Below are 127,228 nucleotides of genomic sequence, written 5' to 3'. Positions count from 1 at the left end.
ATTAATTCAGGGAGAAGTTCAAATTACACTCTAGAACTATCGCAGAAGTCCGATTTTCAACCTTCAACTATAAAAACGGATAACATAAGCCATCCAATTGTTGAAAATGAACAAAATTAGCCCTTAGTGGTTTCCAAGGTAGTTTTGTATTTTTTTAAAAAAAAAATCAAATTAGCTTTAAAAATCAAACTAATTTGTTTTGAATTAGAAAAATATGAAACTAGTACCATTTTTTTTAAAAAAAATGTAACCTATTTATTATTGCTCTGTTTGAATTTTAGTTCTTTAAAAATAATAGACGTAACTACAAGCAACTAAATATTATGAAAATAAAAAAAATGGATCTGAAAAGTATCGTACCAATAGATAGATTACATTTTTAGAAACTTTTTATACTCATTTTGTAATTTTTTATTTAAAATAAATTACTTATCAATTTTTTAGTTTAAATTTGAATATTTTTAATTCTCACAAATTGAAAACCACCTTCAAAACCACCTAAAGGGTCAAAATTTTCCGGTTTCAATAGTTAGGTGGTCTTTGTTATCCGATTTTGTAGTTAAAAGTTGAAAATTAAACTTTTGTGATAGTTCAAAGATATAAAACGAACTTTTCCCATTAATCCATGGGTAACACATATTTATAGTATCATATGGGCAAATCATGGACTAATAAGATTTAATAGATTCGTCTTGCGAATCAGCCAAAAAATTATGCAATTAATTTTATAATTAACTTCCATTTGATATTTTAATTAGCATTCAAACATTGGACGTGATAGACTAAGCATTACTCCTAGGGGTGTAAATTGGTGATCCTTAGATGCACCTTTAATTTTTTTAGTTCAAAATTTTGTACTAGCACCTCCACCTTTTTTTTAATTCAAAATTTTGTACTAATTTTCTAGTACAAAATTTTGAACTAAAAGAGTTAAACAGGCAACACCCTTGTTCCCTCCTACCGGATCCAAAGTTCCATGTATAGTACGGTTTTTCTTTCCATTTTCTGGGTCGGACAATTTTGCCCCTGTTTCGGTGTAATGATTCGGGGTTTTTTCTTTCCATTTTACTGGGTCGACCAATTTTGCCCGTGTTGGGGTCGCACCCGTTCAGCTAGACCCGAGATTATCGTCGATCCCGCGGTCCGCGAGGGTCGATTCCGATGATGGCCGGCGACGACGACCTCGCCGCCCTGAGCGAGCAGATCGCCCTCGCATCCTCCGCCGCCATCTCCGCCTCCGACCTAGATCACGCCTTCCAGCTCCAACTCGCCGAGGCCATCCAAGCCTCCCTCCTCGTCCCCGGGCCCAATGCCGCCGCCGCCTCATCTTCGTCGCAAGCCGCCCCCGCGCTCCTCGTCCCTGAGTCCTCCTCGGACGCCGCCTATGCCTTCGCGATCCAGGCCTCCGACCTCGCGTGCGCCGAGCAGGACCGCCGCGACGCCAAGGCCTGCCGCGCCGCTCACGCCCGGGCCGCCGCCTCCGCCCGCGTTGCCGCGCACGACGCCCTCTTCGCGCGCGAACTCGCCGCCATCCCGGAGGACCAGTGGGCCCACGACGGCGACTACTTCGAGCGCCCCCTGGAGTCGGACAAGTCGCACCGCCCGCTCTTCCGCGTCTTCTCCAAGGGCATGGCGAGCAGGGAGGTCGTGGGCCCGCGGGACCGCGACCCCAGCGTCGCGGTGCTCGCGGCGGCTATCTGCGCGCCGCAGGGGGAGGTGTTGCTCAGGATACAAAAGCCGGTGGAGCGCTTTGTGGGCGGCCGCATGATAGTCGAGGTGATGGCGCTCATGGAAGGCCTCGACGCCGCTCTGGGGCTGGGCATCCGCAGCGTCACCATCGTCACCGGTTACCGGCCGCTGTACAACCATGTATGTCATGACACAAATCCTAATATCTATTGTCCGCACCCTCACCACCTGATCAGTCAGTAGGCATTAGCAAATATGTGCTTTAGCTGAAATTGCTGGATATTTTTTTTTTTGTTTTTTTAGCATATTCCGTGGTGCTGTATGTTTAGGACACTTCACTCTTTCAATGGCTGTTCAGTTGCGAGTCTTGCTGAATACTTCACTGATTGGGTAAGACATATAGTGATGTTTTAGTCTCTACAGGACTAGGTTTGGTTGGACATTAGCTTTAGCCTATGCTTGAAATGACTGTTCCATTGTGCCATGATCCCAGCTTATCTAAATGTCACTAGTTGTCAGTGGCAGATCCAGGCCCCGGGCTGGGGGTGCTGCAGCCCGGGTCTGGTCCATAAAACTTATAGTATTTCCTAGTGCAAATCTGTAGCTTCCAATCAACTCTACTATGGTTTGGACATGTCCAACGGAGGCCTCCGGAGGCGCCGGTGCGTATTGGGGTGCTAAAGCATGTCGATAAGGTAAAGAGGGGTAGAGGTAGGCCTAAACTGACTTGGAACGAGTCGGTTAAGAGAGACCTTAAAGATTGGTATATCTCTGAGGAGGTAGTTTTGGATAGGAGCGTTTGGAGACTAGCTATCAACGTGCCTGAACCGTGACCTTTGTGTCTTTTGGGTTTCATCTCTAGCCTACCCCAACTCGCTTGGGACAAAAGGCGATGTTGTTGTTGTTGTTGTTGTATTGGAGCAGCCCTGGTCCAGAAGTAATTCTGGATCCGCCCCTGCTAGTTGTCTTGCTTATTGCATTGTGCGGAAATGGAAATGGAAATGGAAATATGATCGATAAGATTTTTTTCCATTGATAATAGTTGGTTCCCAAGAGTTTCTGTTCTTGACGATTCATTTTTCCATTTACCAGTTTGAACTGAAAAGCATTCTGCTCTTTTTTTTTTGCTACTCTCCCTATTCAGAAACATTATAAACTATCATTTTTTTTAGATGTCAAACATCTTTAACTTTGTGGTCTCACCATAGATCCCTATTTCTTAGCCATGTGTTGCCCAAAACATCATGTTTCCAGTCGATGGGTAGTTCACCAAGATGTCAGTCTAGAATTATTCAGTGCTCACCACTTTGTTGTATATTAAGTTATGAACTTTAAAATGGAGCATTTGTTATAATACAACTGCATGATGCTTTTAAGTCATTTCTTCAGCAATAACTGTAAACCCTGAATGGTGATATGCGTTAAGTTCAGCACCAGTCATGTGCATTCTACATGTGCTAAGTTTTTCACCTCTTGTGTCATCAGATTAACTGGGGTATGCGAGAGTTCTTGGTGTGCGTGTAAATTCAGTACTCAACTTATTCAAAAAAATCCTTTGCTCTGATCTTATGATGGTACCCCACAGTGAATGATTGTCAAAATCTAATAATACATTCTTCTGATTGTTATTTCCTATTTTTTTGGAATTGCAGATGCTTGGAATCTGGCGTCCATCAGGGAGGAATCTGGCAGATATGATCAATCAGGTTCTGTCGTTGCGAAGGAAATTTGATCAGTGCGAAATTTCACTTGTTGAGCCAAGCCAAGTCAGTTATGTGGTTAAATTGGCAACAGATTCATTAACTGTTCTGATTACCAAAGCCCGTGCTGCCAATGCTAACATGGCGAAGACAGAGAATTGCACTATCTGCATGGAAGACACTGACATTACCAAAATCCATGTGGTTGAAGGCTGTGCACATCGCTTTTGCTTCTCCTGCATGAAGGAGCATGTGAAAGTTAAGCTACTCAATGGAATGCTCCCAGCTTGCCCACAAGATGGTTGCACCACAAAGCTAACTGTGGAGGGTTCAAAGATATTCCTGTCACCACGGCTGTTAGGGATCATGGTGCAACGTGTGAGGGAAGGGCAAATTCCGCCAAATCAAAAGGTTTACTGTCCATACCCCAAGTGTTCAGCATTGATGTCCTTGAGGGAAGTGATGCATCCAATGCAAGCATCCAGCTCAAATTACACGGCTGCTGATGCAGCTACGTTGAGGAAGTGTGTGAAATGCAGGGGATCATTCTGCATCAACTGTAAGGTCCCGTGGCATGATAGGATGACTTGCTATGACTACAAGAGGAGGTACCCCCATGCTCGTCCAGAAGATGCAAAGCTACAGAACCTTGCGCGGCAACGTTTGTGGCGCCAATGTGTGAAATGCAAGCACATGATTGAACTTGCGGAGGGATGCTATCACATGATCTGCGTGTAAGTCCCATTCAGTTGACCCTTTGACTGCACAACTGTCATAGCTGTTCTTTTATCGGGGAGCCTAGAAAATCTGCTTAATGAAATTCCCTATAAGGAAGGCTCATACATTTGTGACCCTGTGCTAAAAACCTCTGTTGTATGTCGCTGCTGCTTGCTGCAGGTGTGGCTTTGAGTTCTGCTACACATGTGGGAAAGAATGGAAGGAGAAGAAAGCAACCTGCTCCTGCCCGCTGTGGGACGAACACAACATCATCAGGGAGGTCAATGACTATGAGGATGATGATGACTATGAGGATGATGAGGATGATGCTTACTTCTAGGCTGACGTGGAGAATTTTGCATTGATGCAACCACTGCATCATCTTCCAATGTTTTAGCATCAAGTATTGTTAGTTGGAACTAGTCGTTTATCCAGTTGCTTTTTATTTGGACCATGCATATACATCAGGATGGCATGCCTATTTGCAGTATAATACTTCTATATATAAATTATGAATGACTATTACCTCGCACTGAACACCAAAAAAACTACTGCTGCTTATGTGTAAGAAGTGATGACACTGAAGGGGGCATTTTGACCTCATTTTTTCAATGATCTTTAAAGATCAGCTGCTGGAGGCCGGGAAGCAAAACCATCGGTCATACCTCCAGTCGTTTTTGACGATACATATGGGTGGCGTCCATCTCCGCCTAGAAACTCTACGCATTGATCGCATCAGCATCAAGTGAGAAAAAAGAAAGAAAGAAAGCACGTCACCTCGAGTAAAAGAGATAAAATGCACGCATTTATAGGCTGAAAAATTCTCCTCACGATGGTGAAAAGAATACTGGAGGTTGTGTTGGATCTGATGGTTCTCAAGGTAGAGCAATATCCCAAGAATCTGGCCTTGTTTGGTTCTCTAGCGCTGCCTATCGCTAGAAGAGAATTTCGCATGCATGAAGTACTAAATGAAGTTTATTTGTAAATCTTTTCCAAGAATGAGTGTAGCTTTTGGCGACGAATCTAATGACGGTAATTAATCGATGATTGGCTATAATGATGCTACAATAATCATCCTCTAATTACGCGATCAAAGGCCTCATTAGATTCTTCGGGTTTCTAGGGCAGGAGTTCTAGAGTTGGTTTTATAAACTAACTTAGTTTGATACCATAATTAGCGGGCAAAGTGTTGATTTCCTAGAATTCTAGGAAAACCAAACGGAGTCTCTGTTACAAACATAAAAGGGCCGAGTTTGCCCGTTTTTGAACCAGCCCAGTCCAGAGTCCACAAGACCACAATCCAAGCAGCAGCAGGGCAAACAGGACTCTCGAAACCCCTCGCCTTCCTTCTTAAAAAAAAACAAAATCAAAACCCTCGCCTTTGATCTCGAATTGATGGATTCCATTCCGATGACGGGCGTCGGCGGCGACGATCTCGCCTCCTCCGCCGCCACTCCCGCTATGCACCTCGACAGCACCTTCAAGCCGCCGCTCGCCGAGGCCATCCCTCAGGCCTCCCTTCGCGCCTATCCCTCCTCCTCCTCCAATGCCGCCTCATCCCCTCCGCTCTTCCTCGTCTTCTGCAAGGGCATGGCAAGCGACGAGGTTGTGGGGCCGCCGGGGCCGAGCGGCGTCGTCGTCGCGGTGCTGGCGGCGGCCGTATGCGGGCCGCAGGGGGATGTTCTGCTGACGGTGCGCAAGCCCGTGGTGGGGTTTGTGGGCGGCCCCGACGGCGCGGCGCTGCTGGAGGCGGCGGCGCTGGTGGAGGGCCTGCACGCCGCGCATGGGCTGGGCATCCGCAGCGTCAAGGTCATCACCGATCACAAGATGCTGCACGACCTTGTATGTCATTGTCCGCTCCTTCGTCCACGTATATTAGCAAATTCATTTTTCCTGCCAATTATTCTGTACTAGTGCGTACTATTCAGTACCAGGGTGTGTGTGTAAAGTTAATGTTTACGAATACACTAATACAGAATATGCAGATGCTCTTAAATGCCCAACTGATGATGCTTATACATCAAGTATGCATGGCTCCAACCTGGAAGTTTTCGTTGATCTTCTTGCTTATTGTACTGCAAATTAAAAGTACCCCTAAAATTTGCACTGCTGTCCAAAACTCTCAGTTCGGCACAGGAAACAAAATAGACACGGCAAGTGGGTAGTGTGGCTTCCTTATCATACATGGAGATAGTATAAGAGCCATGTCGAATGCCGGGCTTGAGCGTTGTGCCACATCAACTGATCAAAGAGCAATCTAGGTTTTACGTGGTGTTTGACAACACTTTGCACATTAAGGGCTTGTTTGGATAATCTCAAACCCTCCCAAACCATGTGGATTGAAGTGGAAAATGAACTGCATTCCCTGCCAATCCCTCCCAATACGTGTGGATTGGAGTGGATTTACTTGTATGCAAACAAGCCGTAAGGTGGTTGACTGGTGCCTTTGAAGTCATCAAGCGAGTTCTGCCCTTTTCTTTCTATGGAGAAATCTTATTGCTAAATATCAATGTTGTTTATTCGTGACCACACATTGTCCAATATGCCATATTTGAGTAGTGCCTTACTAAGACGATGATAGTGCACAAGTATTTAGTACTCCATTTCAAATTGTAGGTCGTTTTAGTTTTTCTAAATACATTTATTTTTCTACGCACTTAGATACACGCTATGTCTAGATACAGAGCAAATACAATGTATCTAGAAAAGCCAAAACGACCTACAATTTTGGAACTGATTAAGTACTTACTAACACTTTTTGTAGCTCAAAGACTAAAATGGGGGCATCTATAGCTAGATAATGGAAAATTGAGTCCCACCAATTTTTTCAGCAAGAACCGGAATCCTAGTTGGGTGGTAGTCTTGGTGTCGTTGCACTGTGCATGCTCTTTCTCCTTTTGGATCAACTGTTGTTTGTGAAATGAATTTAATTGGAATACATCACTTTGGGATCAACTGTTGACAATGTGAGAATAATTAATTGGAATACATCTTTCTCCTTTTGGATCAGCTGGCATTTTTGAGAATAATTGGAATACATGTAAACTCAACCTCTGAAAATGCTTGAAATTTCTTCTCTTGCTGTCTCATAACTGTATCTGACTATATGTGCTAGCACTAAAAAAAAAAGTAGTTTTGCATTCTCATGGCCATTTTGAAACATGATTGTTATTGCAGATGCTTCGTATTTGCTCTCCGACAGGGGAGAAGCTTGCAGATATGATGGATCAGGCTGTGTCAGTACAAAAGAAATTCGAGCAATTTGAAATCTCACTTGTCCAGCAAAGCCAAGCAAGCTGTGTGGTGAAACTAGCAAGATATGCTCTAAGTGTCGAGATTGCCAAATCTCGTGCGGTCAGTGATAAAAACAAGGAGAAGACACTGGAGTCAGCTGCTGAAAGAAATGGTAACAAGGAAAGAAGAGAGACCTGCAGCATCTGCTTGGAAGACACTGGAGTTTCTAAAATCCATGCGGTAGAAGGCTGTGGTCATCGCTTTTGCTTCTCGTGCATGAAGGAGCACGTGAGATTCAAGTTACTCTATGGAATGCTCCCAGCTTGTCCAAGGATCGGCTGCACTACCATGCTAACCGTGGAGGGTTCAAAGGCATTGGTACCGCCACCGCTGTTGGAGAAAATGGCGCAGCGCATCCGGGAACGACAGATCCCTGAGGGCGACAGGATTTACTGCCCGTACCCCAAGTGCTCAGCCTTGATGTCCTTGAGCGAAGTGCAGGGATCCTGCTCATCAAAGTACAACCATGGTGGCCGCACCTGCAAAGATGCGGCACTGAGAAAGTGTGTGAGATGCGGAGGCTCCCTGTGCATCCGCTGTAAGGTGCCATGGCATGAGAGGATGAGCTGCCGCGAGTATCAATGGCTCTATCCCCACGGTGGTCGAGAAGATGCAGAGTTGCAGAAGCTGGCGAAGCAGCGGCTGTGGCGGCAATGTGGGAGATGCAAGCACATGATCGAACTCTCAATGGGCTGCTCCCACGTGACCTGCAAGTAAGCATGCCTTTGTTTATCCTCGCTAATTTTGGTGTCACTACTACTGCGTATATATGGATAGATAGGCCGGTGTTGCTGTGACAATATGAAAATTGAATGTGATTGCAGGTGCCGCTATGAATTCTGCTACAAATGTGGGAGGGAATGGATGAAGGACCAATCAAGCTGCTATTGCGACGCGGTCGAAGAAGGCAGGACTAGGGGACGGGGATGGTGCCTACCACTGCCAGCATGCTGGGGAAGGACGCGTCGTTAGTTAGTTCCCTTTGATTTATTTGTTTATTTATTTCGGTTGTATTAGGATGATGCATGGTGTCTGAATATAATGCATCTAGTACTCGTACTAGCTACTGTATTATGAAGTGTGCGCCAGTATTTGGTTTGCAACTAGCTAGCAGTAAAGTATGCATGCACAGGCAAGGAATATATTGCTGAGCAAGGACCTTTGTTGTACTCCAACAGATGGATGGGCCTATATAGTCAATTTTACAGCTAATGCATAAATTGAATTAAGAGTTGATCACTGGAGAATGCACACACAGAGAGGGAGAAGGCCAGAAGGGGCGGCGGCTGGTTGGACTCTCGTGCGTGCGAGAGAGAAAGGGTGGTGGCTGGTTGGAGGTAGAAAGTGATGTGGATTAGAAGATAATATTTATGGGAGTTAGGGCGTGACTGGTTAGCTGTTTTTGCCATGTCCAGGCTCGCCCGATGCAAAAGCCACTTGATTGGTTGCCTGCGCCGATACCTGGGTCTGGCTCGGTAGATGCAAAACGCGCCTGCCCGCCTGGCTCATGGGATGCGCATAAAATCGGCGTTTCTCTAGAGCGTGGTTCCGATGATGCAAGATGCCCGCATGGTGACTGTGAGGTGAAAAAGCTTGTGCGCGTGCAAAGATAGGTAACCAATCAGCATCCGCCAACAGAAAGGCTATTTAAATGCAATGATCCAATCAGCGTGGGGTTGCATGTGTTGAGCAGCCTGGCTCGCAGGTACCGGAGCAGCCTGGCTCGCAGGTACCGGTCAGGCTCTAACAGGCTGAATCGTGCCAATCTATTAGTTTTAGTCGGCACTGTGTGCCGGAGTTTCGGCTTACACACTACGCTCGTACCGTGTTAGCACCAGTATTAAGCTTACCGTCTCGTGTTGTGTAGTGTTTTTTTTGGTGCACCCGTTTGGCCATCTATATCTCTCGGTCTCTCCTACCGACGGAGTTGCAATCCTGTCCTCCCATATGTTCCTCCTACCTCCTCAATCTCTGGCCTGCGTGCGCCACCACCGCCGCTCCCGACCGCTACCTCCCCGACGATGCCCGCGCCCGTCCGACTGCGCCTCCCAACCTGCGTGCGCCGCTCCCGACAGCCGCCTCCCCGCTGACGCCGCTCCCGACCGGTAGCCTCCCTGACGCGGCTCAGCAACCCCTCCCCGCCACGGCCGCGCCTGCCGGACGCCTCCCCGACGCGGCCCAGAAAGCCTCCCTGTCACAGCCGTGTGTAGCGCCGGCCCGCGCGCACCTGAAGCACCGGGTCTGTCGCGCGCGCTTAACACGCCGCCGCCGACTTGGGTCGACCGCGCGCATCCGGCAGTGACGCATTTCTCCCCGCCGAGCACACCAGCGACGCCGTCATGCCCCTCCCCGCCCCGCAACGCCGACCCCGGCGTTGCCTGGTGCAGGAGTTCTTCAACACCTCGCTCACCAGGTGCTCGACTGATTGCCGAGGTCCTTGTGGATCAGCATGTTTTGTTGCTTTTTTGCACTTGCTTCCGTGATGGCGAACGTGAAGCCACTCAGATATTGAACGTGTCGTGTCGCGCGCGACACGAGGTTGCCATGCTGCGGCATGGTGGCGGCAAGAAATATGCGGCTGGTGCTCTGAGAATCTGACTCCGTGGCGCACCGGCAGCCAAGGCTTCCAGTCCCCAGCAACGAGTGCTGCAGGTTTGGGCACCAGGTATTGGCGAGCTATGTGTTGGTGGCCGCTATTTTAGTGGTTTGATTCCAGTTTTGGTTTTGCTTCCTGGAGCGTCAAGCTAATCCTTTTTTTGGCCTCATTGATTAGTGAGTGACTAGGTTCGTGCCCGTGCGTTGCTACGGGCATAAATTAATAAATTGCATTCTAATCTTAGTAGCAAGCAAATATTTAATAAATTGCCCATGACGTTGCTAGTATTATATGACAGTCCAAGGCATATATACATGCAGCACATCCAATTTGTTTAATGAAGCATACTGTGCATCTCAAATTCACTCCTATTTCTTTTCAAAAAAAATCACTCCTATTGTAGGTGAAAAAAAACTCATGGTGAGTCATCTATTAAGTTATAACAAGGGTTCACCATTGCTATTGAATCTTTACGCAGAGTGTTGCAGGGTAATTTCATCTTCATGCACAGATTCTTTCTGCTCCTGATGGCCAAACTTCAGCCTTTGCATGACCACTCAAATTCAATGCCCCTAACAGGGTGCTGCTGACCCTGTTTCCTATCAATGAAAATCATTCAGGTGAGATCTCTGCCAGCCATGAAAAAATTAATCCAAGGCCGCAAAAGAAAAACAATGGGTTCTCGACAGCTGCAGCTAAGACATATGCAATAATTCAATGCTCGTGAAACATTGAGAATGCATGGTGGAAGGCAAAATTATGCAGGAACAGTATTGCACCTACATTCATCTGCACTCTCAGCAGGGCTGGAAGAAGGGGGCAGTTGAGTTTGATCTTCTGAATTGTTATGGTTACCACTTGATTGGGTATTCTCATGATTTTCTTCCAATCTATCAGAAGTCTCCAGGTAGAATGAAACAATCTAAAGTAAAACAAGCAGTTCACTGCAGATAACTATTATGAGCTGAATGTATTTGTAATTTTGTATTTATGGCGTGTATCGAAATCGTTGTTCTAATCAATAAGACTTGTCAACCATGAGATTTGCAACATCTCAGATCCTTGTTCACAATTTGCAGCGGCACAACTTTACTGAGTACCAGCCTTTTAACACGTGTGACTATAATTTGTAATGGCACACAGGTGATAGACTCTAATTTGATCTAGCAAAATAAAATGGAAGACTTGCTTGTAGCTAAAGCATCCTCCTACTATGCTGTGTCACAGAATCAGATAGGGGAAAATCATACCTCATCTGGAGCTATGGTATCATGATTATGCTGATCTTTCTCCTTGCAATACAAATCATTCTGCAAGCCGTACCACTGTTCAGCAACATATGGGCACCACTGCGCATAAATTAAGCGAAAGCAATGCTCACCTCATCCTCTGCAACATTACAATGATAGAGATTTCCAAAATCCTTGTCAACATCATCCTGCAATTATAGCACCGCTTTAAGTTTCATGGATGCTACATAATAATGAAATCAAACTGTCTTAACGAAGACTCACAATTCTCAAATCCTTACCATCTGTTGGCACTTTTTTAACCTAGGGCACATCCACATGCACAACATAATCACTCACTGGCTCGGAAGCAGCAGCATTGTCATCATCATTTTTAGCAGTAGTATTTGAACTGAAATCCAGAGTAAGGAAAAGTAAACATCATCAATTATCCGTGAAGGCATGTGTTGGAAAGGGGGGCTGGAATCAAATCCTAATGATTTAGTTGAAATTCATGAAAACCTCACAGAAACAACTAAATTCCTTACTTCTTTAGAACCTCCAGCTTACGAAGGCGGATCTTCTCCAGGACAGATGAGATGGGCTTGCAAACAGGCTGCACAATCAGCCTAAACGAAGCACTCCTCGTTTCTGCACTGAACAAACATGAGAATGCAGATCAGACCTCAACATTTAAATTCTAATGAGACGAGCAGTTGACATCTATACCTCTCAGCAACCTCTGTGACTCAGTGTGGATCAAATCAAGCTGTGCCCTCCTCTCCTGTGAGCATGAACCAACACCATCCATCATCAAAATTGACAAGCAATTCAACCAAATAATGCCACGATCCAGAAGTCTAAACGATAATGCCATGATGTAGATCATAGGAGAGAATGGTTACCTTTTCCGACCGTTTCTTCTCCCGGACTGACTCCTTGGGCGCCTCCACCTTCCTCTTCCTCTTGCTACTCTTCCCTTTGGCCTCTGCCCTAGAACAACAAATCGATGCACAAATCTAATTAAGAACACTTACCTCTCATGTACATGACCCAGATTTGCTGCCGTCCTAAGTCTCACTCTCAAGGGCAATGTATATGCTGATTTGATTTTCTACACAGGAAAAGCAAGGGCGTTTATTTGATTGGGCTGGCTGCTCAACCTGGTGACTTGTAACTGAAAGAAGATCCATTTCTCAACATGCTTGAATATTGGGAAGCTGCAGCCATGCCACAAGTAGATGTCAATCCGCGGTCCGACCCGCTGCATCTCAAGCACAACACATCATATTTTCAGAGGAACTGAACACTTGAAGTTGGGCGGCGCCGTGGTGCATCGCGCCCAGGGGCAAGGCTCAGGATAGAAGTTTTTGGTTTAACTTCTTCATTAGACGTGAAAATATGGGAGCATTATATAGCCCTGGATCCTAAAAAGGCCAAGTAATCTTCAAGCTAACAGATCGACTCCTTTAACAATCCTAAACAAACTCTGTCGATTTGACCAACCAAATCTCTGAACCAAACCAACTTGTTGATGAAGTCTGAATGTGCTACCCTCATCCACACATAACTGAGCATGATACAGCAAATCAGATTTTCTCACCGAGATGGAGCGGAGGGCAGGGCGGAGAGGGCCGCGAATTGGGGGAAAAAATCGGAAGCACTGCCCAGCGCACGGCGGGCGACGGTCGAGGCAATCAGGCAGGAACCATACCCCATGCGGCACAAGCTTCCACTTAAATTAAACTGCAGTATAATTGATATAGTATATAGTGGCATGAAAAAGGAGAAAAACATAAAACACTGATCTCATACTCTAGCACGCAGTTCACAATTTCATGATATTGCAGTGGAAAGAGAAGCCGAGTGTATTCAGGATATTGAAACCTCCTCGGTGGGACGATGGTACGGTGTTGACAGCAGATCCGACGGCCGGGGTAGAGGACGCTGCGCCGGTTGGAGAGGCTGGGCAGATCGTGCATCGGGGAGGAGCCCGTGGCTTGCGCAGTGTTGGAGGGGGGCGCGGATCGCGCGTTGTAGAGGAGGGGAGGGCTCCGTCCCGGCGGCGCGGCGGCGCCGTGGGCGTCCGGAGATGCAGCACGCACCCACGGCGGCCGCGACGGCACCCGGAGTCCTCGCGGGCGTCCGGAGGTGCGGCGAGCGAGGCGGCGGCACTGCGGCGGCAGTCGTGGATCTGCACCGGGGAGGAGGGGCCCGTGGCTTGAGCAGTGTTGGAGGGGGGCGCGGATCGCGCGGCGTAGAGGAGGGGAGACGGCACCTGGAGTCCTCGCGGGCGCCTGGAGGTGCGGCGAAGCGTCGCAGCGGCGGCGGCGACGTGGATTGGGGCTGGGAGCGTCGACGCGGCGGAGATTTTGGTCGGAGGCGAGGCGCTAGGGCGCGGGCCTTGATTCGGCACGGCGGCGGGGATTTGGGGGCGGAAGCGAGCCGGGTTTGGCGCTCCGGGTCCCTGCGGTGGCGGCGCGGCGGATATTTTGGTCGGAGGCGAGGCGCTAGGGCGCGGCCGGGATTTGGGGCGGCGGTGTTTCGGGGCGGGGGCGAAACGGGATTGGGGGGAGGGTGGGAGCGACGCGAGGGAAGCGCGCTCCGGGTCCGTGCGGCGGCGGCGCAGCGGAGATTTTGGTCGGAGGCGAGGCGGGCCGGGATTTGGGGCGGCGGTGTTTCGGGGCGGGGCGAGACGGGGGAGGGGAGAGCGACGCGAGGGAAGCGCGGACGGGACGACGTACGAACGGAGGGGACGACGTACGAAGGGGCGAGATGACGACCGAATTTTTTTTTTGACCCTTAGCCTTTTTTATAGTAGAGATTACACGACGAAAAGGTTGTTTCTTCTGGCTGTAAGCCTGACCACAGCGGAGGGATTAAGAGCAAATTTGCTCCCTCCTTGTTTCCCATGTCCTCTCTGTCTATAGTGCCAAACAGTGCATCTACAGTGCCAAACAGTGTATTTGCTCCTTTATTTCATCCTTCCATTGTGGACGGTCTAACAACCCTATGTTAATTAATAGAAAAAATAGAAAAAACATGTCATCATATATATATCATTAAATATTAAGCATAATTAGTTCTCACTTAGAAGAGAATCGAAGCTTAGATTAATCCACTGATTTTGGTAGTGGCGGACAGTCCGCCCCTATACGGCGGACGGTCCGCGGCTCTGTCACGTGGCTGACCACGGTCAACCTCGGACACATCGACTTCCTCTGCCACGTCACCCACCCGCAGACAGTCCGCTAGTGCATCTCCGATGCGTGTCATGCGCGCAGAGTCCTGGCGCCACGTCCCACCCCCGGCCCCACTCGTCAGTCCAACCCTCTAACACCTGGGAATCTTCTCCCAGCCTTCTGTTGTCGGTCAAAACCCACCGGCAAGTAGCGACAAGCAAAACGAAGAGCCGGGAGGTCGCCGGGGCGCTGGCAATCATTGCTCCCTCGTCAACGGCTCGCAATCTTGGCACACGCTGCGGCTTTATAAGACGCAGGGCGTGCCACCTGACCTATACCCGATCAGTAAGGTGCGAACGTGCTTGCGACGATTTGCCTACAAGCGCAGACACGTGTAAATATTAGTCCGAGCCGTGGTCGGCTCCCCGGGACGACTCTTGCATCGGCTTTAAAGAGCCGATCGAGTCCCGGTGTCAGATTGGATCTGCATATCCAAATGGTAATGAATAAAACAAATAACTGTAAAGCTGCTTCAATTGAATATAGCTAATCTAATCCACGATGGTAAAAGCTTCACTGCTAGATCGGAACATCCTACACGTAATTGGTCCTAATGAGCGTAATCAATAACTAAACCTTAACCAGAATAGAGGCCTAAGAACAAGCGAAAGCCGATTCCCGGATCAATTCCCTGTTAAGACTAAAACAATGCATCTAATACATCACCGGATCATCCAACCCGTTTGCAAGACCTAACCTAGCAGATATTACGCCGATTCTTAAATATAAGAACAAACCATAACAGATTAAATCTACTAGATGGAGAAGAAGCAGAGTGTCATCTCTACGCGACTAATTCCATACAACAAGAATTAGTATAAGATTGAAACATAATCGCGTAGAGATGACATGATGTTCGTAGATGATAAGCAATAAAAGCACGATGAATCTACTAAAGACTATGCTACGAAAATCAGGATAACTAGCACTACTCGCCATAAAAAAACGCTTCAGTACGAGTAATACCAAGGTAAAACAAGAATAACGCTGCCCTAATCGCAAGAAGCGATCAGGGCAGCATTGCGCTTACTTGGATGAAAACCCTAGAATTAGGGGTGGCGGTGCGCCGAGAATTGTTGTTTGCAAAACGTGATGACGTACTCTTTACAAATATCATAGGGTACATATTTATAGTCCGGAGACTTGAAAAACAATCTAAACTAACGTGTCCATATCGGACTCTATCTCTAATCAAACTGAATTAAATCTTTAAAGATACATGGCCCACACGGCCCAAATGCTCACGCAGGAGCCGATTCACAAGCCTTCTTTGATTCCTGCTTTAAGCCCAACTCGCTCGCGGCCCATTAATTAACCCTGTTAATTTATGGCGATAACACATGCCCCCTAGTTTTAGCAATGATAATTCCAAAACCACTCCATCGCTTCACCTTCCCGTTGATGCTTCATTAAAGCGCACAACAACCGCCATGAAAGACACAACGTCTCTGCAACTGGCTCCTCGTAGAATGTGAAACTGTCGATCCATCTTCCACTTTTTACTATTTAATCTCATCCCAAATCGACTCCTTTCACTGCAAACTCATCTTCCTTCCAAAGACAATTAGTGCAGAAAACCCCAACCTTCAGTAGCCATGGAGATTTCCTCCTCCTCCGGCTCCAACTCTATCGACTATCCTTATCCCCCTTCTTCTTCAAGCTCCTCCACCTCCTCCCTCGACTCTATTCTTGAGAGTCGGGAACCGACACCGGAGTACGACCCGACGGCAGCGTACGAGGCACTCGATCCTCTGCACTGGGATGCAGAGGAGTTCGACTTCGGGATCGTCTCCGAAGACGACGAGCCCCAAACCGAAGGTGAAGACCTCCGACTCCTGTTCCAGGAGGAACCGGAGAGCAGCAGCAAGGAAGGCTTCTCTTGGGATGGAGCCGATTCCTCCTTGGAAGAGGAGATCGGCTCCCCCTCCAGCAGTGATGACCCGATAGGAGGAAATCCCTTCCAATTCCTCGGGTCCTCCGAGGAGGACAGCGAGGAAGAAAGCAGCGGCGGCGGCGGCCGGAGCAGCGACGCCGAGACTGACAGCGACAGCAGCGCCTTTGACGGCGCCAACAACGACGACGACGATAGCAACGGCGGAGATGCGCTTGCTCGAAGCCCCAAGTGCCGTAGGTACTAGGTACCTACGAGCAGTAGATGTAGGTAGTACTGTAGAAGTAGTATTGTAAAGCCGAAGGATTTTTCCTTTGTCAAATCGGCTCCTCTGTAAGAATCCAACTTTTAATGAAGCTTATTGAAAGGACCTTAATCGCGTGATGTCGCCTAGAGGGGGGGTGAATAGGCGTTTAAAATTAATCCTGCAGATTAAAGCACTTAACACAATTTTCAGCAACCAACCGGTCAGACCGGTTGAGCAGACCGGTCAGACCGGTCCAACTCAGAACCTGCACAAAAGTGTTAATCCTCCCCTTTACGAGCTCTAGCACAAATGTAGCTTGGTAAGGTGCTTCTTTAGATGCTTACAAATGTATTTCTTAACCCTTCACACACAGAAACAACAAAACCAAGTAGATCGAAGCGGAAGCACAAATAAAGCTAGAGTACAAAGTGAGAGGCAAACAAAATGAAAATAATGCAAAGAGACACAGAGATTTGTTTCACCGAAGTTCGGATTCACCACGTTCACCACGTGTGAATCCTAGTCTCCGTTGAAGAAGCTTATCGCGATCACAAGGTCAAGCTATCTCCTCCTTTCCACTATATGACCATGTGTCCTCGTGCCACACGATCGCCGCTGCAACAAACTTGCCGCTGCTCACCACAAGCTTGGGAGCTAGCCGGCGACGCCTAGCCGTCTAGGAGGCTTCTCCTCCAAGAGTAACAAATGCTTCAATCAAGTTGGCGACACAACCACAAGTGCTCAAGCTAGGGCTTATGCTCTCACTGCTCAAATGCTCTCTTAGCAAAAATTTCACTCAACCCAACTCAAAGGATTCAACTCTAATCACTCAAATCTCACAAAGAAAGGTTGGGGAGGACTTCTCAAGTGCTCTCACGGCTCAGAGATGGCTCTAGAATGTAATGGCTTCAGCTCACGCGAATGGGTGAGGGTGTGGGGTATAAATACCCCTCTCTCAAAACTAGCCGTTGCTCTGTCAGACTTAGACCGGTCAGACCGGTCCCCCAGACCGGTCAGACCGGTCAGTTCAAAATAACTAGCCGTTGGACCCCGACCAGTCAGACCGGTCGTCTGGACCGGTCAGACCGGTCCAAGTAGGTTTTCTGCTCCCAAGTGTTTCTTTCTGATTTTTTTTCACATGGGATAGCTATGAGCACTTTTGGTAATGTCAAACCACTGATGTTGCATCCCTCTTGATAGTACGGCATCCTATACTCAAGTTCACATAAAATGACATACAAAACACTTGAGCTTTCATGTCTTGATCAAGCCGAACTTCTTCAATCAATATCTTGAGGTTGTCAACATCCTTAATTTCAGTGAGCATGCCTGCTTGAGCTAGTGACTTTGAATCTTCCTTCATATAAGAATGAAATTCATCTTTGATTCACAAGTCACTCCCATTTTTCAAATAATGACACTCTTCAACATAGAGCTCTCCATGACTCTAGGATCTCCAGTATTTTGACCCGTATCGGTTTCTTTGCTCCCCCCAAGCCAATGCTTGCGTAGCCTCTTGAAACACGCCTCTCGGTCCTCTACCTTTATCCTAGCCGTCCATCTTGAACTCATATTGATTTGTGTCATGCATGAAATCTTCGTTGTCAATTTGAATTCTCAATTCAATCTTATATACAAGCCTTCTAATTTGAGATAACATATGCACATCAACTCATGTCTCATTCACCTTTCTCTTGCTTGCTTCCCTTGTACAATAATATTCATCTCATACGACAAGTCTTTCCAATTTGAGACTATGCAACAACATATTGTCTCGTTCTCATAACCTTTACTTGTCATACGAATTTTATCATAAGTCGAATAAGCCTTTAATAGATATTTGAGCCTTCATGTCAATCATGAATACTTGCTCACATTTTCCTTTTTCTTGTTTCGCTTGTCATATACATCCGAAACAAGCCTTCGCATATTAGAGCCTTTATATCAACCATGAATACCTTGCTCTATTTTCTTTTACAACTTTTGCTTGCCACTTTGAGTCCCACATAAACTAACAAGCTTCAACACAATATTAGAGCCTTCATACTACACAAGAATACCTTGCTCTTCCATTCTTCTTTCTCATTCTAGCTTGTCACATATAATGATTGTAAATGGGACATACACATTTGCTTGTAATACATGAGCTATATCATTCCACAAATTAAATATCTGCTCATAATCTCATGCAAACAAGTTAGTCCTTTAATCGTATTGTCAATCAATACACCAAAACCCACTAGGGGCCCAGATGCTCTTTCACTTATTATCCCTTAATCTTGCTTGTTTGGATTATCCCCAAAAAAGCCGATGGCATCGCACCAGCCTTTACTAATGTCCAAGAGCCGACGAAATTCAAAATTGGAAGCAACCCATATAAGAACAGAACACCACTTCCACTTCTGAATCCAACTCGAACTAGACACTCCAAATCCAAGCGTAATTCGAATCCCGCTCTATAAATTCGAGCAAAGACTCGCAAAGCATCCAAAATTCGAACCAGAGCCCGCAAAACGACCAAACCCCAAGTCAGCAGATCTGAACCATGGCAGATTCTGCAGCTCAAACAACGAATTCTTCAATCGACGATGCGGCAATCTGTGGCCTGAAGGTAATATTCAGCCTGCCCTTTTAACTTTCTTCAGCACGTTAAACCTCCAACAAATTAAACTCTGAAATATGACACCATAAATTTTTGAATCTCTGAACTCCAGGTGTCAGACTTCCTTCTGCCGCATCCTTCCAATCCCAAATCCTTTTGTCTTGGCCCACGAACTTATGAAAATCCCACAGACTTAATCTCCTGTGAAGCAAATAGGATCCCTTTCGTAAGTCAAGGCATTAATTTAAATTCCTGGGCCGACTGCTTAAGAGCCTGGCCTAATCCACCTGAAAGCTAGATTACATGGTATAGCAGAGTAGCAAAAACCTATATGCCCTTGTGGCAAGAACTGAACATAGCTGATGCACTTAGTCTATCATTATCTCCCCTGAATAAAGATGAAAACCTTCTGAAGACCTCGGCTATTTCTGGTTCGATGCTCTGAACTGTTTCCTCTTTGGTCATGGACCCATGACCCCTACTCTGCTGGATGTTACCATGATCACTGGCCTTGACATTGGATCCCCTGATCCTGCAGCTCACAGAATGGTAAAAGTCCCCTTCAAACTTTCTTCTAAAATAGACTACACAAACTGGAGCACTTACATGAACCAGCACATGAAAACGAAAGGTTCAGTAGGTAAAAAGGAACACACAGCATTTCTAAATCTTTGGTTAGAACATTTCATCTTATGTGGTCCTTCCTTAGCCCCAACAAAGAATTATCTTCCTTTGGCTTACCATCTAGCACATGGCAACGGTGCGCCTAGGCAAGCTTCTCCTCGGAGAAACATATAGATGTCTCCATTTGATGACAACTAGATTGCTCAGCCAAAGGAAACTCAGAACTGGAGGCCCTTGGTGGTTCATTCAGTTATGGGCATGACTCTACTTCCGGCATCAAATTCCAAACTCTCAAAGCTTAGCCAAGAATTACTTCCCTGACGAGAATGGCAGACCAATTAGATGCACCAGCTATGGCCAAGCCTTATTCAATCTCCCTGGCAGTAAACTGAACTCAACAGATGCAGCAAAATGGTTTAGAGTTTTCTACAAAGACCTAGAGAATCCCCTCTTCTTTCCATTCACTGAATCTGAAGTATTTGAGGACCCAACTACCTTCAGGCTGGATAGCTTTACCGATGACAACATCACTCGGCATCTATATTCTTTAATGATCTGACCTGGCTTCCTTCCTGTCGGCATAAGCAATTCCAACAGAATCATCAAACCAGGTTATGAAACCTATCGACCAGTCATAGCAGCTCGGCAATTCGGCCTAGGACAAGTCCCTCCCCACTTCCATATTCACCACTTGGTGGAGAGTAGAGCCGATCTACCTGACGGTCTTACCAGTTCAAGATGCTACAACATGTTTGACAATCTCCACATCCCAATACCAGCCGATCTATCTTTTACTTCCTCGTCAATCGGCTTTAACACTTGGTGGGAAATGTGGAAAACTCATGTATTCAGAAAAGCTTTAGGCCCTCTACTACAGCAAATTGATCCTGAATATGCAATCCCCGAGGAAGAGGTACTGAATCCATGCTCTTATTCTTTCTAAGCCCTCTCCCACTTCTCTTGGCTAACCTTACTCACCTTGCTTGTAGCAACAAGATGGTCCAGATCCCATGACAAATAACGGGGAGCCATTCCACTTTCTCCCAACTGCCCTTGATGTTCTTTTTTGCAAGGGATCACCGCCGATGAAGAAAGTGATAATGACTGTTCAGCCAGACTCACCCCAGTCAGCCTCTAAGCGGAGACAAACCTTTGGAAGTGCTGCCCCCCGAGTCCCAACTAAGAAAAGGAAGATCTTCACAAGGCGGGTCATCAAGAAGACAGCACAACATCCCCCAAGACCATCAGACTCCAACACCAACCAGGTAATTCATCTCTCTGAAATTTTCTGATTTTTTTCTTTTATATATGCACATATACTCTGGTTGATTGTAATCCTTTCTCCAGGACACAACTGAAGAAATCCTTAGCACTGGAAGCACATCACAACAGAGAACCATCGTTCATGAAGTCAGCACTGGAACAACTGAAATCCCTGAATAGCAAGAACCAACCATTGTCCAAGCAGAAACTCGCAGCAAAGAAACTGCAACAGATGATGTGACGATGGAAGCCCAACCCGGAACTCCCGATGCTCCAATAGAGGCGTGTGACGAACAAGCTGACATGGTCGATGCTACTGTCGCTGCCCCAATTGAGCCGATCACACTCGGACCGACCATCGCTTCTTCCTCACAACAGGTGACACCGCATAAGCCGATTTTAAATCAGCCGACGACTCTGTTGGTATGCCTTGCTCCCAAAACTAACTCCGATATCTCCACAGGGCTTCAATATTTCAGATTTGCTCTTCTTTGACCCAACATCAATGGGTCTGATCGCCCCTGGAGCGAAGATACCACCACCACAGCAGCCGATTGACCTCGCGGATCAGCTTCAACACATCAAAACTCTTCAGTCTGCTCCAATTAGTACCCTGGTAGATGACTCCAGCAAAATACAGAAAGTCCTTGAGCAGATAGAATCCCAACTCCCAGAGTCACTTCGGGTCAAGCTTTGGCCAGCCGGCCATCTTCCCTTCTTCCGGGCAGAAGTGAAAGCAGCGCAACAGAGGATAGAACTAAGGCATTCTCAAATTCCTCTGAAAGCCGACATCGCTGAAAAGTGCAAGATGCTAAACCAGAAGAATGCAACTCTGGATGCCAAAGCTGATATCTCAGCGAGCACAAGGCGACTCGGCCTCCTGGAGAAAGAACTGGCAGAACTCGAAGAAAAAGTCCGCACCACCCAGAGACTGATCCAAGAGGAGAAAGCCTCGATTGCAAACTCCAAGCAAGAAGCCCAAGAAATAACCGAGCAAATACGGGCAGAGTTTGCAGAAATCAACACCTTGAGTCAACAGATAGTAACAGGCGATGACAAAGATGACGAAGCAGTTATAGCGAGAGCCGATGCCATACGCGCAGAAGCCATCTATGCCATAGAAGGATTCCTGAACTAGTAGAATAATTCAGAAAACATTTAGTGCTGCCTGTTAAACTGAAACTTGTGTCTATTAAAAACATCTTAAGTCGATGGTGACACATCGGCTGCCTTGCATATCATATAATTTTTTTTGCTGGCCAACTCAACGTGTTGGCCTCTCTCACCCTTTTTTTTACTGGCCAACTCAACGTGTTGGCCTATTTCATCTCCTTTTTTTTACTGGACAACTCAACGTGTTGGCCTTTTATAATGCAGCCAGATGGATCTCATCGGCTCTTATTAGTCGCCTTCCCACATGCTCGGAAAATATTTCTTGAGGTGTTGGCCATTGACGGCTACAGGAAACTTGACACCATCTAATTCTTCAAGCATGTACACATTTCCAGGCAGGACCTGATCAACCTTGTACGGTCCATGCCAAGTAGGAGACCACCTACCATACTTCCTATCTTTAGTTCCCAATGGTAACACTGCCTCCCAAACTAGGTCTCCAACCTGAAATTCTTTCGGCTTGACCTTTTTGTTGTATGCACGAGCAACTTTATCCTTGTTTTCCTTGATCTTCTCAAGTGACCAAAGTCTTAGCTCTGTAAGACCCTCCACATTATCGCTCATCAAGGCTGCATACTCTTCAGCCGATAGATCATTCTGAAACTCAACACGTCTTGATCCGGTCGTGATCTCCCATGGCAACACAGCGTCTTGACCGTAGACCAGATGGTATGGTGATGTTTTGATGGATCCGTGACACGAAATACGATATGCCCACAAAGCCTCTGACAACACCTCATGCCAGCGCCTAGGATATTCATCGATCTTTCTTTTAATCAGCTTGATAAGGCTCTGGTTGGATGCTTTAGCCTGTCCATTAGCCTGGGCATAATATGGGGATGATCTGATCAGCTTGAACCCCGTGTCATCGGCAAACTTTCTAAATTCCTCTGATATAAAGACCGATCCTCCATCGGTCGTAATGGTCTGAGGAATCCCAAACCTATGAATGATGTGCTCTTTAACAAAACTGATCACATCTCTCGATGCCACCGACCTCATGGGTACCGCCTCCACCCATTTTGTGAAATAATCCGTAACAGCTAACACCCATTGGTGACCTTTGCTAGATGGCGGGTTAATCTGACCAATCATATCCATGGCCCAACCCCTGAACGGCCATGGCTTAATGATAGGATTCATTACTGATGCCGGCACCATCTGAATCTTGCCGAATCTCTGACATGCCTGACATCCCTTGTAATATTTGAAGCAATCCTCAAGCATGGTAGGCCAGTAATATCCCGATCGTCTAATCAGCCATTTCATCTTATGAGCCGATTGATGAGTACCGCAGGCTCCTTCATGAACCTGATGCAAGAGCAGATTCAACTCCAAAGGCCCCAAACATTTAAGCAGCGGTCCTTCCAAAGTCCTGTAGAACATGTCGTCCCCTATCAGAACATACTTCATAACTTTGAGTCTTATCCTTCTAGTTGCCCCCCGAGCCGAATCCTTCAAATAATTGAAGATATCGGCTCTCCAGTCTCCAGGTTCTAGAAACTGAACCTCTACATCGACCCCATCGGCTTTTTCCTTGTATCCAGAAGCCATCTGTGCCAAGTCATTGGCTTCACTGTTCAAAGTCCTTCGTATCCAGTGGAAATTAATGTACCTGAATTGTGACATCAACTCACGGCACTGCATCCATATCGGAAAAAGAGCCTCGCTCTCACATTTATATTCTTCCGTGAGCTGAGAAATCACCAGTTTTGAATCCCCAAATATTTCCACTGCTTCTGCACCAGCTTCTAGAAGTAATTCCATCCCCTTGCAAACGGCCTCATACTCTGCTAAATTATTGGTGCATGGAGTAGTCATTCTGATGGAAAAAGAATAAGTCGCCCCACGAGGCGATACCAAAAGAATTCCTACGCCGCACCCATCATCACAATCCAATCCATCAAAGAACATGGCCCAGGCACGTACAAAAAGTGCGGACACGTCAGTGTTGACCCTGTCTGCAATGAGATCCGCCAGCGCCTGCCCCTTGACTGCCTTTGCAGGTTGATATCGGATATCGAATTATGACAATGCAAACATCCATTTTCCTAGTCGGCCTTTTAGAATAGGAGCCGACAGCATATGCTTGATGACATCTGATTTACATATGACGATCGTTTCCGCCAAGAGCAAAATATGTCGAAGCTTTGTACATGTAAAGAATAAACAAAGGCAAAGCTTTTCGATCTCAGGGTACCTGGTCTCGACGTCCAACATGCGCCTGGCGCCTGCTGAGGTAGAAGACAACCCTCTCCTGGTCGTCATGTTTCTGAATTAGAACCGAGGCGATGGAAGTGTCACCCACGGACAAGTACACGTAGAAAGGCCTGTCCTGTCGAGGTGGAACCAGTGCTGGAGGCTTCGCCAAATATTCCTTGATTTCATCAAAAGCCCGCTGCTGTTCTGCCCCTCAGTGAAACTCATCCTCGGACTTGATCTTCACCAGACCCATGAACGGCTCGATACGCCTAGACAGATTGGAGATAAATCGTCTGACGAAGTTGATTTTGCCGATGAGCTTCTGTAAATCCTTCTTCATAGTAGGCGGCTTCATTGTCTTTACCGCTTCTTGACTCTTCAAGCCGATCTCGATTCCTCGCTCATGTACCAGGAATCCTAAGAACTAACCGGCCGATACACCAAAGGCACATTTCTTCGGGTTCATTTTGAGCCCAAACTTCCGAGTCCGCTCCAAAACCTTACGCAAATCTTCCAGATGCCCCCCAGCCGATGTGGACTTGACCACGACATCATCAATGTAGATCTCTACCAGCTTGCCGATGAGATCATGAAAAATATAATTCATGGCGCGCTGATACGTTGCACCGGCATTTTTCAATCTAAAGGTCATAACCAAGTACTCGAACAAGCCGGCCGCGCCTGGTACTCTGAACACGGTCTTGCTTATATCCTCTAGGGCCATAAAGATCTGGTTGTAGCCGGCATTACCATCCATAAAGCTCAGCATTTTGTGACCGGCAGCGGCGTTGATCAATGTTTCTATCACGGGCATCGGATATTCGTCCTTTGGCGTCGCTCTGTTGAGGTCTCTGAAATCCACGCATACTCTCCATCGGCCATCCTTCTTCTGTACAGGGACCACACTAGGGATCCATTCTGCATACCTGCATAGCCTGATGAACCCTGCGCCCAACATCTTTTGCACCACTTTCTTGACCTCCTCCAGGACTTCAGCCTTCATCTGCCTTGCTCGTTGTTGAAATGGCCGAAATCCTTTCTTAAGCGGGAGCCGATGTTCGACGATGCTTCTATCTAGACCAGGCATTTCAGTATAATCCCACGCGAAACAATCCCGGTATTCCTTCAACAGTGCGATTATCGGCTCACGCAGACTCGGGTCTAGCTTTTTGCTGATAAATGTTGGTCGCGGCTTATCCCCGGGACCAATATCAACTTCCTCCAAATCGTTAGCTGATGTAAACATGTACCCCAACTTGCCGTCGCTTGTTAAATCGACTGCGGTCGCAGGCAACTCATCATCATCTGCCACGTCGACAGCAAACACGGGGAGATGACAAAAGAAAATTTTCGGCCGACCGCACGGGCCGCCCGTTTCTATATTACTCCTTGAAACTGAATGCTCATTAACTAAACAACTGCCAGAGCAGGCTACAATCTGTCCGCAATGTAACAGTTTTGACTCTAAACAAGAATTGTTTATTTTTTGTGGCCGGTTGCTGGGACCGGCCTCTCTAAACCTGCTAGGCTCCGTAGCTTGCCATGATGTATTTATTCTATGAGGCCAGTGGATAACAATAGCCACAATCCATTTTTTGTCGCTTCGATCTGATCACAGTCTTCCAGCGCGATCCCTGAAATCGGCTCTTGCCCTTCCGCGTCACAGGCGTTCATGTCTGTGAGCGAAACCTCGCTGGAGTCATCTGCACGGACCACCTCCACTTCATCGCCATCCCATTGGACCAAACACTGGTGCATCGTGGAAGGAACACAACAATTGGCGTGAATCCAATCCCTCCCAAGCAGCACTGTGTACGTACTCTTACTGTTGACAATGAAGAACGAGGTTGGGACAGTCTTGCGGCCAACTGTCAACACCACATTGAGGACGCCCTGTGCCTCCGACGGCTGGCCATTAAAATCATTGAGCATCACGTTGGTCTTGATAAGATCAGCAGCAGAACGACCCAATCGGCGCAGTACTGAGAATGACATTAGATTGACCGCGGCGCCAGTGTCGACCAACATCCTGTTCACAGGCTTGCCGTCGATGAGGCCCTTGAGATATAATCCCTTCAGGTGCTTGCAACTTTTCTCCTTGGGCTTCTCGAAGATGATCAGCTGTGGGCCAAGATCCAGCTGCGTGATGGCCAATTCCTCCGGTTGGAGCGCCTGAAACTCCGACGGGAGCACGAACACCATGTTCACATCAGCCGATGGCTTTTCATTGGCTCTTTGCTGCTTGGGGCACCACTCCTTCCTTGGAGGGCGCCTTTGCACCCTTCGCGGGTGCCTAACTTGCTCCGCGAGATCCGGACGTGCTTTCCTCAGCACGTCAAGGTACCTTGCTTCTGCCTCTTCGAGATTGCGAGGCGCTGCACTCTGCGCTTCTATGAGCGGCTGAGCCCGTCAGGGCACCACCGTGGACGATGATACTTGTCTTCCTCTTCTAGCTCAAGATCATCCCTAGATGGCTGCTTAACATGGTCGTCGTGACGAGCTCTGGGCCCCAAGCGCTGGAACACCGACGTCTCGCCTGGCTGGCGTCCCCGAGGCCTGCACTCCAAGTAATCATCTATAGTAGGCAATCGGCTCATGCCAGAATTCCAACGGTACCTGAAGAACGGGCAATGCCAGTGGTCGCGTATAGCCTGGCGTCTCCCCAGCGTCCTTCCTATGCGGTGCTCATACTCCTCCTCTTCCGATTCATATCGGCGGCGCAACTTGTACTGATACTGGTATTTTTCCAGAAGCCGATTAGAAGCTGTGAGTTGATTGCGGACGTGACACACTTGTTCTTCGGTAACATGTTGTTGCTCCGGCTCACATTCATCCTGGGGCTGTTTGCTAGAAGCGGTCTCTTTCCTCTGCTCGTTACGGCGGCGCATGGGTCCCGCCATGTTAATCTGGAATGCTAAGTTCTGGCCCTCGGGTCCAAAATCCGACAGCTCCACCACGTTAGCTTGTGGGAATGGTTGATTGTCCACCTTCATCGTGTGTTGGGCCAGAATTAATCGGCCTTGCTCGATAGCTGATTGGATCTGCCGACGCAGCTCCTTGCAGTCATTTGTGGCATGGGTGAACGAGTGGTGCCACTTGCAGTACAACCTCCCCTGCAGCTCCTGTGCCGTTGGCAGCTTGTGATTCTCTGGGAACTTCAACTGCTTTTCTTTGAGCAGTAGATCTAATATCTGTTGTGCCTTGGCCACGTCAAAGTCAAAGCATTTCACAAGCCCCTTCTGTCTGACCCATTTGCATGGGACGCGGTTTGCCCCCGGGTCCACTACGCCACAGCCACTTCTTGTTCCCCGCCAGAATCATCGGAATCATCTGCTTGGGCCATGTTTACATGGTGCTTGAATTTCTCCTAGTACAGATCAGGGTGGTAGTGTTCATACGCCGTGAGCTTCTACACCATGTGCGCCAGAGAAGTGAATTCCAACTGAAAAGCCAGATCCTTGATCGGCTTAGCGAGCCCCAGGACAGTCAAATCGACTGCCTCCTTCTCTGTGATGCGCGATGAGTAGCATCGATTCTTAACTTCTCTAAAGCACTGCACGTACTCCAACACACTTTCCCCTCGCTTCTGCTTGACTTGGGCGAGGTCGGCAATCCCGGCTTCAGCAGCCTCTGAATGATACTGGGTGTGGAACTGATCTTCCAGCTGCCTCCAAGTCCGGATTGAATCTGGGGGGTAGTGACGTATACCACCCAAAGGCTGAACCCGTGAGAGACTGGGAGAAGAAACAGACCCTTAGAGGATCCGACACTGAGATCATCCCGAGCTGCGTTAGGTATCAGCTCACAAGCTCAATAGAGCTGGCCCCTTCTGACCCGCTGAACTTGGTGAACTCCGGGAGCCGATACTTGGGTGGCAATGGGATCAAGTCATAATCACTCGGATACGGCTTAGAATAGCCGACCGCCTTTTTCTTGGGCAGGATGCCGAACTGGTCCCTTAATATTGCATTGACCTGCTCCACACTCAGAACTCATGGGGCTGAGGGCTCAGCACTCGGCCCGGTAGCGTACTTCGCCAGCCATGTCTGCTTCTCCGCATCTGCTCCTGATGCTCCTGTACCCACCAGATGTCCCGCACGCATTGGACTGATGCTATCAAGTATGTACACGCACGTGTAGCCGTGCGGGATCTCCTTAGGAGGCTCGCTCAGGAACTGGACCTCTCCAGGGTCATCGCCGATCTTGTAGACGACGTAAATCGGCGAACCTTGCGGCCCTGGGGCCGTGAGCGAGTACGATACTGGCGGCCTTGACTGAAGTGAGGCCTCTCCCCTGTGACTCCCCAGGATTGGTCCTGATGGGGAGTACTGGTTCTTGATCACCTCCTGGACGACACGATGCGCCACACGCTCGAGCTCATTCACCATGCTTTCTGAGTGCTGATGAAGCGTGTGAGCCACCATGTAGTTCATCTCCTAGCGCAGGGCTCTGGTGCGCTCCTCTGATGGTACAGACAGGTCAACGTTGTCGAGAACGCCTTCGGGTGAGAACCCCTTCCACCTGATGCCGTGGTTGCGGGTCCTCTCGAAAGAACCGATGAGATCGGCTTCGAACTGAGCTTTGACCTCATCATATTTTTACTTGTGTTCTGGAGTCAGCTCTTCATACGTGACAGGTTTGGTGACCGGAGGAATCGGTGCCTAGTCCTAAGGTCCTGTCATCTCTGCGGCGGGCGTTGTTGCTGATGAGGGTCCCACCAGGCGTGCTAGAATGTGTTGTCGGTCAAAACCCACCGGCGAGTAGCGACAGGCAACACGAAGAGCCGGGAGGTCGCCGGGGCACTAGCAGGCACTGCTCCCTCGTCAACGGCCCGCAATCCTGGCACACGCCGCAACTTTATAAGACGCAGAGCATGCCACCTGACCTATACCCGATCAGGAAGGTGCGAACGTACTTGCGACAATTTGCCTACAAGCGCAGACACGTGTAAACATTAGTCCAAGCCGTGGTCGGCTCCCCGGGACGACTTTTGCATCGGCTTTAATGAGCCGATCGAGTCCCAGTGTCAAATTGGATATGCATATCCAGATGGTAATGAATAAAGCAAATAACTGTAAAGCTGCTTCCATTGAATCTAGCTAATCTAATCCACGATGGTAAAAGCTTCACTGCTAGATCGGAACATCCTACACGTAATTGGGCATAATGAGCATAATAAATAACTAAACCTTAACCAGAATAGAGGCCTAAGAACAAGCGAAAGCCGATTCCCGGATCAATTCCCTGTTAAGACTAAGGCAAAGCATCTAATACATCACCGGATCATCCAACCCGTTTGCAAGGCCTAACCTAGCAGATATTACGCCGATTCTTAAATATAAGAACAAACCATAACAGATTAAATCTACTAGATGGAGAAGAAGCAGGGTGTCATCTCTACGCGACTAATTCCATACAACAAGAATTAGTATAAGATTAAAACATGATCGCGCAGAGATGACATGATGCTCGTAGATGATAAGCAATAAAAGCACGATGAATCTACTAAATATCATGCTACGAAAATCAGGATAACTAGCACTACTCGCCATAAAAAATGCTTCAGTACGAGTAATACCAAGGTAAAAGCAAGAACAACGCTGCCCTGATCGCAAGAAGCGATCAGGGCAGCATGGCGCTTACTTGGATGAAAACCCTAGAATTAGGGGTGGCGGTGCGCCGAGAATTGTTGTTTGCAAAACGTGATGATGTCCTCTTTACAAATATCATAGGGTACATATTTATAGTCCGGAGACTTGGAAAACAATCTAAACTAACATGTCCATATCGGACTCTATCTCTAATCAAACTGAATTAAATCTTTAAAGATACATGGCCCACACGGCCCAAATGCTCACGCAGGAGCCGATTCACAAGCCTTCTTTGATTCATGCTTTAAGCCCAACTCACTCGCGGCCCATTAATTAACCCTGCTAATTTATGGTGATAACACCTTCTCTCTCACTCTCTCTCCCTCCCACTTCCCCAAGCACTTCTCTCTCTAGCAAAGCCATGGAGGAGCTCCCCTTCCCCCTCCCTTGCCATTGAAGCCCTATCTCGCCGGAGCATCACTGGAGGACGCCGGAGGACGACGCCGACGAACTATACCACCCCGATCTCCTCTTCTTCCTTGGGGAGGAGCTTCCCCAACAAACTTCTTCCTCTACTTCATCCACTTCCTCAAGCTCCAAGCAAGGGAGATGACTCCGAGCTACCCCAAGCCCTCCCCGTCGCCTTGAACCCTTGCCGGTACCCTACTCGACGCCGGTGAGTGTTTCCCCTCTCTGATCCATCCTCATTGTCCTAGGATTTGAAGCCAAGAACTCACCTAGAGTACAAATCACCATTGATGACCTAGAGCTTCGAAACCCTAATGCATGCGAGGTTTAGTTACCAAAGTGAACTCCCTAAGCTCCCAGGAACCCACCCAAACTGTGGCCGGAATCGCCGGCGGCAAGCTCGTCGGTGAGCCTCGGCCGTGTCGCGGACGGTCCGTACAACATGGCCGGACGGTCCGCCAGATCCCGACCCAGATCAACAGAGCTTCTGCACGATTTCTAGTCTTTCGAAAATTGAGAGCATGTTTTTCCCCAACACGATCCGCGACTGACCGGCGGACAGTCCGCCACTTGGTCCGCTGTTCAGACCGGACGGTCCGCTCCACTAACCCAGACAGTCCGCCCTTACCTGTTCAGCACCCTTGCACCAGCTCATAAACAACCCACCCCTATACCTTAGGTCCGGCCTCTATACCATAGTCTGGCTTTATTAGTACATGTATCCTTGTGACATTTACACATCATCACATACATTCATGGCATGCTCAATTCTCAAACATCATTGCATTCGTGTAGAGACCATGACGCCGGAGCAAGCGGAGGGTGAACCGGAGCCGGTGGAAGACAACGCTTCTTTTGGAACTCAAGGCAGGCACCTAAGCATTCTTTCACCCTATACTTTGGATCAATGAAGTTTATATATGTGTCTTGATTGCGCATGATTTACTATGTATATGTATCAATGTTTGCTTAGAACCCATTCGATGCATTACCAATCTTGCTTAGGATATTCTCTCATAGTTGAGTATGCTTGTCTAGGAGTCACGGATTAAATGCTTAGCCATGCTTAGTTTCGGTAGAAGACGAGCCGTGGCAAGGCACCACCACTCGCGAGTTATAGGATGTTTGAATAATTTTACACTCCTAGATGATGATGAATAAGATGTGAACAACCATAAATTGTGATTCGGATTTGAGCAAGAATGGTAGGGCCATGATGGAATGGAGTCCAAATGGTTAGTCTTGCTTGAGTTGGTTAAGGACCGTCTCTTTGGTCGCCGGTCTCTTGAGCATTTTTTAGTACAAACCACATGCTTGATAATGGTAAGGCAAGCCAATTAACATGAGTCACACCTTGCCTTGATGGAGTGTGATCGACAGTTTCGGTGCACTTGTCCTTCCCGACCGTTCGCTCATAGTCGGTTGTGTTTGTGTGAACGGTTGGGGTATGAATCAACCCTTATCCTTGGCCCGTTGGCCGTGAGTATGGGCGTTGGTCTTAGCCTCGTGTGGGTAAAGTTGTACCCCCTGCAGGGTCTTTAATCTATTGCAATAGCCGCGCTCTCGGACAAAGAGCACGCTCTTTAAGGTTCGCACCATTGTAAAGTTTTGTGATGAGTTCATGAAAGATTGATCTCGAGTTGTATATGATCACTTTACTTATGCAATTGTATTGATGCATGACTTAGAGATTATAGATGTTTGTCTTTTGCTTATCACAACTTGATTAAAGATAGATGTCTTTTTGTAAAACAAATTAAATGCCATGACCTAACCTTGCTACTACCCAAATGCATTCTCCTTGAGGTTGGGATATATATACTCATGTTAGATAATTCCTGCGAGTACCGTTTGTACTCATAGTGCTATCGTTAAGTTGTTGCAGATGATGTACAGTCGGAGGCCGTGTTTGGCTACTTCTACTCCGCGGACGGAGGTGCGGGTGAGGAGTAGATGGCCGGTGGCTATGTGAAAGACACTATCGACATATAGTGTTACCTTCTATTTTGTGTTATGCATGGAGTGTGATGTAGTAGACTTTCCGCTGCAACTCTGAAAGACTTTATGTAACATACCTTGAACTTCTTTTATAAACATTAACATGTATATTGGACGTGCCTAAGTAATGGTATTGTTGTTGTGCTAGTGGAGTCTTGGGCGGTGCTCATGACACATTACAAGGACTACCGAGGTTAGTCCCCTCTAATGAAGTTGATCAATGGACGATGACTCGATTATGCGGGATTAACTTGGACTGGTTCCTCACACTGGCCACCTCGATCAGGAGTCCAGAGGTCTGCGAGACTACCACGGACTGGGGTCTGGGTCCGGGTACTCAATAATTCAGTATATTTCTTCTAAACTTTAGAGATGATACATATGTGAACGCTTTTTCATTATCTGCAAGTTTTTTTAATATTATAATTTGCTATTAGTAAGTTGGCTGGTTTATCCGTTTGCAAAAATTAAGCGCTCATGACTGTTAGCTCTTGCTTTCAGATAACTGTTGTGCTCTAAATTTAATGAACTTGAGGCCAACCTCTTCCCTAGCTCCGCAAACTTCCTGGTGGTGGGTAACAAGTGAATTTTAGGTGATTTAGTTTATTTAAATGATATCATGCAACTTGCTCTATGCATTTCTGTTTAGAGTTCAGAAAATCAGAACTTGTTGATCTGTTACAGTATTATATTGTTGCATCTTGTAATCTTATAGAGTATTGTCGTCTGGAAACAGACCTCTATCTATCTGAACAATGTACCCACATAAAAGTGCGATTGTGTCATTGGCAAGTCGCATAGGTTTAGAATGAATAGATATTTTCTCCTTTTGTGTGTATCACTTAGTTCGTAAGTTTTAGAGCATGTTTTACGTTGCAAACTTGTTGGTGTCACTGTTGTTGTGCATAAGAAGAGACTGCCAAGCTACCCTGTTAACTATCTATCTGAGCCAATAGAATCCCTAGAGCTTTATCTCCAGCCAATGATTAACTAGAAGCTAGCAGTTAGCACCTGAATTTGGTATTATAATTAGTTTAGTCAGGAGTCCACCCTATAAATTTCCTGTCCGAGCATAATTCAGATTTGGACAAAAGCTCAATCTACCTTAGCCTTGATACAGTAGCTAATTTGGAATAGCTAGCTGGCTTGCTCGGTGGCGGTGTGGCTGCAGTGTGCTTGTTTTAGTATCAGCATCTTGGACGATGTATTCTTGTCTGAGAGTGGAGGTGTTATATATTGTTCAATTTACCAGTTTAAGATTGTACTTGTGTCCCTATTTTTAGATGCATATATTTTTAGACACTATGTTTAATATAATAAAAAAATTTCATATAGAGATGGGAGATAACAAGTGCACGGACCAAAATGCCCTTGCAAACAGGTGGGTCAGTCTTACTATTTTATCATTTTTTTTCTAATTCTTCTTCTTTCTCTCTCGCCCTCCCATCGCTGCTTGATGCGCTCGGCTGACGGTGCTTCTGTAGTCGCTCTGGCTGCTGCCGCTACTGGCTACTTGATTAAAGGCTGTCTTTAGTTTTAAAATTTCTCTCTCCAATCTTCACTATTCATCTATCACATTAAATCTTTTGTCTCATGTATGGAACATTAAATGTAGATAAATAAAAATACTAATTGTATAGTTTTAATGTACACGACAAGACGAATCTTTTCAGCTTAGTTAGGTCATGGTAGGACAACAATTATCACAAACAAACAAAAAGTGCTACAGTGTGCTACAGCGTCCGATGCGACTTCTTTTACCACTGTTTTACTGATATAAATACAGGCAAACTGTGGTGGAGGAGCAAGATCCTAGTGATTGCTCTTTTCTTAACTGGGGAGAAGATTAACGAAGAACGGGAATCGATAAAAAAAAATTGGAAAAAGGAGAGGAGGACGTCAGATATTGGTGCAGGCAACTTTGAAAATAAGCATGGGCTTCAGGGGAGCTTTTTGGATTTAAATCATCGTCAGGATTGAGCTTCGCTAGAATGCCATCGTAGCGCTATACTACCATTGGGGGCATCTGAAACAAATTATTTCCCTTCCTACCCCTTCCTTATCCTTTTTCCAACGTTGGCTGTGCTCTTTCCCGTTCTTACTCCGTTACAAAAAACGGATCGGGAGCCAGCGCTCTCCTCTCGACGGGAGCGCTCCTCTCGACGGCGCTGCTGGAGGCGAAGGCAGGCGCCGCTCCCACGCCGACGCGCCCACGCCGGAACGCCGCCCCCACGCCCCCACGCCCGGCTAGCCCCCCGCCCCCAAGCCCTGCGCCGCCTGGGCCGCCACGTCCTGCGCCGCCGCCCGACTGGCCAGCCGCCACGGCCTGCGCCACCGCTCGCCAGGCCAGGCCACGCCTTGCGCCGCAGCCAGGCCAGCGCTCCGACGGCCGCCTCCCGCACCGGACCCGCTCACGGCGAGGTCGCCGCGCTCGCCGAGGCCCGGCTCGCAGCGAGGCGGCAACGCGGGAGCCGGTCCTCGGAGGTGGTCTCGCCGTGGGAGGCGGGGCCGGCGCGGAGAGCTGGCGCCGGAGCGGCGCGCCGGGCGGCGGCTCGGCTGCGAACGCACGGAGGACGAAGTCGGCCGCGTTGGCGCCCGCGAACCTCACGCCGGAGTCGGACATGTGCAACACCGGGTTCCCCGCGAGGCAGGGCGTCGCCGGCACGTAATGCCGGCCGCACAGCGGGACGAGAGGCGGCGGCGCCGTGCGCCCCGGGCGTCGTCCAGGGGCGAGGGGCAGCGCGGCCGTGACCTCCTGCGCGGCGAAGCGAAGGAGGCGGAGCCCCGCCGGGGACCGGTAGTCCGGGAAGCCGTCCCCCAGGGCACGCCCAGGGCGAGCAGCTCGCGGAGGTCCGGCGGGAGCTGGACGCCGTCGAGCGCGGCCTCCGCGAGGGCGAGCTCGGTGTCGGAGAGGTCAGGGAGGACGGGCACTCCAGCCGCGGCGAGGTGACCGAGAACCGCGGAGGGGGAGGGCGCGGGGCCCGTCGCGGCCGAGGGAGACGGGGGAGCCGGCGTGCGCGGGTGGACCTGCGCGGGAGGCGGGTCGGCCGCAGGCGCTCGCCGTCGGCAGGCTGGGCGCGGGCTCGATCCATTCGCTGCGTCCCGTTCCGTCAGCATGAGGAAGAAGAGCGAGAGGGCAGGGGCAATAGAGGAAAGGAAGTAGGATTAATCGGATATGTGCCATTATAATTATCGTAGTTTGGAGATATATCATTACTATTCATTATATTGTAAATGTACTATTATAATTTTAAATTTTTTGAAGATATGTCATTACTTACCCTTTTCAGTGTATTTATAAAAATATTTAGACCAAAATAGCCCCAACCTTTCATCCCCTCTTGCTCTTCACCTTCTCCACTCTCTCCATGTCACGTCGGCTCTCCTTTGGCCGACCGATTGCTAGCTCTCGCAGAGGGGAGATCCCCCTCTCGCCGCGCTGGTCACGCTCCCCGCCGCCCTCTCGCAGCCGCACTCCTCGTCAGTGCTGGGCAGCTCCAGGCCGCCAACCAGCTGCAGCGCCGCTTGCGAGCGGCGGCAGGATGGACGCGGAGGCGATGGAGCGGGATATGCAGGTGAGGGTGGACGGGATGACGCTCGTGCTGAAGATGGCGGATGCGCAGCAGCTAGAGACGATGCACGGGGGGTGGTGGCGCTACTCCGCCCCACGCAGGCCGTGCACTTCCTCGCCGCAGCCAAGCTCCACCTTGCTGTGCATGAATTCTTTTTTTTTGTGACTTCGCTGTGCATGAATTCGGGCGCCACAAGGATGGGCGCGCCGGCGACGCCGCAGCCGTAGCGACGCCGACGCGTGGCAACAGGCCTGGCCGCTCCTCCACGGCTTAAGCGGTGCCTGGCTGCCGATCTGGTCAGCACGAGCTGTCCCGATAAGAGCGATGGAGTGGCCATGGCGTCCGGAGGGGCTGAGATTTGCTTGTAGAGGGACAGGATCACAGGAGTGTGTGGCGCACGTATTGGTGGGTGGAATCAAGGATCGGTGGAGTTGGAGCACACGGATTTTGTGCGGTGGAGCTCGGCAATTTTGGGGGCAGGAGCAGACCAACGTGAGATGGAGAGGGTATTTTGGTCAAAATATTTTTATAAACATATTGAAAGAGTAAGTAATGGCATATCTTCAGAAAATCTAAAATTGTAATGGCACTTCTACAGAGAGGAGCACAAGCTATTGGCTTGTTATGTTGCTGAATTTGGAGCGAGCTCGGCGGGAGCTCCTCTGCGTGCCAACGAGCATGGCGGGAGCTCCTCCGCGTGCGTGCAGCTCCATCCTCGACGATGAATCAAGGTCCGCTGCTACGGAATCAAGATTCCACACAGCCACCCGGAGCCGCCTGCGGACCTGGCATCAGGCACTACTGCTGCCACCTGTAACACTTGCCTCGCGGACGGTTCGCTCGGGGTCGGCGGACGGTCCGCCAAGCAACGCCCAGATATTTATCTGGATGGACGTGGGACACATCTGTCATTCCTCTCTTCCTCCTCACTTCGTCCAGAGCCGAGCGGAGCTCGAGCGCTCGCGCCGTCGTCGCCCCCTTCCGTCGATCTCCCTGCTCCTGCCACCAAACCTCAATTCCTCGCGCGGGAACCTTCCTCGGCAACCCCTCCGCCTTCCCCAACCCCTAGACCGGCTTCTTACGGCCGGAATCATCCCCCGCCACCGCCGGTCGCCATGGGTGGTGCTTGAAGCTTTGTTCCACCGCCGATCCGCCTCTCCGGTCGTCCTCCGCTCGAACCGACCGCGGGAATGGATTCGTGGTGAGTTCCTTGTGCTCTCCGATCTTTTTCCCCTTGCTGCCGCCTGCGGCGCGGGTCAAAAGTTATGCATCGCGGACAGTCCGCCTGAGAGGCGCGGACAGTCCGCCGGTCAGATTAGACTTCGTCCAGAGACGATGTTGTCTTTGGAGGTTTAGCAGAACTGAACTGCGGACGGTCCGCTATTGGAGAGCGGACGATCCGCCGTTGAAACTCTAAATTTGTCCAGAGACGTGGGGTTCGCAGGATTGAACTGCGGACGGTCCGCCACTTGGGCGTGGACAGTCCGCAGTAGAGTCTAGGATTTTGTCCAGAGACGTTGCCGTCTCTGGTGGATTGAATACGTGAACTGCGGACGGTCCGCCAAGGGGGGCCGGACAGTCCGCAGGTAGGATTAGAAATTGGTCCAGAGACGTTGTTGTCTCTGGTGGGTTGGCGTAGGTGTATTGCGGACAGTCCGCTAAGGATGAGCGAACAGTCCGCCGTATAGATCGAAGTTTGTCCAGAGAGGTACTTGGTTCTGGCGGGTCGGTAGAATAGTTCAGCGGACGGTCCGCCACTTGGGCGCGGACAGTCCGCAGGGCATTCCAGTTGAAGTAAAATAGTTACATCCTTGAGCTGCACTCATTTATTCCATATGCATACGTGTAGCATCCGTAGCTGAGGGCGCCGTATTTGAGGTGATTGCGGCACCGCAGGAGCAGCCGACGCAAGCCCAGGAGGAGAGGTGTGAGCACCCGGCCCAAGGCTCGTCTGCCCCCAGCTCTGAGCAGCAGCCTGAAGGCAAGCCCCGGTGCACATCCTATTAATTTAAATTATGACACCTATATTTGTATTTATTACTTATGCATTACATTTAGGAGTTGTTTGAAACCCTAGTTGCATGAACTCTAGGTGTCCTTGAGTGGTAATAGTGTGTATAGGACGATAGAAATGCTATGCTAGATAGGGTTCGGTAGAAGATGAGTAATTCTTGTTTACTCGCGAGATATAGGATAGTTTTATGTTCCAGATATGAATTACTAAATTATGGATGAAAGTCTTGTTATGAAAGAAAGAACAGAATCTGAGACCGGGCGGGAGAAGTGTAGTTCCGCCTGTGTCGGTTAAGGACCGAGCCGTTGTTGGCTCTGCTGATTATGTTTGAACTGTACTAACCGCATGCCGGGAGTAGGAGGTAGTCGAAACCGGTAAGCCTAGTACTGCCTCGCTTCGAAAGTACAGAACTGCATCACCACCCCGTAGGGCGAGTCGAGTAGTAGCGGAGAAACGGGATGCATATGCTTACTTTTTGTGGTCTCACGTTGAGCTCGGCTGACTATATGAAGGTGGGGTGGTTCTGTAATTCGAGGCGGGGAGTGGAAGGGTTAGTGCGTGTGGTCCGACGGGGCTTTTACGTGCCGTGTTGGTTAGGTCCACCTTGCAAGGTTAAATCGAATCGATTCGCCGTCAGTCGCTCTCGGATATGAGCACCTTGGTCACTGCGTCGCAGCGTAGTGTTGTGATAGAAAAATAGTTATACCAATGTTGATGAACATATGAATTATTATTTATTGTTCCACTAGGTTTGCTCTAGATTTGGTTATGCAAATATTAGACTATGTTAATTTATATAGAACTTGGACTAAAATAAGGAAAGTGAGGAATAACTTTAGTCGCTATTTTCTGTAAAATAACCACCAGCCTAAAGCCTTGCATGTATAGATATGTGGGCTAAGTTATACCCACTGGTCGGGTAAGCCTTACTGAGTATTAGTATACTCAGGGTTTGTTGCCACAATTATTTCAGGACACGCAGACGTAGACTTCTGTCCCTGCTGCGTCAAGTTCATTCGTCGGGACACAGATGGATGGGAGGTTGTGGAGCCAGACATTTAGTTAGGGATCTCCGTAGGGCACACTTTTGGTAGTTGTAGACCCCTTCCCTCTAGTCGAACCCGGATTTCAGTATTGCAATGTTTGTAAATTATGTATTTAATCAAATCGGGTTTTTAAAAACTTAAGGTAAAGTCTTACGTATATTTGTTGTATTTTCAATTATGTGTCGTGCTTGTACCATCTGCGTCCACCGTCGCGTGGGACTATCGGTGAAATTTCATTCGGGACGTGGGTTGTGAAAAGATCGCCAAATTAAGCCGTTAAATTAATAAGCCCGATGTGTTCAAATGACGGCTATTACACTTAATTAAAATTTTAATTTGACGGTTCCGTCGCACCACCCGGCGCCGCCTTTCAGGGCCCGAACCCGCCACGCGGGCTGCGGAACGGCGCGTTGTGGTGCGCGGCGCCGCCGCCTCCGCGTTCCGCGACGTCCCCCGCACCGGATGCCCCAGAACATGTCGCGCGCGGCGTGGTCGTCCAGGAGCGACGCGTGGCTACAGCGGCATTCCGGCATACCCGATGGGCGGCTCGTCCGAAAGCAGTCAGCGACGCCGTCTGGCACTCTGGTGCGAAGCACGCACGTGGCTCCCACCCGGCGCCGCACAACGGGCAGCAGCAGCTGCCGCCGCCGCTTAGCCTGCCAAGCGGCGCGGCAGCCTATCACAGGTGGAAGGGGAGGTAGGGGATCTGATGGATAGGATAAGATCTTAGGGGTAGTTTGGTCATTCTTTTAATTCTATTATTTTTTTAATTAGAAAATGAATATTATAATACATCTTAGTGTCTTGTAGCAAATATATAAATTTGAAGAGTATTTACTGGCAAATACATGATTTTGTAGTGTCCGTAATTAAATATCAATATTGAAGAGTGTCCAATAGCAAAATTACCCACAGCTACTGGTCATGCTATTCGACGATAATACGACTGATCCAAACTATATATCATGTCGAGGGCTATCCTATTCACGCGGAATGACTATGTGATTATTATTTTTTATTATAATATCATTTAGAAGAGTAAAATGCCCTGTCGGTCTCTAAACTTGGAAGCTAAGAATATGTTATTTAGGTCCGTCAACTTCGAAAGTGTAATTCTGGATCCACAAACTTATAACGGTATGTCACTTAGATCCATTAACTTCGAACATGTATTTTTGAGTTCACAAACTTTTTAAATTATTCACCATAAGTTCATATGTATCTATGTGTGCAGGTAGTATTAGCATGACATGCTAAATATATATCTCTCGTCTCATTTATCTCCCTCCTCTTTCAATCTCTCCGATCCAACCCCCATACGGGTTGTCATGTCATCAGTTCCGCTCTCTAACCAGCCTACCACATCCACCGGAGGACCGGCCATGGCACACACCAGCAGTCCAGCACATGACTGACGTGGCCCAAACCACCTCAGTGGGAGGCACCCGAGTGGCGCCTAGTGAGCGGCAGGATCGACAAGCGACTTGCCGGCCAAGAGGAATGGCCTATTAATATAATAAGGACGTCCTCTACTATTATCCACTGACAAAAATGCAACAAAAATAAATCAAAGTGGTCTAGTTGTAGTCGGACGGCGACCGTGTGAGTCTCTGAATAATCTCACCTTACTTAACTTAGGAGGAAGAAGTTATCTTAAAAGGGAGAGCCACCTTATCAGACTAGTCTTTTAGAGTGATGTGACTTTTTTTCCGAGGGGTGCACCGGAATACTGTGCTAAGATTGCCAAGGTTTAGGTCGTTGGACCGTAGTGACTCTTGAGGCCGGATCGGTGCGTCGTATTTTTGGCTGTCGGTGCTAATATTGCGGGATTCGGAGAATTCGGATCGGTACATCGGACTTTTCATCCAATCTCACCTGGGCCGGACTCATTATTTGGTATCAGAGTCCCGAGGCCGAATCAGTGCGTCGTATTTTCGGCTCGGTGCGTCGTATTTTTGGCTGTCGGTGCTAAGATTGCGAGATTCGGGGAATTCGGATCGGTGCGTCGGGCTTTTCATCCAATCCCTCCTGGACCGGACTCATCATTTTGTATCAGAGCTGGGACCTTGTTAAAGGGGTGGGAATGATGAGGACATCCTCCATTATTATCCGCTGGCAAAGACGCAACAAAAATAGGCCAAAGTGGTCCAATTGTAGTCGGGCGGCGACCATGTGAGCCTCTGAATAATTCCACCTTGCTTAACTTGTGAGGAGGAAGCCACCTTAAAAGGGAGACCCACCTTCCCCTATTAGACTAGTCTTTTTGGGTGATTAGGCCTTCCGCGAGGGGTGCGCCGGAATATGGTGCTAAGATTGCCAAGATTTAAGTCGTTGGGCCCTAGTGGACTTCTGATGCCGGATCAGTGCGTCGTATTTTCGGCTGTCAGTGCTAAGATTATGGGATTCGGGAAATTCAGATATGTGCGTAGGGTTTTTCATTCAATTCCACCTGAACTGCACTCATCATATGTTGGAGGAGAAAAGTATAAACAAAAAATCTTATCATAATCTATATTGGTTGTACCGAGAACGTACAACCAACGTGCTATGTCATCATTACGTGTATAAGATGTGGATACAAACGACTTGTGGTGAACAATTTAAAAAATTTGTGAATCCATAAATGTACTTTTGAAATTGACGGATCTTTATATTAAAAAAAGGTTGACGAATTTAAGTGACACACCTTTGTAAGTTTGTGGATTCAGAAATATATTTTCAAAGTTGATGGATCTAAGTGATACACCCTAATAAATTTAGAAATTGCTGGTGCATTTTACTTCTTTTATAATGAACATTGTTTTGTTTAAATTGTGCATGGCCGTTAGATCGCACGGGCTGTCACCTAGTCATTTGCACATACCTTCCGCGGACTTTTTTTTAGTGTTTCGGTGGCCTATCTTCTTAGTACGAGTCACGCAACAAAAGGTGCGCGGCGAGCGTGGCCACGTCGCCCGCTTTTCTCGGCCGTCGGATCGGGCGGTCGCACGGTCCAGATCAGGCAAATACCAAATATTTTGCAAAAAAGCCCTCGATCTTTGTTGAGTCACGCAACAAAAGGTGCGCGGCGAGCGTGGCCACGTCGCCCGCTTTTCTCGGCCGTCGGATCGGGCGGTCGCACGGTCCAGATCAGGCAAATACCAAATATTTTGCAAAAAAGCCCTCGATCTTTGTTGAAATCGACCCGCAATCCCTTTCCTCTTCCTCTTCCCCTTTCTTCTCCTCGACATCGCCGCCGCCACCCCCACGCCGACGTCGACGGGGCAGACCCCTGCGTGGGCCGCCAGATCCACATCCGCCACCCGCGATTCGCTCGCTGACCACGACCAGCGCAGTCTCGGGTGAGCTCGGCTGGCCAGGCCCCGGCTGTGAGAGCGGCCGCCGCCGCGGCCTCCGTCGTCGTCCCCGCCACGCCGAGCCGCTACAGAGGAGGACAAGGAAAGGGAGGAGCCACAGCGGAAGACATCCCGCCACGCCGATCTGCCCGCTGGGCAACCACGCCAGGCCGCCGCGCCTCCCGCCGGGCCGCCACGCGCGCCACGCTGAGATGGCCACCGGGCCGTGGACGAGGAGAATGGAAGAGAAGGGGCCGCCATGGAGGAACTGCCGAGTCCAGCAGGTTGCTGGCCAACCACATCGAGCCGGCGGCCCTCTCTGGGGGCGCAGCGCAGCGCCAGCTCGCGCCGCGTGGCCTAGCCCTCCTGCCGCCGGCCAAAGGAAAGCAGCATGCCCGCACGCCTGAGCATCCTCTTCTTTGGATCACGGCTGCAGCTACCTCTACAAGAAGGACGTCCCTCCTCTGCTCCTAACTTTTGCCATGGCCAGTGCTCGCTACCTGTTCGACGAAATGCACATCCCATGTTTGCCAACAGATTGTACACAGAGCTCCAGCAGAGTGCCATCCTTATAGACACACCTCCATCTGCAGTCACGGTGCGCTGTCGGGCGCGACAAGCGGCTGGCGGTGGAGCGCGTCCCCCGCAGTAGCGCCGTACGGGCCATGGACAGTGTCCACCGACGAGGTCGTGGCGCTTATGCCGGCCGGCCGCAATGGAGGGGCTCGCAATAGCGCCGCGTAGGTGGGGCAGCGGCAAGGAGCATGCCGACGCGCGGCCAGCCGGCGATGAAGCGCCTCGACCACCACGACACGCAGATGCGGCAGCGGTGACGAGAGCAAGCTGTGCTGGTGCCCCAGCCTGTGCTCGCTGTTCTCCGAAATCCAAAAGTGAAATAGGTAAGAACCCCACAAAATCCTCCGACCTGCTTTATCCATGTCCATGCACCAATTTATCAGACATGTTCATTGCAAAATAGTTTAGATTTTCAGCGTTTGAAGTTAATCAATCACAGTGCTTTTCGCTCAAATTGCCGATTGCAGGTGATTTTGAGCTTGGGAGTTGCTCGGACGACCAATTTTGGAGCCAACGGAGGGGATGTCAAGACCCCTCGATCGATTGGCTAGGCCATATGAGTATGAAGCACTTCTTTCCCTTGGGACACTATGAATCGATTCCCAACGAATTAGCAGACGCTGTTGATTCATCTTGTTCTTCCCTGTTTCTTTGAAAGATAAGAAGTTGATATATTTCTGTTTGAATAATAATGCTATTACCAGAGACCATAAGAATAATTGCTGCTACATGGGTGTAGCTTTATTGCCTGGTGCCCCAGCCTTTGCTCGCTGTACCACCTGACCTCAGGCACGTAATCTGCGTACTCAATCGATTTCAGTTTTTCTTTTTGTTATGAGTACCTTCATGCATATTAGATGTTCAACGAAATAGGTAAAAGTACCTGACTCACATTTTCTTTAACACACTTTCCTTGAATTCCAATTTTCCATTAGTCTTTGACTATACCCTCATGAAAACTATATTTACTACAATAGATGATTTGCAATTTACACAATGTCAAATTATTTCAGAACCACCCCAAACCAAAAAAAATTAGTTATACTTGTGGTCAAAACAAGACATAGCAAGTTAACACTCTTAGGTACATAATATCATGGTAGTAGGCAAATTCTCCATGGATGCCAACAAGGAAGACACAGGCAAGTGCCTGCATATAGGCAAGGAAGGGGTTGCCGTCCACACTCGTGAGCATTATCCATATGGTACTAAGTGTTCTTTTGTAATAACTAAATCAATAAGCTTCTTTAAACAACTGTCAGCTGTGTATTGTTTTCTTCTAATTCCCATGTATTCTCATGCATACCATTTGCTTATTGAAATGGATTACTGCAGCTTACATTGGCAGATGAACTACACATCTAGAAAAAATACCATTCTTCGTAATATGATGATTAGTAAATTACATTGAGTGGCTGACGATGGGAGTTCAATTTCGCTTAATATTACTAGGCATACGAACTCTTAGTTTTACATGCAATTACTTCCAATCACCTCCTTTTCTCTGTTATACAGCCTTTTAAATTTGCAAAATACATACTCCCAAACTTTTAATCCTAACTTTTAATCCTAATTCTATGGCCCGTCCACTGGCCGCAGACCATTTCTAGTCTCTTACGGTGTCTGCCGTTCCCTCGCACGGCCTGTCCATGGCGACTGCACCCTTGGCCTGTCGCTCCCTCCTCGCTCCGGCCCAGCAATCCCATCCACGGCTGCCTGCCTCCGTCCGCCTCGACCTCTCCCACCACAGGCAACCTCCCGCTGAACCCAAGCGCCGCCGGCACTCCGTCCCTTCGCATCCGGCCTTCTCTGCAGCCGTGCGGAGTCGTGCCAAGAAGATCCCCATCCCGGACACCGGCGAGCCCGCCGCCGGAGTCCGCGTCACCGACCGTGGCCTCGCCTACCGCCTCGATGGCGCGCCATTCGAGTTCCAGTACAGCTACACCGAGGCCCCACGCGCGCGCCCCGTCGCCCTCCGCGAGGCTCCCTTCCTGCCGTTCGGGCCCGAGGCCACGCCGCGCCCGTGGACGGGGAGGAAGCCGCTGCCCAAGAGCCGCAAGGAGCTCCCAGAGTTCGACTCGTTCGTGCTGCCACCGGCAGGCAAGAAGGGGTTGAAGCCCGTTCAGTCGCCGGGGCCGTTCCTCGCCGGGATGGAGCCGAGGTACCAGGCGTCCTCCAGGGAGGAGGTGCTCGGGGAGCCCCTCACCAAGGAAGAGGTCGCCGAACTAGTCAAAGGGAGCCTCAAGACCAAACGGCAGCTCAATGTTGGTGGGTTCCCTCCCTTGCTCTGGATTCGACCGTGCCGTAACACTAGTTTCTGAATTGTTGGTACAGCGTCGTAGGATTAGGTTGTGAATTCTTGTTACATGTTGGCATGCTGCGTATTGACTATGAAGCATTGGTATGTCACACTCGGAGTTTTGCCAGCTGTAATTTCTAGTCTTTCTGATCCTGCAGGTAGGGATGGTTTGACACACAATATGTTGGAGAACATTCATTCACATTGGAAAAGGAAGAGAGTTTGCAAGATAAAGTGCAAAGGTGTCTGTACAGTTGATATGGATAATGTCTGCCAGCAGCTAGAGGTATATAGCTCATTTCCCCCTTCTTTATAGTTCAGTTGCCTGTGGTGCAGCTTGTTTCCATAAATCTAGCAATATATCCAATGCTGGCCATGCCACTCTTAGTGCAATTGTCACATTATCATAAAAAATATCTGGTAGAATCGATTTAATTGCAACCAAAAAAAAATCTAAGGTTAGGAAACTAGCATCAAAAGGTTCTATTACACTTCAATAACACCGAAACGACTAAAGGTTAAGCCTTTTAGCACTGTTTTAGTAACTATAAGAGCATTCTCACCAATTTTAGATTTTTTATTTGGAAACAAGACTGACAAACATAAACTAGGAAGCTAAACAAGCTGCAATGTACCCAATCCGCGATCCCAGGAGGTCACTTCCTCGACAGCCACCCTTTTTAGATCTCATCTTCTGGATCCTCGACTGTCTCTTGAGCCTTGAAGACTCTGGTTCATCATCTGGAGTTGCCTTGAGAGCACCAGCCGGATAACACCTCCCTTGCCTTCCCAGGATCTCCAAAGCAACCTTCATCATCGAGTCCACACCAGCAACAGTAATGTCCTTCATTGAATCAGGGTACAGTCCTGCCAAATAATGCAAAATGGCACATGCAGACCATATTATCTCAGAATGCTTAATAATCATCTTATGTTCAAAAAACACTCTATTTCTTGCTTTCCATATGCCCCAACAGATAGCAGCCAATCGTGGCGTGAACATGTGTTCACCACCAGGTAGGACCTGTTTGATCCAGAGCCAATATTGAGCCTAACTATTAGGAATTGTAGATGACCCAAAACACGTTGCCACGACACCCCAGACAGCTTTAGGCACAGGACATTGGAATAACAGATGATCAGCATTTTCTAGCTGTTGTTAAAGAACACAAAAAGAAACACCCTGCCATTTTTTTTCTAATCATGTTATCTCTTGTTAAGATAGATGAACTAATGAACGTAAGATAATTAAGCATCTTAGTGAACTAATGAACTAGTACATCATCTAGTTATCATAATTTTAGAAGTTGTCTGTCATAATTTTAGAAGTCATCCTAGTTACCTATATACTAATTATTGAAGTCCTTTCTGCAGTTGCACATTTGTTACCTATTTCGGTAATGTTATTTATGCTTCAACAGGAAAAGGTTGGAGGAAAAGTAATACACCGTCAAGGGGGTGTCATATTTCTTTTTCGTGGTCGAAACTACAATTACAGGACTCGGCCAAGTTTTCCTCTTATGCTGTGGAAACCTGTTGCACCAGTGTACCCTCGTCTTGTTAAGAAGGTACCAGATGGCCTAACTCCAGATGAGGCCACAGAAATGCGCAAAAGAGGACATCAATTACCACCAGTTTGCAGACTTGGTAAGGCTGCTCTTTTTCCATGTAATGGTTGCTTTGAACTGTTTTGATTTTGAATATGCAGCAGATTTCATGCTCCCCTGTTTATTTTTGGTTGCCATTTTAACAACAGTGCATGGAACAAGGATGCTTTTGTGCTCTTTGGAAAACGACATCTTGAAAACAAGGGAGTATAAAAAAAAGGGAACGCTAAGCTAGCCGAAGCTGATGCTTGTCATAAAATTTGAACTTTTCGATTAGTATGCTAAACTATAAGTTGTTGGACATTTTTGTCATAATTCGAAATTCTCAACCAAATACTGAGTTAATGTCTTTATAATCGTGAGATCATACTGGTTAGGCTTTAGAGCATTGCTCATTTATAACGTCTCTTAGCAATAACTTAATCATGTAACACTCATGGCCAAGAAAGGTTTATAAAGTAACTACTGCTAATCATATGGCAAAAAGCAAGAATAGTGCTGTCCAATTCTCTCTGGGGCTTCAAATTCTAGAATTTAGTTAAGTTGTATTTTTGAAACTATCAGTCAAAGGATCTGGTAGGTTCATAGCTGTACTGTTCCAAGTTCTCTAAAGTTCTTTTGTCTCAGCCTATTGGATCCGCAGACAACATAGCACATCCGTATAGGGACAGTATAGCACATCTATATCCACGAATAACATAGCATTATTTAGTAACTTACATTTCCTCACTCTTTCAACACTCATTAATTCGCCCAATTTTGTATAGGGAAAAATGGTGTTTATGTTAACCTTGTGAAGCAAGTTAGAGAAGCATTTGAAGCATGTGATCTTGTCCGCGTTGATTGCTCAGGTCTTAACAAAAGTGATTGCAGAAAAATTGGAGCTAAACTGAAGGTTTGATAAATATCAAAGAATAACGTTTAATTATGGATTGTTTTATTCAAAAGTTGATGAACTCTACCTGTGCAGGATCTAGTTCCCTGTGTCTTACTGTCTTTTGAGTTTGAGCATATACTGATGTGGAGAGGAAGTGATTGGAAATCATATCTTCCTCCGTTAGGAGAAAATAATTTTGAAGTGACAAAAGTGCAAGAACATTTTAGTGGCAAAGATTTGAATGATAAGGTTGGACATTCAGGAACTATTCTGACCCAGATTGAGTTGGCCAGTGATGTAACAAATCTAAATCTCCAGGACTGCAATTTGGGTGAACGTGAAGACAAATCAAAAGATTCCATGAAACCTAAGCCTGCTGGTGATACGGTGCTGAGTTCTGCAACAGAAGTCGCTGGATTGTTTCATTCTATAGGTATGTCTGGAACTGAACCCTCGCCACACACTGCATTAGAACATTCACAAGCATTAAGCCCAGTAAGTGATTTTGCAGATCCATCTGTGAAGTCAGCATTACATTGCCAAAGTATCCCATCAGAAAAGAGTGGAAATAGAGGTTTGGTTGAGAAATCTCTCAATCATTCCACAATCCCTGAACATTCATCTGGTGTTCTGGAACCACACCCTTGTACAACAGGCATGGATGACAAATTGGAGACTATGGGGAAAGACATCAAAGATATAAAAGGCAGAGATGTGCAGAACAGTAGTTGTAAAGTGCCTTCCTACATGGACGAAATGTTGCTTCTTTTGAAACAGGCTCTTGACAGCGGCAGGGCACTTGTTCTGAGTGAAAATGAGTTTGTTGATCCTGATCTGGTGTATCAAAAGTCTGTTGCATTCACAAAGGCAGCTCCACGAGGACCGGTTTTCGAGCATACTCAAACAAAGTATGGTGCCAGGAGAAATGGGCAAGAGAAGTATGTAAGAGTTAAAAAGCATCTTGTAGGAAATAAAGTATCCAGCAGTCATGTTGAAAAGGGAGAGTATGCCAATGGAGGATTGACACAGACAAATTACCATGCGCAAGAGTTTCTATCTGATGTGGTTCCACAGGGTACCTTAAGAGTGGATGAACTAGCAAAATTACTCGCTTAGAGGTGATTGTTCTTTAATCGGCCATAATTGCCCAAGATCTGTTTTGATGCCTAGGACTAGGAGTCCAGTCAACCTAGGAGCTGTTTTGGCACTTTGTCAGCTGGAAATACCATTCTGTCGATTCAAGGTTTGTCTATTTGATTCATTTACTCTGATGGAATGTTCTGTTCTGATAGCAATATCTGATTTAATCCTAGCTACTTTTGGATATCATTTAATTATTTATTTCCTGTGGTAGTGGAATAATCTCCAAATATTTATCTAAATGATTCTGCCAAAAAAAGCACTGAGTGTTACGCTGCAATACATGGGTGCTATGGTGAAAGTACTGCTCAGTCAAGTTTATATCTAGCGATTACCCGTGTTCATTAAGATGGCATAATGATTAAAAGAGTATAGTAGGAGCCAAATCAGTGCAAACATGCCATTGGCATATACAGCGAGCAACACCATGCAACTAGATTGTTTGTTCTTTCATGTATAAACCCCTGATATGCGGTATGCTCATTGCACGGTGTGTACTGATTGACGTGCCAAATTAGGTACTGAATAGTAAATTAGATGTCCTATATTGTATTTTGTAGGTGCTGGTGATTGTTCAATTTTATGCTGAACAGAGTATATCTTGACAAAAGGTAGATAGGCTGCAGTCCTGTACTCCTGTCCAATGGAATTAAGGTTTCTTGTTTGTGCATCAGTGAAATTGTTCAAATTTGGTTTCTATGAAATCATAACTTTCCTGGTTTTGTAGCTATCCCATATGTTAGAAAAAGGGTAAACTTAAAGGAGAGGGCAGAAGTGACGGTTAGCTAATCTTATAACAGAATAAACGTGGCTGTGAGCATCCTTCCATGATTTTCCAGTACGAATACTGCTGGATAAGATACTAACATTTTTATTAAAAATTTAAAGCACTAATAGGAAAAAAAGACTTCCTTATTGCCTGGTTTTAATCCATAGATTTTAAAAAGGGCATCTTTAAGTTGTAGGAAAGTATGCCTGCAAGTTAGCTAGTGATTAGTTCTTCTGCAACTGCTCGATAGTCAAGAATTTCATGTATTACCTATGTTTGCAGCTGAGTTTTCGAGTGGTGAATGATCTTCATAGGAAATTATGTGAGGTGAGAAATATTGTAACATACTTTCCTTTAATAGTTTGTGCTTAATAATGGTACCTTATGCTCTTGAAGAATGCACATGCGCTGTCCTGCATGGAGGCATACGCTGCTGTTTGCTGAAATACAGGCACAGGAATACAGGAGGGTGTTGATGAGATGCATGTCATGGAAATTTCTATAACCTGTTGGAACTTCACCCCTTACACATTTTTAATTTGCCAATATATGGCTTAGATACTAGCTTTCCATTTTCCAAATATACAGTTATACGCATCTTGTCCACTGTAAATCTGTGTTTGCCTCTGCAGTTTGCACATCAGGAACCTACTATTCTAAAGGCACTACTGATGTGTTATTAGTTATACAAAAAAAAATGATTGCATCCCATTAGCCATACCTCTTCTATGACTGCTGTATGTATTAGTTACAATCTTGGATGTTTTTTTGTGCGTGTAATGATACACTTCTTGTATATACTTAGGGGATGTTTGGATCCTGAGATTAAAGTTAGATACTAATTAGGACTAAACATGAGCTAATTATATAAAAATTACTTGCATAAACTGTGGTTAACTTACGAAGTGGACATATTAAACTTAATGAACGCCTGATTACCACATGTCTTTACTGGGCTAATCATGTCTAATTAGGCAAGGGATTCGGCTCACGAAGTAGCTATCATTTATACAATTAATTTTATAATAATCTATATTTAATATTTTTATTTTGTATCCAAGCATGAGGCTAAACTTCAGTTATTGGGATCTAAACACCCCTTTACTTCTGCATGTGAGAAATTTGTATGATACCCTGAAAAAGAATGATACACCTATAGAAAAAATAGAAGGATGATACTTAAAAGAAATATCATACTGCTACTCATAATAATTAAAAAAGAAGTATCATATTCCTATCGAAAAAGAAGTATGATCATTTCCTTCTTGCTTAGAAGTAAATTCCTGTAAGAACTATGGAGAGTAAACATGGAGTTCTTTACACACATATATGTTCATGTACTAGCTCTATTCTAAAATTAGTGTAGTTTTTAGCATTTAAATTTGTTTCAAAATAAGTGTAATTTTAGCATCTCTATCTCTCTCCATCCCTCTTCGCTTTCTGTGCACTCTCTATTCTTTCTTAATTTTTGTGCCCAATTTCTAAATCTACACTTATTTTGGAACTGGTAGTATGTAGCGTATAGGTAGTATGTACTCCCTCTGTTCTGAAATACAAGACATTTCAATATTCTTGGAGAGTCAAAGTTTTTCAAATTTAACCAAAATTTTAAAGAATCGTAAAAATTTATGGCACCAAACATATATATTATAAAATATATTTAATGGAGAATCTAATGGTACATAATTGATATTACAAATGTTATTATTTTATTGTATAAATTTGGTCAAATCTGAAAAACTTTGACTGTCTAAGAATGTTGGAATGTCTTATATTTCAGGATGGAGGGAGTAGCGGATACTCTTTCTCGCTCTTTCCTTGAGATGTACCAAACATACTCTCTCTATACAGCATTGAATACTACTCGCAAGAAAAAAAATAAACACTACTTTCTAGCTCACCCGAATGAAACGGAAGTGCCATTTATAATACTAATAAAAAAAACGGACGGGATACGCGGAACACATTCAGTTTAGAAAAATGATCACTAGACTAAACTTGATCACGCAGACACATTCAATTCACTAGACAGTTAAGCTTGAACTAAAACTGAAACTTAACTGAACCTGAAACTGAACTGAGCTTAACTAAAACTTAAATTAACTTAACTGAACCTTTTCTGATCACGGGTTTATTTTTCTGAACACATGTTAGTGATCTATGTAGGATGTATCTAGGATGGTGAACATCCACTATTATGAATTCCAAATAAATGTACATACCCTGCCATATGATTCTCATCACCAATATCTAGCAAGGATTCAGAGTTGACTTTCAAATCATTCTAGCACTACAACATTCTTATCATTTATAGCAAGGATTCAGCATTAACATATGCAATTTAGGCTAGCAAGGATTCCGAGTTAACATCATTCTGATCATTCTAGCACTACATCATTCTGATCATTTCTGTAGTACCTCCATCGCAATTCAGGCTGCAAGCAAAGTTCTCACAACAATATGCTCAGAAAACATACCATTCTGCCGGATCAGCATGAGTCCAATGTTGAGACTGTGATTCATGCTGGCCTATGGCCGCTGACTTTAGGCTAGGGCTGCCAAAGGTTGCGCGGGGGGGGGGGGGGGGGGGGGGGGCATGTGCATCTTGGGGGCGCCCAAGGTTGGGCTCCCGGCAAGCAGGTGAAGCTTTGCGCTTCAGGCGGACGACTTTCTAGCTATTATGAATCACCAAAACTTCAAAATGGGTGCTATCCGATACGATTATTGGGAAGTATCGAGAAATTATGATTTAAAAATAAAAAAATAGTTTTCGATAGCCCGTTAACGTAGGCTCATCCAGGTTGAACTAATCATTTAGTTATTTCTGGTTGAACTTGAACATTTGCTACGTATGTCTGTCGGACCTTTGGAAATGTAATGTTTATTATCTATTTCGTTCTCAACAATTATTTGACAATTTACATTTTTAAATATATATACTTACAGTATCGGTGTATCCTTATTTTTTGAAAATCGCCGTACCACTGTATCGCCGTACCCGTACACGTATCAGCGTATCGGGATACTTAGCTTTTAGTCGCTGCTGCGCTGTCGTCGCAGCAGCCGTCACCATCCCGAGCTTTTCGAACCCATGCTCGCGTGGTTGTATCCTTCCGCTGGCGCGCTGCCGGCGCAGCTAGGAGCTCACACACCGCTGCTGCGGATTGCTGGTGCTTCGAGCCTTCCGATGGCTTGCCGTCGGCGCAGCTAGGAGCTCATGCACTGCTGCTGCGGATTGCTGTTGCTCCGAGCCTTCCGCTGGTGTGCCGCCGGTGCAGCTAGGAGCTCACGCACCGCTGCTGCGGATTGCTGCTGCTCCGAGCCTTCCGCTGGCGCGCCGCCGGCGCAGCTAGGAGCTCACGCACCGCTGCTGCGGATTGCTGCTGCTCCGAGCCTTCCGCTGGCGCGCCGCCGGCGCAGCTAGGAGCTCACGCACCGCTGCTGCTCCGAGCCCATTGCGCCGCCGGAAACGATGCTGCTGCTGCAATGGATTGTGAAGGAGAGAAGGATAAAAGAGGGGAAAAGAGCACGCCCCCTGGGGATTTCGCGCCATTGAAGGGATATTTGGATGTTGTCTAGAGGGGGAGTGAATATGTGCACTTTAAATTTTTGTAAAATTCAACACTTAAAAACAAAGTCAGTATTGTAACACCCCGGTGTTAATTTTAACACTAATATCGTGCTTAACCACTAACTAAGGCTAATCAACGCCATTAGCGTTAATCGAGTTCGCATAGTAAACATCGACTTAGCTACGTTCGATCTCGTTTTTCTCCCTAATCCAAGTCCCAAATCAACTTTTGCCCAAAATGAAAGTTGTAGATCTTCTGTTCCTTTACAACTTTTATTTTGACCAAATTTCAAGTTCCTATATGAAAATTTGAGTTTTGGATGGTCAAACTCGAATCAATTTCAGTCAAACGAGCTCACTGTTCCTCCCTGTACCTCCACTGTGCTCGCCGCGACCGATCGCCGGCGACTCCACGCGTCGCGCGCACCGGCGATCCTCGCCCTCCGTGCGTGTGGCTTATCCATTCGAGTCCCCTGGAGGCTTCTCGTCCCGGTCCCTTTCTTCTTCCTCGAGTGAGCAGAGCAGCCCGAGCCGCGCCGTCGCTCGCCCTCCGGCCATAGCTTTCCACCCCGCCTCGATCCTTCGCGCCAGAGCCTCCTTCGCCTCGCCCTTTGCCTCCTCCACCCGTTCCCGAGCTTGGCCGTGCCCAAACCTGGCCGGAATCGAGCCCGCCGAACCCGGCCGCCATTGCCGCCCACCGAACCTCCGCCCCTCTCTGTCGAGCCCCCTCTCCCGGCCCTTCTCCGCCCAAATCGAGCCCACGGTGAGCTCGGCCGCGACCTCCTCTCCCTCCCCGACCTCTTCCCCGTTCGATTTCCGCTCCGCCGCCGCCGGGAACGTGCCGCGCCGCCGTCGGGAACGTGCCGCGCCGCCGTCGGCCGCCCTGCTCCCGCCGCCGCACGCCGCGGGCAGAGCCCGCGCGGCTCAGGGCCGCGCCACCGCGCGCGCCGGCGCCGCCCGGCCGCGCTGGTGCTTGCCCCGCCCCGCAACGCCGCCACCTGGCCTGCGGGCACCGCCCGGCCGCGCTGGTGCTTGCCCCGCCCCGCAACGCCGCCACCTTGCCTGCGCTGGCCGGCGTGGTCGCGCCACCGCCGAGCGCCGCCGCTCCCGCCGCATGCCACCGTGGGAGCTCTGCGCGCCGCACGCACACGCCGCGGGGCTGCCCTATGCGGGGGCCCACGCCCCCACCGCGCGCCCCGGGCCGCCTGCTTGTCCTGGCCGTGGGCCCAGCGAGGATGCCGCCGCCGCCGCCTTGCCTGGCCGCCGCACCAGCCACGACCATGGCTGCGAGCACGTGTGAAGCAGGGGAGGGCGCTGGGCTCCCACTGACGTGTGGGGCCTGGCTGTCAGCCCCCCTTTTTGTTTTATTTGTTTTCAGGAATTATTATTTATTTTAGCTGAAAGCTATGAAAATTTGTAGAAAAATAAAGAAAAATGCGAAAAATGCAAACTAAATTTTGTTGAGTTGCTTAGATTGAGATCTTCAGAATAAAAATAATTATGCATGTGAAATGTCAATTTTGCCCCTGCTAAAAATTCAGTTTGTGTTTAAGCTAGTTTATTTAATACCGGTTGTTCCGTTGCTCCAAAAATTATGAAATTTATTCAGTCGATTAGTCTTTGTATGTGTAGTCCACAGAAAAATTTTCAGGTGCATGGCCTATGTGCATGTTTGTGGATCTATTGTTGTTTGATTTTCTTTTCTAGGGTTAAAGTAAATACTTTTCTATATCAATAAGTGTTGGTAATTTATTTATGCACTCCTTATCAGTAGTTTTTTATGGTAGAAAAGTTGTGCTACTAGATCCTTGTGGCATGTTAAGTTTTGATCTTTATTTAGTTCCTAGCTTCAGTGTTTATCCTTTATTCTTGTGGTTAGTGAATTTTAAGTCCGTAGTTTATGTTTTCCTTGTGCTCTAGATGTGCGATTAGTCGTCCTAAGTAAGTTTAATAGCTTTGCTTGAAAGGAAACACTTCAGGCTAAACTAAGTTGGAAATTAAACTTGCCTAGCAGCGCCAAGCCGTTTCCTTTATTGCTTGGTTTCTTTGTTGTTCGTTAAAGGATTGCCAGTCATGTCATCTTTTAATCGCATTGCATTGCATCCTAGCCGCCATGCACTGTTTAAGTTAGTGCATGACATTCTTGTTCATACGTGTAGACGCCATGAACGAAGCAGTCTACGAGCTAGTTGCTGAGCCGATCCCGGAGCCGCAAGCAGGGGAACCGCAAGCCGAAGCAGCCGCCGAGCCAGATCCAGAAGACCTCGTTAACCCCGCTGACTTGCAAGGCAAGCCCCGGAGCATAACCGTTACTTCCGGTATTAAATGTTTACCTAAGTAATTGGGCATTTACATTTATAGGAGTTGTATGAAACCCTAGTATGCATATTTTCCATAGGTACCTATGAGTCTCTACTAGTGTGCAGGTCGTTAGTACTGCAATGCTTAACTAGGTTTCGGTAGAAGTCGAGTGATTCTTGTCACTCGCGTGTTATAGGTCCTTGTTCTAATGGCAAAGTTGCTTGAGATTAAATCAAGGAGGAAAAGAGAAATGGAGACCAGACAGGAATGAGTTGGATTATGGATATGGAATGGATGAAAAGAAATCTCCGCCTGTGTCGTTTGAGGACCGTACCGTTGTTGGCATTGTTGATCAAGGATTAAACAGTACTAACCACATGCCGGGAGTTGGAGGTAGTCGAAACCGGTAAGCTCATTACTTGAATCGCAAAGATACTTTGAATCACGACTTGCTACTCTGGGAGTGGGATGATGGCGGGTGTTGTAGTCGCCCTCGGGTCCACTGGGTGTTCGCCGTGTGGGGCTCCTCACCCGGGTTTTGGCAGGCGTGATTCAGACGTCGGGGTGATGATAGGAACAGTTGACATGTGTAGCCCGACGGGGTTGCACGTGTCGTGTGAGTTAGGTCCAGCTTGCAAGGTTAAATTGGATCGATTCGCCGTGACTCGCGGATATGAGAGCCTTGGTCAATGTGTCACATCGTAGTAAGAAAGTGGATTGAGAACGGAATGGAAAAGGTTGGTATGTGAGTTACTGAAGGATAATCTGATCCACCATGTGTACTCTAGATACTTAAGCGAATTTAGTTAATACTCGCTATAATAAATGGAGCTAAAATAGTGAAAGTAAGGATTCACTGTTAGCAGCCTTTCAGCAAAAGAACTCCAGAGCCAAAAAACTTTGCATGTCTAGGTAATGGGCTAAGTATACCCAGAGCCGGGTAAGCCTTGCTGAGTATTAGTATACTCAGGGTTGTTGTTGTAACCCTTCTAGGCAGGTTGTGTTCCCGCTGACTTCGAGGAGGTCTGTGCGTCCTGGATTGGACAACTGCTTCCTCCGGGTTGGACCGTCGAGTGGGCCCCGTCTTCCCCGTGAAGATCGGGCAGGTTGGCATCACATCGGTGGGCAGGATGTGGAGCTCACCTTGTATCGTCATTCGTAGTTACGTATTGTATTTCGAACTCGGTTTTAAACTTCCGCTGTGTATTTGAACTCTGTAGTTTGTATTTAAAGCTTTTATGCAAGATCAGTGTTGTAAATTAATTTGAGGTTTTCTGTATGTTTTTATCACCTGTGCTCGTCTTCGTATGGGTCTAGTCTACTAGTGCAATTGTGATCATGGAGTACAGTAGTTTAATCGGGATTTACCCGACAGCTTGTCAGATTACACCGTTTTAAGTGCACAGTAAATTGATTGAGTATTAAAATGATGGTTAGTGCATTTAAGCCGGTTTAATTTAGGCGGTGCTGCTACAAGTACACAGATCGGTCAGACCGGTCAAAGACAACCACAGAACAAAAACAGGCAACCGGTCAGACCGGTTGTGTATACCGGTCAGACCGGTTGTGTATACCGGTCAGACCGGTCCTAGACAGAACCTGCCCCAAAATTAGAGTTTCTCCCCTCTTTGACTCTAGCACAAATGTAACTTGGTGTAGTGTCTTTGTAGATGATATCAAGTATATTTCTAGTTCCTGCACACATAAAAACAACACCATCAAGTAGATCAAAGCGGAAGCACAAAGTAATAGCTAGAGAAAAGAGTAGTGAGGCAAACCACAAAGGAGACACAAAGATTTGTTTCCCGAAGTTCAGATTCACCAACGTGAATCCTATGTCTCCGTTGAGGAACTCGTTGGGCTTCAGTCTCTTGCAACTCGTTCCCTTGAGTTGGGTCTTTTTCAACTACTCATCCTTTTTCCACTATCTTGATCCTTTCCACCAAGGGGGCAAGATCACGCCCGCACAAACTTGCCGCTGCTCACCACACCGTCGGGAGCTAGCCGGCGACACCTAGCCGTCTAGGAGGCTCACCTCCAAGAGTAACAAATGCAAAGATGAATCTTTGACGGAATCAAGAGTGCTCAAGCTATGGTTGCTCTTAGCTGCTCGAAATGCAGCTCTCACAATGGTCACTTTGCTCACACACACTCAATCTCTCAACCCAATCCAATGATATGTAATCTAGTTAGCACAACTCACAAAGAGTGTTGGTGAGAGCTAGCTGGTCAAGAAAATGCCTCAAGGAAGCTTAGGAGAATGCCAAGAACCAGCCGCCCTCAAAGAAGAGGGCTGAGGGGTATAAATCCCCACTCCCAAAAACTAGCCGTTGCTCTGTCAGTACATACCGGTCAGACCGGTCCCTAGACCGGTCTGTTCAAATAAAACTAGCCGTTGGACCCTGGACCGGTCAGAGAACTCCAACCCCCTGTTTATAAGACCCTACTTGATCCATCAAGACAAGACTTGATCATTCAAGTATTTCTATGTTAGCTTTCAGAGGTTTTCTCTCAGGATCCTCTCATGGATTATCTATGAGCACTTTTGACCGAGTCAAATAATCAATGTTGCATCCCTCTTGATAGTACGGCATACCTATACTCAAGATTAAATTTAAAACACATTTCATCCACTTGAGTCTTGAATCACTTCATCTTTGCCATACTTTGATTTTCTCGAACTTGGGATTCCAACATTGCACAATCTTCTCTTTTGAGCAAATCCATACTTGAGCTAGTGACTTAGAGTTCCAATACCTTTGCAAATCTATCCTTGGATCCTCAAGTTACTCCAATAATATATTTGATGCATTGCATTGCTTCTCACAACAAGGCTTGGATATGATTCTTCAAACACCCCACGGATACTAGCACTTCACCTTAGCAATTCGCACACATAGTGAGCCGTCGCTCCACCAAAACTTGTTTAGTCCCTCGCACTAGTCATTTCGGTTGGTTTCTTCATCACTTACCCTTCCTATGTTGAGTTAAGCTTTGCACACCAACAATGAATTCCATATACCATTCTCATATCTTCATTTCTTTGTCTTGCGTTGTAATCATGATTGATATCCATATTTCACGCATTGCAAGCTTCCATAAATAAGATCAATATATCTAGCTCACAAGTGTATCTCTTTTTTTATTAAACAATAAAGTCTTGCAATAATGCTTTCAATAATTTGTACTTCAAATGTGCCAAGCCATAAATAGAGACCATTTGATAATATTTCATGAATATTTGTCTCTTGCTTTCCTTCACAATATGCTTGACTTTCAACAATAAGCTTCTCTTTTATTTGATTCTTTTTCACATGAGTCAATGCATAAATAATATACAAACAAGTCTCTGCTCATGATATCTCAAATAAAGCGTTAGTCTTTTAATCATGTTTGTCATTCAATTTACCAAAATGCATTATGAACCTAGATGCACTTTCAGCCATCTTTAAAAGACCTAAAAGGGGGTGTTTTTTGGCCCCTGATTGAGCCACGTCTACAGTAAATGAACGCCGTCCGATTTCCATCCTATGGTCCCTCCGCCTTCCCCGTTGGCTCCGTCGTCGTGCTGCGCGCAGATCATCGGCCATATCTTCCTCCATGCAGTCCTCCCACCGGACATTGGCCACATCCGTGCTCATCAGGCCATTGCCCAGTCGGACCTTCGCCGAAACACCATGGCCGAGCCTGCACACCGCTGGTCATACCTTGGTGGCTGCGCTCCGGTCTCACCTCCGCCGACCGCCTGTGCAGTGCCACCGGAGCGGTGTGCCCTCCTGCCCGCGCCGGCCGCACATGCCTCCACCCGCCCGGTCGCCGGGATGGCCTCAGCTGCCTCGCCGCGCCGGAGCCGCCGTCGCCCTGCGGGCAGTTGGATTCAGCTCGCGCGAGGTCCAACCCCTGCCACCGCCGGAGGCCGCCTCGCGCGGAGCTTGGTGCCGCCGCCAGCAGCTCCGCCGGGCCGAAGGCTACTCACTGCCCGTGAGGAAAAGACGGCCGATGCTGAGCTCCTTGGTCGAGGAGATAAGGCCGGTGTGATTGCGAAGCTTCGCGAAAGGTGCTTGCCTGCCGTGCCCTGCTCAACTGACCCACCTGCACGGCCCATTATGAGATAAGATAAATTTGCCACCATGGGACCCATGTGACTCAAATCCCAGCAGCCCGGCCACTACTCTCCTTCTGATATTATATATATTGCTACATTCCTTTATAATCTTGAAGTATAACTAATTATATATATAATTAGTGAAATAAAGATCTGCCATAGATTTCTTTTTCCATAATAAATTTAGGTAAAAATACCATAGCTACATTTTTATTCTAAAAAATTTACTTAAATAATGGCTTCATGATAATAGAGCTGCCCAAAATATATAACAAGCGCAACAATAGGAACGATATATGACAACTGCACGCAGTAAAAAACCTGTGCATTCGCTGAAGGACAAATAGTAATCCACGCAAGAAATAAATATCCATTGATTGAAATAACATGACAACACACAAGCCATGTCATGGTGACCCTGATCGGCCGAAAGTGCGACAGCCTGTGACACACGTTTAAACGACCCATGCATGGGAATACGTAGATGCCTAAAAAAACAAGTGCAACGAAACATAACACATCTACAACTCAAATGGCCAGTCCACTGGCTACATGCGGTATCACCCTTTTTACAAAAAAAAAAAATCTTTATCTTTACACAAGACATAAATGGGGGGAAATTTTTGCTCCCCCATTGAGCCACATCAGTAGCAAATCATGGGCTGTCCGATCGGCCTGATGTAAGATCTGGCCCGTCGGATTTAATGTAGATTTTATATAAAAAAAGTCCTTGAGCTTTATAGAAATTAACCCACAGTCTATAAAAATTTACAAGATAGACCTTAAAATTTTTGTAAATCTACCGACAATCCAAAATTTTACAGAAAGTCCCCCAACATTGTGATAATAAACCCACGGTCCCTGCATTTTTACTTAAAAGACCCTAAAGTTTTTAGTATTTAACCCATAGTCCAAAATTCCATACAAATATCTTCAGTCTTTGTAACAATCACTAGTCTACAAGTCATGGCGCGGCAACGCCGCGCCAGCCTTTCTAGTCTCAATGGATTCCCGCCTTGTGGCCCCCAAAATCAACTCGGGGAGCACCGGATCCATATCGCCGTCGCCGAGTGGCCGCCATGTCGTACAACAGGCGTGAGACGTCGATTTAAGCTCGGGCCACGAGCCCGCACCGGTGTCTGGCGAGGTGATGACAACACTCGTCTGCTGAGTTAATGTCCCTCGCTAATTGGAAAAAACCAGATACAGACGGCTTAATAAATGCCGTTGTACATGCCTTTAGGAGTTGGGCATAGAAATTAAAGAGGGGTAAAAAAATGTAGAGAGTGCACATGGAACAAAGAGGGGTAGAGACAGTGGCGGATGCAGGATTGGAGGCAAGGGGGGGCTGAAACAATAGAGATGTTGATTTGTGTGAAGATTTAATGGTGATTTGGAAGTCTTGCTACAGTGTTTTATGTGTAATTAGGGGAGCTTAGGGGGGGCTTGAGCCCCCCTAGCCCCTCTCCTGTATCCGCCCCTGGGTAGAGGAGGATAGAGATACAGATAGAGTTGTATTGGAAAATGAGAACTACACTTATTTTAAAACAAATTTTGAATCCTTAAACTACATTTATTTTATGATAGTGAGAGTAAGATATAGTGGTTGATCTTGCATCACGTGGGGAAAGTTTTACAATCCCTAAAGGGATCAGTGATCTACTATTTGAATTGCCACGCTCTCGGTTCTGAGATGGTTGGAGCTTATGCAAGATTAAGCCCACCGGAATTTGGTAGTTTTATGCATTTGGATGATGTTTGATATGGCTATTAATAGGTGCTATTTATTTTGCTTATTTTCTTGACAAAATACTTATTTTTCCAAACTTAACTTAAATTGTAATTGTTCATTGAATCCGCCAAAATGTATTGTACTTTGGATATAAATCCTACTAGTATGAATTTACTAAAGATATTACTATTAAATTAGGTTTTTCGAAGGTACCTACACATCATCCCAAAAATCTATTTCCTTCGTTCCAAAATGTAGCTTATTTTATTTTTTCTAGATTCATGTAAAATACTTTTAACATGTATAAGCCTGCACTACCTAGAAACGGATCCCTAATTTCTGAACCGAAACTACAATATGAAGTGACCATACTACCCTCGACCTCTCGAGGCCTCGACCACCCACCCGCCGTCCGCCACCGTTTTCCCCTCCCCATCTCGCCCGCCGTCCTCCTCCTCGATCTCCTCGCATCCGCAGCTCTCCCCGGCGCTTAACCAAGGTGAGCTCCCCGTCCTCCATCCTAAACCCTAACCTCCTCCCAGATCCGAAGCCTTGCCACTCCGCACGCCCAGATCTGCTTCTTTTCGATTTGACCCGGTTCTCTCTCCTCGCGCGTGGTGCCATAGGGTTTAGGACCGGCGGCGATGGCGGCGAGGCTGGCGCAGCTGCGTGCGCAGGCGGCGCGTGCGGCGGAGCTCGCCTCGAAGCACGGCTGCGCCTACTACAAGGAGGTCATGGAGAAGAACAAGCAGTACGTCGTGCAGCCCCCGACCGTCGAGAAGTGCCAGGAGCTCTCCAAGCAGCTCTTCTACACCCGCCTCGCAAGGTGAATTACGCCTGCCTCTCCGTTGTGGTCTACCGTTCCGATTGGGCAATTGGGTTCAGTTGTGTTGTAGTGTCACATGATCTATTCGTGCGCGTAGTAAATAGTAAGGCGCTTTGTTCGGACTGATTGTTCGATGGGTGTGATGCAGTGTGGTTAATATTTTCTCCCTGCAATTAGCTACTGCCCAAATCACCTGTTATGATGAGACCTGGTTGCGGTCCGTACCAGCAATGGTTGCACCTAGGCTTTGTGTGTGAAATTCTGTGAGTGGATTAAGATTCTTAGTGGGAGTGTAACTGAGATTTTGTAGGTAATATAGAATATTTATGTTCTTCATTTTTGAGGGCCAATGCTTGGCTTATCCTCCTAGTTTTCTTGATGGCTTCACTGTTTATGGCTTCACACTTAATATGACTTAATCATGCGGCTTGTAGCATCTAGGTAATGTGTAAAGCTCTCATTTATAAACAATGTCTGTATTGTAGCATATATGCATGGTTGTAGACATTTTATGCAATGGTTTCCATGTTGCCCTTCAAGATTATTCCTGCGAATTCCGTTAATTTTGTTCTAGTGGGTTAAATACAATTTTGGATCTTTATAGCAGAAGGAACCTACAGAACAATGCTCTTATGCTCGATTATCAATGTCTGTAACTATGTATTCATATAATTTTTCTGCATTTCGATGGATCCATCTTGTATTGATAAATACGGATAGAACACAGCGAGCAACTGCTAGGTGAAACCAAAGTTTGACCATTCAGTGCTCTGGTGTAGAGTGATAGTCTCTTGTGGAGTTGATGTAGCATGGGATAGCATGAAGAATTTGTTGTATGATTCATGGAATGGATCTTTATAAATATTCTTGTGACCCAAAATTATGCATATCTGAAAAGGTTTTGGATCCAACTTTATAAAAATGCAGCAGTAGAAATAAGTAGTAACTTGATTGGTTATTGGGAAATGTGATAGAATTTTTGTTTAGTTTAGATGTGCGTTATGACTGACAGAGGAAACCCTATATACATGTATATTTCTAGCTAAGCTTATGCCTTTTTTTTGTTTGGTGTTGGATGCTGGCACAAGCTGCTTTGAGCGGAGTGTCTAAAGATTTCTGGTTGCATCATGCAGGTGTATCTGATTCCTGAATCTGCTATTTTGTTTACCCTCTGCTATCTTGCTAATGTGCATCTTGATTATATGTTTTGCATAGCTAGTCAGCTGAGCACAAGTTTTAAACAAGCGAAGCGCCACTTGAACACTATGTTTGATTACCAAGTACATTGTTTGGAGACATACACTTCACTGCAATTTTCAAGTCATGTTAGATAATCCAAGTAGCATAAGAATGGAAATGTTTATTAACATAAGGCTAATAATTTTCTTTCCTGGCACTAATAAATAACCTGGAAGTTTTCTGAATTTTGAGATTGACCATAACAAATACAAATGGCTTGTTTAAACTTAAAAGCATAAGGGAGCAGCAATTTACCCAATTGTCTGTCTAAATCTAAATACCAATGGCTTGTTAAAACTTGAAAGCATAAGCATACCGTTGTCTGTCCCTTGTTATATGCAAATATGTCTTTGTAACTTGTAATAGCTATGAGTTTGCTTTTGATGGTTTCTAACCATTGGCGTGTTTATTCAGTCTACCAGGCCGCTATGAAGCATTCTGGAAGGAGCTTGATGGTGTCAAGCAGGTATGGAAGAACAGAAAGGAACTCAAGGTTGAGGACCTTGGGATTGCGACTTTATTTGGAGTCGAGCTTTATGCATGGTTCTGCGTAGGCGAGATTGTTGGCAGAGGGTTCACCTTAACCGGATATAAGGTCTAGATGATTTCTCCTGGTTAGGACCTGCTTTACAATCTATACTTTTAGCTGATGCTTGTCGAAACGACGATGATACCTGCCTTCGTTCACAATTTTGTTTCTTAAAAAGAGTTTCTCTAGTGCTGGATGCCAGCAAGGACGGGCACATCGTTGCAACATTGCCTCAATAATTTGCTCGCTCAATTGTCCATTTTGGTGCTCTGTAATTCTTTGTCAATTCCATCTGATGCAGTACCTTGCAAGCTGACTCTTTTGTGTCTTTCTGTCTGCCTCAAATGAATGTCTTTTGCATTGCATATGAATGTTAACTGGATGATTGTTGCATGTCTAGTTTTCCGTGTCATTATTTTGAGAAAAAACATTATTGGTTGATTGTTACCAAAGTTGCAGTTTATTTGGCTTCGTTGTGCTCATTGCGTGAGAAAAAAAATCATTGAAGCAATATTGTTTCGTTTGTCTTTGGGCTTTCGGAGTATTATTTTAGAACACTTATATTCGAGGTTGTTTTACAATGAAAGAGGAACCTGTGTTCTTAGTTCCCGCTTTATTCTATATAGTGAGTACATACACTACCCAATGAGCCATCTACTTGAGAGATTTAGCTGAGTTAACGAGCTACTAGGACAGGAACACGCTGAAGAACCTAGCAACCCATAAGCTGTTTTCAGTTGTAGAGCAGGACGATAAGGGTGGTGAAGCTGCTGCTGGCGAGCACGAGCATCCACGCCCTGCTGCTCCTCCCACACACCCTCTCCACCTCCGGCTCCTCCTTTCCCTTGCCGGCTAAGAGGCAGAGCACGCGGTCGCACGCCAGCTTGAAGAGCGCCAGGCACGCGAAGAAGAGGCTGATGGACAGCACCGCCAGCTCCTTGTTCTGCAGCGTCTCCTGCACGCCCCGCATCTCCTCCAAGCTCCACCTGCACCCCCCGCAGCAGAATCCCAATCAATACACCACACCCGTGAAGATCAGATGAACACTCGCCTGATCTCCATGGCACTCGCCTCATGGCCTCGTTCTCCCTGATCAGGTCGTCCAGCTTGCTGGCGACGCTGGACTTCCAGCTCTTGAGCTCGTCCAGGTCCTTGGCCTGAACAAATTTGCAAGCACATCGCCATGTCAGTCACTAGCAGTCAGGGTTTGTATCGACACGATCCAGGGCTTGTACTGCAGCCAGCGTACCAGGCCGTCCTTCCACTCGACGAGCCCGTGCACGTCGGCCTTCATCTTCTCGAGCGCCGCGGCCATCTGCGAGAGCCCGCTCTGCAGGTCCGGCAGCTTGGCGCAGTACCGCTGGTTCAGCTCCCTCGTGTACTCCTCCAGCGTCGACAGGCCCAGCTCCAGCGACCGCATCTTCTGCATCAGGATCTTCAGCACGCCGTCGCCGTGGGTCCTTCCCGCCGCCGCCGCCGCCGCCACCGCCGCCTGCGGCGGTTTCGCCTCTTTGCCCTGCGGCAGCAGCTTCGCGTCACTGGCGGTGCCGGTCCTGGACCCGTTGTTCCTGGCGTCGCCCGCGGCGCTGTCGTTCCGCCCGGCGCCGTTGCCGGGCAGCTTGGCGGGGACCTGCTGGCGCGCCTGCTGAGCGGTGGAGTCGTTGCGGCGGGCGTCCCGGCTGGCGGCGTCGATGGAGGCGCGGTCCTTGGACGCGTCGGCCTCGGGTCCTGCGCCGGCGCCGGCGCCGGCGATGAAGTCCTGGAGCATCCGCTCGACGGCGTCGACGCCGTAGACCTCGAGGTAGCTGAGGATGCAGTAGAACCCGGAGCCGTAGTGGCTGACGAGGCGCAGGCGGAGGTAGCGCGTCCACCTGGGCTCCGGCAGCGCGAAGCGCTGCGCGTGCTTGGCGTTCTCGGCGGTGAAGCGCCCCAGCAGCTCCCACGCCTCCGTCGGGTAGCTCATGCTGCCGTACACCTCGAAGTCCCTGAAGGTGGAGGAGTAGTGCTCCAGGTTGGCCAGCGCGACGGTGTCCACGAGCGTCTCCTCCGAGAGCTCGATGACGACGAACTTGTCGTCGGCGGAGCACGGGTTGCGCAGGTACTTGTCCTTGTCGCCGCCGAGGATGTTGGCGGCGCCCTTGGCCTCCTTGTTGTGCGCGAGCACCTTGGCGCCCTTGGACGCCGCGGCGTAGTTGTACTCGGCGCCGCAGGGCTCCAGGCGGTGCGCGGCGCCGCCGCCCGTGGGCCGGCCGGTGGTGTTGTCGTTCTCGGCCTTGCCCTGCATGATCCGGCTCCGGAACTCGTCGAGCCCCACGAAGGCCGCCTCAGGCGACGGCGACGACGCGTTGCTGGCGTTGGACGGTGGCGGCGGGGCCGCGGCTTCCTGCGGCGGCGAGTAGGAGGGCTGGCACGTCGGGGAGGAGTCGTTATGGTGCGGCAGCACGTAGGCCTCCAGCGGCCTCACCTTGCAGTAGCTGTCGCGCCTGCCGTGCTCCTCGTAGAAAACTGCGTCCACCACCGATCGGATCGACTCGTGAGCGATGATCCACCAGATCCGCGAAGAATTTCAATTCCCGAGAGGCGGATCGATCGATCGGCATGGTGAGAGACAAGGAACCTGAGGGGCCGTCGGTCTGGCTGTGGAGGAACTGGGAGCGGAGGAGGAAGAGGAGGCACCAGACGGAGAAGACGACGGAGACCGACACCTCGCGGAGGCCGCCGTCCATGGACACGGCATCGGCCCCCGACCCCCTGCCGCCGCCGTGGTGGTCCCCCCCGGGCCCAGCGCCTCTTCCGCCGCCGCCTCCTTCTCTCCTCTTCCTGCTCATGCATGCACCGCCTGCCTACTTCCGGCGCGCTCGTGGCGAGCCAAACCGCGTCGCGTCAGGAGAGAGGACGCCGGCCGTGCGCAGGCCCCAGAAGCGCACACCGGCGAGCGGTGGTCCTAGTAAATGCGCGAGCGCTGGGGATCGGAGTGCCCCCCTGTACGTGGTTGATCGGAGCGCAGCGGACGATGGGAGTCGCGCGCGCGCGCAGCGGCGGGAGACGGGGGGAAAAGCAGGGGGCGCGACGAGGGAGGAGGGATCAGGTGACGGAGCGGCGAGCTCGGCGGAGGACATGCCGGGATGCGCATGGGCGCCGAGCCGAGCGCGCGCCGCGCCACGCAACGGCCGCGCGGGTGGTTCGGTGGAGTGGAGTGGGAAGAGGCGGGCCGAGTTGACGAGAGAGAGAGAGAGGTCGCGCACGCGTGGGCCGCAGATTGCGCGCTGGGCCGTGCGATGCGCCCGGCCCGGTCTGGAAGAAGAAGAAGAAAAGAAGGTTTCCTTGCGGGCTTAGCAAGTACTCCCTCCTTCCCCGTTTATAAGGCATACACGTATATCAAGATTCAAATCTTCTCATCTTTGACCAATAATTTGACTATTAAATTTTTATTTTTATAATGCAAATTTCATATGATTGGATTCATAATCAAACATAGTTTACAATGATTATAAGTTTATAATCAAAAGTGATATAATATATGATAAATAAATGGTTAAAGTGTTGTTTAGAAGACCGTGTCATGTTCTACCATGCCTTATAAACGGGGAAGGAGGGAGTAGTACCTCCGATTTTGTATATATGACGTTAGGACAGCAAGTTTAGTTTAAAAATGAGCTAACGATGATGTCCTAACGACATATATATAAAACCGGAGGTAGTAACTGGTCTTGACCTCGGCCAATTACTGGTTCTGGCAAAATGGGCTGATTCAGCCTAGCAACAATTTATCACCGGTTCTGGCCTGCTTCCGCGCTCGCGGCACGGATGAAGTGTGCTGGTTTGGTTTTGATTAGGCCTACCTATGTAGGCAACGTATGCTACGAAACCAGGTTACTGTGAAAATTCATATAAACTATGGTAAAAAAATTATCTAAATTCATCAAAAAAATTATACATGTAGATGATATGATGATACATAACTTTGTAAAATATCTTGTCCAAACTCGACTTCGTTTGTAAGATATAAAAATAACAAATTTCAAGCCAGAAAGCAGTCAGATGATTTGTTAGAAATTTGTTATTTTTATATCTCATAAATAAAGTCGAGTTTGGACAAAATATTTTACAAAATTATGTATCATCATATCATCTGCATGTGTGATTTTTTTAGTTAATTTAGACGATTTTTTTTATCGTGGTTTGTACCGGTTTTCACACCAGAAGCATACGTTGCCACCTATGTAATGGCGCCTTAATGGTGTGCGCACTATGATCTTCACTTCTCCTGTGTCCTACCGTCTGAATGGAAGACGAGATAACTAAACACTTGGTGTCTTGGTCTACCAGGAATTAGGAAAAGGTAAGCCGGAAAGCAAAGCGAGGGCCGAAAGAAGGAAAGCGAAAAGGAGGAGAGTGAAGATGCGTGCCTCGAAATTGTTAGGAAAGATGGCGAACAAAGCCGGGGATTCGTGGACATGTTTGGACGGACTTTAGCCCTGGAAGCTCCTCGAGCACGTACGTTCATCGTCATCGACTTTACAAAGCACCCATTCTCGATCCTCGTACGGTATGACTCGTGGAGCACTGAAGCTCCCCCTGCGTATGGCTCTATCTCAAGTCAAGGTTAATAAGGAGCGAAGGAAGTAGAAAAAGGACCCGGTGCTTCGGCGGCTTATCTCAAAGGCCGAACGCAACTGGGTTACTGCGTCCACCTACACCGGTCAGGCAGGTAACGCGATGCAAGGTTGTGGGCACAGAATCGAAATCTGATTTCCTCCGAACTCGTACACTGGAACAAACACGCTTGGGGGGGGGGGGGGGGGGGGGGGGGGGTGGGGGGGGGGCAACGTTCGAGAGGGTGGGGACGACGACAGCACTCGCAGTCCGGCACGGAGCTCGTGCTTTTCTGTGTCGGGGTTGGAGTACGTACGTGACAGATCATTCATTTTTGCGGTCCCCACGAAAAAGGGCGCTTCTGTATGCTCCTAGGATTGGATTGATATCCAAAATCCAATGAGAGGAATCCAATTGAAGTCCAACAAAATTAAGCATCCATCTAGTCAAATCCTAACAGTTAATTTCTAATATCCAATTCAGTCCAATTCAACTTCCCTTGATCCAAATACATCCAATATAATCTAAAATTCAAACGGAAGCCATAAACAGTCAGCTACTCATCCATGCTGGACGGTGGACGCCTTTCCCTCATCGACCACAAACTCGCCGGCAAGGAAGCTTCACAGCCTTCTCGCCAGCTCACCTGCCCGCAGCTCGCCGGCTCGCGCCGCCCACAGCGGCCGCCGTTGTTGGACCGCGATGCCTCTGCCCGCGGCTGGCGTGCCTGCACTGGTCTCCGCTCGCCGGCCTCCGTCCGCGGCTCGCCGGCTTCACCGCCTCCAAGCCCGCGTCAACTGCCGCTTCCAGGCCGCGCTGCCTCGCCTCTGTTTTCCACAGCACTGCCTCCGCGCGCGGCTCGCCGGCGACACTGCCTCGCCTCCGTTCGCCGCCGTCGTCCCTGACCACCACATCGCAGGTCGCAGCAATGGCGGGAAACGGGCTGAACGAGTTGAAGCAGATGGTGGCGCAGGCCAACGGCAGCCCTCCGCCGCCAGGGACGCGTCTTGTGTCGCCATCGAGCTCGACGAGGAGGCCCGCCCCCGCGTTAAGGCCAGCAGCGAGTGGATCCTTGGCTGCATCGCCCACGGCGGCGACATCTACGGTGGCACCTCGCAGCGCCGCACCAAGGACAGGCCTGCTCTGTAGATCGAGCTGCTCAGGTCCTTTGCTTGCTCCACCGTCTCTTTGCTTGCCGCTCGATCCCGCTCAATCCACTCATCAATTGTAGAGGCTACTGCATCAATTTCCTAGGGACGGACAGGACGCTGGCCAATTCAGGAGGGGATAATCAAAACTTTAGCCACCTGTGTGGCTGGAGGTGGCATGGAGACGGCGTGGGGCTGGAGGTGCTCCGCGGCGAGGGCAGGCGAGACTGCGAGAGGTAGCGGCGGCGGCGGGAGAGATGGCGCAGGGAGACAGAAGACAGGGACGAGGGTTTCCTCGAATCCAACCAGATTTGGATTATCCTCTAAATTTTTATCCAATAGAATCCAATCCTATTTTCTAGCTACCTAATGGATGTCCATATCCATCTACGTCCAAATCCAATTGAATCTAAGAGCCAAAATTCAATTGGATTTGGATTTGGCCCAATCCATTATCAGGAGTACTTTTGTACGGTTGAAAATATGAGCATTGCGCTCCTTCCATACTTTCCACCAAACAAGAATGACTAAAGATTTCGGACATCTACGCGAAACTTCATATGTTTCGACCAAAGTGGACCACCACTCATGAACATTCGTTAGATTTTCGGTCACAATAGTAACGGACGGGAAAGGGAAGCCATGTAAAATGCCAGTTTTACCGTCATGACTGAAGATGTACGTGCGCTGGCTCTTAACATGTGCTGGATGGCAGCTGTAGGTGGCCGGCGAGGTGCCAGTAATGTCCGTGTTCCTCGTGCGTGCTTGCCGAGTTGCCGCAGCTTGAGCTGCCGGTGGGGGAGGGGCAGCAGCGGGCGGGTCTGCGGCCGGCGCAAGCAGGAGTGGTTCGGTGGCGGACGGGGCTGTGGCCGGCATGAGCGGAGGGGAGTGGAGCAGATGAGGCGGATGTATCACGTGAGGACACGATGGAGAACGGTTCCTCCAGGTCGGAGCTACCTTGGAGTGGAGCGATCCGAGTTCGACGCCTAACAAACGACAAACGCGGGCCGAGCAGCCAGTCATGGCTGGTAGAGGATGACGGAAGGAGCTGCGGCGGGTCCAAGGTGTCAGTCAGTGTAATAACTTACAGAATGTTATCATAAAATTATTGATCCTGCATATTAGTTCTAGCCGTCGTTAGGTTCGGGATCAATGAAGGGTTTAATCCTGAATTCAACGGCTATAGGGCGCGGGGGTGGGGGGAGCTTTAATCCCGATTGACGGCTCCAGCTAGTCCTTCACAGGTTGGTTTAGAAGTAAGATATCACATTCAAAGTTACATGTTCTATGTGATAAAGAAGCTAGGAGTTCTTGACTTCTTGGATTCGAGTCTAGGTGCGGAGTAAGTTTTTCTTTTTATCTTGCTACATCCATGTAATTCCCGGTTATTGGATCCGTGAATGCATGTTCTCTTCCAGTGTTAGCAAACTTTAATGGAAATGAAAGGGACGGAAGAAAATTTATAAATAGTGTCAGTATAAAAGGAATATAAGAATTATGATCGCAGTGAGAAGATCACTGGAAAGAAAAATTCAATAGCATCTAAGGACTTCACTCTAGAATCTAGATTACTCGGAACCAGTTCGTCGTGGGAGAGGACATCGTGGGCGTGTACGACGGCGATTCCGCGGCAGATGCATTGGTCGGCGAGGCGTTTCCGGCAGGTGGCAGTGTGGCAGAGTATGCGCTAGAGAGAAGAGTAGATCTGCTGATTGATAATAACCATTAGAGGGATGGTAATGGATCATGACATTAGTAGTCTTTCCACGATCCAAACTTGAAATTATATAAAATTAAAGTCCGATTTTTTTTTTAAAATCCGACATTTTTAAGATCCGTTTCTTGGATAATTTAAATCAAATTTTAAATCTTTATACCACCTCTACTCTACCCGGTATGATACTAGGTTTGCGGATAGGATGAGCAGGTCCGATCGTCAAACCAAACAAGAAGCTTTATATTAGAAGAAAAACAAGATGAGAGCAGGGCGAGGAACACTAAGATTAGAATAACACGCTCGCTCCCCTTTTTTTTTTGATAAAACATATCTGTATTAATACGTAAGGAAAACAGAGAAGACCCGATACAGATACGGATACAAGGGCACAGGATACGGAAGGAAAAGCTGTTCTACCCTACTGACACAGAAGCTCCTAGAGAAAGATAGAAAAACAAAGAGCAACGCAGAAGCTCCTATGGTCGACCACATCGCCGGCCGCTGGAATCCACCGCTACAGCAGAGCTCACCGTAGAACAGGAATACCAACTTCGCATGAAAGCTTCGAAAGGAGCCGCAACAGCCACCCGTCCCAGGGAACGGGATCGAAACAACCTTGAGCACGCATCGGCCAGGGACACGCCCCCAAACGTTCCTGAAGTACGAGCTGCCGCTGCCGCCGGGGACAAAGCAGCTCCACGCTCCACAACACCACGGACCCTCCAGCTTCCCCTTTGCACCCGATGCACTGACTTGTCATCGCCTCCACTGGAACCAGCCGAGACGTCGAACAAGACATGACTCCTGTACATGAGCTGCCAAGAATTGATGCCGAAGCACCAAATCCGGCAGACCTCACCTTCACAAGCCTCCATTTGGCGCCGGAGTGAACGCCGACAGGACGAGAATGAGGCCAGAAGGACTTATTCCACCAGTGCGCCGATGATGTCGCCGTCTCACCGTCGTCGTCGGGAACACGAAGACTAGACAAGCTAGTACAAAATCTACACCGCCGGACGGAGAAGCAAGCTTCCTTCCTTCCCTTTTGCCTCACTTCCGTGGCACGCGAGACAACAACATCAACCCCACAGCCCCCACATGGCCCGCTCCCGCTGGACGCGACGCCGTTCCCACGGCACGAGGACGCGGCGTCGAGCGATCCCTCCTCATGTGGCCTCATGTGTCCATCGTTGGCGCCATTCGATCGCTGCGTTGACCCGCCGCGCGACATCCGTCAATGCCGCCCGCCACGTACGTTCGCAGGACGTCCTGCACGGGCCGCTCTACCTGCTGCGCAGTGGAGTGGACAATGATGCCCCCGCCATGTTGGTGCTCCGCCTAGGCAGAGAGTGCCTCGTCATGTGCGCGCGGCGCACGCGAGATGCCATCGCGCGGTGCAGGTGCCATCGAGGCATCGACAATGTTCATACTCTCTCTCTGTTTTTTTTTATCACCGCCCGACACCATGCAATCAGTGCCGGCCGGTGCGGCGCCGCGGCCCGCGGCCGCGCGGTGGTGCCGTGTGGAGGACATGAGAGGTCCTCTTTGTTTGCTCCGTGCTACTCGCGCTATAATTTTTTTCATACATGAAGCGCTAAATAAAATTTATTGGTAAATTTTTTTCACGGATGAGTGTAATTTTGTACGACGAATCTAATATCGGTAATTAATTAATGATTGGTTACAGTGATGCTACAGTACCATTCTCTAATCGTGCGGTCAAAGATCTCATTAGATTCGTCTCGTGAAGTAGCAAAAGAATTGTGAAGTTAGTTTTGTAAGTTATCTTTATTTAGTATCTCTAATTATTGGTTAAAATTTGTGCTACTGATGAAACCAAACACTGAAGAAACCAAACAGAACCGAGGAGAGGAGCGACCCGCCGCGCCGCAGCATGCCCGTGCACAGAGCGGTGCAGGCCTGCGGGGCAGCAGGCGGTTGCGCTGCGCCGGAGGCCCATTCGCTGCGCTGCTCCTCCAGCCAGTCAATCACCCCGTTCGGCAGGCTGGAGCTGGAGGCTAGAGCTGGAGTTGTGTGAGAGAAAAACAGTGTTGCCTGGCTGGTGGCTGGAGACTGGAGCTAGAGTTGTGCGAGAGGGAAAAACTGTAGAAGCTGGAGGCTGTCCACCAGCCGAACGGGGTGAATATTATTTAACTCTCACACCACTCCAACCACAGTCTCCAACTACCAGTCAGTTAATAATATTTTTTTCACCAGTCAATTAATAATGTTTTTCTCACACGGTCACTCCGTCACTCCAGCAGCGTTCATCCCTCCAGCAGCAGCCTCAGCTATAGGGTGGTAGAGGAATCGGGGTCGGTAGGCGGCAGGTCCCGGGCCGGACAGCGACAACCGCAGCCTGTGCGGCGCGGCCTCCGAGGAGTACGGTAAAGCCAAGCCAAAGCAGAAAGCACAAACGTTCCGTCCCGTCCCGTCCCGTCCCTCCACGGGCCACTGCCTCCAACGTCCTCTTCCTCCGCCGCCGGTGGAGCAAGACGTCCGGGTTTCGAGCTGTCTGCCGGTGCACGGAGCGAGGACTCGAGCCGTGACCACGAGAGAGAACAGGGACGACGAGGCTCATTCGGACCCACATCGAGGGCTGCTGCGTGCTGCACCCCACTGACAAAAATATCTTCGCCTCACCGCACTGGACCGTTAGAAAACTCCCAAGTGACGAGCTGTGCCTGTTTCCGCACTTGCTGTGCATCTGCACTCTTGCTGCTCGCATTGCTCGTGGTTTCTCTGCTCGTTAACAGCGCATTAACAGCGCACAGACACAGTTCGCCACCGCTAGCGCAAATCCAACAAACTGCTCAAAACACTTTTAAAGCGAACAGAGTGAAAGTAGAGGGCCAAAGCACACCCTTTTTTTTTAACCCAGACACTTTCACAGGGCCTTTCACAGCCTTCATCAGCCAACCGCCTTATCCTGATATCCTCTCGCGCACCAAAGCTACTTCTGGTACAGTCCCACTGCCAAGAGAGACAAGGCCCAGCTCTTGACCTTTCTCACAGCATCCAAAGCTCGCTCACTGACACCCTCCGTTAATTATGACTAACAAGGCGGCTCCCTTCTTTTACCCGCTAATCACCTGCTAATTAATTAACCGCGCCACCGCTGCTGCTCAGCTCAGCAGCCCTTGGGCGCGAACCCGACGCGCTGGCCGTCGCCGTCGAACACCACGCGGAACCCCTGCTGCTGGATGTTGCCGATGATGGACACGCCGCCGTCGGTGCCGGCGAAGGCGAAGCAGAAGGTGCCCCTCGAGTCGACGGGGATGAGGTAGTTCTCGGGGGGCAGGGCGGCCTCGGCGCCGCCCGCGAAGTGCATCGACACCGTGGGCACCTTCACCACCTTGCGCCCGCCCAGGTCGTAGCACGTGTCGAAGAGGGAGAAGCCGCCGGGGGCGAGCCGGAGCCCCGCCGCGGCGCCGCGGAACGCGTCGCGGAGCGCGGAGTAGGCGGGCCGGGCGAGGCGGGTGACGGAGGTGCCCGAGTCCACGATGACGCCGCCGTGGCCCGAGGAGGGGTCCAGGCGAAGGTCCGACTCGGCGACGCCCGGGACGCGCGCGCCGCCCACGCTGATGCCGACCAGCTGCACGTAGTAGAACGTCTCCATGCGCGGGTTGCGGACCATCGGGGTGAAGGACGCCGACGCGGAGGGCGCCACGGCGGCCGGCCCGAAGGTGACGGTGGAGGAGCGGGAGCCCGGGCTGCTGCCTGTGCCCGAAGACGACGACGACGACGACGAGGTGCGGTCGACGAGGCAGTAGGAGAAGCTCCGGCCGTAGCGGCGGGAGATCTGGGTCGGGAACGACAGGCTGCCGCGGCCCAGGCCCAGAAGCCCCGCGGCGGCCACGAACAGGCCCTCGTTGTCGTGGCCGCACCCGAGCGCCACGCGCGCCACGCGGGCGCCGCCCGCGAAGGTGAGCGTCTCGGTGGCGAAGTCGCCCGCCGTCACGGACCCGTCGCCGTAGGCCACCTGGTACAGGCAGGCCCGGCGGCGCAGGTCGCAGCCGCCCGAGTCGAGCCTGCGGCACAGCGGCGCGGCGCAGCCGACGGCGCCGTACGAGCTGGAGCGACGCGGGTCGAAGACGGGGCCCGACTGGTCGTAGCACCGGCGGCAGGGGGCGCACTGCAGCCACACCACGTCGCTGCCGGTGTCCAGCACCATGAGCGCCGGCGTGGCGGGCGTGCCCACGCCGATCTTGGTGAAGTACTCGCCGCTCCCCTGCGCGAGCCCGGACACCACGGGCGCCGCGACCCCTCCGCCGCCGCCGGCCCGCGTCCCGTTGGCCGCCGCGCCGCCGGCGGCCGCCTTCGAGATCCGCGCGGCCCGCCGCCTGTCCCGCCGCAGGCGGTGCCTGAGCAGCTCGGCCGCGGTGGCGTTCACCGCGAACGCGTCGCGGTGGACCACGCGGAAGCGCACCGCGGGCTCCTCCTCGCCCGCCGCGACGGCGGCGAGGCTGCCGCCGAAGGCGTCCTCGTCGGCGGCGGCGGCGGCCGGGGCGGTGTACGAGTGGGGCGAGAGCGGGGTGGCCGCGAAGCTGTGGTACTCCAGGGGCTTGGCGAGCGCGGCGGCATTGGAGGACGCGGCGAGCAGGAGGAGGAGGAGCAGCGCCGCGAGAGGCGCCATGGCTAGCGAGCGAGCAGAGCAGAGGCTTTGCTGCAGTGGAGTGTACTGGCCCCGGCCACACGGCGCTGGCGGTGTATATGAAGAAGGGCCCGGGCAGCGGGCACGGGCAGCGCCTCAGGGATAGGGAGATTAGATTAGCAGGAGGAAATTAATCAGTTAATTACTAGTGCGCCGGACACGGCCTGGGAGGCGCATCTCCGTGGGATGGGATGGGGATGTCTCTCTCGGTGCGGTGGGCAAGCGGTGTGCGGTGCTCTCGCCTGCGCGCCTCGAGGCGGAACGGAATAAATGTTTCGGCGCCAGCGGAGCGGAGGGCAGGCGGGCGCGTCTCGCTTTGGCGACGACCCTGCGGGTGTGGACACGTTTGCCCGGGTGACTCGTGTCGGCGGCGCACCGCCTCTTCAAGCTGCACCGCGCCGTCGCGCTCGCGTGACTCCGATGGCGATGGGATCACCTGCTGCTGCGGCTGCACATCTTGTCCAGCGGGAACGAGTGAACTTCACTGCTCCGGTGCTTCGGGCCAGTGGCGTGAAGGTCATTGGTTATGGGCCCAGAAGCCAGAAGGAAGTTTTGCATAGGCCTTGAACAGACCTGGGCCCCCTAGAACCTTTGGCCGGCTCCTTGCACCACTCAATTCAAATCTTAATTACTAAAAAGAATTATGCATTAAATATTTGAAAAATATGAAAGAAGTCATTTAGTAAAAATTAAGAACCGGTACAAGAGACTCCTCGCGCACTTAATTCAAATAGTCTGAAACCTGCTAATTGTAGTGGCGTCTCACCGATGTATTTTGACATTGCTTATCCAGCGCATCAAGCTTTTGGTACCCACCTCGACGTAAAGTGTTAAAGTGCTTCAGCGCTAGTCGCCGTTTGAGCTCACCTTCCCGCGGCGGCAAGAGCCCAGATCAATGCAGCAAACTTGTTCTAAGAAAAAGAAATGAAGCAACAGCAGCAGCCAAGTCAACTGCTGGAGCGCCAGCTAGTCATAATATGTCTTGAACAATGCTGCCCTTATATGTGAGAAATATAACAAAAGGTCTTGTAGTTACCATGCAGTACATGCCTGAAAAACTGGCTGCCTAAAACAAAAGAAAAAAGCCATATATTTGGAACCGATCCACATACCGGACTACAGAATACACCTTTATGATATCTAATAATTTCTGCCCTTAGGGCGTTACTATAAAAGATGATAAAAAAAATATATGGTAGCAATGTTACATCAGGTTTAATGGTGATTCCATTAACTTATTCTCAGAGAATATGTAACCCTTTTTCGTAAGGGGAGAAGTGTTAAACATTGATTTTTACAATATATCCTTTTTGTTTAAATGACGTTGAATCGAACAGCTGCACTTATGAGTCTACAACATCCTTGTCTAAACATTCTCCAACGTTACAAAAGCAGAAATAATAAAAAGATCAGCCAACAATGGACAAGTTGCTGTGTCATTGTGCACTTGTACATGTCTAGACATTTGATCAGTGATGCTGGAGTTGGATGCTACATTGCTCTTGCTTGTAGGTAGGACAACAAAACTCGTTTCCTACTTCCACCATTTACAGCCAGTCCACAATTCTAGCCACAACGGGTGCTTGAATGATGTGTTTCAAACCTTTGCAGCGTGCCCTTCCATCAGTATTTAGATCAGGATGTACAGAGATGTGTTGCATACTTGCAGTTACTTCTCACTTTCCAGGTTAGGCAGCCATGTCTGCTTCACTGATTTCGGAGTGAATCACAAAGCTTGGGAATACCATGGTGATGTCCCTGCAGATTATGACCATCGAAATAGTGTCAAAGAAGTGCATTTGTAAAATCAGTCAAGGTGTACTTGGCACCCCGAAATGACAAAAAGATATCAAGGCTGAGTCTGCAAGAAAAAAATATTTATGTCCATTTACACAATGTAACAGTCCATCAATCATAAGAAAGCAACCCACAAGGCACATATCAGATATAAAACAGGGAAAGGAACATTCTCCCACCAAAATCAAGACAATGCATCTGACTAGACTTCTATGGTCGCATTTATATTCTGTTTTCAACAGTGCCAAAAAATAACAGAGAAAACTCTAATGGTTAAGGTGCACTGTTAATATATCATTTCTAAATATAACTAGAAGCTGTGCATACTTACTTAAGGTATGGAAGGGTCATATTCCTTAGTACATATGGATTATCTTTAGCAAATGCTGTCCATTCTTCTTGATCGATCCTCCCATCACCTTTTGTGTCAGCCTGGTCAAATGTCTATAAACCAACATCAAAAGATTCAGCATCATGCAATAGGGATATCTTTGCTTCTATGCTAGGGATTTAGGATACCTAAGGACTAGGATGGAATATTTTCATACCCTATCAACAATCATCTCGACAGCATCAGTTGTAATATCCAAATCTGATTCGTCCAGCAGAGCCAACACCATCTCCTTTAACTGCAACATAATTGAGGATAGGAATAAATATTCCTAATTTCCTATTGAACAATCAAATTTTATGCAATACTGAGTTAATGTGACATGCTCGCTACAGTAGACATGATGAATGGGCTAAGTAGTCAAAAGACCATTCACACAAGCAAACATATCATGGTCTGAGGCATGTCACTTGTTCATTCTGGTCTTTACAATAGGATAGGATTCCTCTCTTGTACTATTAAAGATCAGAGAACAGTATATGACAATAAATTGGTATTACGTCATAGTATCTACAAAACAAGAGATTCACTACAGACTATATATTTATCAGAATATTTTTTTGAACAATATTTCTCATAAATACAACAGAACAACTTGCATATCATTCCTGATCTATCATATCGGAAATGAGTTCTAGATGCCTGCTTTATTAGTTTTTGGTGCCACTGTGCATATACTGAACCCTATGTTACACGGATACCGGTACGGGTATCGGATACGATACATATCGGATACGTGGATACGCACTTTCCCAAATAACACTGATACGGAGATACGGCTAGGATAATTAATAATTATATATAAATATCACATAGATATTCAGCAAGTGAGATTTTACTCTTGAGTAACTTCCCCTATACTCAGATGTGCAATACTTGCATGTCCATATAACATTACCACTATAACTAGCCTTCTCTAAAAGCACAACTGATTCCACAAGGAGTTCTTCAGTTGCTACTCATCTAGTTCTATTGCAGCAAGTTCATCATTTTGTATCATCTCTTCTACCAAAACAATATTTGGGTGGGCTGATTACTGCTTTGGGCTGTATCCCATCTGACCCAAAGTATCGGATACGCGTATCCAAGCAAATACGTATCTGTTTTTTCAGAATACGGCCAGAAACGTATCCGAGGCGTATCCGGGGCGTATCCGTATCCGATACATATCGGATACGGATACGCCACCTTCTAGGAGTATCCGCGTAACAGAGACTGAAGCTCCTACTAAGCTAGTTTCAGATGGAACTATTTTCACAAATTTCAAAAGTAATCGATTGGAACGAAAAAATCTATATATTTTGCAATCACTATCATGTACATGGCTAAATTTCATGTTGTTCATATCTTTTAGTGTTGCAGCATACCGTTTTCTTGAAATTATTCTCGACTACTGTATGCTTAACTCCAGATTTCAAGTGAACAAGAAAAGATAGACAAAACTTCTCTAAGAAACAGGACAACTTAATATCAGTATTAATTAACAAGAATGAAGCACATAATGTAATCAGATACACGAATACAACATTATATTCACTGAAAACCATGGAGTAGCTAATAAAAAGATACCTCAATCCGTTCAATAAAGCCTGTCTGTCTTAAGTCATACAACTTAAATGCAACTGTAATAATCAATAAGAAAGTTAGCTAAAAACATTAAACCTAATTTTTTTCTGAAGATTCTGAGTCTCAGAAGAATAACTTCACCAAAAGTTCTTACATGCAACTTTTTGTTCTTCAGGTGCATCTGGATGAAACACACTAAGAGATCGAACAAATTCACCAAACTCAATAACACCATTTCGTTTTTGATCAAACAAGTCAAATACCTGCAATTTATTTTTAGCTTTGTTATAATAAATTTATAGACACACAACTGATTTAAGGACATACAAGACTAACACATTTTAAATAATTCTTCAACTTAAAACACAAATCATCATAATCAGCAATATGCTTAAGCCTTGTATATCATACTTTGTCCGATCTTAGAATTAAACAGCACAGAAGCTACAACTATGACACTTAAGCAGAAAAGCTTTTAGAGAGTCTGACAGATGAGTGCTGATGGTTTCTGGTAAAAGCAACCAGTGAATACAAAATGTAAACTGCAAACAATCATCAGGTATTTGATATGGGAAAAAACATTAGAGAAGCTGTTCTTTTTAGAGTAAATGAAGTCATGAGCAACATTTTGAAACTACAAGAACTTGACGTAATTGATAGACTTGTTAGGTTTCATGCACCAACCAGATGAACCTAAAAACTTAAGCTCTTGGGAAGAGGTGGGCAATCCACTAATACTTCACAACACTCCCACTCACATACAGTCGGAACAAGGCGCAAATGTGGAAATAAAGAAGGGAGCGGAGGACTTAAAAGATGCCTCTACCAAGACTCGAACTCGCGACCTCTGGCTTTGATACCATGTTAGGTTTCATGCACCAACCAGATGAACCAAAAAACTTATGCTCTTGGGAAGAGGTGGGCAATCCACTAATACTTCACAACAACACTTACCCTGTCACCAAAGAGATTTTGCTTCTTCGTGTTCCTAAAGAGAGCAACGTGGAATTCTTCCTGGTAAAGGGAAAAGAAAGGCGCATGTTAATTAGTTTATCGCAAGATAGTTACCCAACTAAAACTATGCATTGAGGACTACCTTGTTAATTAGATTATCTTTGATGATTGAATTACTTATTTTCCTGAAGAGGTCATGTAGTGCCTCAACTTCACTTACTGTAACTGCAACAATAGGTGAAGCTTAATAAACTTGTTCTGAAACACAACAAATACATGGATACCAGAGTTAGTGAGATAACTAGTAATGCTACAGTGTTTTATTAGTCTTGTTTGACCCAAAAAAAAACTACGAAAGAACTGCTAGCCTGCACTACTGTTGCATGTTAAATGTACAACATTAACTGATTGGTTTGAGCAGAAATACACAACAGTATATCCAAAAGCTATCTATTGATTCCTCTTTCGTATGAAAGAAGGGGTTTAATTCTCACACGCTGACGCTGTTCAAGTAGCAATATTAACAAAATCTGGAAGATCCACTTTCTCACAAGATGTTTCGGCAGCAAGGGCCACAGCTTCCCGTGTATCCAGTGAATGTGGTGACCGACCAGCATGCTTTGTTGGTACGCACCCCATCACTCACATCCAGCGGCTCCAGTGCAGAAAATTGAGAAAAGTGCAAACCTCGATCACATCTGCAAAAGCAGAGTTGCAATTCGATTATTCAAACAAATATGGTCTTATCCTCTTCAGGGGAAACAATAGTGAACTAGAACAGCTAGTTTTGATATTGTTATCTTTTTCCTCAGGGAAATATGACTGAAACACAATGTGGAGCAGGGGCGGGCCCAGGATTTGGGACCTTGGTATTCAAAATTGTAAGTAGTGGAAAAAAAAAATTTAACAGCCCAACATACATATTAGTAGCACATGATTTAGTATTAACAACATAAATTGTTCATAATCTGAATTCTGAAATTGTTCAACATATAGAAAATAGAGGTACTAAAACAATAAATGGCATTGATAAGGATGCTTACAAATTACAAGTTAACTTTTCGGTCCTTCATAGCTTGAAAATAACTGATGATGTCCTCATCCTTCGCTTGCAAGAAGAATTCTCTTTCAATGAATGTGGTCAAACAATTATTCAAAAAATCCTGTCCCATCTTGCTTCTTAACTTGTTTTTGATAGTGTTCATTGCAGAAAAAATCCTCTCAACACCAGCAGTTGCAATAGGAAGAACTAGAACCAATTTGAAAAGCTAACCCTTGACGCAAAAGATACCTTATGCACTTTAGTGACCATGTCAAACGAGCTAGATACTGAGCCTTGAAATCTGCACTGTTTGAGCCTATAGACTCACGAATTGAAGTCCTAGGTTTCATGAACAAATTATATTTCTCCTCAGCTTCATTGTGAGCACTATTGATAGCACCAACATGCCTACGAATTCTGCATTTCATATTCCAATTTCGAAAACCTTCATTAACAAAAGCATCTCCACCAGGATATTTGCTACTATCCTTGAACAAGTAGCAAACAAAGCAATATGCAGCACCTGTATGCATACTATACTCTAGCCACTTGAATTCATCAAACCATTTAGGTTGGAATCGGCGCATACCTCCACATTCATGTTGGGGAAATAATTATCTCTTCATTCTTGGTTGACATGGTCCCAATGCAATGTATGACCTTCTAACCGAATCTTTGTCATTTACAGGATAGCTTGAGATAGGAGGCCTCAATCCCGGATCATGCTCTATATTATAATTACTATCATCTTCATCGCCGGAGTCAGATTCATCTATAGGCATGGATTCATCATCTTCAATTATTGAGGGATTAGCTGGTGGCTGCTGCTGCTCATCCCTCTCTGCTTCAAGAGGTATGGTGTTTCTCCCACTCCCACTGGTACTCTGTCCTTGAAATACTACTATCTGCATTTGATTTTCATTAGTAGGTGGACTAACAACCTCTGCCTCAGGAGGTTTCTTCTTTGCAGCACCTCTTTGCAAGAACGATCTCAAATCAGTAGCGGCACTGCCACCCCTCTTCCTTTTCATAGTTCAAACCTATAAATTACAAGTATTCAATATTCAGAAAAATTCTGACTTCATGTCTATAAGTATAGATTGCTGCTAATTTTTTCACAAATCCACAACCATAACTAATTCACCTTAGTTCACTGGATCTAGCTCTGGCTGTCTTCTTCTCCTTGCGCCCGGCCGCCCGTCCCTGCCTGCCAGCCTGCGGCCTGCGGCCTGCCCCCAGCGCCCTGGGAACCTGGGCGCCGAGCTGCGCCCCCTGGTTATGTGCGTAAGTTTTATCTGCCACACCAAACTCACTGTCGCATCAACAATTCCCAATTGGAGCACCAAATCTTTAATCATTTCAGCATGAGAAATAATGTGCTCTACACAAGTGCTAAGCTTTACTGGTCTCAAGGCACAAATCGTTGGGAACGGAGTGCGCGCGATATACAGAACATGTACGCACCTGTACGGAGTATTTGAGAGCGACGCCGGCCCTGAGCCCCTGTCGGCCTGTCCGGCTGTCCCCTGGCCGCCCGGCGTCCTGGCCGCTGGCCGCTGGGAACCTGGGCGCCGACCGCGCCTGGCGTCCACGCCGACGCTGCTGGCCTGCTGCTGCGAGCCTGCGACCTGCGGTGCTGCCGCCTGCCCGCCTAGGCCGCGGTCGCCGCCCCGCCCTGCGGCTTGCGAGCGTGGGGCCCGAGCCTCTGGGGCAACGAGCCCGGGCAGCCGGACGGCAGCGGCCGGCGTGTGGCGGGCTGGCGCCTGGCGGGCGGCGGCGGTCTAGGGCTAGGGCGGCGCCGGGTGGGGAATCGCGGGAGGGGGCGTCGGGACAGGATAGGAGAGGGATTGGGCTGGGGTAATGAGAAATTTTGGGCCATGGGGTGTATCTGGGCCGGCGGGGGTGGAGGGAATTGGGCTGTTGAGGTTGTTTTGGGTTAAAAGAGAAATTTGGGACTCTAGTAGTCAGATTTATTGTGTTATTTTTGTTTTTTTGTATCATATACCTAACATACACTATATATACAAATTTTTTTGTCAAAAATAATTGGTATTCAACTGAATACCATTGAATTCAATGGAGCCCGCCCCTGATGTGGAGTATATAGTCATCCTATTCTGGAAATACTAGTGCGTCAGTTCTGTATTCAGTACATCACTGCAAGATACAATACAAACAGTGAAGTAAGTTCCAGTTCCAGTCCTGGCCAGTTCAACTTTGAACTGTACAGATCCACTCAGATGCAGGATTGCAACGTTGCAGGGTCGGAACCCTGCCTGTATGCCGTAGCCCAGAAATTAACTGAACATTCCAAACTGTTGGGGGAAACAAGAGGAAGTTTTCTGGGGCTATTTGCGCACATGGGCCATACCATGGAGCGAGAACCTTCTTATGGGTGGCAGAAGTTCAACCCTCAACATGAAATGGGTGAAACCCCCGAGCGAGATGAGGCCAATGCGTAGCAGCTCAAATTTCCCGGAAGAAATCAAGTAGCAGCAGCACCCAGAACACTCGGATGAATCCCTCTCAGGTCCAAGCAAGCCCCTGGAATCTAGCGGAGGAAGAAAGCGAGTGAAAGCCGGGAGGTGGAAGAAGAGAAAGACAAGCCGGTACCCGCGGGAGAGGCCGAGAGGGAGATCGATGGGCGCGATCCCTGGCCGCCGCTGACATGCTCATCGTGGCCGGTTCGCCGTCGTATATCGTCCGCCCAGTTGACTTTTAGCGCCAAACAGAAGATGCCCGCTGGCGCTGAGGTATTTGCTCATTTTCTTGAACCATTATTGGAGTCAATAATTGCGCTTTTCCAATTTCCACTTGTTTTCCTGTTTGTGACCCGTGACACACCGTCAACTATACCGGTGCACATCACAATACCATTTTTTTTTTCGGAAAGGGGAATATATTAAAACGGAGCACAGTACATCCCCACAACTTTGCAGAAAGCACCTTGGAAAATTTGGAAATTACACAACGCAACCCCCAAACAACACCAGAAACTTCCCGTCGCCGCCGGCGCTCCCCTCCAACGATCTCCCGCCAGCCGAAGAAGAAGAAGCACAGCGCGCCAAGATCCACCTCCAATCTTCCCAAGAAGCATCAACTCATGTTGTAGCCGCAAGATCCAGTACGATGAACGACCGTCGGCCGCCGTCTTGAGCAGAAAAGGAGAGGAACAGAGGTCCACCGCCGCCGCCCAAACGACCAGCGGGTGGAAGACAAGGCCACCGCCACCAGCACCGCCAGCTGCGCGGCCACGAATTCCCATGGGGATGCCGAAGAGGCCACCCTTTTCGCAAAAAAGAGGCCACACAAGGCTCATACACATGTAGAAATAGTTAGGCCGTGTTCGGTTACACGAGGTTTATTCCGAATCATGAATGATAAGTGCATTTAGAGACTAGAATTTATTCAGGTCGGAAACTAACTGCAATAAAATAAACTTATGATAGGTATTAACAAAAGATCAGGGTTAGTGGCCAGTTCGATCTCGGCTGCGGAAAAGATCCGAGGCCGTGTAAGGAAGCCCTTCGTCGGCGACGTCGGCGGCGGCGCTGATGCCGCCGCCCTCGCCCCCTCCACCCCTCGTCGGATCACCGCCCGCCCATTCGTGGCTCCACAGGAGTCGGCTTCGAAGCGCGCCACGCCTGATCCTAGAAATTTGAAAGAGAAGCCCCCACTATTCAGTGGGTCATCGTCTTCCCGTGGGACACCCTCTCGAGGAGAGACACTTGGCGCGAGATCCGTAGAGGTGAAGGTAAATCCTACGGTCCATGATCCGAAGCTTCACCCTGATGAGGAGATCGAGTCCTTCTTCAGTCAGTTGTGGGCGATTCCCTCTTCCTCCCGCTGCCACCCACCTAGGGTTTCTTCTGCGGGTTTTCTGGCCTGGGTCAGGAAGGATCTGATTCGTGAGAAGAGGATCACCATTGAGCATTGCTTCCCAGTCCACAGAGCCGATAGATTAGACTCTAAGCCAATTCAACTCAACTTTGTGCGTGATATTTGGGGAGGACCATATCACAGGGAGTAGTATGCAGAGGTGGTGAAGAAGAAGCATATGGCAGAGGAACGAGGTCACTGGGTATGGCAACCAGAGCCTCCACCACGACCGGTGCGACCACCACGCCAGGATCCCCCTGGGCATCCCCAACCACCACCCCGCCCAGCTCCTCAGCTGCCGCAAGCCCAAGGTGTGAGGCAGCGGACAGGCCCTGCTCCTCCAGGACGTCAACAGCAGGGAGCCCAGCAGGGTTGCCCCCCACAAAGGTTTCAGTGCAAGCCATAGAAAGTCCAACAGGAGGCAGGTAGTTCTAGAGCTGCTCCACCTATTATTGATGCAAGGTATCGCTCTCTTACATGCTTTAATTGCAGAGAACCGGGTCACTTTGTTGGGATTTGTGGGAAACCTAAAGTGTGCTTCATCTGTGCAATTCCGGGTCATCATATGGATGCCTGTCCATGCTGGGCTGAAACCCATCCTGTTACGAAGTTCTATTGCAGTGCCAGTCAGGGTCTAGGCTTCTATCATGTGGAAGTTTCTGAATCTAGTCCTAGTCAGTGGCTAAATCTGTCCAACTGTGGTGTTGTGCATGTTCTCACTGGTCAAATTTCTTTGGTTGAGTTGGAAAAGGAATTGGCAGACATTTATTGTAAGGAATGGCCTTGGCAAATTAGGGAATTAGAACCTGGAAGCTTCCTAGTTAGATTTCCTCCCCATAGGAAAGTTGTTGATATGAAGAATTACCCCTCAGTTGGTCTGAAAAAACCAGGAGTGCAGATTGAGATCTTAGAATGGGTTGGTGAATCAGCTCCTATAAAAGAACTAGAAGAGATATGGTTGCAGATCACGTGAATACCCCCAAAATGGTGTGACTGGTCTGTCTTTGCTCAGATTACTTAAGGATTTGGTCTTCTCTTGGATGTAGACTGGCCTACCATCTTTAAATCCTTCTGAGATGGCGAGAGTTAAACTGGCCTGCAGAAACTCCTCCAAGATGCCCATGGAAAGAATGTTTGAAATGAAGAAGAAGCTACATGTCATATCTTTTGCAGTCGAAGGCGAGCAGCAAATTAACCAAGGTCATGGAGGCCCTGATGAACCTGGTGATGAGGATGACAAGGACAATGATGATGAACCTGATGATTTAGATGACCAAAATGATAATTTCATCATGGATACTGATGTGCAAGCAGTTAATACCCCAAGAACCCAGAATACCTCTGCTGGTTCTAAAACATTTGATAGTCAGAAAGCTAAAACTGTGCCATGCTATCAAAAAAATCAACAAGATGTCGACCAAAAAACTCAGTTGGAATTGGATATGACCTGCCTCCAAAATACCACTCTTGACACCAGTGAGATCCACACTACACACCCTGATATTGATATACTGAGTGATGCTAATGTTGTACTAGATGCTAGCCCAAGGAATGTAGGAGAGTTGACTCAACCTGACCAACAATCCCAATGGGAACAACTTAGGAAACTTGCCCAAGACTTCACTGGTCATGATTATTGCAAGATGCTAAGAGAGATGGAAATGGATGACAACTCTGAGTCAGATGAGGAGAACTCTGAAGCTTTTGATAAAATGCTTCTGATGAACTCTACCAAGAGAAATCTGATTCCTGAATTGGAGGAATGCTCCGAGTCTCCCAAACCTGAGAGAGATGCTTCTTTCACTAAGGTTGCTGCCCAACCACCTAACCATGTAAAGCCCAAAAAGCAGAAATGGGGCCTGAACCTTTATTGGATCGACCTAGAAGGAATGCTGGAGATTACAGGACTGTAAGTCAAAAGGCTATTGATCTTCAAAAGTTCAAGAACTTGGAGGTTCCTACTAAGGTCCCAGGTACCTCTTTTACTGTATTTGATCATAAATACCTATCTGATATAGCAGATAAGATTGAAATTTCTCTTGGCGATAGTGATTACACTACTTCTGTTAACATTACTGAAATGATTGCTGAAGAAAATGTTAAGAGTAAAGACTTTGTTGAAAAAAATCCAGTGGTATTACTACCAACCAACCTGGATGTAGAACAACTGGCTGGGGATAGTAGTTCCCATCCACAAATTATGACCAAGGATACCTGGTCACAAGTTGTGCAAAGAAGCATTAATGCTGACAAACAAAAACAAGTTATCAAATGATTGGGGCCTATTGGAATATTAGAGGCCTGAATAAATCAGGCAGATTTGATTGTTTGAAGGATTTTATTAACTTTAATTCACTAGACTTTGTGGGTATCCAGGAAACAAAAAAGAAACCTTTCATCATTCTTATTTAGATAATATTGGAATGTGCTTTAAGTGGAATTTTTTGCCAGCTAGTGGCACTGCTGGGGGTATCCTAGCTGGTATCAAGAGTAGCAAGTTTGACATCCTCCATTGGGATATCAAAAAGTACTCTGTGTCTGCTCACATTAGGAATGTCTGTGATAACTTTGCTTGGAGACTGGTTACGGTCTATGGTTCAGCCTATGATGAGGACAAACAAGAGTTCATTGATGAACTTCATAATATTATGAATAGCTGGGTTGGCCCTACCCTTTTGGGTGGTGATTTTAATCTGATACACTCTAATGCTGACAAAAGCAATGGGAATATTAATTACCATTGGTCTGTTTCCTTTAATGATTGGATTAACCATTGGAGCTTGATTGAAATCAAGAACCCTAGTAGATCTTATACCTAGTCTAATAATCAAGATCAGCAAATTATGGCCTTGTTAGATAGAGTTTTTGCTACAGTTGACCTTGAGGCCAAATACCCTCTCCTTTCAGTTAAAAGTATTTCTAAGTTGGGGAGTGACCATGTCCCTCTTGTTGTCAACCTTGGTATTAATCAAAATCCAAAACCTTACTTTTTTTGTTTTGAAAAATGGTGGCTCTCCTAGGATGGTTTTGCTGACTTGGTTAGGAAAACTTGGGATGCTCCATGCCCAGCCTCTAACCCCCTTGATATTTGGCAGTACAAGCTTAAGATGTTAAGGAAGAAGCTAAAGGGTTGGTCCTTAAACATCAATGCAGACTTGAGAAAGAAAAAACAAGCTCTACTGGAGGAGTTTGACATCTTAGATGTCTTTTCTAAAACCAATTCTTTAGATGATAGTGAAAGAAACAGAATGAGAGAGCTAACCAAAGAGCTGGATAATATTTGGATTACTGAAGAAACCAAAGCCAAACAAAGATCTCGTGACAAAAACATTAGTGAAGGTCATAGAAATACTGCTTACTTCCAAACAATAGCAAATCAAAGGAAGAGAAAGAAAAAGATTGGTTCCTTACAAGGTCCTTTGGGTGAGACTTCTGATAATAAAGACATGCTACACATAGCTATTGATTTCTATAAAAGACTGTTTGGCTATGAGGACAAGCCTGATATCCATTTAGGTGAGGCTTTCTGGAAATCTGATGAGAAAATAACAGATGGGGAGAATATTATGTTGGTTGCACCTTTATCAGAAGAAGAGATAAAAAATGCCATCTTCAGCTCTTATGCTGATGGGGAACCAAGCCCAGATGGCTTTTCTTTTCTCTTCTACCAAAACTTTTGGGACCTCATCAAATCTGACTTTATGAATCTAGTCAGAGAATTTGAGAAAGGAGAGTTGAACATGACTAGGCTTAACTATGTCATGCTCACTCTCATACCTAAAGAAGAAAATGCTACTGAGATGAAGAAATTCAGACCTATTGCTCTAATAAACTGTAGTTTCAAAATCTTCAGTAAAGCCCTCAATAATAGGCTAACAAAGATTATTGATAGGTTGATTTCTCCAAATCAAATTGCCTTTATTAAAGGTAGATGTATTTTGGAGAGTGTGGTTGCAGCACATGAAATTATTTATGATGTGGCTAGAAGGAAAGAGTCAGGGATTATCCTGAAACTTGATTATGAGAAAGCATATGATAGAGTTAATTGGAACTTCCTATTTGAAGTTCTTAGAACAAGAGGGTTTAGTGGTAAATGGATTAACTGGATTATCAGCCTTACCCAAGGTGGATCAGTCTGTGTGAGGATGAATGATGAGAATGGCCCTTACTTTACTGTGGGTAAAGGCCTGAGATAGGGAGATCCTCTGTCTCCCTTGCTCTTCAATTTAGTAGTTGATGTTTTCACAAAAATGCTTAGTAAGGCAGCTAGCCAAGGAATTATCGGTGGTCTCCTAACTGATTTGTATGTGGGAGGTATTGTTAGTCTGCAATACGCAGATGATACAATTCTCTTCCTCCAAAATGAATTCCTACAAGCTTCCCACTTTAAGTGGCTCCTGGCTTGTTTTGGAAAACTTTCTGGAATGAGAATTAACTATAACAAAAGTGACTTGATCACTTTAGGGGCCTCTGTGGAGGATAAAATGGCCTTAGCCAGATGTTTCTGCTGTAATATTGGAGATTTCCCAATTAAATATTTGGGTGTACCTTTACACTTTACCAAGCTCAAAAGAGAAGATATTCAACCTGTGGTGGATAAGCTGATGAATAGAATAGCTGGGTGGAAAGGCAAGCTGTTATCCAGTGCTGGTAAACTGACCCTCCTTAGATCCTGCCTAACAAGTATTCCTATCTATTTACTCTCTGTTATCAAATTTCCCAAATAGGCCATTGAGAATATTAATTCTCATATGGAAAACTTCCTTTGGAATGATCAGGATGGTAGGCACAAGTATCATCTCTCTAATTTCCAAAGTTTAGCTCAAAGGAAGGAATTTGGAGGTTGGGGGATCTTTGACCTTAGTTGTCTCAACATGTGCCTCCTTTCCTCCTGGATTAACAGATATCACTTGAATGACCACTCCATTTGGAAACAAATTATTGATTATAAGTATAATACAGCAGATCCTAATATCTTCTGCTGCTCTGATATAGGAGCCTCTCCTTTTTGGAAAGGTGTCTTATGGGCCAGTAAGGCTGCCAAGCTAGGAGTGACTTGGAAAGTTGGTGATGGTAAATCGATTAGATTTTGGGAAGATCAGTGGTTTGGTAATTGTAGCTTGGCAATTCAATTCTGGGAGCTTTATGTTCTTGCTGAGCAGACAAATAAGTCCATTGCAGACTTGTGGGATGGAGAAAACTTGAGGATCTCCTTTAGGAGACGGGTTCCTCCGAGATTGATGAATATGTGGTTAGATCTAGTCTCTATAGCTGAATCCATCTCTTATTCGGATGATTGTGATGCTATAATCTGGGCCTTTGATGGCAGCTCAAAATTCTCAGTCCAAGCTATCTATAAGACGATCAGTTTTAGGGTAGTACAACCTATCTTTCTGGAATATTGTGGTGTCTCCACGAATTCATATTTTCTCTGGCTGGTTGCTAACAATAAGATCTTGACCAGAGATAATCTGGCCAAAAGGTCTTCTGTTGAAAGCAACTTCTGTCTCTTCTGCAATGAACCTGAATCTGTTTGCCATTTATTCTTTGAATGTGTGGTAGCTAATGTATGTTGGTCTTATCTAGCAGACATTTTACATATCAACTTAGGCTATAATTTTGAATCAGTGGCCCGTTGGTGGGTCAGTAATAACAAGTATAAAATTCTGAATTCCTGCTCTGCTGCCCTTATGTGGTGCTTATGGAAAACTCAAAATGAGATTTTCTTTCAGGGGAAAAGTTGGCTAGGGGAGAAACCACTTGTTAGGAGGATGGTCAACATGTTACAGAACTGGCTGATTCTATTCTCGGATGGGGACTTAGAAGCGCTGGACCAAGTCCTGATGGCTCTAAACATCAAGCTGAACCAGCCGTTGACCTTGCTGGGCTCACAGAGATCAAGTTTACCGGAGGTGATTGCGTCAAGTTTGGCAACATCTACTGGAAGATCGACGCCAACAACTCGGGATGATGCCTATACTTGGGCGCCAACTACAACTCCGACCGTCGCTGATGCCTCTACGGGGGATCTTATGCCTTGTGTGCTGAGTACTTCCTCTGTAATAAGTAGAGTTTGCGCTGAGAACCTTGTATTCCGTTCCAACAGGAGTAGCTCTGAACTTGAACCTTGACGCTGAACTCTGTGCTTTGTTTCGTTGAAATAAAGCGGGGAAACCTTTTCTCTAAAAAATTAACAAAAGATCATAAATGAATCCATAAATCGAGAGGTGTGGAATTAATCATTGTCTCTTCTTGTGCATATTATAAATCTATTTTATTGCAATTAGTTTCCAGCTCGAAATAAATTCCGATCAGTTTCTATCATTCACCGTTTATAATAAAATTTCATGTAACCCAACAATAGCTTGTGAGTAATAAATCCCCTCCCAAGCTCAATTCCAAGAACCCGGCCGGATATACGTTAAACAACCACAGGCCACAGCTGCAAACCACGCGAGCTACCCTCCCTTCTTGTGACATGGTTCTTGACTTACGGCTAACCACAACCATTAATAATTTGATACACACCCATGATTGTGTTGCAAAATGTGATCAAATGAAAAATACAAGACTTGGCAAACGGCCAAATTGAATGCCAGGTGTTAAGACTTAAGAGCTGCAACAGTACTACAATTTTATCATCTCGATAGCACGTTGTATCTGAATTATACGACCCAAGAAAATCTTGAATCACCAGATGACAAAAAAGAAGCGTCGCGAGATGTGATCAAATATAAAATACAGGACTTGGCAAACGGCCGAATTGAAGGCGAGGTGTTAAACGCTGCAACACTAGAACTATATCATCTTGATTGCACATTGTATCTTAATTATATAAAATAAAAAATCTTAATCACCTGATGAAAAAAAGAAATGAATCACATGATGGGTGGATTTATTAATAAAGACTATGCTATTATGCCCGTGCGTTGCTACAGACAAAGCTGGTATAAGTATCGGTACGTATAGTTGCCCGTGCGTTAATTTGTTCAGATCTACATGATCGAGTTGTGGACGGAGAATTTGTCCGACTTGTATACGAGATAGACTAAGGTCCACATGTCAATGACATAAGACAGACCAAATAAAAAATTTCGGTGGAAACCTTACTCGCTTTAGAAATAGGTATAGATAAACATGATTTCACATCTAACCTCCACAAGGGCACCTATGAAGATAGACAAAATTACATGTGAGTCCTTTTTGATGTGCTTCTTTTGGTCTCCATCGTCGCGACAACCCTGTTCTTCTCCACCTCCCACACTGAAAAAGCACACTCAATAAAGCTCTTGGTTAAATTCCGAATCGATGAGTTCTTTTCTATTTTGAAAAAGCTCATCAATGACCCATTGGAGATGTGTGGTTGATCCGTTTAATGCATCAGTTCATGCATGGCAATCCACAATTTCCTCGTCGTCACTAGAACTTTTCGCAAGTCGCTTCACTAGCTAATCCAAATCGATGAACAGGAAACCCATAAAGGGGGAGAAGTCTCTCGCTCCTTCTATCCTTATCCCCTCACTACAGGACACAAGGTTGAAAAGGAGGCGAATCGGGTTGCCGGTGGAGATAAGACCGTCCCTTCCATCTCTGGCGACATGTATGGTGCCGGAGATGGAAGAGGAATGGCGAATCATCATGCGAATGTGAATAGACTTGGTAGTTTAGTATCTAGGTCTCCGTTTTCCTCATCGTCGATGATAGGAAGTGGTGGAACAAATAAGGTCGCTGGGTGTTCCTATGGTCGCGTTGATGTTCTTGCTCCTCCAAGGGGCCTTTGCTATTGGTGTCGGTGACGATGATGTCACTTCTACGCAAGGGCTGCGGCGGAGGTATGCTTCCTCCTAGCATTCTCCTGTGGTGGCGGCAGTGTCGGAGCCATCCCCCGTGGTGGTCGCACGAGGCTTTTGTTCCTCCTCGGCGGGTTCTCTGATGAAGACACTGCTACCGGCGTCTTCTCCAACGGGCCACGGGCGAGGTCAGTACTTCTCTCCCTATTTGCGAATGGGGTGGAGATTTGGTTATCCCCTTTGGTGGGTTTTGCTTCCGGATTGCCTGGACTTCGGCCAGCGATTGCGGATCCACTTTCTGGGTTGCTAGTGATGATTTCCATGGCTACCAACTGTGGATTTGTTCTTCCCTCTAGCATGGCAAGAGATGGCCGATGTGATATGAGAGGAATCAGATGTGTCACGACAGGAGGCCGGCGGCGTTGGCTCTTGTGGTATGTCCAAGGTTGGAAGTCTCTTGTCCAGCTTGAGAGAGGGTTTGACTTCGGTTCCGGCGCTTCCCGTCAATGTCGGCCATCGGAGAGGAAGACGAAGCTGAGGACCCGTTTGTGATGCTTTGATCTATTTTCCTGTTTCATCAAGGTCCTTTCTGTAAAACTAGGGATGCACTGTGCTCCAAATTAATATAATCTACCGCTTCGCAAAAAAAACCATAAAGAGGATTGATGAACACCAAACCATTCAACTCACACGTATAATGCAAAACTCACAAGGACACTGTAGGCACTTGCAAACACTAAGTGATGTCCCTCCATAGTGGGTATACCTACCGAGACTCCTCCGGCTACGTCGTTAGCAATGAAGCCGTCGCCAGTGTTGTTGTTTTGGGCACCGAAGGCATGGAAAGACACACAATAGGTTAGGTCACCCTTGTAAAGTAACTTGCAAAATTATTATCTTATGTATACTAATTTTTTACATGTAATAGACAATATCTAAGTTATCATTTAGAAATTTCAATAAATGTTTAATATATTTTGTATTATTTATCTATTAAATGAATTTCCACATGCTTATCAATAATCATTCCATGTTGAACTACGCGTACATCTGATAAGATCTAGAAAGTTGAAAAATAAAATTAGAATCATATGTCTATTCTAGTCCATGTCCTAGAGATAGATGACAACTTCATTTATCTTCTAGTGACAATTCAAACTTGTATCTCCAAATTGCCATAGAATAAGTGTAATAATATCTAAAGTTTGTTAGAAAATTCTGCAAACTGGCATGGCAACATATTTTTAGTGCATAAGATTTTCATAAAAAATAAATTATTTTAATAAAGTCGGAACATACATTGTTCACAAATGGATACATCTCTCACTTTGTTTCTTATAACTCAAGTCAAACTATGAGATTTGAATATCTCATAACGTTTTCGAACTTGTATGCACCCCAAATATGGTGAGGGATGAACGTAGATATGTTGACATGAATTATATTCGTAGTTTTGTAATGAATTGGAAATTGAATTTGAACTTTATGCATTTAAACATGGAACCAAAAGTGTTTTGGTAAAACTTGCATGTATTGACTTGATATCAAGTTCTACAACATAAACCTAAATTATAGAGACTAATTCCATCAAATTTAATCAAGAGAAGCCACCATCAAAGATTCAACTCAAGATCGAAAGTTTTATTAAAAAGAGATACACAAAAGTACTAACCATAAGTTGGGGACATTATCTTGAATTATTGGGAATTTGTGAATCATAGTAACATGGTCAAACAAATCACCTAAAATTTTTTAGCAAACATGGAGCATATTTTAAGGATTTTGGTATTTTCTTTGAAAGTTGAAATTATCAGGAGTGCAATAAAATTTTAATCACTATTTTTTAAGTTACAAAAAAATCATACAAAATAGACAAATTTCAGGCTTTTGTTAAATCATGGACAAAACTGCTTCGTGCAGTATATGGGCCGAATTCAGCTCACACCTGCACGGAAATAGGCAGCAAGGGGCACTCGCACAGCCCACCAAGGCTGAGGTGACCTTCTTTTTTTCAGAAATTTTCGGATTTCAGATAGAAGCCGAACTTCAAAATTGCGAAACCAATAGCAAACAGTGTCTAAAAATCGCAAAATTTGATGGTAACGTAAAAAAAAAAGAGTTGAGAACCCAGCTTGAATGAAATGGTAGTTTTAAAGTTCTTTAAACTCCCAGAATTGAATTTTGAAAATGGATACTTTTTAAATAATTTGAACTTTTAGGGCAACCCTACCTGTAAAAATTACCAATAATTCACTTTATGCTCCTCATTGCATTCTCTACATCAGAATATTTTTATTTGGTGCATTTATAGAGAAAATTTTGAATTTACAATTCAAGGTTCTAAATTTGCTTCAAATTTATTTATTTCACCTACATTTGAATGTTTTTCAGCAAACTTCATATGGGCCCATGCTGACTGTATTGCAGGTCACACCAGCAACAAAAAAGAAGTTAACTAAGTAAAATGCCGAGTATGGCCAACGTTGAGCTGAACATCTCGACATAGTATAGCATTCATTTACTGAAGATGTTGATGGCTTGATGCAGCTCATCAAAGATTGGCTCGGTTTATTTGGTCAATCTCGGTATTCAGATCCGCATTACTGTCACAAACAGATGACCTTGAGGCTATACTTTCACACGAAACATGTCCCAGTTTCTTGGTTTCTGCATCCTGAAAAATGCATGCACAGCCGGTCACGCCAGAAGTCAACATTGGTACTCTGATTGCAATGGTCAACTAAGGCCATTGCAGAAAGCAAGTCAAGATAGCCGCATATTAACATGTTAATCCTCAAAACCGCATTACAAATCTCTCATTTCCCCAACCCAAAAAACAAATCAAAGAACCATTGTGCACTTGCTTGCTACCAAAAATGTGCACCTATCTGCTATCAAAATGTGCCCGCAATCTGGTGCAGGGAGGTGCAAGTCCCCACGACGGCGACGACAACTCCGACCACCAGTATGCCGACGATCGCCGCGACCTCGGCGCGGCGGACGCCTCCTCTGGGCATGTAGATCCTGAGGTAGCTCAGGCACGGGAACAGGACGGCCACCGTGACGTTGAGCGAGGACCCGATGAAGGACATGAGGTAGCCGAAGAAGGGCATCGTGCACGCCGCCACCACCGTGCTGACGAGGACGGCGGTGCTGATGGCCGCCCTGGGGAGGCCGCCCTGACCGGTGAGCGACAGCTTCTCCTCTATCCCCGCCGTGATCGGCTGGATGACGAGCGCGTACTTGGCGAGCGGGGTGATCAGGGTCGTCAGGATCGCGACCCTCGTGTACACCTTCCCCGAGGGGAGGTTCAGTGTCACCAGTGACTTGACGTCGTCCCCGTAGATCAAGTACCCTAGAACCGCCGTCAGCGCGTAGTTGAGGCTGCAGAGCAGCGAGGAGGCCAGCAGGACCTGCGCACGAGGATCAATGGCGATCAATCGAGAGTCGAACTCTTACTGAATTTTAGCTAGAGTAATTCAACTGTTTCGAGCAAAATTTAAAAGTGGAATTTGAACCTTGGTGAAGTCTTTCTTGTTCCTCATCGAGGTGTACACCGTCGGGAAGACGCCGTGGCCGGAGAAGCAGACGAAGTACAAGCTGAGCGACGTGGGCAGCCCGGCGAGGCTGAAGACGACGTTGCCACCCCTGGCGTGGAAGCCGTGCTCGGCCACGCCGGCCCAGACCAGGGACGCCGTCAGGGCCGCCGACGCGACGAGCCCGACCGCCGACACGTAGGCGAGCACGCTGAGGTCCCTGAGCCACGTCGTCGGGAGTATGGCGACGGCGGCGACGAGCGTGAAGAGCTGCTTCCCTCGCAGGAGGTAGCCGCCGGGGAGCCCGAGGCTCGTGCCGGGGAGCAGCTTGTCGAGGTTGTCGCCCTCGAGGATGAGGAAGCTGATGGCGACGAGGTAGAGCTCGGCGTACATGACGGCGCCGATGGCCTTCCGGCCGGGGCGGCCGAACGCGAGCTGGCCGATGTCCGGGTAGCTCCGGACGGCGTCGCCGTCGGCGCGCATGCAGCGGGCGACGAGCTCGCCGGTGTAGTAGCAGACGGCGCCGACGAGGGCGAAGAGCGCCAGGCTGAGCCAGCCGCCCTGCGCCAGCGCGTAGGGCACCGACAGAACCCCGACGCCTGGAAGGAATCCCGTTGGGGAAGGAAAAAAAATCAATCTGCTTTGCGATTCATGAGCGACTCAAGAACGTGGATCGGTGGGCGCGTCGCGCGTACCTGAGATCACGTTGCTGAGGTTGAGGCAGCTCCGGGAGAAGGAGGCGCCCTTGTCGCGACGGCGGAGGTGCTGCGCCTCCATGCTCGCGGCATCCTCGCCGCCGTCCTTGCCCGGAGCGAGGAGGGGCTCGTCGAGAGGGCTCCCCTGCCATGCCATTGTTGCCGGCGTGCACCCCTTGCTGGTGACGGCAAGATCGGGTTCCATAGGGCAGATAGAATTTTTGCTTCGAATCTAGAAGAACGCAGCAACAGATTGAAGAGGAGAGTCCGGCTCTCGGAGGTTGCTCCCTGCAGATTTTGCACGCAGGGCCGCCGATTAACCACTAACGCGCGCGCATGTGTAAAATCATCGTAATCCCGTTTAATAAGCGGAGGTGGGTACCATCGGTTGTAGATTTTAATTTAGCTTCACCACGTTTTATCCCTTCACATGTGTACAATTGTAATCCAGAACACTTTGCTAGCAGGTGTTTCTTTTTCTTTTGAGAATTTTTGCTAACTTAGAATAGAAAGTCGTAATGGATGGCGGAAGTTTAATTTGCCAGACACCATGCAAAATGCCATCCAATAGTAGTGTTCTCCGATCTCTAAATAGAGGATCAAAATTTAGTTTATCCTATCGATGCCCGTACGTGTTGGTACGGCGTGCTGATCTGCGAGCCGTGCGGGGCCGCACCGCCGCATCCGCCGAGTTAAACAACCGTGTGGTTGTTGGGCCGAGCCCAACAAGCGTGACTACATCAAATATCCATGGATCTCGCTCAAGCCTCAAAGGTTAATAACACAACCCCCAATTCAGATCCAGATGTAGCTAATCAATCATTTAAATGAAACATCTAAAATTTGTAGGAAACAATAGGTAAAAGTTTCACAAATGTTGAACAATTGGAACTACAGGTAAAAACTTTGAGTATTTTTTTTAGAAAAACCTTAATCATAAAGTATTTGCATTTTAGCAGTTGAATATTGGTTGTACTCATCCACTAGCTTAACCATATTTTCTGAAGAACATGCAAGTCTAGCAGGTCTGATGTCTGATATGGCTACTTTGATATGTCTTCAGAAGTGTTGTGTTTATGTTGAGTAGAACTGAGCAATGAAGCTATCTTTTTGCAGGATTCATTTTGACGACTTGGACAAGAAAGTTCGATGTGTGGTCTGTAGTGAGATAAGGGTAATTCTAAGTCTGTAGATAATTTTGGTAACTGATAGTGACTTGTGTATTTAGACGCATGAGTTTACTCGAGGATCATATTGTAGGGTAAATGAATTTGCAATGATTTTGGAGACAAGCTGTTTTATTGCTTATGAAAATGAGATGTTGCTTTTGATGTATGTGCTAAGATGAGTGGCAAAATGCATGATTATTAATTAACTGTTTGTGAGTATAATTTAGAATCAGTTGATGTTTTTTTGGTTGGTGGTACACATATTTTCTTAGCGGTTAGCAGCCGAGAAAAGGGTTATCAAGGAAACAACTATTTATCTTGGCAGTTGAGGGCTGCCAAGATAACCCCATTCATTAACTCAGTGGTGCAGTAGAATTACCAAGAAAGTGATTCTTGACAACTGGCTGCTAAGAAAATTGAGTTTTCTTGGCTCTCTACTCTTGGTGCATTTTGCTTGGCGGTCGGCCACCAAGAATTATTTCTTTGGCGGTTTTAGTATATTTCTTGACGGTTTAGGCAATTCGGGATTCTGATAGTGGTTACTATTAGAGTCAAAAAAATTTGAACATAATACTTGGAGCATGAAAAACATACTAGTAGTTTTGAGTTGTTCTCTAGTGGTAAAACTTCTCCATAATAGCAGCAGTGAGAAGAATCTGCCATAATAGGAAAGCGGGCACCTACCTCTTCAGTTGAACTGGTATCAATCAGTCATATTGGAGATTATAAGCTTTACTGCTCCCGTTTTTTCTTCTCCAGAGTTGCCCAATCACCCCTCCCACACTCGCTTTGGGAATCATTTTGCATCTTTGTGGACATTTTCCCTCTGATGAAACGAGTCAGGAGAGCGTGTACATTTTTTTTTGAAAAGGGAAATTTTATTGATTTCAAGCACAATACATCAAGGTGATACATCGTCTTGAAATTTTCCCGACCTTTGCCTAAACGACACACAACCTAAAAAGAGTTTGATAAAGATCCTTCCATACTAATGACTGTCAATCCTAAGACTAGACCGCCACCCATGTGCCCGGATAAAAAAAATCCTTGTCCACCTATGCCAAGAAATGAGAGGCCGCTACAAGCTTATTCTGCAAAATATGTTTATGAAGGATAGCCTATGTACGGAGCCAGTGCGTAGTTGAGTACATGCATCATATGTTTCCTTGGGTAGAGTTTTACGGTTATACGTTGCTTGGGCAGCCAAAGACGAGCCCGTTATGAGCATAACCTGAACGGCACAGTATACTACTCCCTGTTTCAAATTATAATTTGTTTAACTTCTTTGCCTACGAGTTTGATTACTCGTCTTATTTAAAAATTTGTGCAACAAAACACTTTTTTTATGGTAGCTTGTTTTATTAATAAAAGTTCTTCAAAAATATGTTTGCACTATTTGTTTTGAATAATACGAGTGATTAAATTTGGGGAGGGAGCTCGCCGTCGCCATGGGCGGGGAGGGAGGCCCGCCGCCGAGCTCGGAGCCTCCGCCGCCGCCGAGCTCGGAGCTCCCAGCGCGGCCACCGAGGAGAGGGAGGGCGCGGGAGCTTGGCCACCGGGGAGGGCCGCCGGTGGGGAGGACGAGGGCCGCCGGCCCTCGGCCAGCGCAGCTCGGCTCCTCCCTGCCGGCCGCGCCGCCGCGTGCGTCGGCCATGGGTGTGGCCGCGCGGGCCAAAACCGTCGGTTGTGCGTCCTCTCCCGTGCTTCGTGCTCGCCTCTGCAGCTTGCAACCCATGGATTCCGCAATTCGAACTGGGTGCGGCGGAGCGCGCTGTTGTCCTAGTTGTCAAAAAGGTTACTAGATTTCAAGACAGCACACTCTGTTTTGTCAGTACAACGGGAACTCATCTTAGAAAGTGCCTAAAATTTGCCGCACATAAGTGTAGGTGCCGGTGATGGCTACGAACACTCCGATGATCAGGATGCCAGTGATCGCCGCGATCTCGATGCGGCGAATCCCCTCGGCCTTGTAGATCTTGAGGAAGCAGAGGCAGGGGAATATGACTGTGGCCATGACGCTGAGGAACGACCCGATGAACGACATGAGGTAGCCGAAGAACGGCACTGTCGAGGCCACCGCCGCCGTGCTGACAACCACCACGGTGCTGATGGCCACCCTTGCCGGCCCGCCGCCGGCCGGCAGCGAGAACTTCTCCTCGATCGCCGCCGTTATCGGTGCGGCGAGCAGCGCGTACTTGGCCAGCGGGTTGATCAGCGTCATCAGGATGGCGACCTTGGTGTTGAGCTTTCCCGAGGGCAGGTTCAGCGTGACCTGCGACTGCACGCCGTCGCCGTAGATCATGTAGCCCAGCACCGCCGTGAGCCCGTAGTTGACGCTGCAGAGAACGGAGGAGATGAGCAGCACCTTGGAGAAGTGCTTGTTGTTCCTCATGGAGGAGTAGATCGTCGGGAAGACGGCGTGGCCGGTGAAGCAGACGAAGTAGAGGCCCAGCGAGGTCGGCAGGCCGCTCAGGTTGAGGACGCTGGTGCTGTTCCGGTGGAACCCGGTCCCGGCGACGCCGGCCCAGACCAGGGACACTGTGAGGACCGCCGACACGACGAGCCCGACCGCCGACACGTAGGCGAGCACGCCTAGGTTCTTGAGCCACGTGGTGGGCAGCACGGCGGCGGCGGCGAGCGCGATGAACAGCTGCTTCCCCTGCAGCCGGTAGCCGAGCAGGTCAACGGTGACGCCGGGGAGGAGCTTGTCGAGGTTGTCGCCCTCGAGGACGAGGAAGCTGATGGCGAGGAGGTAGAGCTCGACGTACATGAAGGCGGCGACGGCCCTCCGGCCGGCGGACCCGAAGGCGAAGGCGCCGATGTCGGGGTAGCTGGCGACGGCGGCGGCGGGGTCGGCGCGCATGCAGCGCTCGATGAGCGTGCCGGTGTAGTAGCAGAGGGCGCCGACGAGGGCGAAGAGCGCGAGGCTGAGCCACCCGCCCTGCGCCACCGCGTACGGCATGGAGAGGACGCCGATCCCGGACACGGCGTTGGTGAGGTTCAGGCACGTCCGGGAGAAGGACGCGCCTTTTCCCGGTAGGAGCGGCTCGGTGAGCGTGCTCACCGGCAGCACCGCGGTGCGAGCGTTCTTGTCCTCCATTGCTGATCCGCTGGGTGGAGCGATGATGGACAGTGGAGGCTGGAGAGGATGGGCTGAATTGAATCTGTCAGAGCAGAGTCGTCAGTGGATCCACAGCAGATGGAGGTGAAGGTCCAGATGATCGAATCGATCGAGGATCTCAAGGCTCCCTAATTTGATGGAAGAAGCACCGAGTGTTCAGCTATATATAGAGCGCAAAAGCTAGCGTGTGGTGTGGTGGTGCGAGCCTGCGAGTGCGAGTGATGAGTGAAACGAAGCTTCCGACGACGCCTGCAGCGATCGGCTGCGTTGCTATCACAGAACAGAAGGCAGCTTGACCCCGGTGCTGCATTGGCCCACGTGTCCAAGGAGAGAAACGTTACTGTACAGTAAATCCAAACAAACAAAGGAGTGAAAAGTTCACGTGTTGAGTGAAAAGTAGTCCTATATATATATATCTATCTAAATACAAAACTAAATAAAATATTTGAAAACAAAATAAAGTGTTCCAAGAACAAAGTATAATTCTGAAAACAAATACCAACAGTCCAAAAATTTGTTTCTAATAAAAAAATGTTCTAATAACAAAATAAAATGTTTCAATAATGAGATATATAGGAATAAAAAACACCATCTAAACGTAGTTAATTGTGATTAAAGTTTTGAAGATCTCACTCTGAGGAATATAAATATGTAATTAGAATTTTATTTAAATAATTAGTTTGTTTTTATTTATATGCGAACATATGCTTGAAACAGAATTCGAGGTTGGCCGGAATCGCTTAGGCCAATGTGAGTTTCAAGGAGAGTTTAGTAACATTAAATTCTATACTATATCATCAATTTTGCTGAATACGGAGGAGAAAAGGAGAAAGTTTCTTAGGATGAGAAAATTTATCCGAAGTTATTAGTTCTCAATCTTGGTAATTATACCGTAAAACTATGTGACCTTATATGTCACATTAGGAACCGCTCGACAAAATAGATTTCTCCGTCTAACTGAGACCAGTTAGACCTCGGAGGATGGGACTCGGCCTCGAGAGTTGAACCAAATCATGGGTGGCTCGCACTGTTCCAAGGTAAAGAGGCTTAATTTTTAACTTAGATAATCTAAGAGCCGAGTTTTGGAAAAGCTGGACTATAATATTATATAATTTTAAAATATTAAGAGTCAAATTGAATTGTGAAAAGAGCATTAGAAACATGGTCTATTACCACCTCTAGGCGTGACGGCACTCATTGATAGACGCGCGGAGAACGACGCGACTGACGACCTCCTACGGGGACGGGGACACTGTGAAAAACGTGTACAGGCGCACTCCCGGGCAGTCCACACGCGTGCCCGCTGTGAAAAACGTGCGGTTAATGTGTGCCCAACTTCAAATTTAGTGATAGGAACAGCTCATGACTAGGCATATTAAAATACGAAATGTTTGTGCCTATGTATTGCTTAGACCATGCCCTAGAAACTCATTTTGTTTAAGAAGGAAAGATAACTCGCATCACGGTCGCCAAGTTCCCAGGTTGAGAAATGAGAATGGAAAAGCATGCATGCATGTACGATACTCGAGAAAGATTTTTACAACGTGAGGGTAATGGGAAAGAGTTTTTTTTTTGCTTCAGTGGTCTCTTTCATGAAGTTTGCACGAATCTTAAAGCAATTAATATTTAATTATTTTTTTGAGTGGGTATAGTCTGGGCTGGCCCTACCCGTGCCCAATTGAGGCCCGGTCCAAGTCCAAAAACCCAAGTTGCCCTCCAACAGGTCCCCGCGCCTACCTCTTCCCTTCCATGTTCAATCAGTACAGCGCTGGCGACCACCGGAGCAAAACTCAGGTGCGGCGGCGACCTCTCTCCATCGCGCCGTGCCCCTCCCTCCCCCCCCCCCCCCTCTCAATCCGCTGCGTTTGCTGGACATTTTTCTCGCGCCGAGTGAGGTCGGACAGCCGGCGGCGGCAACCTCACGCGTCGATCTGTTTTCATCGGGTGCGCGTCGATCCTTTTTCATCGGGGTGCGGCGGCGGCGGCGGCTCCTCCATCGCGGACACCGCGCAGATCGATCGGTCGGTAGCCGCCCTCGAGCTGAGCAGCTTCACGAGACGAACCTGAAGATCTGCTCCTGGCGTTGCAGCTTGCGGGCGACCTCGGAAGAGACGAAGGCGTCGAGGCAGGCATAGGTGATCTGCTCGTCGTTGAGGCTACGCGCGTCCCAGCGGCTCGTGGTCACCCCTTGGGGCTTCGCGAAGTCGACGCCCAGGACATACAAGTTGAGGTCACTACTTACTACTGTATATATAACGGCATGGTGCTACATACGGTGTGGATTTTTCTTCTTAACTACCTTTGATAGCTGACTATTTACTGATAATAAGAGAACAGGCATGATATCCTGGTTCAATTTAGACACTCCTAGTAAGAAATAAAAATAGTTTGTGTAAATTTTTACTCCTTGCCCATTTCACCCTCTGGACCATATTGGACTGAATCTTCAGTCTTGTGGCACTAGACTTCCTAGGCTGCTGAAACATGGTCCAATATATCTGTCTCTCATACATATTCAGGAGTGTTAATTATTTTATATAATTTCCAATATAGCAGTGCGTAGAGAAAATGTGCTGCCGTAGACTGCTGAAACATGGTCCAATATATCTATGCATGTTATTATTTTGTGGTGGAGAAACTAACTCCATTATAGGTTACATATTATTAAGTTTTCTGTTCACACTTAACATTATGTATGATAATGTTAACATGGTCCAGTGTTTGCAGGTAGAGGTCATAAGCAAACTACAAGAACGAATGCACCAGCCTGGACTGTGGCGAGCTTAACACATTTTATTTTTGTCGTTAGCCTTATTCAGTCTGATAAGACTAATATGTGGCATGTACAGGGATATTTACAAAATATTCTACAATACTGATCTGGTTGAATTGTTTAACACTACAATACGAACTGCCAGCTTCCATTATCAGCGACAGTTCGCCTGAATAGCTCCTCATGCAGCTTAGAACTGATGAGGATTATTGATGCCGTCGCCGCTCGGTGGCTGGTAGCCGAGGTTGAGCTCGGTGGTGAGTTTCTGGCGGTGTGCCTCCAACATCTGCATGCCTCCTGGAAAGAAGCACCTCATGTCCAGCCCCGCGAAGGGCCGGTGGGGAAGAAGCACTTGGTGTCCATCTCCAAGAATGGGTTCAGCTCCGCACTTGCGCGGCCATGGCAGCAGACCGGGCCACGGTCACCTGCTGCAGCTGCTGATCTCCCTCCTCAATCTGATCAGACAGAGATGATGGACAGAGTGATCGGCACAAGTGAAAAGCATGATTTCAAGATTAATATTGTATAAAGATTTTTTATTTACTTTTCAAGGCTAGGTAGCTATATTATATATGCAACAAAAGCTTGTTTCTGATTTCTAACAGGTAAGCATACCTTAGTCCTGAGGTTCATGTGGTCATTCTGGAGCTCAGTCTCCTGCAGTTTCAGCAATATTTGATGCAAAGAAATGAATCCAAACAGGATTAGCCAAAATGAATGAAGTGGCAAGGGTATATAGCTGACATGTATGTATTACCCTTTTGACCATGTAATTGATCTCTGCAGACAGCAGCTCACTTTGAAACAAGAATTTGGCGATCAGAATCGACGATAACATAGCGGTCACAGTTACATCAGATTTTTAAAGAATTATTTAAACAAAACCATCTGGAAAAAAACAAGTACTATATGAAGAATTGAACACCGTACCCAGCTTTGTTTATGATTAGTTTGTGTGAAGATGCATGGTCGATTGGATAACTTAGTACATTCTTACCTTCCTTGCCCTGATCTTTGAAATGCCTTTCTCCAGGCTGCTCTCAAGCTGCTTCAACTCTTTAAGTGACAAGTTTTCACCGAATCACCAAACAAGTGCCTTCACATGGGAGACAAAACAATAAATATATATACAGGCAGTGCTTACTTTCAGTCACTCAATTACATTCCTCCCAATACAATAGCTAAGGAAGCAATTAAATGAATGCAGTGCACAAGCTGCTGCTGCTCTTGCCTGTTAGTGTTCTGCAGCATCTGGACCTATCAGAGGAAACGATCAGATGGATCTCATATAAAAGGCCAAACGAGTAAAGGGAATATTTAGTTCCAGAGATAACCACAGGGGTCTGACAACTACTTTGTTCAGGTGTATGACTGTTTCCCTTTTAGAAACTGCCTGGGCAATGTAGTGATATAGATTTGACAATATCTGAGCTTGCATTAGAATAGTAAAATATGATTTAACGATGACTATAGCCATTATCATGCATTACGACCTAGTAGGCACTAATCTGAAAGTTAGAAGGCAAGAACTCTCAATTGATACTACATGTGGTTGCATTGACTTCAGTGTATGAATTATAAAATAAACATTATTACCTTTTTTTCAAAGGATTGCAGGAACTCACATTCTTACAAGATTGATATTACATAAATAAATAGTGATTACATCTAGCAGCACTACATCAAAATTTCTTCTGCGTCTAGCAGCACTACATCAAAATATGTTCGGTTCAAGACTTCTGGAGCTGAAAGCACGCATGCACGCTCAATAGCACAATGGACACAACCATGCATGAACTGAATAAAAAAGTAACTCGATTGCATTTGCGTGCAAATTTGCTTGTTTGAGCTGCTATACACACGACACACTTCCTGCTTCACTATAGGACTACGTCTCGCCTCTTCTTGTTGTTCAGTGGCTCAGCACCAGCTGTCCCTTTCCTCATCATCGCCACAAACTCTGAATAATAATCTATCCTTCCATCCTACATGTGCAAAAGTAAATTTCAGTCTCTTGATTTAAGAAAATACAAACATATGCAATCAATACAAGGAAACATTAAATTTCATAGTATTTGTTCCTTACATTGTCAGAGTCGGCATCTGAGATGGCCTCTTTGATTTTATCGGCATCATACAACCCTTGCTCCTTCAAGGCTTGCTCAAGTTCCTCTCTTGTAATGTACATGTGAGATAAAAAAAAGCAAATGTGTTTTAACGTTTCTGTAGTCCAGACTCCAGAATTCAAGTATGTTAGTTGTGTCGTTTTAACATTCAACTTACCCACTGTTGTCCTTGTCGAAATACTGGAATGTTGTGTAAAGGTGTTCCTCTCTGCCCAGTTTGTTCATGTGCACTGTTGCAGTGACGAACTCGTCGTAGTCAATTAAACCGTTGCCATCAGCATCAGCCTGGAATAATATAAAAGGTTTCAAAAGGGGGATTTTCATACCACCTTCTGACTCTGAATAGAAACATTATAAGTATTTTTAATTGAATACTGAAAAGTGAAAACTCACTGCTTCCATCAGCTGCTGAATTTCACCGTCTGACAGCTCGGTTCCATGCTTCGCCAACCCGTTTTTGAGCTTATCAAGCGTGATGGTCCCACTGTTATCTTTGTCGATGTTCTTGAACATCTCCTTCAGTAGCTTGCACATTGTTCAAATATCCTAAATATAATATGAGCAAACAAGTAAGGGTAAACTCTGATGAGGTGTTTTGGCCAGTTCTTTGAATAACAATGTATATAAAATAGCTCATGACAGGGAAATTTGTAAGTAAATCATCTTGATATAAAAGCTACTGACTTATCGTTGTTAAATATACCAATTACTAGCCATTGATAAATCGTGTTTGACAAAAAGCCAAATTTCTCCAAGCATTATGCCAATTTGCCTCGAATTATGTATGGTCCACGGAGACAGAATATAACTAAATTACACTCACTTGAACTCATGATTGCTGGCTGGTGCCTCTGATGTTGCAAAAGTTCCCCCAATCAACTTCCTGATGTCACTTGCCCAAATCGCGCATCTGCCGTGGAACACTGTCGCCTTCAAGTCGTCCACCCTCTATCCGTTCAGCCTACTGGAAGTGCGCCGCCACTGCCAATACCAATGATTCGGGGGTGCCGCAGTGGCCTCGGTTACCAGAGCACGGGTGGACGGCCTATCAGCAACCACCTGAAATCCTGATGTCGAGAGGGAGCCGCCGCCGCTCCGTCTGCCTTGACTCGAATATCTGCGAAAAATGTGAGGGGGGATGGAGAGGGAAACGGGCATGGATGAAACAGACAGGCAGCCGCCACCATCTGATGTAACCGGATCGGGGAGAGCCGCCGCCGCCGCCGTAGTCCGGCGGTGAGAAGAATGGCAAGGCCGCGAGAGAAGAACCGAACCTGACTTCTCCGTTGTAGGCAGCGACTCCTAAGTGGGTAGCAGCCCTTGATCTTGAGAGATGGAGCCACGCCGCCGCTGTTGCCGGATCGGAAAACGGATCGGAAAGGAGGGGGAGCCGCACCGCCGCCGGTGCCGGCCGCCAAACGCTAGAAAAAGATTCAGTGACTCGAATGTTTAATCTAAAACCTGGGTAGCGGCCACTGGACTTGGACCGGGCCTCAATTGGGCATGGGTAGGGCTGGGCCCAGACTAAACCCACTCGAAAAAAATTAATTAAATGTTAATTGCTTTAAGATTCGTGCAAACTTCATGGAAGAGACCACCGGAGCAAAAAACTCTTTATTTTATCATTTATTTTGGGCAGAGACTTGCTGTAACTTAAATGAGCAAATAGAACTCCTATAACTTTCTGAAATCTATGTGACTGTGCCTTAATATATACTGCATGTGAACTGTGATCATGCGTTTGTGTTGTATGTGTGCCAAGTTAATTGAAATAGTGCCTAGAATGTTGCCAAGCATAATACTATTTTTACTGTAGGTTCATGTTGCAAACCTCAAGTATAGACACCATTTGTAATGGAGGTTCGTGTTGCAAACCACAATTATAGATACCATTTGTAATGGAGGTTCATATTGAAAACCTCGGGTACAGATACTATTTTTAGTGGAGGTTCTTTACAATAACCGCCAGTGATAATGATTAACAACGGCGGTTTTGAAACCGACGGCACTAAGCGCCATTTCTACTGTCACTCGCGTTATGGCGGTTTGAAAACCTCAACTAAAAAGTCTTTAGAACCGCCAGCAACTATACATTTTGTAGTAGTGCGCTGTCGTGGACGCACGCCGTCGGAGTTCATCGGGCACGTCCAGACCGCTTGGATTTAGTACGAGCCGCAGAGAAAAGAGCAGGAGAGAGAAGCAAATCCTAGGCCATGGTGTGCTAGTGCCTGAGTATGTGTGGACATTACGTGCTTTAGAATGCTCACCATGGAGACAATTCGGTCCGTTTGTTGTGCACTTGTGCTCACCAGCGCCACTAGTTCCTCGATCGGCCGGGAACGCACGGGAGCATTTCCCTAAAATAAATGATGTTCAGCTACTATCATAAAACTCGCTAGTTTTCTTGATGACCTAACTCATTAGGAAGAAGCATAGCTCGCTTTTGATTTTGGTGAGCTCAGACTGAGCAAGTGCGCTTTGATTCGGTCGGGTCTCGCACTGCAAACATGTAAAAATATTTTAATTATTCAATCATTGAGCTAGCAGTTAGGTACAACATAGAAAAAAAATGCAAACATGTGAAATGAAAAGTAAAATAGATCCTCTTGCTGAAATGATAGATTACTTACACGTTTTCTGTAGCATAGAGTATATGCTGAAAGTTATATCTATCTATTATGGTTCAGAAGGCACATCAATTCTCAAGTGCATGAACCTATCTAGGTGTATACTCCCTCCGTATCCTAAATAGAAGATGTTTAGGACACAGTTGTGCATACCAAGGAGTGATTATGGCGGGTAAGTTTTCCCTGTCTACCCTTATTAAATAGCTTAGGGAGTACATTCAATATGAGAAAGAAATGAATGGTTGACTGGCTGGCGTGGTGCGGCGGGCGCTGAGGCTCTCTGGTGTGGGTTCGATCCCGCAGGGGAGCACTTTTTTTTTGATCTCTTCAGTCGAGGAGTCCGCGATGGTTGGATGGCGAGTGAAATGAAGCGCTGCAGTAATTAATTCTTTGATGACCAACGCGTGCAATGGGTGGCCATCACCGAACGACAGCAGGGGCAAAGGCGTCCAAATCTCACCCGCATCTGTAGAACGACATCTTTTGCCAAAACCATGCACGCGGCCAGAACTACTTCTAAATCGTATACGGAGGGAGTACATTCAATATGAGAAAGAAATGAATGGTTGACTGGCTGGCGTGGTGCGGCGGGCGCTGAGGCTCTTTGGTGTGGGTTTGATCCCGCGGGGGAGCACTTTTTTTTTGATCTCTTCAGTCGAGGAGTCCGCGATGGTTGGATGGCGAGTGAAATGAAGCGCTGCAGTAATTAATTCTTTGATGACCAACGCGTGCAATGGGTGGCCAGCACCGAACGACAGCAGGGGCAAAGGTGTCCAAATCTCACCCGCATCTGTAGAACGACATCTTTTGCCAAAACCATGCACGCGGCCAGAACGACTTCTAAATCGTATATGGAGGGAGTATGTATACTTCTAAATGTAGAGCTGTATTCCTCCAGACCTAGAGGTGTTACCTATATGCACACTGGTCTTGCAGCTTCCTGATTAAATTTATGTTGCTTAATCATTGCTAGACCGAAGTTTGATTTCCCCAAGGATGCTACGTAGTGTACTTGAGCTAGCTGCACTCAAAATTAGCACATGTAACAATTTCTGGGTATGAAATGTAAACGCTTGGGATCAGATTCAAACGTGTTCATAACTTACTAATAGCATTTCACCACCTCAAAAAGGCATATGAACAAGTGGAGATTGTACTTACAGATTCAGAGGCATATATAGGCACCATGAACAACATCGATGATCCATTCTCTGCCAAGACTTGCTTCTCGGAATCCCTGTACAAATCAAGCAGCAGCATTAGAAAAAGTAGGTAAACGTAGATTAGCTTCTTATTCCCCATCCTATCCTTCTCTTGACCCCAAGCTGCATTGCCCATGAATGAATCAGAAAAAAAATTATGTAACAAGAAATGAAGATCATACTCCTGTTGTGCCTACACATGCAATAATTACAACCAATTTTGAAATGAAGTTATGCACCAGTTTCGCCACACAAGAAATTTATGCACCATGGCAAAAAATGGAAATCGACATACTAGATACTAACAACATGTACTCTAGCTTTCTATGAACTTATGCTTTCCATGTTAAGAATAATAGCAAGACACAGCCAGTCACTACCCCAAGCTATAAGTAGCAGAAAGGATTCTGATTATAGAACTAGAAATAAGCAGAACAAAAACTTGAACATTTTCAGATCCACTAATTTATAAATTCCAATTAACATTAGAATTACTCTAGCTTGTAGTATGCTACTTCTACTTTATGCTACTGCTAGTAGCCTATTGCTAGTCTTCCTAAATCCAACTCTAGAATTAAAGGAATCTGGTAGTGGATGTTAGAGCACTTATCCGTGAGAGAGGGTGCTGCATCTGGTGAAACCGATAGACAGTGAGGCAAGCAACTCAGATGGCCCAAAACTTAGATCGGGATCTAAATCAAATAGAGGGAAAATAGTGAGAGATATTTCCCTCAAAAATATTGTGGGCGATACATGGGACAGAGAGGGAGAACCATTTACCTCGTTAAAGGAGAGTAGCTAGTGGAAGAGCGACTGGGGGAGCAGTGTCAAGAGAGGACCTGAGGATGCAGCCATGCACCTGCCACCGGTACCTAAGACTCATCTATAGGTTTCATCCACCCCAAAAGTACCGGTATGAAGATGAACCGGTACCTTCATACCGGTACTTTTGGGTTGGACCTTTGGTGTGTTTTCTAGTAGTGGACTCCGATTACTGACTTCTCCATTCACATGTAGAAACCAGTTATGCACGATGACCTGCTTTAAGACCTAAATGGTTGGGCCCATTATTGGTACCAATAAATGGGCCCGAGTGTGTCGCAGCATATTATATCGATTTTCACAATGCTACAATCACCCCTTCCATTTTTGCTCTATTCCAATCAGACGCCTGACTCCGTCCTCCTCATTCCTCTTGCTTCGATCTCATTTTTAGAGCGATCTTCTTTATCAGTAGCTCGGATCGCAGCAGTGCAACCCGATCTACAAGAGGGGCAGACCAAACCCTTGCCGCCGCTTGTCATTTTGTAGGAATCCTGATGATACCTTGCTTCCCTCCTGCGGTGTGAGGTTTGGATCCATCTTCTTTGGGAGTAGGTCGGATTGAAGAACTACACCTCCATCTACAGCATCACTAAAACCCTATCCTTGCTGCCGCTAAGGTCTTGTTGGGATCCTCATCTCAGTTATTCCTGTGAGCCGGGATAGGGGAGATAAAGGGTAACTGATTCTAGGCTAGGGAGCCATCCGGTTGACTCCATGTTAATGGCGGCTCCATGCTATACCCAACCCTAATTTTTTTATAATAATTTGTTGTATGTTTTCAAATCAATACAAAAATCTCCTATTGTTTATTTCAGACTATGTTCGGAGATGCTAGCATGGAGCTATAAGAATCCACTGAAAGTACCTTCGCACTTCAATCTAATGACAAAATAATCCCTGAAGCAGGAGGTGTTGACGTGAAAATTTCCCACCTGCCCGACGGAGGAAACTCACATGTTGCACGTATGCTAGGGCCGGAGAGATCTGCTTTGCTTCGAAGTACCAAACCTAAGGGCGCATGGTGGTGCGTTAGGCGTGCCAGTCAATTTGACCTGCAATTGACAAGGAGAGTAAAGCATTAAATACTGCGGGTACGGGGGTGCGGTCTATGTTTATAGCAGCGTGACCAGCTGTAGCGAAAATAGCCTCTCATGCCATATTTCAATATAATGTTTTGGCGATTGATGACACACACAACACTTGGACTAATATGATTGTTAAGATGAACATTCCCAGGCTTTTAGGTTCAAGTGATGACAAAGAGAAGATAGGCGGGTCTCAGGGCAGCGCCCTGAAAGCTCTTCGGTCCAAGGGACAAGAATTGAGGCATTTTGCTATCATCGGTTAAACCGACGTAGGGCAAAATGAACTCACCGGTGCAATCACAGAGAAGGTCTGCGGGCTAGGGTTTAACACCGGATTAACCGACGTTGAAGAAAATGTATACGTCGGTGCATTGGCAGATGAAGACCGAGGAAATTACATACACCGGTTGAACCGACGATGCATCGGTCAATTGCATCGGTTCAGTTGTCCAGAGAGGTGGTTTTTGGAGGAACGTGAAAAAGTTACAATCACCGGTTAAACCGACGCTAATTTTACATACACCGGTTGATTGCATCGGTTAAACCGGCGATACACCGGTTAATTGCTAACGGCTAGTTTTTCAAGTAGCAGTTTACTTACACCGGTTAAACCGATGATGACTTTTGGGGTACGTCGGTTTAACCGGCGTTACGCAGTTTTCTGGCAGCTTTTCTCCAACGGCTACATTTGCTTGGGCTGCCTATATATACCCCCAAGGCCGGGTCATTTGAATGTGCTGGAGTTCAAGGAAGTATACAAGAGCTAAAGATCATCTCCAACCACCATAGAGCTTCATTGTACATCATATAGGCTTAAGCACACTTGTGAGAGTGCTTAGTGCTTGTTTAGGCTTAGTTCTTGAGAGAACTAGCTTGAGAGAAAGACTTGCTGCGGCAAGCACCTTGTGTACTCGTCGTGTGACCCTCCGACTTGGTGTGGAGTGGCAACAACACTTTGTGCGGGGAAGGAGGCCCCTACTAGGTGTTAAAGCTCCAAGATAGTGAAGACGGTGCCGTGGTGACGCTTCGAGATAGACGGTGGCGGTGACCTCGTCTTTGTGACTTGGCGTCACTTAGCCTTTGCTTGTCGGGAGCCTTGGAGGCGTGGCAAGACGGTGATCAAGCGAAGAGACTCGGCATCACACTTGTTCTTTGTGAGCAAGTGGCCGTGGACGTAGGGAGGGACTTTGGTGTCCTAACCGAACCACGTTAAATCGTGTGTCTTAGTGTCTTCACGGGAGTTTGCATATCCTCTCCCTTACCGCTTTACTTACCACATTACGTTTCCGCATTTACTCTTTCCTGCTTACCTTTACTTTCCTAGTTAGTTTGATTAGGATTGGCTATAGGTTGCAAGTCTTTTGGGGTAAGTAGAGGGTAGCATAGATAAACCTTAGTCATAACTAGCATGTGTAGGATGTGTTAGGTTTATCTTATGCAATTAGATTGAGCCCTAGGATAGAAAAGCGATTAGCGACCCTATTCACCCCCTCCCTCTCTAGGGTCGGACACCTCGGTGATCCTTTCACCAGCGAGCAACACCTAGATCAGACCCAAATTGGCCTTCATGATCGGATCACCAGAGCTTGGCCGATCAAGATGGATCTATGCTGGATAAATTGTGACAAAAGCTTAAGAGAAACTAGATTAAACAGGTCAATCTAACAAGATCTAAGCACACCTTGAGTGCCGATTGGACTTGTGCCTTCCAAGGGGTTGATTATTCTGGGCTAGTTTCTTGATTACTAGCTAGATAGCCTAGCAAAAGAGCAGCAGCAGATGCGGAGGAGCTGGAGTTTGCCATGAATTAAAGTGGTGAAAAACCTAGCTCTGGTACCATGTGAAATATGGTGTAACGAGATGCCTTCTGAGGTTCTTGGTTCCATGTTAATATAGCCAGAAAAAGCCCCTAGTGTGGTCCTTACAATCTTGTACAACAAAAAGATAGTCTACCTTGACTTACAAACAAAGAAAGCAACAAACTAAATCTATCCAGAACAATACATGCATATATTAACACTCGGTGCCCCGCCACCCGTTTGTGGCCAAAGTGGCCCGTTCAAGCCGAGCCGCCGCCTATTTCCCAGTTAGACAGCCTTCGCCATGGAGCCGACGCCCGTCCCCAGCTGGATGGTCATTCCACACATGGGCTCCACTGGTCCATACCCTTGCGACCCTCCTCACGCAGAGCCGCCAGTGCCTCTCATGCCTGCTACTCACCCGCTGCTCCTCTCGCATATGCTACTTACCCGCTCTACTCTATCCTCTTCTGCATACCTTGTCTTTCCTGATGATTGATGAACTAGCAGAAGCTGGATCCGGCCAATAGCAGTGCTCGTGGATGCATACTCATGCACTTTAATTTGTATCTTTGGGGTTCTTCGCAAGCACTGCTGAGCAATAGTATGATAAAGTTCAAGTTCATGCGTATTGGTACGAAGTAGTGCTATATTTGATGGTAAAATATATTTGGTGATGTATGGACCAAAACCTATAAAATCTGATTCTAGAATCGAGGATCAGCATTAATTCAGATTTTAATTGTAATCCCGATTTAGCAAATCCATCTAAAATCCAAGATTCATTCCAAAAACCAAGATAGGATCCAAAAGGGGCCTTATTACTCCCTTCACATTTGAGTCATTGACATGTGGACTTGGACACGCGTCAGTCACCATGACCAAAGTTAGGGAAGACTCATATGAAATTGGGGGTAGGTACGGGTATCAACTAAAATGGTGCTGATGAGTTTTTCTAACACACCGAGGCCGTGATTGGTTGCCGTACTTGTCGGCCTAGGTTGGGCGCACTAAACCAGACTGATCACGCCCAAGATGTGTATGGGCAGGTAGGCTTTCCTTGCTTGTTTCACTTGTTGGGTAAGGTTGTTGTGCACCCAGCACCGGAGCTGGACCGGCCTAGTGCTTAGGGTCACATATGAAGTTGCCATAGTCCCGTCACTTCTGAAAAATACAAGTGATGGCTGACCCTGAACACTCTACACTTTAACGGCACTACTAGAAAAAGAGTCATTCATCCATCTCCATTTAGTACCGGTTGCTTTAAACCCGGTACTAATACCAATTTAATACCGGTTCTATAGCACAGTGCCTCCCGGAGCTATTTAGTACCGGGTCATAACACCACCCGGTACTAAATGCCATCATTTAGTACCGGTTGGTGTTATGACCCGGTACTAAATAGCTCCCGGGCCCCACAACCATTTAGTACCAGGTCATAACACCACCCGGTGCTAAATTGTGACATTTAGTACCGGGTGGTGTTATGGCCCGGTACTAAATGGTCCATCCTGGTTACTTCAAAATGATAACATCTTCAATGCACTCACATGTGCTATGTGGGTGGGATGGTAGAGAATACTACGCGTGAGACCACAGTTCATGAGTTCGAACCCCAGCACATGCGCATTTATCTGGATCTATTTTTTTCAAAGGGACCAACTATTTAGTACCGGACGCTGTGACCGGTACTAAATGGACCCGGCCAGCCAGTACCGACTAGGGCAACCGGTACTAAGGGCTGCATGCGCCCGGTACTAATGAAGGTATTTATTGCAGTGCGGGTTACCAAGGTCTATAGGTCTATAAATAGTGATGTACCATAACGATAACTGTTACCTGTATTTTTGCACTACTGGAAAATATGAATTTAGTAGTATGACGGGCTGTTGGAAACTTTCAATAGAACTGGACTCATAACCGATGTTGTGAGTCCTAAACTAAAAATCTGGATCTTCAGTATTGATTGCATGTGACCCGGCCTGTACTAAAAGGACCCTTTATCAACTGACGCCAGATGGTAAGATACAGAAACTTTTAGAATATATATAAGGTTGTAATGTACCTTAGGTGTCAAATTGTTAATGCTCATGTCTTAAAATCATAGTGAGGCAATTGATATATATAAACATGATTTTAGATTTCTAGTTCTAAACTTTAGATCAGACCACTTTTTTAATATTCGATTTATTTATGTGAATATGTTATCAGTTGTTATGTCCGTACAGGCTTTGAAAAATTTATAGGTCTGTCTGCTTTTATTTGTGCCTATCTAGCTTAAACTGTCCTAAAAAACTTCAGAATCTTTTATACTTCTGGACGGATCGAACAGAGTTTCTAATGAAGATCAAGGATTAAAAATAAGACATGCACACATCTTCAGCTAGGGTGTAGCACACTACTAGAAAACAAGCCATAGGTCCACCCCAAAAGTACCGGTATGGAGATGAACCGGTACCTAAGCATAGGTACCGGTTCATCTCCATATCGGTACTTTTGGGGTGGATGAAATTTATGAATGAGCCTTAGGTGCCAGTTGGTATTATCAACCGGTACCTAAGGCTCTCCATAGGTACCGGGTGGTAACTTTTATATTAGTACCGGGTGTTACCACCAACCGGTACCTATAGATGAGCCTTAGGTACCGGTTGGTGTTAACAACCGGTACCTTAGGAGCCTTAGGTACCGGGTGGTACCACCAACCGGTACCTTAGGCTCATCCATTGGTTACTTTAAAAGGAAAATATTTCCTTCTCGATCAGAACAACTGTGCAGCTGAGATGGTAAAGGAGCAACGTGCGAGGCTAGAGGTCGCGAGTTCAAGTCCCAACCAAAGAGAATATTTTGCGTGAATTTTGAAGGCTTAGGCACCGGTTGTTTTACCCGGTACCAAAGACTTAGCCTTTGATACCACTTTGGGGGTGCCGGTTCAAAAAACCGGTACCAAAGGCTCCTTGCAACCGGTGCCTTAAGCCGATTTTCTAGTAGTGGCAGCAGTTAAGTTCTTCCAAAAGGAAGAAAATTGTGATAACAACATGCACTGTCTGAATGCGCTGCATTTATCTCGGAAAAGGATATCATGCATATTGGAGTTCTTTAAATTATTATTTCTAGCAAAAAATATCGATTTATCAATGTTGTGTCCTACCTTTTTCAGAGGCGGTAAAGGTGGAATCTGGGGTAGTTGTGGTGGGCTCTCACTGCCCCTTGGCTGGATCTGGACGGTGCTTGCCGGGGTGGCCCGGCACTCCCCATGGCCAGTGGTGGTGGAGGTGCTGCAAGGGTCATCAACAGCCGAGGACAACACGCGGCGGCCATGTGTCTGGCTTAGGGCTTGGGCTCACACACAGTGGCGAAGCTAAGATGATTTTTAACCTTATGCACTCTCCATTGCAATCAAGGAAGCAAGTATAATTTATATAATAAAATTCAGTTAATTACTAGAAAAATATTTTCACCATGGTGCATGTGCACCAGGGAAGGCACATGTTGCTTGGTCCCTGGTTACTCATGTTTGCTATGCTCGATCGGCCTAGAGATGTAGGCGAAAGCCAGGGGGTGGCAATACTCTCTAGCACCATTCCTCTCCTTGGAGGTGTTATCACGGGGTTCTCCCATACTCGATGTCTCGGGCAGCTATCGGTGAATCTCCAAGTGAAAACCCAATCCTAGCTTCCCGGACGAGGTGGCGACAACACCTTCAATGTTATTTTCTTCTTGGAGCATTGCCTTGGATTGGAGGTCCTTCAGTTCGGCAGAGCTCATCGGCATCAGACGATTTGAACATCAAGTTTCTTAGAAGACGATTGATATGATGATTTGGTACTACGATAAAACTTTGCGTGGAAGAAGATTGAAGCTTAATCTTCTAACTTTTTCCCATTATTTTAGAATTTTTCTTGTATTTTCAAAACCCTCATTTGAGGTTTACCAGAACTCTGGTAAGTGGCAACTCTTGGGTATATATATATCGAGCATGTGGATATAGATGCCCATTTGTCCTTTATCTAAAAAAAATCCTATCTTTTTCATTGGTTTCGTGGGAAATAAACATTTACCGGCCCGTAACAAAGAAGAGCCAGAGGAAATGATGAAATATATAATCATAGTAATTTGTTTCTTTTTCGGGCTGCCAGAGAATGAAAGTACCTTGAATCTAACAAATGTTATATATACAACCTGATAATGCCTGTATGGTATGGCTTCTTTAAAATACCCAATAAAAATCACAATTTTGATTCAGTGCGAATCAATAAATTCCATATTATGATGTTCTTTTTGGAAAAAGAAGTGAGGAGATTTAACAGTTGAACATCAATTAGATACACAACAGCAGCAACGTTTCCTGAGCGAGTCATACGAATGCAGATCACAACAGCATTATTTAATTTATTAGCATCTTCAGTGCATATATTACTAGCTAGCTAGCTAGCACGATTGCTGATAATATTAATTCTTCTAATGCTACTACTGGATCCGAACAAAGATAAACGCAGTCACTGCTATCTCCATCAGGGGTTGCCTACAATGTGCAAAGGCCATATATAATGCATGGTAGCAGGCGTCTTTTCAATTCTGGCAATCAAATGGGTCATTGCGAGAAAGATCAGAAGCCACTTCATATGTCCAAATGCCATAACCTTGACCAGCTGCCAATATCACCAGTTCAACGCCCTTGTTCAGTGAGGCCAGTAAGCTTAGTGTACCATTTACGTCACCCTCCGAAACAGAAATATTTGGATCTTGTAAGATGTGGATTTTCTGAAGCATCTTTGCTCCTTCCAGAATAGATTTGAGGAATTCGACCTCACAATTCTCCCATTGGAACCCATGAATTACTACCTTATTGATACTTCCCTTGACACACTCAACTGAATCAATTTCACTCCAAAACTCAGAATTCCCATCCTTGCTAGTGGCTCCACGATCCGGAATAGACTGTCAAAGCAGGAGGGCAAAAGTGTATCAAACGACAGTGAATCACGTAGTGGTGATAGATGAGAACTGAAATGGAGCAATAACAATAAAGGTAGGTGGTACATGCCAATGGATTGACAGTTACTAATTAACAGAAAACAAGTCACTAGATGGCTTGATGTGCACTGTGTTCGCTAGATGGGCATATGATGATGCACAACTTTTCTAATTCTCATACACCATTCATGCTCTCTATTCTCTTTGTCGTGTCGTGCCACGCCACCAATGCAAACCCGGTCCCATTCTCGATCTCTGTGCTCGCCCTGCCCTGCCCTGCCCTGCATTGCTCCACCTCCACCCTCTTCTTTCAACCACACGTAAGGAGGCCGGAGCTCCAACAGTGCCGTTGGCCATGCCTCATCCATCTTTCTAACCCTATCCCTCGCCCAGACCCGAATACCCTAACTTTGCCAGAATCTTGCAAAGGACCATGACCGTAATTAAGCCTCATCATTTGAAAACTATCAAGTATGGAAAATTAACGATTTCTTCAATTACCCGGACATGTAGAGTTTCAATGTTTGGGAAGCATTCAAGGAAGCAAGAAACCATCCTTGCTTTACTGCCAACTCCAAATTGAACGGACAGTGCTAATATCTTGACGCTCGGAACCACTGCGTCAGGCGCAGCCTTCTTATTACCAACCTACATTTGCCCCAAAAATTAACAGATTTAGATAATTAATCCCTTAATGGCACCGAAATAATTAATAGTAGCTAGAAGATGATGATCGGAACCTTAATGACCGTCTCGCCAATCTGCAGCTCGTGACAGCTGGGATTCAGGAACCCCAACGCCTGAAGCACGGACGCACTGCCGATCTTGATCCTCATGCCCCATCTGCTAGCGCATGATGACGATGACGTCTGGATGATGATCCGCTCAAGCAGCGGGGCGGCGACGACGGCGAGCTCCTCCGCCGCGGAGTGCCAGAACACGACGCACCATAGGCTTCGGCTGCTGAGGCGCACCTGCGCGGGCACGCCAGAGCTGAGTACGAAAACGAGGGTCTTAAGCATGGGGCTACTCGCCAAAACGCGGTCGAGGTCCTGCTCCTGGATGATGGTCCTGCCGAGGACGAGCTCCCGCAGGCGGGGCAGCGCCGCCGCCGCTCCCCGCGGCAGGGCGGGGGCGCCGGACGTGTCGGGGAACCGCCAGTCCGAGATCCGGAGGCGCTGCAGCGAGCGGCACTCGAGGAGCGCGCCGGGGAGCAGGTCAAGCCCCGCCCAGGGGATGTTGTTCAGGACGAGCTCCTTGGCTCCCTTGGCGGCGAGCACGCGGATCCAGCGGCGGAGGACGTGCTTGTCGGCGTCGCTGAAGTAGCACGTCAGGCTCACGGAGCGGAAGGGGCCCGGGTGGGCGCGCATGGCGGCGGAGACGGTGGCGGTGACCGCGCCCACGTGGCTGGGGTTGTTGAGGAGGAGGTCCATGTCGTCGAGGACGAGCGGGTTGGAGGCCCAGAGCCGGCGCCACCGGGAGGAGAGCACCGCCGTGCGCGCTGCCTCCTTGATCGGGAGGAGGGAGACGATGCTGGACAGGACGTCGTCGGGCAGGCCGCTGATGATGTCCTCGCCCCCGTGGGGGCCGTCGCCGTCGGAATCCGAGGATGCGGCGTCGCCCGCGACGCCGCTGGATCTCGCGGACAAGCAGGAGAAGAACCTCCTCATCAAGCCTGACGACGGGGCGCTCATGGTGGCCGGAGTCGTAGTGTGTGTGTGTACATGCGCCGGCCGCTGATGTGCAAGATCAGTAGGAGTTAATTAATCAAGCGTCGTTCTCGGATTTTCAGTGAGGGGAGACGACTGGAAATGAGTAGATGTGGGCCAGTGGAAAGTTCAAGCAGGGGGGAAAGTGTTTTGCAGAGCTCATTGTTTATGGGTATCAAAGCTGATGTATGACATGAAAGCCCCTTTAAGGCTGCTGCCTTTCTATCGGTGTATAACGCTTAAGCTTGGAGCCTAGTTGGAGGATATCGTGAAGCTTTAGAAAGCAGTTTCTCACAGCAACTGATGATTATTACTTCCATTCCATGAGGTATTCCAGAGAAGAGAAAAATATATATATGCAAATACTATACCAGTAAGAAAAAAAATAGAAAAAAATGATTCTACTATATAAAAAAAATCCCACCCATGTATTATGTTTATTTCAAGCGGCTGCTTCAGTAAGTTTTGGGTATTTGTTGAAGGAACACGCATGCTTAATTAACTGTTGCTCAATGGAAGAATGATCATCGATTTGGTACGTTGCAAAGTCTATCAACATTCGTGGTTCTGTGTGAGTTATACCTTCAAGTGTTACTGGCAGGTCACAGGGAAGATTGGGACTTCCAACACATATATATGAGATGCTTCAATTTATGGTGCCTGTCCATTGCATTCGTTTTGCATGCATATGACAGAGCTGGTGGAATTTGACCCTCAATAGAGAATTAGGCAGCTCTTAATGTAAGACAGCCTCTCTTTTTTTTTTCTAGTAATGAGTGCATGTGGTTTGCTAGCTTATTACTAATAAAGCATATCCTGCAAAAACTATTTCAATCGAGTAATACTTACCACAAATTAAACCACACTGCAGCCTCCATGCCGGAAATCCTATTTTTTCAAAGGGAAGTTCCGTTATAAAGATAATCAAATAAAAGGTCTCAAGGTCTATACATATTAGTTGCCAACTGAGAAACGAGATGTAATTAAATTAGATAAAAATATTAATTGTATTCGGCAGAAAAATATGCATGGATGCCAAACCAAAATTTTATAGTAGTATCTCATAATAATGTGGTCAATAAGCTAATAGCCACAAGCGATTGGGGCAGTGCCTGGTCTGTATCCTCAAGCACTGCTACCTAGAGGACGGATCATGCATCTCAAACGGCTTACCTTGTATGGTTTTCAAGCCGTTAGAATATAATAGTGCCCGAGAGGACTTAGGTAGCTTGAGCCGTCATAAATATTATTGGATTCCAAAGCAGTAGTATAAAAATCTGCATAAAATAGTATAAAAACCTTCCTCCATTCCAAACAACTTATCATTTTTATTCCGTGTGGTTCCGGAATAGTCTAAACATGCATTTTGGAGCCCTTCGCAATACTATCTTTAATTGCTATGTAATCGGACATATGATGACTTATCTTAGATAGATTTAGTTCACTACTAGGATCTGCTACACTCAAAAGAGTTTTTTTTTGCTCTTTCTTGTGTATTCTTCACACTAGGGAATGTCCACTATGATAATAAGAGACAATACCAACGGCTCAAAATCATTTCTATTGTCTGGAGGACATTAGAAGGATCCAATGCGACGTCACAGATCATAGTAGTGGTTAGCTTGCAATCAGTACGGTAGGGCTCTAGGTGGAGCCCTGTAGGGTCTCCAAACATGAGCTACCTAAGTTAATTTTAGGGGCATTGATGTTCTTGCTCCTATTTTGAAATGAAATAGTGATTGGGCCCCTACTTTTTGAACGGTGTGAATTTACCTGAATTTATCTCTAGTTTTTGAAAATGAAGGAAGTGTTTGCCCCTGTTCCGTGGAAGCCAATTAACGGTATTAAAATTGCTATAAAGATACCAATTTGCCCTTGTGGAGTTGCCTCTATTATTAGGTGAATTTGGTGATTTATCCTTATTTTGAATAGAAGAACGGGACAACATTTTGATAGATCTAAAACGAATTTTCTCAGGCAAATCCAAATCATATTTTATAACTTTCAAACATTTGAAAATTTTAGCAGCAACATGACACAACATATATATCCAACAAAAGCAGGGTTCACAATATCGCTCGAAATTTCGCGGTATACCCGATATTTCGGTTTTATCGGTGGGGTCTGATATTTTTTTAATGGCTGAAATTGATTTTTTGAATATTTGTTTCACTAAAAAATAATTTTAAAAAATAAACATAAAAAATAAAAAATAAAAATAAAAATAAAAAATCCCGATATTCCCGATATTTTGCCTATATCGGTGATGGCCGATTTTTTTTTCATACCGGAATTAAAAACCCTGAACAAAAGTACAATAACACACATATATATGTCCACCAAAAGCTTATACAAGTCAAATGGCAAACATCACATTGGAGAATCTATGCCCAACAATGTGCCCAAACTTCCTATTTTTCTCCTCTTCCTCTTGCTCTTCCTCCTCCCCTTCCCCTTTGTTCCACTTCCTCTTGCTCCTACCCTTCCCCTGTTCCCCATCCTCTTCATCAACAATCCTGATCAGCTAGAAGAACATATGATGATGATTCAATTTTAGTATGTATTCCGAGATAAACCATAGGAGGAACATGTTGAAGGAGTGTCAGATGTATATAAACCTTTCACATGCACTGCCCACTAATACAAGAGACAATAGTGAGATCAAACAAGATAGTCCAACCCTCCCATCAACTCTTTCAATTACCAATATTGACAAAAGTGAGGAGGAGGATATCATCACCTTCATCGCAAGAGCATCCATTAAACATCCATAACTAGAAAAAATATTTGATATTTATTGATCCTATTGGTTAGATGCCAATGAAATATTCAAATCAGATCATTTTTACTGTTTGCTACTCTAAACACAAAACACCCACGTTAGCCCAATTCTTCAATTTAAGCATAATTGAGCTTTTCACTAGACCCACATAGACAACAAGACAAACTTGTTTAGTGACACATTCCATCAAACAAGGGGTGGGCCTGTATGGATAAGGGTGGGGCAGGAGTCAGGAAGGAGGAAGGAAGAAGTGAGGGTAGTTAGGTCTTTTCCCATTGCCTTAAGGAGGTTTCTTATTTATTTTCATTTTTTTATGCCTCTCCAACTAAGAGCATTTAAAGTAGCGGCAAACGGGGACTTCATTTTCAAAAATGAGGGGTAAAATCATAAAGTCTAAAAAAGGAGGGTAAAACTACCATTAGCATCCACAATGAGGGCACGAACACCAAATTCCCATAATTTTAAACCTGAACATGGCAAACTTGACCTGACCATCTTGAAAAATAGGCCAAATAAAGCAACCCAACACGATCATTTCATCGCAAGCTCAAGCTGATATTTCAAGCCCATTTGCTTTACCGGGCCAAGCTCAGGCCATAATTTTGGTCCAAAGCTTTAGAAATTCTAAGAGCTTGTTTGGATCAAAGGATTTCTAAAGGAATTCCATTCCTCCATTATTATGCTGACATCACCGAGAGTTTGGAATGGAGAGCTCGCCGTTCATTTGGAATGGTTTCCGCAACTTGGCAAAATGCGGGGAAAAAACATCCAGTCTGAGAGCTCAATTTTTCGCTAAAGCCCAAAGCAAGTGAAATGAGGAGAGAGTGAATAGAGGATTAGCACTAGCGTGGTGAGTCAAAAGAAGCAATTAGATCAAGTTATTGACGCTAGTGGCGCCAAGTCTCCGCTCTGGGTGAGCTATGTTGTCCGCCTAAGCAGCCCACCTGCCGGGTGTCCCCAGCTTCAGGGCGCTACCATCCATTAGCCCATCGATTCGATGGAGCCTCACACACGCCAAGCTCGATGGCTCGCAGGCATCCTCTCGCTTCGGTTGCCTTGGTTGCTTGTTGGTGGCTGCCCTTTTTTGTTGTGGCTTGGAAGAGAGAGAGAGAGAGAGAGAGAGAGAGAGAGAGAGAGAGAGAGAGAGAGAGAGAGAGATACGAAAGGATGAGGGGTGTGGTGATTTTTGCCTTAGTCCTTGGAAGGTGGGACCTAGAAGCAAGAGAGTTAGAGGAGACCAAGCATGAAATCATTACGAGTTAGTTAATCCATTTTTATGTACTATTACCATTCTATTCTTTATATATTAATATGATTCTACTCCACGAATTCATGTGTTCCAATCGCATCTTCCTATTCAGTTCCTTTGTTTTTCTTTTCCTCTGTTTTGGCTCTACACCCATATCCAATTCTTGTGTTTCTATCCATTTCTATGTTTTCTATCCCTCCGTTCCAAACAGACCCTAAAGTACCACAAAATTACTATAAGTCCAACCCATTCTAACTAGCTGTCAAACCAGGCGTGAATCTTCAGCCAGGCTTCAAGCTTGGGTCTAAAGTGTCCTTTTTTTGGGGGGGGGGGGGGGGGCACTACCGGAAAACGGTAAATCGCCGTGTGCCCGAATGTTTGCCGTGTGCAATAAATCGGGCACACAGCAAACCATCTATTTGCTGTGTGCTAGGCCAAATTCGCCGTGTGCTTTTGACCACGGCGAACACTCAAAATCTGGTAGGGGGGGGGGGGTGATATGAATTGGACCTGTCCTAGACTACCCTAAGATTATTCAGATACGTGCCATGTTGCATATCCAATTAAACTTGCAGTATGTATTGCAAAGAAGTTTATTATTTACCATTTAATTATATTTAACAATACAAAAATATTGCAATCATTATTTAGAAAATTTAACAAAAAAAACTTGATTCGAATACTTGAAACCTGGCAGTTTTTGCTGATAATTGCTACTAGTTTTATGAGTCAACAAAATGTGCTATCAATATAATTAATCCTTCTATTTTGTACGATACTTAAGTTTAGCTATTGTTTTGACAATATAATGCATGTGTATTTATTAAATTTTCACTTGTTTTTTCTGTATTTTTAGATCTTCTCTCTGGTGCAAATTAAATATAGGCAACAATCGTCCATGGTGCAAAGTGAGTTGGTGGCGATGGTGGGTAGGACCGAACTGCAATCAAAACTTCCATGGTAGTAGAAGGCGTGCGGTCTCTTTGCCGGTTGTTACTTTGAAGTGTCAACAGAAGAATTAGCTAGAAGCAGAACGAAATAATGGAGAGTGGAATTTGGAGTTGAAATGGTAGAATGTATGTAATAGGAGCAGGGGTGGATTAATTAAGGGTATGTTTCATTCGCTTGGGTCCTAATAAGTGTGCCACGCCGCAACTTCAGCACGATGCCTATGCTTAGGTCAGCATTTGGTATGTTTTCGCATCTTAGGTGCGCTAAAGTCGCTCAGCTGTTTTTCCGTTCAATTCGACACCACAACTTGCCAAAAGTCTGACTGACAATTTGTCAGGCAGACTTATGGCGCGGCCGGACTTTCGGTGCGGCATTCCACTTGTTTTGGAGGGGGGACTCTGAGACTAAGTCATTTTGGTTAAAGGAGAGGAAGAAGCTGCAAGCAATAGACAGATGCCATTTGACACACATATGGTACACATTCGAACCACATGGGATAATTTTCACCCATTTTTTCATGTGGTTCGAATCCGCCCATGCGAAATAGTCTAAATGCCACAGTTTGGACTTTGGAACCCTTTGCGATAGTATCTTTGATAGCTCCACACTCCAACATATCACATAAAGGCTTATCCTCGGTAGATTTAGTTTAGCTTCTAATCATCAGTTAATATATATATATATATAGATATATATAGATAGATAGATAGATAGATAGATAGATAGATAGATAGATAGATAGATAGAGATCTACACCAGCGCTATCTAAAATACGATATATATCCCCAAGATGTCTCCTATCATAAGGCAGCTAAATTAATTGTAGACCTGGTCCTTGGTTACCCAAGTCGACAAACCCAACCTGACTGCCCAAAATTAGGTAAGCATAATTTTTCAGGAAATCCTATATAGCTTCTATGGATTTTTTGTCTTCTTAAACTTCCAGTGTTTGAGATCCATGCTATATAGTGGATGGATGGTTAAGATGAGGTCAGGGATAGCAACAG

The 127,228-nt window shown here is 46.9% G+C and overlaps 13 protein-coding genes, 2 long non-coding RNA genes and 1 pseudogene across 46 annotated transcripts; 7 read left to right on the top strand and 9 right to left on the bottom strand.

The window, feature by feature from the left end:
- The first annotated feature begins 1,080 nt into the window (after positions 1–1,080).
- Positions 1,081–4,646, top strand: LOC120675667. Its single transcript, XM_039956869.1, has 3 exons — positions 1,081–1,869; positions 3,342–4,123; positions 4,287–4,646. The coding sequence occupies exons 1-3, from the start codon at positions 1,162–1,164 to the stop codon at positions 4,444–4,446; spliced, it is 1,650 nt and encodes a 549-aa protein (XP_039812803.1). The 5' UTR covers positions 1,081–1,161; the 3' UTR covers positions 4,447–4,646.
- Positions 4,647–5,280: 634 nt separating this feature from the next.
- LOC120674833 (ATP-dependent RNA helicase DEAH11, chloroplastic-like) lies at positions 5,281–8,117 on the top strand. The gene is made up of 2 exons (XM_039955943.1): positions 5,281–5,948; positions 7,284–8,117. The coding sequence occupies exons 1-2, from the start codon at positions 5,502–5,504 to the stop codon at positions 8,115–8,117; spliced, it is 1,281 nt and encodes a 426-aa protein (XP_039811877.1). The 5' UTR covers positions 5,281–5,501.
- Positions 8,118–9,292: 1,175 nt separating this feature from the next.
- Positions 9,293–11,068, top strand: LOC120673828. The gene is made up of 2 exons (XR_005674878.1): positions 9,293–9,813; positions 9,906–11,068. It is a non-coding gene; the product is annotated as an uncharacterized LOC120673828 (long non-coding RNA).
- On the bottom strand, positions 10,254–13,918 carry LOC120673827. Of its 24 annotated transcripts, none has more exons than XR_005674873.1 (10): positions 13,504–13,918; positions 12,829–13,419; positions 12,389–12,489; positions 12,131–12,218; positions 11,955–12,009; positions 11,774–11,881; positions 11,528–11,637; positions 11,378–11,434; positions 11,247–11,306; positions 10,275–10,595 (listed from the first exon to the last, which is right to left on the bottom strand). XR_005674873.1 is itself a non-coding variant. In XM_039954847.1 (10 exons), the coding sequence occupies exons 3-8, from the start codon at positions 12,942–12,944 to the stop codon at positions 11,550–11,552; spliced, it is 546 nt and encodes a 181-aa protein (XP_039810781.1). In that variant the 5' UTR covers positions 12,945–12,971; positions 13,113–13,419; positions 13,504–13,916; the 3' UTR covers positions 11,246–11,306; positions 11,378–11,434; positions 11,528–11,549. The 24 variants fall into 24 exon arrangements, 1 of the variants encoding a protein (XP_039810781.1); XR_005674874.1 differs by having other exon boundaries at positions 12,389–12,445; XR_005674876.1 differs by having other exon boundaries at positions 12,131–12,213; positions 12,389–12,445.
- A 20,706-nt stretch (positions 13,919–34,624) lies between these two features.
- LOC120674832 (translation initiation factor IF-2-like) lies at positions 34,625–35,643 on the bottom strand. Its single transcript, XM_039955942.1, has 2 exons — positions 35,353–35,643; positions 34,625–35,281 (listed from the first exon to the last, which is right to left on the bottom strand). The coding sequence occupies exons 1-2, from the start codon at positions 35,641–35,643 to the stop codon at positions 34,625–34,627; spliced, it is 948 nt and encodes a 315-aa protein (XP_039811876.1).
- A 6,743-nt stretch (positions 35,644–42,386) lies between these two features.
- LOC120673446 (CRS2-associated factor 1, chloroplastic-like) lies at positions 42,387–50,479 on the top strand. 7 transcript variants are annotated; one of them, XM_039954280.1, is made up of 9 exons: positions 42,401–43,392; positions 43,537–45,337; positions 45,527–45,654; positions 46,790–47,015; positions 47,743–47,870; positions 47,946–48,101; positions 48,171–48,285; positions 48,364–49,095; positions 50,044–50,479. In XM_039954280.1, the coding sequence occupies exons 2-8, from the start codon at positions 44,719–44,721 to the stop codon at positions 48,966–48,968; spliced, it is 1,977 nt and encodes a 658-aa protein (XP_039810214.1). In that variant the 5' UTR covers positions 42,401–43,392; positions 43,537–44,718; the 3' UTR covers positions 48,969–49,095; positions 50,044–50,479. The 7 variants fall into 7 exon arrangements, with proteins under 7 accessions (XP_039810210.1, XP_039810209.1, XP_039810212.1 ...); XM_039954276.1 differs by adding an exon at positions 49,553–49,603 and having other exon boundaries at positions 42,387–43,392; positions 47,946–49,095; positions 50,158–50,479; XM_039954274.1 differs by having other exon boundaries at positions 42,388–43,392; positions 47,946–49,095; positions 50,044–50,088; positions 50,158–50,479.
- Positions 50,480–61,820: 11,341 nt separating this feature from the next.
- LOC120675609 lies at positions 61,821–64,396 on the top strand. Its single transcript, XM_039956809.1, has 3 exons — positions 61,821–61,969; positions 62,097–62,296; positions 63,950–64,396. The coding sequence occupies exons 2-3, from the start codon at positions 62,115–62,117 to the stop codon at positions 64,134–64,136; spliced, it is 369 nt and encodes a 122-aa protein (XP_039812743.1). The 5' UTR covers positions 61,821–61,969; positions 62,097–62,114; the 3' UTR covers positions 64,137–64,396.
- Positions 64,397–64,567: 171 nt separating this feature from the next.
- LOC120675607 (SUN domain-containing protein 5-like) lies at positions 64,568–67,099 on the bottom strand. Of its 2 annotated transcripts, XM_039956808.1 has the most exons (4): positions 66,682–67,099; positions 65,314–66,569; positions 65,136–65,221; positions 64,678–65,050 (listed from the first exon to the last, which is right to left on the bottom strand). In XM_039956808.1, exons 1-4 carry the CDS (start codon positions 66,890–66,892, stop codon positions 64,798–64,800), a joined length of 1,806 nt encoding a protein of 601 aa, XP_039812742.1. In that variant the 5' UTR covers positions 66,893–67,099; the 3' UTR covers positions 64,678–64,797. The 2 variants fall into 2 exon arrangements, with proteins under 2 accessions (XP_039812741.1, XP_039812742.1); XM_039956807.1 differs by having other exon boundaries at positions 64,568–65,221.
- A 7,224-nt stretch (positions 67,100–74,323) lies between these two features.
- LOC120675887 (aspartyl protease family protein 2-like) lies at positions 74,324–76,436 on the bottom strand. Its single transcript, XM_039957097.1, has one exon. It carries the CDS (start codon positions 76,159–76,161, stop codon positions 74,656–74,658), a length of 1,506 nt encoding a protein of 501 aa, XP_039813031.1. The 5' UTR covers positions 76,162–76,436; the 3' UTR covers positions 74,324–74,655.
- Positions 76,437–77,388: 952 nt separating this feature from the next.
- LOC120673848 (calcineurin B-like protein 5) lies at positions 77,389–84,671 on the bottom strand. 2 transcript variants are annotated; one of them, XM_039954885.1, is made up of 9 exons: positions 84,543–84,671; positions 81,439–81,585; positions 81,030–81,112; positions 80,888–80,947; positions 80,088–80,196; positions 79,937–79,989; positions 78,525–78,605; positions 78,308–78,420; positions 77,389–77,937 (listed from the first exon to the last, which is right to left on the bottom strand). In XM_039954885.1, the coding sequence occupies exons 2-9, from the start codon at positions 81,524–81,526 to the stop codon at positions 77,868–77,870; spliced, it is 657 nt and encodes a 218-aa protein (XP_039810819.1). In that variant the 5' UTR covers positions 81,527–81,585; positions 84,543–84,671; the 3' UTR covers positions 77,389–77,867. The 2 variants fall into 2 exon arrangements, with proteins under 2 accessions (XP_039810819.1, XP_039810818.1); XM_039954884.1 differs by having other exon boundaries at positions 84,301–84,667.
- Positions 84,672–85,506: 835 nt separating this feature from the next.
- On the top strand, positions 85,507–92,047 carry LOC120673847. The gene is made up of 2 exons (XM_039954883.1): positions 85,507–87,781; positions 91,541–92,047. Exon 1 carries the CDS (start codon positions 86,885–86,887, stop codon positions 87,719–87,721), a length of 837 nt encoding a protein of 278 aa, XP_039810817.1. The 5' UTR covers positions 85,507–86,884; the 3' UTR covers positions 87,722–87,781; positions 91,541–92,047.
- Positions 92,048–96,492: 4,445 nt separating this feature from the next.
- On the bottom strand, positions 96,493–97,986 carry LOC120673167 (amino acid transporter AVT1I-like). The gene is made up of 3 exons (XM_039953891.1): positions 97,830–97,986; positions 97,117–97,733; positions 96,493–97,011 (listed from the first exon to the last, which is right to left on the bottom strand). Exons 1-3 carry the CDS (start codon positions 97,984–97,986, stop codon positions 96,493–96,495), a joined length of 1,293 nt encoding a protein of 430 aa, XP_039809825.1.
- A 2,795-nt stretch (positions 97,987–100,781) lies between these two features.
- LOC120672257 (amino acid transporter AVT1J-like) lies at positions 100,782–102,241 on the bottom strand. Its single transcript, XM_039952574.1, has one exon. It carries the CDS (start codon positions 102,096–102,098, stop codon positions 100,848–100,850), a length of 1,251 nt encoding a protein of 416 aa, XP_039808508.1. The 5' UTR covers positions 102,099–102,241; the 3' UTR covers positions 100,782–100,847.
- Positions 102,242–103,881: 1,640 nt separating this feature from the next.
- Positions 103,882–105,524, top strand: LOC120676138. Its single transcript, XR_005675691.1, has 2 exons — positions 103,882–104,343; positions 104,847–105,524. It is a non-coding gene; the product is annotated as an uncharacterized LOC120676138 (long non-coding RNA).
- On the bottom strand, positions 104,895–105,780 carry LOC120676137 (annotated as a pseudogene).
- A 13,345-nt stretch (positions 105,781–119,125) lies between these two features.
- LOC120674831 (F-box/FBD/LRR-repeat protein At5g22660-like) lies at positions 119,126–121,224 on the bottom strand. Its single transcript, XM_039955940.1, has 3 exons — positions 120,271–121,224; positions 120,032–120,178; positions 119,126–119,494 (listed from the first exon to the last, which is right to left on the bottom strand). The coding sequence occupies exons 1-3, from the start codon at positions 121,222–121,224 to the stop codon at positions 119,126–119,128; spliced, it is 1,470 nt and encodes a 489-aa protein (XP_039811874.1).
- Between the last annotated feature and the right edge of the window lie 6,004 nt (positions 121,225–127,228).

The sequence above is a fragment of the Panicum virgatum genome, chromosome 5N, assembly GCF_016808335.1.
Source record: "Panicum virgatum strain AP13 chromosome 5N, P.virgatum_v5, whole genome shotgun sequence".
Taxonomy (NCBI): Eukaryota; Viridiplantae; Streptophyta; class Magnoliopsida; order Poales; family Poaceae; genus Panicum; species Panicum virgatum.
The sequence above is the reverse complement of the archived record's forward strand: the minus strand, read 5'-3'. Positions and strand labels throughout refer to the sequence as shown.

Excerpts from the sequence above, each read along its gene's own strand:
- LOC120672257 (XM_039952574.1), bottom strand. The coding sequence starts at position 102,098 with ATGGAGGACAAGAACGCTCGCACCGCGGTGCTGCCGGTGAGCACGCTC.
- LOC120674832 (XM_039955942.1), bottom strand. The coding sequence starts at position 35,643 with ATGCTGACGGAACGGGACGCAGCGAATGGATCGAGCCCGCGCCCAGCC. Across the intron at positions 35,282-35,352 it reads GCGAGCTGCTCGCCCTGGGC|GAGGTCACGGCCGCGCTGCC; the intron begins GTGCCCTGGGGG and ends TTCGCCGCGCAG.
- LOC120673167 (XM_039953891.1), bottom strand. The coding sequence starts at position 97,986 with ATGGCATGGCAGGGGAGCCCTCTCGACGAGCCCCTCCTCGCTCCGGGC. Across the intron at positions 97,734-97,829 it reads CCTCAGCAACGTGATCTCAG|GCGTCGGGGTTCTGTCGGTG; the intron begins GTACGCGCGACG and ends GATTCCTTCCAG. Across the intron at positions 97,012-97,116 it reads ACAAGAAAGACTTCACCAAG|GTCCTGCTGGCCTCCTCGCT; the intron begins GTTCAAATTCCA and ends CCTCGTGCGCAG.
- LOC120675667 (XM_039956869.1), top strand. The coding sequence starts at position 1,162 with ATGATGGCCGGCGACGACGACCTCGCCGCCCTGAGCGAGCAGATCGCC. Across the intron at positions 1,870-3,341 it reads ACCGGCCGCTGTACAACCAT|ATGCTTGGAATCTGGCGTCC; the intron begins GTATGTCATGAC and ends TTGGAATTGCAG. Across the intron at positions 4,124-4,286 it reads TGCTATCACATGATCTGCGT|GTGTGGCTTTGAGTTCTGCT; the intron begins GTAAGTCCCATT and ends TGCTTGCTGCAG.
- LOC120675609 (XM_039956809.1), top strand. The coding sequence starts at position 62,115 with ATGGCGGCGAGGCTGGCGCAGCTGCGTGCGCAGGCGGCGCGTGCGGCG. Across the intron at positions 62,297-63,949 it reads TTCTACACCCGCCTCGCAAG|TCTACCAGGCCGCTATGAAG; the intron begins GTGAATTACGCC and ends GTGTTTATTCAG.
- LOC120673446 (XM_039954275.1), top strand. The coding sequence starts at position 44,719 with ATGGCGACTGCACCCTTGGCCTGTCGCTCCCTCCTCGCTCCGGCCCAG. Across the intron at positions 45,655-46,789 it reads ATGTCTGCCAGCAGCTAGAG|GAAAAGGTTGGAGGAAAAGT; the intron begins GTATATAGCTCA and ends ATGCTTCAACAG. Across the intron at positions 47,871-47,945 it reads AAATTGGAGCTAAACTGAAG|GATCTAGTTCCCTGTGTCTT; the intron begins GTTTGATAAATA and ends CTACCTGTGCAG.
- LOC120673827 (XM_039954847.1), bottom strand. The coding sequence starts at position 12,944 with ATGGGGTATGGTTCCTGCCTGATTGCCTCGACCGTCGCCCGCCGTGCG. Across the intron at positions 12,214-12,388 it reads TTTCAGTTACAAGTCACCAG|AGGCCAAAGGGAAGAGTAGC; the intron begins GTTGAGCAGCCA and ends GTTCTAGGGCAG. Across the intron at positions 12,010-12,130 it reads AGAAGAAACGGTCGGAAAAG|GAGAGGAGGGCACAGCTTGA; the intron begins GTAACCATTCTC and ends TCATGCTCACAG.
- LOC120675607 (XM_039956807.1), bottom strand. The coding sequence starts at position 66,892 with ATGAGCAGGAAGAGGAGAGAAGGAGGCGGCGGCGGAAGAGGCGCTGGG. Across the intron at positions 66,570-66,681 it reads CCAGACCGACGGCCCCTCAG|TTTTCTACGAGGAGCACGGC; the intron begins GTTCCTTGTCTC and ends TGGTGGACGCAG. Across the intron at positions 65,222-65,313 it reads TCGAGTGGAAGGACGGCCTG|GCCAAGGACCTGGACGAGCT; the intron begins GTACGCTGGCTG and ends AAATTTGTTCAG.
- LOC120675887 (XM_039957097.1), bottom strand. The coding sequence starts at position 76,161 with ATGGCGCCTCTCGCGGCGCTGCTCCTCCTCCTCCTGCTCGCCGCGTCC.
- LOC120674831 (XM_039955940.1), bottom strand. The coding sequence starts at position 121,224 with ATGAGCGCCCCGTCGTCAGGCTTGATGAGGAGGTTCTTCTCCTGCTTG. Across the intron at positions 120,179-120,270 it reads TTGGCGAGACGGTCATTAAG|GTTGGTAATAAGAAGGCTGC; the intron begins GTTCCGATCATC and ends GGGCAAATGTAG. Across the intron at positions 119,495-120,031 it reads TTGAAACTCTACATGTCCGG|TCTATTCCGGATCGTGGAGC; the intron begins GTAATTGAAGAA and ends CTGCTTTGACAG.
- LOC120673848 (XM_039954885.1), bottom strand. The coding sequence starts at position 81,526 with ATGGGGTGCGTACCAACAAAGCATGCTGGTCGGTCACCACATTCACTG. Across the intron at positions 80,197-80,887 it reads AAAATCTCTTTGGTGACAGG|GTATTTGACTTGTTTGATCA; the intron begins GTAAGTGTTGTT and ends AATAAATTGCAG. Across the intron at positions 79,990-80,087 it reads TGAAGAACAAAAAGTTGCAT|TTGCATTTAAGTTGTATGAC; the intron begins GTAAGAACTTTT and ends TGATTATTACAG.
- LOC120674833 (XM_039955943.1), top strand. The coding sequence starts at position 5,502 with ATGGATTCCATTCCGATGACGGGCGTCGGCGGCGACGATCTCGCCTCC. Across the intron at positions 5,949-7,283 it reads ACAAGATGCTGCACGACCTT|ATGCTTCGTATTTGCTCTCC; the intron begins GTATGTCATTGT and ends TTGTTATTGCAG.
- LOC120673847 (XM_039954883.1), top strand. The coding sequence starts at position 86,885 with ATGGCGAGAGTTAAACTGGCCTGCAGAAACTCCTCCAAGATGCCCATG.